Genomic DNA, 113,327 nt, shown 5'->3' with positions numbered 1-113,327 from the left:
TCCCTGGAACAATATTTAAGGTGTTTCATCTCTGACTGTCAATTCGATTGGGTCTCATTCCTTCCCCTTGCTGAATTTTCCCTGAATAACCGGGTCAGTAACTCGTCAGGGGTCTCCCCGTTTTTCTGTAATTTCGGGTTTAACCCAAGGTTCTCCTCCGTTTCCCCTGGTTGTTTCAATAATCCTGAGGTAGAGGATGTTCATCGGGAACTGTGCACAGTCTGGGCCCAGGTTCAGAAGAACCTAGAGGCGTCCCAGAGCGTACAAAAGATTCAGGCTGATAGTAGATGTTCTGCTAACCCCCGGTTTGTCGTCGGGGATTTGGTCTGGTTGTCGTCCAGGAACTTACGCCTTAAGGTCCCGTCCAGGAAGTTTGCTCCCCGATTTATTGGACCTTATAAGATCATTGAAGTCCTCAACCCTGTATCCTTCCGTCTGGAGCTGCCCCCATCCTTTCGCATACATGACGTCTTCCATGCCTCCCTCCTTAAACGCTGCTCCCCGTCCTGGTCCCCCTCGAGGAAACCTCCTGTTCCCGTTCTCACCCCTGAGGGGGTGGAATTCGAGGTGGCCAAGATTATGGACAGTAGGATGGTCCAGGGCTCCCTCCAGTACCTGGTCCATTGGAGAGGATACGGGCCGGAGGAGAGGACTTGGGTACCTGCTCGTGATGTTCACGCTGGGGTATTGATCAGGAGGTTCCACCTTCTCTTCCCTACTAAACCGGGTCCTCTTAGTAAGGGTCCGGTGGCCCCTCACAAAAGGGGGAGTACTGTTAGGGATCTGCCAGGTACTACGTCTAGGTATACTCCTGGGATTAATCAACCCACACCTGAGGCCAGACCTCTTAGACTGACACCGGCTCCCACCAACCAGGGTGGCAGGCTCAGGAGTGGGAGAGCCTATCGCGGCCTGGTCAGTCGGAGTTAGCTCCGCCCCCTGTCCATTATTACCTGCCGTGTTCTCTTCCTCAGTGCTTGTAATTCTTCTGGATTCCTGGCCCCACTGCTGCTTGCTCCAGCCTGCTTCTGCCGTGCTTCTGCCTTGCTGCAGTTCCGCTTACCTGCTTCGCTTTGCCCCTGGCTTGCTTCCTTCTCCGTGCTCACGTTGGTATACTCCACTTCATCCTGGTCCTGACTACTCGTTCGCCGCTCCGTTTCTTTGCGGCGTTCCGTGGGCTACTGCCCCTTCCCTTGCGTGTTCCCTGTTTGTTCTCCCGTGCACTTAGACAGCGTAGGGACCGCCGCCTAGTTGTACCCCGTCGCCTAGGGCGGGTCGTTGCAAGTAGGCAGGGACAGGGCGGTGGGTAGATTAGGGCTCACTTCCCTTCACCTCCTTCCTGCCATTACAAAAGCCGAACAAAAACTAAGCTGCACAGCGCTCACCTGAGCGCTTCTGCAGTTTCGCTTTAGCAAACGGTGGGGGTGAGCGAGCGGTGTACGGGCTCAATAGAAAGTCTATGAGTCCGTACATTGCTCGCTTGACTTTCTGAGAAAAGTCGAGCAGAGATTAAGCGGCACAGCACTCACCTGAGTGCTTCTGCAGCTTCGTTTTAGCAAACGGTGGGGGTCTCAGTGCTCGGACCCACACCGATCAAAACTTCTGATATGTCACTATAGAATGTCAAAAGCTTTTGGAAAGTATAGGTACACTTTAAAAAAAAAATTACATAAGGTACCCCAATTTTTCATATCCAACCATATACAATAAAGCAGCAGCAGCCTAGCATTACCAGGGTGGGAAAGCCCATGTTTTTTTGCCACTCCCAGACTAATAATACCAGCCTGTGACCACACCTGTGTCCCTCCATCACTAGATGGTTGGGTACTGGATTGTACACGGTTCTTCTTGATAACCCTTGTGGTAGTGGGTACCGGGGTAATAAAAGTGCCAGCGGCCATTAATAAGACAGTAGTATTTAAGCTTTAAAAAAAGACACAGACATTTTTATTTTTTTTATTGAAATAAACCCCCCCACTTAACCCTCGTTGACCATTTTATTTAAAAAGAAAAAAGCGGGTCATCGAAGTAGTCAGCCAAATTCGATGTAGTTCAAAGCGATCCTTGGAATCCTGTAAAAAAGCATTAAAAAAAACGCATTAATAAACAATACAATTATTATACTTACCTCTACAGATCCAGCGATGCTTCCCCAGCAGAGTAAACCAGCCAATGACTTCTCATTGGCTGGTTTACATCACTCGACGCAGGTTGCTAGAGTTCATTGGCCTACTTTTAAAAGTAAGCCAATGTAGTCTAGTAACCCCAGTGTTTGGTGCACGGAGCCCTGGAGATGCGCCTCAATTGTGTCGCACCTCAGGGCTCAATGTGCCAGAGTGCAGGACTCCTTCTGTAATGATGAGTCCCTGCAGTCAGGGGTTACTTGCAGTCATCTGCAAACCGCGAGTACCTCCGTGTACGTCAGCCAGGAATCCCTGCACTCTGGCAGGTTTAGGGTCACTCTCAGTCATTGCATGACCGAGTGTTAAATGGCGGCCGGCCGGCTTCCATTTTTAAGGATTCGCCAGAAAACAAACTTACTGCGCTCTTTCAGGGCTAACTTCTTCAACAGCAGCGCCGCCTGTCTCTTTCCTCCCTAAAGCGTGCAAAAAGGAAGAGGCAGAGCTGCCTTTTATAGTGGCCAAACTACAATGACTAGATCTCTATGCAGCGTCGAAGCTTGCTATTGTTGCGTATAAAGATGCAGGGATTGGACTAGCGCCTCACAGTATGAGAAGCGCTGGATTACAGGAGTGTCATGGCACCCCTGGAGTGTTCTCACGGTACCCCAGTTGGGAAACACTGATCATGAGCAAAGGTTAGGAAGGGTTAAATGCCGAAACCAGGGGCACTTTTTGTGATTCGGACTGCCCAAGTGGCACTTCAAACCTAATTAAAATATCAAAATAAAGTGGATTATCTCTGCAAAGATGATAGAAAGACATACATAGGTATGTGGGCACAGGGTATAAAGGGAGTCTGTCACCAGAATGTCCGTATTATATTAGTAACAGTGTATTGTAGAGGAGACAAACCTGTTTCTAACGTTTATTTTATTTTTCTGCTTACTGTCTTCTTTGTAGAAAAATCAGTTTTATGAGCATTTAGGTACAACGAGGGCATCACCGTTGCTCCTACATGCTCTTACGTAGCTCCCCAGTTCAAACCCCCTCCCTCCCTTCTTACATTGATTGACAGGGGCCAGGCAGGCTCCCTCCCTCGGCGCGTTCATTCCTGGCCCCGTACTGTCTGTAACGCGCTCGTCCTTGTGCTGATTAGAACAGTGAGCAGAAAGATTGTACTGTGCATGCGCCGAGTAAAGAGCAGGGACTTGCGTGCGTTACAGACAGTACGGGGCCAGGCATGAACGCGCCGAGGGAGGGGGGTTGAACAGGGGAGAGACGTAAGAGCTTTTATGAGCAACGGTGACGCCCTCATGGCACCTAAATGCTCATTAGCATAATGTTAATAAAACTGATTTCTCTACAAAGGAGGCAGTAAGCAGAAATTGAAAATAAACGTTAGAAACAGGTTAGTCTCCTCTACAATACCCTGCTACTAGTTTAACCCCTTAATGACCGGGCCATTTTGCACGTTAATGACCAAGGATTATTTTTTGTTTTTTCATTGTCGCATTCCAAGTGTCGTAACTTTTTTTTGATTCCGTCGACATAGCCATATAAGGGCTTGTTTTTTGCGGGACGAGTTGTATTTTGTAATTGCACCATTTTTAGATGCTTATAACATATTGATTAACTTTTATTAACTTTATTTTAGGAGAGAATTGAAAATAAGCAGCTATTCCAGCATTCATTTTCACGTTATAAATTTACGCCGTTTACTATGCAGCGTAAATAACATTTTAACTTTATTCTATGGGTCGGCATGATTACGGGGATACCAAATATGTCGAGGTTTTAAATGTCTTTTCTACGTTTGCACAATAAAAAGCCTTTTAGAAAAAAATTACTTGTTTTTGCATCGCCGCATTCCAAGAGCCGTAATTTTTTTATTTTTCCGTCGATGTGGCCGTACGTGGGCTTGATTTTTGCGGGCCAATGTGTCGTTTTCATTAGTACTATTTTGGAGTACATAGGACTTATAGATTAACTTTTATTTTATTTTTTATGGGGGGAATGGGAGAAAAGAGAGAATTTTGCCGTGGTTTTTTGCGTTTTCTTTGGACGCCGTTTATCTGGCGGTTTCATTAATGTGTTCATTTTATTGGTCAAGTCGTTACGATCGCGGGGATACCATATATGTGTATGTGTGATTTGTTTTGACACTTTTACTAAATAAAACCACTTTTTGGGCCAAAAAAGTAGTTTTATTTGACTTTGACTGTAATTTTTTTATTTTTTTTTCCACAAACTTTATTTAACTGATTGCCCTTTTTTTTTTTAACGTCCCACCAGGGGACTTCACTATGCGATCTGCTGATCGCATATATAATGCTTTGGTGTACTTAGTATACCGAAGCATTATTGCCTGTCAGTGTAAAAGTGACAGGCAATCTAATAGGTCATGCCTCCGGCATCGCCTAACAGGCAGATGCTGAAGACAGACCTGGGGGTCTTTGTTAGACCCCCGGCTGTCGTGGAAACCCAACGGCGACACGCGATTTGTTTGCGGGGGCGCCGATCGGGTGACAGAGGGAGCTCCCTCCCTCTGTCAAACACATTAGATGCCGCTGTCACTATTGACAGCGGCATTTAATGGGTTAAACTGCCGGAATCGGAGCGCGCTTCGATTCCGGCAGTTGCAGCAGGAGCCAGGCTGTGTATAACAGCCGTGCTCCTGCCGCTGATCGCGTGGGTACAGTGTCAGTACCCGCGCCATCACAGGACGGATATATCCGTCCTCCTGCGCGAACTAGCAGCTGCTGAGGACGGATATATCCGTCCTTCGGCGTTAAGGAGTTAATACAGACATTTTGGTGACAGACTACCTTTAAAGGGGTTTTTCTGGCAGTAAAAATTGACAGCCTATCCTCAGGATAAGCCATCAATAGCTGATGGATCAGGGTCTGACTCACAGGCCCCCCGCCAATCACCTGTTTTGAAGGGGGTGCAGCGCTCGTACGAGCGCTGCTTCCCCTTCATTTCTACTTGCTCACTGTGAATCTATGACATGCATTTAGCGGTGATTCACAGGTATTGCTGCCTTTTCTACCATTGAAGTGAATGGGAGAAAAGGCAGCAATACCTGTGAATCACCGCTAACTGCGTGTCGAAGATTCACAATGAGCAAGTAGAAATGAAGGGGAAGCTGCGCTCGTACGAGCACTGTGGCCCCATCAAAACAGGGGACCTCGACCCATCAGGTATTGATGGCTTATCCTGAGGATAGGCCATCAAATTTTACTGGCTGGAAAACCCCTTTAATAAGGCCTACCAAACGCTGGTACTCGTTTGATAGGCAAAAATGAGCTAACAGATTCTGTCCGCTTTCAGCAAATTAATGTTATTTTTTTTTATAATTAAAACATATACAATTTTCCAATATATTTTCTGTATTAATTTCTCATGATTTTCTCTTGTTATTCAGTAGGGACATTGATTGTTTACTTCCGGTGGAAAAAAATTCTGTCCATGTTCATGTGATGGACACACAGGCGCTCGGATCGTTAGAACACACAGCTCTGATATATATTGCCTGCAAAAAACTCTGTGTGAACCCAACCTTATACTTACCCAGAAGTCTGTGTTTTTCCCTCTAAGCCATCCTCCTGGGATGACGTTTTATCCCATGTGACCGCTGCAACTACAGGCCTCAGTGGTCACATGGGATAAAACGTCATCCCGGGGCTGCAGAGCGTCATGACGTCAGAGGGACGCGTCGTCATGGTAATTATATATATTTTTTTCCTATAGTTTTCCGTCCGGAATTTCCTGCGGCGCACAGGGCGGATACGCTTGTGTGCTTTTACGCAGCTTATCCGCCCTGTGTGAACATACCTATACTGTAATAGTAATAGTATTTTATCTTGAAAAACTATGAGGAATTATTACAGAATGTATATTGGAAAATTGTGTAACTTTTATTTATACATAAAAAAAAAATTTGAATTCCTAAAACCAGACAACCCCTTTAAACATAGAAGATTTCTTGCCCATTTTGCAAAACTTGCAACAAAGTAAAGTGCAGGTGAATGAGGTTTACAGAACTGTGGAGGGAAACATTGCGCAGATTTTACGGCATGCCTTACATGTCATCTATTTGACTCGGATTTTCACAGCAGATTTTACCCTTTGCAACGCAATACAAAAAGGGAACCCACTGCAAACCTGAAGCAAATTCAACATTTAGGCCTCATGCCCACTTCAATTATTTTCTTCAGGGTGTTATCCGTTTTTTTTAACTGATAGCACCCTGACGCAATAATTTCAATGGGGCCACGCACACTTCTGTTGTTTTAACGGAACCGTGTGGCCCGTTCCGTCAAAAATAGGACAAGTCCTACTCCTGTCTGTTTTTGGAAAGAACAGTCTCGGCCTTTTCATTGATTTGGACCGTGAAATGGACCGCACACAGAAGCCGTCCGTGTGCGGTCCGTGTTTCACGGATCCGTCATTAACGGCCATACGACGGGCAACGTAAGTGTGCACGAGACCTTAAATCGTGGATTGGCTGTCGAAGTCACCTCAGAACATATATGAACGCCTATCGGGGTATCTCCGGTTGTCTGATAGCTATTCTTGAGCAACAATATACGGATTTCATGGGTTATTCCAGGCTTTAAAAAAAATAAATCTAAGAAAATATCGGCACTGATAATTTTGTTTTGCAACAATGTCGCATTTCTCTTTTGTCACGTAATGCCATTTAACTCTTTAATTACCATTACTAACTATATAGGTTATAAAGCCTCAAAATACGAAACTTCAATGGATATCCTGCCAGCAGTCTCTACCTATACAGTGATCATTCTTTACCAGCAACCGGAAGCTCCTAGAAAACTAATCGCTGTTTTCTGGCAGTGTCCACATCACTGCGCTGAAGACCTGTAGCAGCTTGCGAGTCACGTGATACAGTCCTCAGGAAAAGCAAACGATCGCGGAGTTATGGATCATAACACTTGTAGGAAACCTCAGACAGCATCGATTCGTCAGCAGTGTGACTGTCATTGCGCTTGCGCTGGCCGAACAAGATGGCGGATGACAAGGTGAGTGCTGGAAGAGCGGTACGGGCGCGCAGTAATTCTATATAAATAGTTGTGTTTTCTGCGTTTCCCTGGTATTTGTTCTTTGTTAGGATTGTCATTGCACACGTAATTGGGAAATAGGGCTGATTCAGTAGTTCCTTGACTTTCTGACACTTTCTATACATGGCGATTCCTATGCAGAACACTGTACAGATCGTGTGGCACGTACGGAAACAGTGGCTAAGGTCACTTCAGCCATTTCTTATCGATTATTTTTTTCTATTGTATTGTATGTCATTAAAGCCCTTGCTTGAGGGTTTAAGTAATTGTTATAAAAACAAAAACAAAAAAACAATACTCCCCTGATAAATCCAGTGCCAATGTTCTGGTGCTCCCCACCGGTCTTTATTTTCAGCAATGAGGTGTTATATGTCCATGTTACCGATGCAGCCAATTAGTGGCCTCAGTGGTCACATGCTGTACATTCTAGCATCACCGCAGAGGCCAGTGATTGGCTGCAGCGGTCACATGGATTAATGGCACATCATCGCTCCAGGAAAAGTAAACCCAGACGAACAGACCATCTGCACTGGAGCGGCAGAGGATTTAAAGGGGCTGTTTTTTTATACTGCTGACCTATTCACAGGATAGGTCATCCGGATATGATTGGTGGGGTCTGACACTCGGACGCCGCACCTATCCGCTATTTCTCGGCTGCCTCCGGGTATGTGAAGCAGAAGGCTCTGACCACTGTACAGCGGCTGTGCTGCTATTTACTTCAACAGGAGCAGTACTGCAGCAAGGCCGCTACATAGTGGTTGGAGCCATCTTCTTCTGGCACTGACCCTGCATAGTTTCCGGGTGCTCTGAGGCAGCCGGTACAGCTGATCGGTGTGGGTCTTGGTGTCGGACCCCCACCAATCACATACTGATGACCTATCCTGTGGACTGTAAAAAATCTCCGGCATTGCGGACTGTAATATAATCCGCAACTTTTGTATGGGAGCACGGCCCGAAAATGCGGGCTGCGGCCGTCCCCGCCATCGCGGGCTGTGATCACGGGCACGGCCGTGTGCATGAGGCCTAAACCTGGACAACCAAACCCCTTTTAAGAGGTGAGTAATGTTTGGCTTGTTGTTTTATAACATCTCCTGCATCTACTTTCTTTTCCTATACATTTGGAAAACATCTTTAAAGAGGATCCGTTACTAGGTCATAGAAAGTGAACCAGCAGTCTCCCCTTACTACCGCTGTCTCCTGGACTCCAGCAGTTCTTTCCTTTTATTTGTACGGCTTCGTTCCCGAAATATGGCCCCCGTTTTTTTTCTCTCCAAATATGGTAATAAATCACTTACTATCCAAGAGGGCGTCAACACCAGCAGTTCTCCCGGGGTGGAGCTTCCTCACAGCCACTGACGCTGTCCTATCAGCATGAAGCTGCTTCACGCACAGTGATAGCTCAACGTGACGCTCGCTGTGAGAGACTGAGGCTGGGGGGGTCACTTTAAATAGCCATATATCAGGTTGTGCACCACCTAGGACAGTGGTCTGGTGGCATATGAAAGAGATTCTTATAATTCATATGCCACTAGGATCGCAGTTCTAGCTGAGACACAACTGGAGATATCACCAGGTAAAGACACAGTTGGGAATGGGAACTGTATATGCATTTAGTCCTCAGATTCCATTAAACTGGTGATCCCTGACCTGTGAGCCCAGATAAGAACGTATTGGTGAGGTGGAGAAAGGCAGACGTCGCCTGTAGGGAAGTGATGGGGTCAGCAGCAGACATGGAGGAGAAGCAAATGACCCTGGAGGATTACACAGCTTAACAAAACGTAGGGGCTATGGGAATGGTGATAATGAGGATGAGGCAATCTAGGAATGGGATTTATGGTGCAGACAAAGGAAATACAGCTGTCCCGGACTGGGCTCAATGTGCCGGCGCTTGACTTGTCATTAGATACCGCCCGGCAGTGCTGCACTGGCTGCATAGTACGAGAGTTTAAAAATGTACATAAAGAGAGAACTTCGCTATATGTACTTATGGGTCCTTCTCAAAGAATTAAAATATCATCAAAAAGTTAATTTATTTCAGAAATTCAAAAAGTGAAACTTGTATATTATATAGATTCGTTACACACAGAGTGATTTCCAGCATTTTTTTTTTTCTTAACGTCGATGATTATGGAAAACAGTTAATGAAAACCTAAAACTTAGTCTCTCAGAAAACTTTAATAACTATTGGGTAAAAGTTCAAGATTGTAGACTCCGTGTCACACTCTAACCAGCTAATCAACGCAAAACACCTGCAAAGGTTTCCTAAGGGTATGTTCACACGTCTTAACAAATTACGTCTGAAATTACGGAGCTGTTTTCAAGTGAAAACGGCTCCTGAATTTCAGACGTTTTTGCAAGTACTCGCGTTTTTCGCGGCATCGACTACGGGCATAATTTGAGCTGTTTTTCAATGGAGTCAATGAAAAAATGGCTCCAAAAACGTCCAAAGAAGTGACATGCACTTCTTTGACGCGGGCGACTTTTTACGCGCCGTCTTTTGACAGCGACGCGTAAAATTACACCTCGTCTGAACAGAACATCGTAAAACCCATTGAAAGCAATGGGCAGATGTTTGCAGGTGTAATGGAGCCGTCTTTTCAGGCGTAATTCGAGGCGTAAAACGCCCGAATTACGTCTGAAAATAGGCCGTGTGAACATACCCTTAGCCTTTAAATGGTCCAACAGTCTGGTTCAGTAGCTACACAATCATGAGGAAGACTGCTGACTTGACAGTTGTCCTGAAGACAAGCCATAAAAGGACATTGCTAAAGAAGCTGGATATTAATGGAGAGTTTAGAGGAAGGAAAAAGTGTGGTAGAAAAATGTGCACAAGCAACAGGGATAACCGAAACCTTGAAAGGATTGTCAAGAAAAGGCCATTCAAGAATCTGGGGGAGATTCACAAGGAGTGGACTGCGGCTGGAGTCAGTGCTTCAAGAGCCACCGCACACAGACAAATCCAGGACATGGGTTACAACTGTCACGTTCCTTGTGTCAAGCCATTCATGACCCAGAGACAACATCAGAAGCGTCTTACCTGGGCCAAGGAGAAAAAGGACTGGTCTGCTGCTCAGTGGTCCAAAGTCCTGTTTTCACATGAAAGTAAATTTTGCATTTCATTTGGAAATCCAGGTCCCAGAGTCTGGAGGAAGAGTGGAGAGGCATCAATCCAAGTTGCTTGCGGTCCAGTGTGAAGTTTCCACAGTCAGTGATGGTTTGGGGGCCATGTCATCTGCTGGTGTTGGTCCACTGTGTTATATCAAGTCCAAAGTCCACGCAGCGTCTAGCAGGACATTTTAGAGCACTTCATGCTTCCCTCTGCTGACAAGCTTTATGGAGATGCCGATTTCATTTTCCAGCAGGACTTGGCACCTGCCCACACTGCCAAAAATACCTGGTTTAATAATGATAGTATCTCTGCGCTTGATTGGCCAGCAAACTCGCCTGACCTAAACCCCATAGAGAATCCAACAAGACCCAACAATGCAGTCGAGCTGAAGGCCGCTATTAAAGCAACCTGGGCTTCCATAACACCTCAGCAGTGCCACAGGCTGATCGCCTCCATGCCAGGCCACATTGATGGCTAGGATTAGATTTTAACGGCGTTACAAGGATTGTTTCCTGAAAAATGTACGGTAAAAACTGATCCATTGACTTCTATGGGAGCCGTCTGGCTGTGAAAACGGGCAAAAATAGGACATGTCCTATTTTTTGAAGGCCAATATTCATAGGTCGTTAAAAAAACGGCCATATGAATACACCCATAGAACTTCATTGTTCTGAAACCAGCCGTTTGACGGCCGTTTTTTTTACTGTCGTTTGAATGTAGCCTGAAGAGGCTCTGTCACTAGATTAGTAATGCCCCATCTCCTAGCTAATCTAATAGCCGCTGTCACACTGATAATGCTAGTGAAAACTGTGTTCCAAAACGCTTATTATTTTATAAGTTAAATGTGTAAATGAGGCTATACTGGAAAAGTGGGTGTCCGCACCAGTGATTATCCTGAGATGGAGCTACCTCACAGCCTCGGACGCTGTCCTCGAAGCAAGAAGCTGCTTCACAGACCGTGTGAGAGACTGAGGCTGGAGGGAATGGGGATCACTCCAAATAGCCATATTTCGTATGAGATTCTAATATTCCATATGACACCAGGATCGCAGTTATAGCTGTGAAAGAACCTAAGGTATCGCCAGTTGAAAACACATTCGGGAATGAAAGCTGTATACTATATCATCACGCTGTGTTGCTGGGCAGGGAAGGGGGAGAAGCTGTATTACACAACCGCAGCCCCGCACTATAACGGTGGAGATCAGAGAAATCTCATCTCCGCCGCTATTCCCCTCAATGCTGCGATCAAAGCTGACTGCAATATTCAGGAGAAAATGAGAAGGGGGGATGCCCATGGATCGCGTCACAGGGAATTCCTGTGACGCGATTGAAGGAGATACCATATATGGTCAGACAGCACAGGGTCCGTTGAAGGACCCCAGGGCTGCCCTACCATATTTCCTGTTAGGGCATACTTAGGTATGTCCTAACAACTGCCTGTGTACTATACGTACACAGGCTAATGTACTGGCACATATCTGATATATGTCAGTACGTTAAAGTTTAAAAATAAAGTAAAAACATAAAGTAATATTAAATTTAAAAAAATACACATACACCTTTTTTTTATAATAAACATTAAAATAAGTCTCAGTACATAAAACATACTCCTATTCGGTATTGGTGCGGCCGTAAAAACCTTCACAACTATTTTTTTGCGTCATTTGAGGTGTGCGCTGTAAAAAAAACAAAAATATTCACTTATTAATGTGAGGTACGAGGTGATGAGTTTAACCTCCGTGCCTCACATTAATAGTAATTAACCCCATCATGTACCTCACACATTAACCCATTATGACTGAGAAAGATAATGGTGTTAATTACTATTAATGTGAGGCACATGGAGGTTAAATTCATCACATCAGAAAATGGAAGAACTGTTTTTTTTATTATTGTTGGCAAAGTATCGTTTTGGTATTGAAATCGCAATACCACACAAAGTATCGGTATCGAAGTCCAAATTCTGTTATCGTGACATCCTCAGTCTGAACAACCCCATTGAAATCAATGGGTCCATGTGCTGTGCGTTATTTCAATGCACAGCACACAGACGAGTATTACGCTTGTCTGAATGAGCCCTTATGGAGCGGTCTTGCAAATCGCATGCGGCGTTGTAGGATGTGCGGGAAAAACGTGTGGCGAAACCGCACTGTGTCAATACACCCTTACTCTACGGTTGACACCTGACAGGAACAGTTTATCGATTCATACTGCTTGCTTCTCACTCTCCGATCAGCATGGTGCAACAGAATCTGGATTTAATTTGACCAGGTAATGTTTTACCATTGCTCAGTGGTCCACCTCTAGAATTCTTTTGCCCTCTGGAGTCTTCCCTTTCTCTTTTCCTGAGGCCCCATGCACACGACCGTAAAAACGCCTGTAATTACGGGCCCATAGACTTCTATTGGCCATGGGTACCTTCCCGTTGGCGTACGGGTAGGTGCCCAGGCCGTTGAAAAATATAGCACATGTCCTATTTCAGGATGTAATTACGGCATGGGCAGGCCCATAGAAGTCTATGGGGCTCCTATAATTACAGGTGGCTACGTGTGTGCACCCGTAATTCAGGGGATTTCAATTTTTGAATAAAGAGAAGCAGAGAAAATGGCGTCTGAGTGATCATGTGACATCATTTCCAGCCCCCTTTTTTTACGGGTCTGTAAATACGGGTGAAATACGGATGACAACGGACCCGTATTTACGGGAGGGAAAAAATATGGTCGTGTGCATGGGGCCTTAGACAGTAATGGCACTTGAACTGTTTGTCTGCTGGTATAGCCTATCCATGCAAGGAACGACGAGTTGTGTGTTCGGACACGTTAGTAGCAGCACCAGCGTTGTATTCGGCTGCAATTTGCTTGACTGCATCGGCTGTTTATCAGAACGATTTTTGACATCCTCTTCTGACACCTTTCGTCGATGAGTTGTTAACGTCCACAGGATCCCCTTTCGCTGGATGTATTTTTTTGATCAAGTCATTCAAAGCTTACTCCCGACACCGTTGCACAAGAAATTCCACAAGGTTGTCTGTTTTTTTCCCAATACTGGCCTTGGCTAGACTAGAAGCGATAAACATACCTCGTTGGAAGTTGCTTGGATCAATTTCTCTATCCCCCCCCCCCCCCATTGCAAATCTAATGAGCATAAGAGTCATGCCTTCGTTCAAAAAGAGTCATATATCGTCATCCCTCAAGTTTACCCCGCCTCCTTGCTTTTGATTGACAGCTCTTTGCTTCCCCCAGTATACACGAAATCCCGCGATTGCGCATCGGTGTACTGGTGCGTGCGCACAATGGGACACCATCGAGACGCATGCGCAGTAACTAGATTTGAGGACCGGATGAAGCATTGAAGGGTGTCAGACCATACATGATGGGCGCATGCCCGCTATCTCCGACGAGATTTTGACATTCAGGGTGGGCCAGTTTTCGGCAGGGGGTGGGCACAGGAAGAGGAACGAACGAGACTGCCCGGTTATTACCATAAAAGGCGCAAAATGTTTGCAGACCATTATTTCGGTCGGAGGAGGAGTTAGAGGCTCTCTCACCACATAAGTGCCCTATCTTCTACATAATTTGATCGGCGCTATAATGTAGATTACAGGAGTGTTTTTTTTTTATTTAGAAAAACGATAATTTATGACCTATTGGCACTCCCACTTGGTCAAAAAGTAAAACACACCCAGTTGGGCATTAAGAAACTCATTAGCATAAATCTAAACTAGATCATAAATGATCGTTTTTCTAAATAAAAAACACTTCTGTAATCTACATTACAGCGCCGATCACATTATGTACAATATAGGCCACTTATAATGTGTGACAGAGCCTCTTTAAGGAGAGGGGTTAACGGAGATTAACTTTGGACAGCAGCGGCCAACGAGGGGTCAGTGGAATTCAATCCGTGAAATGCTGGTGACTGGTTCCCTTTAACCCCTTCCCGACATTTGACGTATCCATACGCCAAAGTCGGGTAGGGGAACTATGGAGCGGGTTCACGGAGTGAAACCGCTCCATACAATGCAGGTGTCGGCTGTTTGTTACAGCCGACACTTCAGAGTAACGAGTGGCATCGCGCTTGAGCCTAATGAAGGCCCCCAGGTCCGCCATCTTTGTGCACCTATGAAGCTCCTCTTCCGGCAGGGCTTAAAATATGCCTGTCAGAATCACGATATACTGCAATACATTAGTATTGCAGTATATCGTGCAAGCGATCTAACAGTCGCTGGTTGAAGTCCCCTAGGGGAACTAATAAAAAAAAGTAAAAATGAGTTAAATTAAAGTTGTTGTTTTTTGCAAGAAAAAAAAATATTTAAAAGTTCAAAAAAAAACAAACATTTTCCCCCTAGAGCATAGTAAAAAAATAAAATAAACATAATTGGTATCCGCGCGTCCGTAAAAGTCTGAACTATTACAATATATCATTGTTTAACCTGCACGGTAAAAAAAAAAAATTGTAAACGCCAGAATCTCTATTTTTTTGGTCACCTAATCTCCCACAAAAAAATGAAATAAAAAGTGAACAAACCGTCGCATGTACACCAAAATGGTATTATTAAAAAGGCCTCATACCACTTAATCGACGAAAAAAATAAAAAAGTTGTGGCTCTCGGAATTTGGCAACACAAAATAATTTTTTTTCTTTTTTACACTTTTGTTTTTACTTGTAAAATATAGAAAAAACTATATATATTTGGTATCGGCGTAATCGTATTGTCCCACAGAATAAAGTTAACATGTTGTTTTAATCGCACAGTGAATTCTGTAAAAATGCAGTGCAAAAAAACATGGAGGAATCGCTGTTTCCTTCATTTTCTACCCCACAAATAATTGTTTCTCGTTTGCTAGTACATTATATGGCAAAAATAAATGGTGCTACGAAAAACTACAACTCGTCCCGCAAAAATCAAGCCCTCATAGTACTATATCGGCGGAAAAATAAAGACGTTATGGCTTTTGGAAGGTGGGGAGGAAAAAACGAAAATGAAAATGGGCTGCAGCGGGAAGGGGTTAAAGACTCCTCAAGATATCGCAAATGTTGGTTGCAGTTGTTACTTCCAAAGTAGCACAACCAGTTGTTTAGTTTAGGGGGCAATTACCTTTTCACTTGTGTGATCGAGGTTTTAAATACATTTTTATCCTCCATAAATGGAATAATCATTAAGCTCGTGTTGTCTCTATCAAATATTAAAATTAGGTGGATGATCTGAAACCTTTATATGTAACAAATTAGCAAACCTAGAAAAAAACAAAACCATACTCCGTGCTTGTTTCGGCAGCACATATACTAAAATTGGAATGATACAGAGAAGATTAGCATGGCACCTGTGCTAGGATGAAGCGTTGCATGTTTTACAAAAATAAGGAAAAACATACATTTTCAAATCCTTGTGTATTTGTATACATATATACTATATGGACTAAAGTGTTGACACCTACACATCACCCTGCAGCAGCCTTTGACATCCCGTTCTAAATTTTCTTCCGCATAAAACTCACCCAACCTTACCTTTAGGGATCTTGCTTTGTGCTCTGGGGCACAGTCCTGCTGGAACAGAAAAGGGCCGAACCCCAAACTGTTCTCACAAAGTTGGAAGCTACAATTGCCCAAAATGTCTGGCTAGTGCTGGATTTTTTTTTACACCTGAGGCAATGGGTCTGCATGAAACACCTGAATTCAAAACCTTTGAACACTTTTTTTTAATAAAAAAAAACATGTATTATGGCGTTTTAAACAACTATATATATATATATAAATATATTCTTTTTTTTTTTTTTTTTATATGTACTGCTTCTATGTATCCTGGATCTTGTGCTCAAACCTGAATCTGTGAGATCCGTGGGACTGACTGCATAGGTGACAGCGGGACCTGCGTGTCTCTGACACACAGGATCCAGCGGTTTTCGATCATCACATCTATGTAAGTTCATAACTGCCGCTGATCTGACAGGTTCGAGTTTCAGTGCAAGATATAGCTTCTATGTATCCAGGATACATAGAAGCTGTCTGAAAAAGGTAAAAAAAAATAACCAACCAATTACAATGTTGCCTAAAACACTGTGATACATTTTTATTTATTTTTTTTAAAAAAAAGTCCAATTAAGTGTTTAATATGCAAAAAACCTAAATATTAAAAGTAAAAAAAAAAATTGCCTTTTGGCACCCCCCCCCCCTTTTAGTGTAATGTAAAACAATAAACATAATTGGTATCTACGCATTTGTGAAAGTCCAAACTATTCTACTATATAATTATTATACCCGCAGGGTAAACGTCGTAAAATAAAAATCTAAAAATAAAAAAACAATTATTGTTATTTTGGTCACCGTAGCACTCAAAAATGTTAAATATAATAAAAAGGGATTCGAAAGTACACCCCAAAAAAACTTCAGCTCGCCCTGCAACAAATAAACTCACATCACCATAGAAGGATTAAATAGTTATGGCTCTCAAAATATAGTGACCCAAAATTTTTTTTTTATTAAACAAATTTGTTTTTGCTTTGTCAAAGCAGTAAATGTAAAACCTATATACATTTGTCATCGCCGTAATCGTATTAACCTGCAGAATAAAGTTAACCTGTTATTTTTACCATGCTGTGAACACCGCAAAAATGAATTTCAAGAAACCATAGGAAGAATTGCTGTTTTTTTGTTCTTTTCCACCCCACAACAATTTTATTTTCAGTTTTGCAGTATATTACATGTTAAAATAAATGATGCCATTGAACTACAACTTGTCCCACTAAAACAAGCCCTCATACGGCTATGTTGACAGAAAACGAAAATACGTGTGGCTCTTGAAAAGGCGCAGAGGAAAATCAAAAAATGAAAATAACAATGGCCTGGTCCTTTAAAGGGTTAAGTGGTACAACATGTTAATTAGTCTGCCTCCAATAATTAAAATAAATCTCCTTTTTTGTGAAGTTGCGTTGGAGGAGCTACCGGGAAACGCAGCGCACTGCTGGCTGTCAGTGTATTGAGCCGCACTCTTAATTAAATCTCCTTCTCAAATGATGTCACGTGCCACAATTTGATTTTACCATCTGCTTTTCTCCTTTGTATCTTTACAGGGATAATACATAAGCTGGTTCATAGGGATTTAATGACTTGCTGTAAATGTGACCACTTTGCTACAGCCTGCAACCACCATCTAGGCTTAAATGATTATAGATGATACAGTAGCTCCAAAACGTAAATATCTAAGGGATATCCACATTCTATTGCATATTGCTTTAACCCCTTCCCGACATTTGTCGTATGGATACGTCATGGAAAGCTAGTGCTTCCCGCATTTTGCCGTATCCATACGACAAATAATGGACGCCGGCTCAGAAGCGGAGTCGGTGCCACCTTCCCCGGGTGTCGGCTGTATGTTACAGCTGACACCCTGGGGTAATGGTGGGGACCAAAGTTTGCGCAGATCCCCGCCATTAACCCCTTAAATGCTGCGGTCAAAAGCGATCGCTGCATTTAAGGGGTTTGCAGCTCATAAGCACCCCATCAATGAAATTGCCTGGGTGCCGGTGGCTGCAAAGGTAACCGGAGGCCTAACACTAGCCTCCTGGTATGCCTAGAAGAGAAGCCTTTCAGGTCACACCCGGAGGCGTGGAGTAAAAGGCTTCCGTAGCCGCTGCAAGATGGCGCCGGCTCAAGAGCTGAGCCAGCATCCTCAGCGGTGGTACATCCACCTGTAACGGCAGGAACCGGAGCTAGATCCTATTCCTGCCATTAACCCTTTAGATGAAGCGATCGGAAACTATCGCTGCATCTTAGAGGTTGGTAGCAGATCGGCAGCCCTGCCATGCAATTGCAGGGCTGCCCACTGCTGGTATGAATAGGAGGCCTAACTGACCTCCTGCTCTGCCATTATGGAAGCCAATTAGGCCCCACGCGGAGGCGAAGCCTAATCGGCTTGCTGTCAGTGAATGACTTACAGATCTAATACATTGCACTACATAGGTAGTGCAATGTATTTAAAAAAGGTACAACTGGCAGTTTTTTTTTTCTAAGAGGCTCTTTCACCACATTATAAGTGGCCTATATTGTACATAATGTGATGGGCGCTGTAATGTAGATTACAGCAGTGTTTTTTATTTAGAAAAACTGTCATTTTTGACGGAGTTATGACCTATTTTAGCTTTATGCTAATGTGTTTCTTAATGGACAACTGGGCGTGTTTTACTTTATATACATTACATGAATATACATTCCCTCCAGCCAGGATGTGATGTCTATTCAGAATCCTGACACTTCTGTAGCGTCTGTGTGAGATTTACAGCAAGGCAAGCGTAATCTTGGTTTAAATGACAGGTTACATCGTAATCTCACGAGATTATGCTTGCCTTGCTGTAAATCTCACAGAAACGCTACAGAAGTGTCAGGATTCTGAATAGAAATCACGTCCTGGCTGGAGGTAATGTATATTCACTGTCAGGACACTTAAGTAACGCTACTGTGTGTTTATGTGGCTGCACATAGTGATGTAATAAGATCACTATATGCTGTGTAAATGAATGGGGAGAAGTGTATGACGCTGATTGGTCGGCGTCATACACTTCTCTCCACAACGCCCTCTTGGTCAAAAAGTAAAACACGCCCAGTTGTCCATTAAGAAACTCATTAGCATAAAGCTAATATAGGTCATAACGCCGTCAAAAATGATCGTTTTTCTAAATAAAAATCACGGATGTAATCTACATAACAGCGCCAATCACATTATGTACAAGATAGGGCACTTATAATGTGGTGACAGAGCCTCTTTAAGTCCCCTAGTGGGACTAAAACAGTGTGGGGAAAAAAAGTTCTAAAATAATGTTTCAAGTAATAAAATAAAACACAGTGGCCTTTTTTCTCTTATCAAGTCATTATTATTGAAGAAAATAAACAAACCATACATATTTGGTATCACCGCGTCCGTAACGGCCTGAACTATAAAAATATAATGTTATTTATTCCATGCGGTGAACAGCGTAAAAAACAATGCCAGTTTCTTTTTTTGTCACTTTGCCCGACAAAAATTGGAATAAAAAGTGATCAAAAAGTCGCATGTATTCAAAAATGGTACCTATACAAACTATAGATCGTCTTGCAAAAAGAGCCCTCACACAGCTCCATCGACTAAAAAATTAAAAAGGTTGTGGTTTTCACAACATGGCGACAGAAAAAATTTATTTTTTTACAAAAGTAATTTTATTGTGCAAGAAGTTGTAAAACATATAAAAGTGCTATAAATTTGGTATAGACTAAATCGGACTGACCCGCAGAATAAAGTCAACATGTAATTTTATAATGCATGGTGACCGCTGTATATAAAAAAAACTGCCAGAATTGCTGTTTTTTTGGTCACCTTGCCTCCCAAAAAATAGGATAAAGGTCGCATGTACCTTAAAGGAACAGTGTCATGGCAAATAATTTTTTTATATGTTAAAGATGTTAGTGCTGTAATAAAAACGTTTATATTCATTTGTGTGTTTGTGTTTTACTGTTTCTTATTTTTACACTTTTTCTTCCCTATGGGGGCTGCCATTTTTTGTTCCATTTCTGTGTGTGTCGATTAACGACACACACAGACATGGAGTACGGCAGCCACAGTCCCATAGGGACTGTGAACGGCTCCCGTCCCATTCACGTCCGTGTACGGCGTCTGTGTGGGAACTGCGCATGCGCCGCTCCCACACAGTCCTATTCGAAATTGGCGCCGTCCGGCGCCATTTTCCTGTGGACCGGAAGTCGCGGCCGGACTGTAATATTACTACTTCCGGTCGCGGCTTCCGGACTTGTGCACATGGAACAGCGGCAGCAAAGGGAGCGGACGGGCCGGAGGGAGCCGCGGCGGCAGGAGCAGGTAAGCGATTTCAATGTATGTTAGTGTTTGTGTGTGTTTACTACTGTATGTAAACCTACTACACTGTGGGTTACCTCAAAAAATGGCGACACACAGTGTAGGAGGTTAAACCTTTCAAACCCCTCGTTTATCCCGGCACTAGCCAGGATAAAGGAGGGGGGGATGCTGAGAGCTCACTAGAGCGAGAGCTTTTAACCCAATGTTGCAATGCTGCAATTTTGGGAACTAGCTCCATCTAGTGACCAAAAATGGGTAGTATTATAAATTTGAAAAAATTTATAATATTTCCTGACTCGCGAAAAAAATAAAAAAAATTTGAACAATGTTTAATCACCCACACACTAAATGTTTAAATTTTAAAAAAAAAACATGTTTTTCGGGCGACACCATGCCTTTAAACTGGTACCAATGAAAACTACAGCTCGTCCCACAAAAAAACAGCCCTCATACCACTACGTCTATGAAAACATAAAATTAGTTAAAGGGGTTGTCCGAGATTTAATGACTTTGTGTTTAATGCTTGTAACTTATAAATGTAAATACATTTGTAATATACTTACATTTTCCAAAGCTCCTGCTGCGGGGAATTTGATGGGTGATGTCACTCTCTGCACTGGTCCTGCCGCTTTGTTCAGCCTTAATTATTTTCTGGGTATACGACAGGTCACTTGTGATGTGGTGTATATCCGCTTGTTCTGTTGTAACGCCCAGACGGGTGACACTCCGTGGCCAGAAAATCACGGCCGTGCACATGGCTACGGTTGTGTGCATGAGGCCTAAAGCTACGTCTTATTGAAGTAAAAGATTTATTTCTTTTTTTCACCGCCCAATTTTAATAAAATCTATGAAACACCTGTGGGGGTCAAAATGTTCAATACACCCCTAGATGAATTCTTTAAGGGGTGTAGTTTCGTGAATGGAGTCCTTTTTGGGTAGTTTCCACTGTACTGGTACCTTAGGGGCTTTGCAAAAGCCACATGGTGTCAAGAAAACAATCCAGCAAAATCTGTGCTCAAAGCCAAATGGTGCTCCTTCTGTTCTGAGCCCAGCCGTGTGCCCAAACAGCGGTTTATGACCACATATGGGGTATTTTCGTACTCCAGAGAAGTTGCTTTACAAATGGGGTTCTTTTTTCCTTTATTTGTTGAGAAAATGAAAACTTTTGAGCTAAAACTACGTCTTATTGAAGAAAAAGGATTGTTTTTATTTTCACTGCCAAATTCTAATAAAATCTATGATACACCTGTGGGGTCAAAATGCTCACTACACTGCTAGATGAATTCCTCCAGGGGTTTAGTTTCCAAAATGGGGTCATTTGTGGGGTGTTTCCACTGTTTTGTCCCCTCAGTGGCTTTGCAAATGTGACATGGCCTCCGCAAACCATTCCTCCTAAATTTGAGCTCCAAATGCCAAATGGCGCTCTTTCCCTACTAAGCCCTGCTGTATGTCCAAACATCTGTTTATGACCACACGTGGGGTATTGTTTCACTTGGGAGAAATTTATTTACTAATGTTGTCGTGCTTTTCCTCCTTTAGTCCTTGTGGAAAGGGAAAAAATTAGCTAAACCTACATTTTCTTTTAAAAAAAAAATTAGATTTTAATTTTCACTGCCTACTTACAATAATTTCTGCAATAAACCTGTGGGGTCAAAATGCTCACTATACCCCTAGATAATTTCCTTGAGGGGTGTAGTTTCCCAAATGGGGTCACTTTCGGAGGATTTTCACTGTTTTGGCACCGCAAGAGCCCTTCAAATCTGACATGGTGCCTAAAATATATTCTAATAAAAAGAAGGCCTCAAAACGTACTAGGTGGTCCTTTTTGCTTCTTCGGCCAGTGCTCAAGTACATTACCACACCAGGGCCACATGTAGGATATTTCCTAAAACTGCAGAGCTTGGGCAATAAATATTGTTGTGTTTCTCTGGTAAAACTTTGTGTTATAAAAAAAATGGATTAAAAATGAATTTCTGCCAAGAAAAATGAAATTTGTAAATTTCACCTTTACTTTGCTCTAATTCCTGTGAAACGTCTAAAGGCTTAAGAAACTTTCTAAATGCTGTTTTGAATACTTTGAGGGGTCAAGTTTTCAAAATGGGGTGACTTATTGGGGGTTTCTAATATACAAGGCCCTCAAAGCCACTTCACAACTGAACTGGCCCCTGTAAAAATAGCCTTTTCAAAATGTGAGAAATTGCAGCTAAAGTTCTAAGCCTTGTAACATCCCAGAAAAATAAAAGGATGTTCAAAATTTTTTTGCAAATCTAAAGTAGACCTATCTGGGATGTTAATTAGCAAGAATTTTGTGTGTTATAACTGCCTGTCTTACAAGCAGATTCATTTAAATGTAGAAAAATGCAAGCTTTTTCAATTTTTCGCTCAATTTTGGTGTTTTTGACAATTAAATACTAAATGTATCAAGCAAATTTTCCCAGTAACATAAAGTCCAAAGTGTCACTAGAAAACAATCTCAGAATCGCTTGGATAGGTAAAAGCATTCTGAAGTTATTACCACATAAAGTGAAACATGTCAGATTTGAATAATGAGGCTCCGTCAGGAAGGTCAAAAGTGGCCAAAGCGGGAAGGGGTTTCAAACTGTCCGTTTTCAAGCACTGTTTTAATGGCAAGCAGAATTGTAGTTGAGATTCTTTCCGATGCTTAAGTTCTAGTTAACACTTCTAAGGGTATGTTCACTCGCCCTATTTACGGACGTAATTCGGGCGTTTTAGCCCCGAATTATGTCCGAAAATACGGCTCCAAAGCATCGGCAAACATCTGCCCATTCATTTGAATGGGCTTTACGATGTTCTGTGCCGACGGTAAAAAAGACGCCCGCGTCAAAGAAGTGCCTGTCACTTCTTGAGACGTAATTGGAGCCGTTTTCCATTGACAACATGGAAAAACAGCTCCAATTACGTCTGCACTTGCCATTACGTCTGAAATGCCGGAGCGGTTTTCTCCTGAAAACAACTCCGTAATTTCAGCCGTAACGGAGGCTGCCGTGTGAACATACCCTAAGGGTTCATCTAACCAGGCAATGTTTTTTTCCACTTCTCAGTTTTCCAATTTTTGTAATCTTTTGCCCACTGGAGTCTTGTCTTTGTTTCCCTTAGACAGTAATGGCGCTCAAACTGTTTGTGTTTGGACACGTTAGTTGGAGCACCAGCGTTGTATTCGGCTTCAATCTGCTTAACCCCTTAATGACGCAGCCTAGTCTTGGCCTTAACCACTTCCCGACATCCGCCGTATATATACGGGGCACGCCGGGTGGGGGAGTATGGAGTGGGCTCACAGGCTGTGACCACTCCATAGAGCGAGTGTGTCGGCTGTGTGTTACAGCCGACACTTCCGGGTAACGAGCGGGATCCCGTTCAAGCGCGATCCTGCTTGTTTAACCCATTAAATGCGGTGTTCAATAGCGATCGCTGCATTTAAATGACTAAAAACTGGGGCAATCCCCTGTAATGTCCCAACGGCCCCCCTGGCAAGATCGGGGGGAGCCGTTGGTTGGCACGGCAGCCTTCATAGGAGACTGTCAGAATTAGCGATCTAACGATCGCTGGTTACATTTTCCCAGGGGGACAAGTAAAAGACAGTAAAATAAAGTTTTTTTTAAGAAATAAAAAAAAAAAATTAAAAGCTCAAAAAAACCCCTCTTTATCCATTTTCCTTCAAGCACAATGTAAAAAATAAAATAAAAAGCTAACATAACTGGTATCGACGCGTCCGTAAAAGTCTGAACTATTACAATATATCATTATTTAGTCCGCACGGTAAACGCCGTAAAAAATGAAAAACATCAGAATTGCTGTTTTTTGGTCCCTTCTCCCACAAAAAATGAAATAAAAAGTGATCAAAAAGTCTCACGTACCCCAAAATGGTACCAATATAAACTGCAGTTCGCTCCGCAAAAAATAAGCCCTCACACGGCTAAATCGACAGAAAAATAAAAACTTTATGGCTCCCAGAATGTGGCGACAAATATTTTTTTATTTTTAACAATCCGGTTTTTACTTGTAAAACATAAAGAAAACTATATCAATTTGGTATCGCTGTAATCGTATTGACCCGCAGAATAAAGTTAACATGCCGTTTTTAACGTATGGTTAACGCCGTAAAAACAAAACCACCCAATAGGTTGAGGAATTGCTGCTTTTGCTTTTTTTTTTTTTATTTTTTTTTTTTTTTTTTTTTTTTTTACTATTCCACCCCCCATATTTTTTTTTCTCGTTTCCCACTAAATTATATGGTGCAAAAAATGGAGCTGTGAAAATCTACAACTCCCGCAAAAAACAAGCCCTCATACGACAATATTGATGGAAAAATAAGAGTTACGACTTTTAAAAGGTGGGGAGGAAAAAACAAAAGTAAAAATCCGAAAAATGGCTGCGGAGGGAAGGGGTTTAAGAGGCTCTGTCACCAGAATATAAAGTGCCCTATTTCCTACATAATCTGATCGGCGCAGTAATGTAGATAACAGCGGTTTTTATTTTGAAAAACGATCATTTTTGAGCAAGTTATGAGCAATTTTAGATTTATGCTAATTCGTTTCTTAATGCCCAACTGGACGTGTTTTTACTTTTGACCAAGTGGGCATTGTAAAGAGAAGTGTATGACGCTGACCAATCCGCCTCATACACTTCTCATTGTTCCAGCCCAGCATGATCCACAGCACTTCTCTTTACAACGCCCAATTGGTCAAAAGTAAAAACACGCCCAGTTGGGCATAAGAAACTAATTGGCATAAATCCAAAATTGCTCATAACTTGCTCAAAAATGATAGTTTTTCCAAATAAAAACCACTGTTATCTACATTACAGCGCGGATCAGATTATGTAGGAGATAGGGCACTTATAACCTGGTGACAGAGCCTCTTTAAAGAGGCTCTGTCACCAGATTTTCAAACCCCTATCTCGTATTGCAGCAGATCGGCGCTGCAATGTAGATAACAGTAACGTGTTTTTTATGAGCATTTTTATATTTATGCAAATGAGCCTTTAAGTACAACTGGGCGTGTTTAAAGTTAAGTCCAAGTGGGCGTGTATTGTGTGTGTACATCTGGGCGTTATTACTTGTTTTACTAGCTGGGCGTTGTGAATAGAAGTGTATGATGCTGACGAATCAGCATCATCCACTTCTCCGTTGACACCCAGCTTCTGGCAGTGCACAGACACACAGCGTGTTCTCGAGAGATCACGCTGTGACGTCACTTCCTGCCCCAGGTCCTGCATCGTGTCGGACGAGCGAGGACACATCGGCACCAGGCGACAGAGGCTACAGTTGATTCTGCAGCAGCATCGGCGTTTGCAGGTAAGTCTATGTCGCCTGGTGCCGATGTGTCCTCGCTCGTCCGACACGATGCAGGACCTGGGGCAGGAAGTGACGTCACAGCGTGATCTCTCGAGAACACGCTGTGTGTCTGTGCACTGCCAGAAGCTGGGTGTTAACGAAGAGAAGTGGATGATGCTGATTCGTCAGCATCATACACTTCTATTCACAACGCCCAGCTAGTAAAACAATTAAAAACGCCCCGATGTACGCACATAATACACGCCCACTTGGACTTAACTTTAAACACGCCCAGTTGTACTTCAGAAAGGCTCATTTGCATAAATATAAAAATGCTCATAACTTGGCCAAAAATGCTCGTTTTTGAAAAAAAAAAAACACGTTACTGTTATCTACATTGCAGCGCCGATCTACTGCAATACGAGATAGGGGTTTGAAAATCTGGTGACAGAGCCTCTAAGTCTCAGAGTCCATTTTTCAAATCTGACCTGTCACTTTGTGGTAATAACTTCGGAATGCGTTTACCTGTCCAAGCAATTCTGAGATTGTTTTCTATTGACACATTGGGCTTCATGTTTGTGGTAAAGTTTGGTCGATACATTGTGTTTATTTGTGAAAAATAGCAAAATTTACAGAAATTCTTGAAAAATTTGAATTTTTCCTGAATTTAAATGTATCTGCTTGTAAAACTGACGGTTATACCACACAAAATAGTTACTAATTAACATCCCCATATGTCTACTTTAGATTGTCATCATTTTATTTGAACGTTCTTTTATTTTTCTAGGACGTTACAAGGCTTAGAACATAAACCGCAATTTCTCTGATTTTCAAAAGCCTTTTTTTAAGCTACCAGTTCAGTTCTGAAGTGGCTTTGAGGGGCCTATATATTAGAAACCCCCATAAAACACACAATTTTAAAAACTAGACCCCTCAAAGTATTCAAAACAGCATTTACAAAGTTTCTTAACCCTTTAGGCGTTTCACAGGAATTAAAGCAAAGTGGAGGTGAAATTTGCAAATTTCATTTTTCTTGAAGAAATTCAGTTTTATTCCATTTTTTTCTGTAACACAGAAGGTTTCACCAGAGAAATACTACTAAATATGTATTGTCCAGATTCTGCAGTTTTTAAAAATGTCCCACATGTGGCTCTAGTGTTCTCGTGGACTAAAACACAAGCCCCAGAAGCAAAGAAGCACCTAGTGCATCTTGAAGCCTCTTTTCTATTATAATATATTTTAGGCAGCATGCCAGGTTTGAAGAGGTGTTGAGGTGCCAAAACAGTAGAAATCCCCCAAAAGTGACCCCATTTTGGAAACACCCCTCAAGGAATTAATTTATGGTTGTTGTGACCATTTTGACCCCTCAGTTTTTTTCACAGCACGTATTTTAATTGGGATGTAAAATAAAAAAAAAATTTTTCCCAATAAGATATAATTTTTGCTCAAATTTCTTTTTTTCACAAGGATCAAAATACCTCATTTTGTTGCCCAATTTCTTCTGAGTGCGGCAATACCCCATTTGTGGTGATAAACTGCCGTTTGAGCCCATGGGAGGGCTCAGAAGGGAAGGACTAACATTTGGCCTACTGGTGCAAAGTCATGTATGCAGAACCCCTGAGGTACCAGTACAGTTGAAACCCCCGAGAAGTGACCCTATTTTAAAAACTACACCCCTTAAGGCATTCATCTAGAGGTGTAGTGGACATTTTGACCCCACAGTTATTGTGTAAAAGGTAATGCGCAGATGGTGCAGAGTGAGATTTGCCATTTTCTATACATATATGCCATTTCAGCGTCCGCTATATTGTGCCCAGCATGCGCCACCGGAGACATACGCCTCATAAATCGTAATGTGGGTTCTCCTGCTTACGGCAATACCCTATTTGTGGCTGTTATCAGCTGCCTGGGCACACAGCAGGGCTCAGAAGGGAAAGATGAGAGGGATAAGATGTGTGGAGTGCATCAGGGTAAATTAAAAATCAATGGATGTATGGTAAATTTTAAAACACTTTCATACTGAACCCTGGTTTTTCGGGACACGTGTCACATTGATATATTGTGTCCTTCCTTATCCCCCTCTTATAGCAGACTCTGCACCTCTTTTGACTCTTTCCCTTCCCACCGGTTTGGGGAACTTCTCCTGGACAGTGTTGCCCTGGTACTATGTGTGTGGCGTCGCTTCTAGAAGTACTGGGTGCCCCCTCTTCCTGGTCCCTAAAAATTGGGTTCTTGATAACCACCTCTTTGAAATTCGAGGAAAGTTCCCTTCTGGCCTGCACATCAATGTAGCACGTACGCATTGTACAATGCCATCTGTGTGATGTACATGGCCAGCTTCTTATACCACACGCTCAATTTCCGCATGGCCCTGTAGTGCTTCAGGACTTGATATGACAAGTCCACCCCTCCCATGTACCTATTGTAGTCCAGGATGCAGTCTGGTTTAGGGGTCACTGTACTAGTACCTCGTACTGGTGTGGCTATGTATTGTCAATACAAGGCCATCTCTCTTGTACTTGACACACACTATGTTGCTGCTGGATTGTGCCCTGCTCTCACCCCTTCTCAGTAGGGATGCACGATACATCGAAACTTCGATACTGTTTCGATACCGTGCACCCCCAAATGGCCGTACAGCTAAGTATAGGAACACATGAATGTATGAGAGGTGCTGCGGCTGTGTAATACAGTCATTGCCGCGCTCCTGAGTCCTGGCAAGTGCGCACCGTCAGGATGATGCGATGCGGCCAGCGCTGCACTAATGAGCGGCGGCACTGAAGACAGAACATGGTGGGCGCACTGCAAAACACCCCCATGTTCTGTCTTCAGTGCCTGACCGCTGACCGCGCACGCACTTAATGTCGAGGAGCGGGGCAATGGCTGTATTATATAGCCGCAGCCCTGTTCTAACTGCGGAGATCAGAGAAACCTCTTATCTCCATCGTTATTCCCCTGAATGCTGCGATCAAAGCTGACTGCAGCATTCAGGGGAAAATGAGAAGGGGGGGATGCCTGTGACGCGATTGAGGGACATACCATATATGGCTAGACAGCCCAGGGTCCATTGAAGGACACCAGGGCTGTCTTACCATATTTCCTCTTAGGGCATACTTAGGTATGTCCTAACAACTGCCTGTGTACTATCCGTACACAGGCTAATGTACTGGCATATAGATATATGCCAGTACATTAAAGTTTAAAAATAAAGTAAAAACATAAGTAATGTTAAATTAAAAAAAAAAAAATACACATACGCCTTTTTTTACAATAAACATTAAAATACATAAAATATACACACATTCGGTATTGGCGCGGCCGTAATAACTTGCACAACAATTTTTTTGCATCATTTATGATGTGTACGCTCTAAAAAAAAAAAAAATAACTGCTTTCTTTCACTTATTGTGAGGCACGAGTTGTGATGAATTTAACCTCCATGTGCCTCACATTAATAGTAATTAACCCCATCATGTACCCACACTAACCCATTATGACTGAGAAACATGATGGGGTTAATTACTATTAATGTGAGGCACATTCAAAATTCATCACACCTCGTGCCTCACATCAGAAAATGGAAGAACTTTTTTTTTTTTTGTATTATTACTGTTGGCAAAGTATCGTTTTGGTATTGAAATCGCAATGCTACGCAAAGTATCGGTATCGAAGTCCAAATTCTGGTATCGTGACATCCCTACTTCTGAATGTCTTAGGGAGGCCTCTCAGATTTCTTCTAGCAGTGCCGCATGCCGCAGGACTTCTGGAAGCGAGGCACTTGAAGAGTGGGACTCTGGTATAAAAATTATCCAGGTGGAGGCGGTAACCCTGGACCAGCAGTGGATGCACCAAATGCCCACACAATTTTGGCATGAACTCCCAGTAAAGGGGGGGGGAGACATTCTGGGGGCTGAATACTGGTGTCCTTCCCTTCATATATCCTAAATTTGTAGGTAAAGCCTGATGCACTCTCACACAGCTTATACATCTTTGCGCCATACCTTGCCCTCTTACTCTGCAGGTAATGGTGGAATTGAAGCCTCCCTTTATAATGTACCAGGGATTCATTGACAGAAATACACTTCTCGGGGGTGTAATGCTTGAGGAAACCGGGCTCTGAAAAATGGTCTAATGGGGGTCTCCGTTTTAATAAACGGTCAAAACTGGGGTCATCTCGGGGTCGACACTGCTCATTATCTGCGTAATGTAATAAGCGAAGTATTGCCTCATAACGCATCCTGGACATGGCCATGCGGTACATCGGGGTGTGGTATAACATGTCTGTACTCCAGCAGGCCCTAATGGAATGCTTCTTCAGAATCCCCATGTTCAAGAGCAGTCCCCAGAACTTGCCCAACTCTGCTGCGTCTACAGGAGTCCACCTGTGGGATTGGGCATAAAATGATGTGGGGTTCTTAGTGAAGTACTGTTGGACATATCAATTTGTCTGGGAGACCATAAGCTCTATAAACTCCTCAGTAGAAAAAAGAACTTGAAAAAGTCCATCCTACTGAGCCCTTCCGTGTTAAATTTGATTCCTTGGCTGCCTGTGTACTCAGGGATTTAGGGTTCATAATGGTCTGGTATGTGGGTCCAAATAGGGTCACTTTGCTCAGGGGTTTCAATTGTTGCGGGGTCACTTCTCTCGCGGGTTTCAACTGTGGTGGTGGTCCTGGAGCATCTCCTAGGGGGTCCCTCTTCGTCACTGGATTAGGAGGTCGACAAATAAAACAGTCGCCATCCGACGAGTCTGTGTCGGAGGCAAGAAACGAAAATGCCTCTTCGGCAGTAAATGTCCGTGGGCCATGTTTGTGCTTCGACACGTATAAAATGTATTTGGTATACATAATTTTTTTTTTTTTTAAATTCCCTTACTGGGAGCAATAGGCTGCTACCTAAACTAGCATGAAAGTGGTTTTTTTCTTGTTTGTTAGAGAACAAGTGGACTTCCCTGACACTAAACATAATTACGGTGACAGATTCCTCACGTTAAATTCTCTCATGCTATAACTAACTACACTTTTTGACCGTTCCCTGACTCTAACTAACCCTAATACTAAACTAACTAGTTGAATTGTCGAAACTATTTTATTTTTTTCTATATATACTGTATATTTTATAAAGAAAAAAAAAATCCCCAGGGACCAAGAAGTGGTCCTGAAGACTAAGGCCTCATGCACACGAACGTGCTATTGCGGCCACAATTCCCCCGAAAATGCACGGGAGAATTTGCGGCCCCATTCATTTCTATGGGCCCATGCACACAACCGTGGTTTCCTTGGTCCGTGCATGGTCCAGGCTCATAGGAAATAATCGACGGGGCCATGTGCACGGCCCGCTGATGACACTCCGCCCCCGGCCGACCCGAAAATCACGGCAATACACATGGCTACAGTCGTGTGCATGAGGCCTTAGAAGTGGTCAGTAATAGGAGATCACTGACCAAAAACGTGGGGGGGAACACAAGGAGGAAGGGAACAGGGGTGGGAAGTGGATGGGTGAGGTGAGAAGCAGAAAAAAGTGATTTATTATTATTATTTTTTTTGGATACTTTTTTTTGCTCTCGCTCTCTCCCGCTCTGAACGCCCCTCTAACTCCAACACAGACGTTCAGGGCGGGTGCGGCACGAATTGATGTCGGAGAGGTCGTGAAGACAACGATCGCTGCTATTGGACAGTTAGTCACTGACTAACCAGTAGCGGCGATCGTGAAGGCAGGACCATCTCTATTGGTCCCAGCACATTGAGCTATGATAGCCTGCTGTCGGAAACCGCAGCGATCACAGCTCACGAACGCGAACGGCGCTGTGTTTCATGCAGGACATACTATTAGGTCATGGAGCGCGAATGATGAGCTTATCATGACCTAATAGTATGTCCAGGAGTGGGAAGGGGTTAACTGTTCACCACCTGTTCCTAAAAATGAGTCTTGACCCCTTTCGTCTACAAATTGTTGACGTCCACAGGGTCCCCTTTCGCTGGATGTTTTTCCTCGATCACACCATTCTTGGTTTACTCTCGACACCGTTGCACGAGACAACCACAATGTTAACAGTCTTTGAAATACAGGCCCCGGCTAGTCTAGCACTAATGACCATGCCTCGTTTGAAGTCGCTCAGATCGCGCGATTTTCCCATTTTATTGTGGATTTGCACTGAAACTGATCCATGGAAGACTTGCTCACTTGATTTTATACTGCACTCCAGGGACACGTGTCTAATTTCCATACAGGGAGGCTCCAATCGTGAAAGGGTGGGTTCAGCTATAACCTATAAACCCCTGACAGAAGTGAGTAATGTTGATTATCGCTTTACAATGGCACCTGTCAAAGGGTGATTATATATTAGGCAGTAAGTGAACAGTCAGTTCTTGAAGTTGAGGTGTTGGAATCAGGAAAAATGGGCAAGAGTAAGGGTCTGAGCGACTCTGACAAGGGCCAAATTGGGATGGTTAGGTGATTGGATCAAAGCAACTCCAAAACGGCAGGTCTTGTGGGGTGTATCTGGTCTGTAGGGGTTAGTACCCACCAAAGGTGGTCCAAAGAAAGACAATTAGGGAACCAGTGACCGGGTCATGGGTGCCCAATGCTCATTTGATGCGAATGCTAACCCGTCTGGTTCTATCCTACAGATGATCTGCTATAGCAGAAATTGCTGCAGAAGTTATTGCATGGCTATGATAGAAAGGTGTCCGAACACACAGTGCATCCATTTGCTACGTTTGGGGCTGTGTAGCCGCGAACCGGTCAAAGTGCCTACAATGGGCATACGAGCATTAGGATTGGACCATGGGGCAATAAAAGAAGGTGGCCTGGTCTGATGAATCACAATTGTTTTTTTCAATACGTCATGCGGATGGCTGGGTGTGTTTGCCTCGCTTAGCTGAGGAAGAGATGGTACCAGGGTGCACTATGGGATACAGGCAGAGGCAGTGTGATGCTCTGGGCAATATTCTGCTGGTTTCTGGCAGCCACGTCCTTGCAAAACTATCCACAGAATACTGTCCACTATTTGCAGCATGCTGTATTTTGCCTATGCGGCAGCACATACATGTTATACTGCAACGTTCGTGTCTTTTTCCAGTTTCCATCTTGTGTTTGTCACACATCTAGGGAGTGATTCTTATAAATAGGAAATTGATGTACGTGCAGCGCCCTAACATACAAACATGGGCCCACTTTTGACTCACCAGAAGGAAGAATTCAAATTTTTATGTGAGTCATGTGATTTCTAATCTACCCGATGTCAAGGGTTGAACAAAGTATTTTAGACTTCAGTAACCAGTTCTGACAGTCTAGGAACCATTTTTTACAATTCATGCAGGGACATAACTATGATGCTAGGAGCCCGGCTCCCTGAACTGTGTTCGGTCCGGGAAACGCAGTCAACATGCGGTCCATATATTATGGATCGAACACGGCCGTGTGAATAAGACCTAAGGGTGAGACCAAATTTCATAGATTTGAAATACACAGCTGTGTATTTCACTCTCTGCAATGAACGTGTAACCTCGATTACAATTAGTGAACGATTATTTAGCCCACACCCCTTTTTTGCATTCTACGCCTCCTATTTGTATGCTACGCCTCCTATTTGTATGCTACACCATTAAATTAATATTTATCCCCTGAGGCTGCTGTATACTACTGTTTATAATATACCCCCTGACACTGCTCCCACACAGTATATTGCCCCCATAGTCATACCTCCCAACTGTCCCGGATTCAGCAGGAAAGTTCCGGATTTTGGGCGGTGTCCCACTCTCAACTGTATCTGCATCTTCAGGACGCAGATACAGTTGAACCCTCTGCTTCGGCATTCGTTCAGAGCGTAGGAGCAGATGGAGCTCCTCCGCTCGCTGAGGACTCCCTGGGCATATTGGTACTTTATGCGCTGTGCCCGGGGAAACCCTTGATGTCACTGTCAATATATAGTCAGTGGCTACTCCTGGAGCGGAATCCCCTGCCAGAGCGTTGCCTTGCTCTGGCAGGGAATTCCGCTCCAGGAGTAGCCTCAATGGCGCTATCTACATGGGCAATTCGCAAGATAACGTTAAATAATTGCGCAGAATTTTGGTTTTGTTTTTTTTTTCTTCTATTTAATTGACCAGCCCTAACCTGATCGATAGTAAACTAAAGACAGGAAGCTGCAGGGAATGGGATAGAGAAACTTGACAATGATCTTAATTTCTACTGCTACCCTCCCAACGCTGGTGCATGCGTCCATACGGGTTTCTGTCTTTCATTTACTATCGATAGAATTCTTGACAACTCCTTTTACTTTTTGTGATCCTATTCCAATAGACAAGAGAATTACATATACCGTGACTTCCTAAAATATAATACATTGCCAAATGTAGATGTCATGATCAGCTGATATTGCAGGGGTAAGCTGCTGGCGCCTGCACATTTCCGAAATATAGAGCCCACCTGAGCGAGTGCTGCTGTGACTGATAAGATATGGGGTACTTCCTCTCTGTCATGAGGACTGGAAGTTCTGGTGGCGCTTATCAGTAGGCAACACCAGTTCGTCTGCTGAAGAGCCAGTGGCAACTCCAATCTACACTATAGTGTGAAGACCCCCAAACAGGGCTACAGGCTAAAGAAATCATTTGGGCATCTTTGGCTTCGAAGTATTTAAAATTTTGAAGCTAAATCCTATATTTTGTAGTCGCATTTGCGACCATTTTAAATCAGTAAATTTTTATTGAGATTTTCCAAATTAACATCAATCAAAACTTGACAAAATAGTCGTACAATCTACAAAGGCTAAAAAACATAACAGCCTGAGATGTAAGTGAACATTTTTGTACAGTTAGCATTCCATTACAACAGTGCATGCATGACCTGTAAAAATGAAACACATATTACAAGTACCAGACCAAGGAAGTAATCGGGAAGTACAGTAATGCATAAATCGTTCCAAATCGAGCAAACCTCCAAAAGACAGACCTCAGCACCCGATAAGAGGACCACAGGCCGCCAGCAGACCTGGAGGATAAATGGAATAGATCAGCTCTTTAAATAAGTTTGAGACCAACAGTTACATTTGTTCTTAAATTTGGATTGTTGCAGCTCTTGATTAGTCAGCAAGTGTTCATACATGTAAGTAGTGTTGACCGAAGTCACCACTTCCTGGATGAGGGGAGGGGACAATTTCTTCCAATGTCTTTTAATCACGAATTTAGTGGCCATAAGTACATGGGCGACTACTGTGATATAGGGAGGTGGGAACCTTTCTAGGCCAATGAATAACAGAGCTAGTTCCGGATTCAATGAGAACTCCATATCCGTAATGTTCGAAATTATATTGTAGGCATCTTGCCATAAGGATTGGATTTTAGGGCAATTCCATAAGATATGTAGAAGGGTACCGATGGACCCACAAATTCTCCAGCATAAGGGTGAAGATGTAGGGAACATTAAATGCAGTCTAGAAGGGTAAAAGTACCATCTCAAGCTGGTTTTTGAAACCGCTTCCTGATATAAGGTGCTTCAGAAAATCTTATATACAAGGTGGGTGAAATGCAGTTTCCCATTGTTTCACAGGAAATGTGGCGGCAAGCTCTCCTTCCCATTTGAGCAGGGGGGGGGGGGGGGCCTTGCAAAGGTGTTTTTCCCTGCTCGCAAATTGTAGAATAAGGATATACCTTTACGTTTTGGAGATTTGTTCGAGAGATGGACAATCTCCTTTCTAATACACTTAGAGGTAGGTACTTTATGTTGTAAGAAATGTCGTATTTGGAAAAACTTACAGAAATCTTTATTAGAAATTTGAAACTTGTCGGAGTTGTGTTGGAATGATGGTGCCCCCCTGGTCATATAGGTCATTAATGGAGAGCATGCCATTAGCTCGCCACACTGACAAATCAATGGAAGGGATATGTTCCTCAATTAGTAAGAGCGTAAGCTTCTGCAGATACAATCATGAGGGATAGAGGAAAGAAACCGAGACCACACCACACGAGAGGTGGAAATGGAAGTTGAGTACACAGGACGACTATGGCGTTGCCATATCGAGTTTATAAGGTCTGTTTGTAGTGTCTTATTTCCACTCAGTTGAGTTTCAATATCAAGACAATGTTTACCCCTATTGTGTTGCCACCAGTGGGTTAATTGATCTAAAACGCACGCTCTATAATAGTCTCGAATGTTCGGGATCCCTATACCTCCCACCCCTCTGTGTCTAGTGAGAATTGAAGCGCACATACGGGGATGTTTATTGTTCCACACAAAGTTCATTAAGATCTTATGGGCAGCCGAAAAAAAATAATTGGGCAAGTGAATTGGTAGAGTCCGAAAAAGGTATAGAAGCTTGGGGAGATGCATTATTTTGTATGCAGCCACTCTACCCAGCCAGGAAACCATATACTATGAGAAATGTATAATGTCCTTCCGTAGAATATCAAGGATAGGAGGGAAATTGGGCTCATAGGTTTTAGTGGATGGGAATGTTCGTTTAATTCCTAGATAGGATATTTCTCCTGTTTGCCAATCCAGCAGATATCGTTGTTTCAAAAACTGCAAGTCCGTGGGAGGGATGTTCAGGGGGAGGATTTGGGACATATCTCTATTTAATTTATAAAAGGAGACCTGACTAAATCTCTCGGACGTCAAAGGTAGCCGCTAAAGAATGTACTGGGTCTGTACACATGACCATTACATCATCAGCGAAAAGTGCTGTTTTATTGGTAAATTTCCCTACCTGAATACCAGAGAGAACGGGATTAGAGCGCAGCATTTCCGCAAGAGGTTCAATGGAGAGGTTAAAGAAGATGGGGGGAGAGAGGGAATCCCTGTCGGGTACCGTTTAGTTAAGGTGAACTGACTTGAAAGGGCCCCAGCATTTGCGACTATTTTAGATGCCTCTGGCGACGTGCCATACTTATTGGACTGTGCAGTGTAGGTGAAATACAATATTCGTTAGACTGTCTGTAATATTGTCACTGTTTTCACAGTTCTGATCCTATTCTGGGGATACACATTGGTCTTAATATTAGAGATTTTTGGTTGCATTCATCTATCTCCTTGTGTTTTTACTAGGGCTCCCCAAAATTAAAGGACCTTGCCTTTCTCAAAGATCAGCTAGAAGGCCTGCAGCGTAAACTGGAGACTGAAGTACAGGCTGGAGTATCTCAGGTAATATTTTATCTAATGATCTTTCCTACTTTACAGACGACCGCACTTACAAAGTGTTCTCACATTGAATGCTTTAAATAGTGTTCTGGAAGTTCAATGAACTTATGAAAATTTAGACGTCATTGATGTGGCATAGATACGTTGTTTGGTCATAAAGTGGTTGGAGATAATGTCTTTACCACCACATGTTTGTTTTTTTTGACTATTCTCCATGGGACTGGCAGCCATCTTGCTGGATGAGCAAGTTTGCGCTATTGCTTCAAACTGGCAATTTCCCCTTTTTATATGGCGAAAATACAGACCTATAATAAAAATAAGACCCTAAGGCTAAATTATGAATACGCATTTTAGCCTCTATTGTCTTAAAGGGAAGAAATATTAGCCAATCCAGCGATCCGCTGTTATTGCTGGGGAAGCTGCATCGGTCAATACATTTTAAACTAATAATTGACCGCGTAATACATGGACGGACATTATTTCGCTAGGTTATTCTTCTGTCTGTCTGATTCATAGTGTTGTTAACTGACCGAGCGCATCATAAATCTAATACAGGCCTTATGAATATTTTAGAATAACTCCGTGATATCACTTATTACAAGTAAATTAATGGGGGTGTAATGTGTAGTTTAGGTTCCAGCTAGGCTTGTATTTGTGAGTTCTATACCGATTTGGATTTTATATTCAATACCCTGATATACAAGTCTAGGATCATCAAAGATGAATGTGTGCGTTTCCAAAAATAATCTTTATTTTAAAATTGTTGACATTGTCTGTTACAGGAAGGCACTCTTCTTAGCTCTCCATTTCTCAAGGGATTCCTGGCTGGCTATGTTGTTTCTAAACTCAGGGCTTCTGCTTTCCTTGGCTTTGTGGTAGGAACTTGCACAGGAATTTACGCTGCCCAAGCCTATGCTGTGCCCAATGTGGAGAAGACTATCAAGGACTACCTTGGTTCTTTAAGAAAAGGGCCGGATTAGACTGGAAAGAAAGTGCTGACATTCCATTAACCGCTCCCTCGATGCTTTAAGTGCTTTATTGGAACTATTCACGATACTGGATACTTGATAATTGCGCACTGTGTTGCCACGTGTGCAGTTGTCTCATCTGGATCTGTAGTTGGGGTTAGCTCAGCAGATATATTACGTGCTGCTACGTGCTTTACTTCATTTTACTTCTCTATATTTAATGCAAACTGTGTTTTGGATAAAATGTTACAGAGCCGTGGCGAAAGCCAATGGAAAGATCACCAGCCAAGCAACGAGTGAATTACCCGCGTTATAACTGCGCCGCAACACTCATACTTTTACTTTCTTGGGTCCGATTCCACATATATCATACACATGACTTTCATTTAGCTAATCTATTACCTGACATGTACTGTTTTCGTCCAAGGCTTTATTTCTGTATCTTCAAATTTGCACCGACACATTTTAATTTGTATATAAATAAATGAAATGTGATGCCAATTATGGAAAGATCTGCATAACCGCCTGTTATATAGTACCGCTGGCATAGCCGGGATGTTTGTTGTTAATAATATGGGACCAGAGAAATCATTACGTTCCCCCACTGGTGAGATGCTCCAGTGTGCACTATGGGGACTGATGCTAGTGGTGTCAGTAGTCGTTTATGGGTCTCATGCTCCTCTGATAACTTTGTGCAGAGTTGATGGACAAATCCCTTTCAGTTCATCTTCCGTTGTTCTTCTAATTGAATTATCCAAGTTGATCATGTCAGTAGTGATGCTTCTGATCTGGGATCGCAAATCCGTGCAGTTACCAGTCTCATGGCGGCTGGCCGTTCCCTATGCTTTGCCTGCCATCCTGTATGGTACCAATAATAATTTAGTGGTTCACATGCAGCACTATATGGACCCGAGCAGCTTCCAAGTCTTGAGTAACTTAAAGATTGTCAGTACTGCTGTAATGTACAGCGTCTTCTTACACAAGAATCTCTCCACCCGAAAGTGGCTTGCCTTGTCTTTACTGGCAGTGGCTGGTGTGTTTTACAGCTATGGTGGCATTCAGGATCTAGAGGAACAATCTACCGACGCTCATCTTTATATCAGTCTACAAGGCCTCCTCCTCATGGTAATCTATTGCCTAATTTCTGGACTGTCTGCTGTTTACACCGAGGTGACTCTGAAGACTCAGAAAATCCCACTCAACCTACAGAACGTTTTCTTATATTCTTTTGGTATAATTGTCAACTTTCTGGTTCACTTGACAGGAAGTCACAGCAGTGGTTTTTTGGATGGGTTCTCCATTTGGGTTTTGGTGATCATCGTAAGCCAGGCATTAAATGGCTTGATTATGTCTGCCGTGATGAAATACAGCAGTAACCTCACCAGACTCTTCATCATTTCCTTCTCCATGCTCGTAAATGGACTTTTGTCTTACTTGCTGTTCCAGCTCCAGTTGACTCTCCTGTTCTTTTTAGCTGTTCTTCTCATTGGCTTAGCTGTTTATTTCTTCTATGGCATCAAATGAAATTGTAAGAGCCAACATGACATTTATCTCCGAATGATCACGCCCAATCTTATTCTGCTTTCAAGTTGTTTAATATTATTGGGGCATCAACAAATATATTCCCTGTGACAGGCATTATTCAGACGAGCGTATTATACGTCCGTCTGCTGTCCGTTAAAAAAAAAGCGGACAGCACACGGAACTATTAAATTCAGTGGGCTATTCACACGTCCGTGGTTTTTCACACAGCATATGTCCGTTGCGTGAAACTCACTGCGTGTCCTATTCTGGTCCGTTTTGGCGGACCATGTCGCCCATTGATGTCAATGTGTTCGTGGAAAACACAGACAGCACATGGATTATATCTGTGTGCTGTCTGTGTTTTTCACGCACCAGTTGCTAAAGAAATGAGAGGGAAAAAAACAAAACGGGAACACTGATGCCACACGGAACTGAAATGCATGAAATACGCTCTGTATTTTGGCGGACACAAAACGGGCACTCTCGTCTGAATAAGGCCTTATGGGCTGGATTCACAAGTTTTTGATACATTTTTGTTTTTCGAAAAGAAATAAAGTACAAAGGTATGACTTTTTTATAATTCTCTCTGTTGTATCCACACACAAAAAACTGCATCATAAGCTGCATGTGTGAATCCAACCTAAAAGGTCTTTCCTCATTCAGTCTCTGCATACCATTATTGTTCGGAGTAAGGCTGGGTTCACACACACTATTTACGGACGTAATTCGGGCGTTTTAGCCCCGAATTACGTCCGAAAATGTGGCTCCAAATCGTCGGCAAACATCTGCCCATTCATTTGAATGGGTCTTGCGATGTTCTGTGCCGACGGTCATTTTTTTACGCTCCGCTGTCAAAAGGCGGAGCGTAAAAAGTGCCTGTCACTTCTTCAGACGTAAATGGAGCTGTTTTCCATGGACTCCATAGAAAAACAGCTCCAATTACGTCCGTAATGGACGCAGCGAAAGACGTCTGCACATGAAATTACGGCTGAAATTACGGTGCTGTTTTCTCCTGAAAACAGCACCGTAATTTCAGACGTAACGGACGCTGCCGTGTGAACATACCCTCATTGTGACGAGTTTATTTTGAAACCTTGATCATGTTTGGTCACTTTTTTCTTTATCATACTTGCTTGTGTAAGGCAAAGATTACACACACCGGTTTTAAAGCGGTTCAAAATTGTGTAAGGCCAGGATCACACAAAGTTTTGGTGTAGATTTGGGGTCAGGTTTTTTTTTTTTTTTTTAACCAAACACAGCGGATACAAAACAAAGGAGATGCATCAGGTTTTTGTAGATTTTTCTTTCCTTTTGGATCCACTTCTGATTTTGGCTCAAAAAGGGGAGCCAAGAATTGCTACAAAAAGCTGCATCAAAACTTTGTGTGTGATTCTGGCCTTAGTGTCATCCTGATATCAGTCTTTCCTTTTTGATTTCTTATTCTCTTTTAGATCCACTCCTGGCTTAAAGAGGCTCTGTCACCAGTTGAATACTTCTCTATCTCCTACCTAATTTAATAAACGTTTTGTTGTAGGTAACTACTTTTTTTTTTGTTGTGTTTAAAAAAAAAAAAAAAAAAAAATGTTTATTGACAAAGTTCTGATGGTTTTTACATTTATGCAAATTTTTTGTTTCACAAAGTGGGCATTGTAAAGAAAAGTATGACACTGGCCAATCTGCGTCATACACTGCTCTTCATTCATGCCCAGCTTTATTTACAGCACAGCGAGATCACGCTGTGATGTCACTTACTCCCGCAGGTCCTTTACCAGAGTGACGGCAGAATGTCCAGACATCGCTTCCAGCCGTGCTGTGAATAAAGTTGGGCATGAATGAAGAGAAGTGTATGACGCTGACTTCTTTACATTACAGCGCCGATCATATTATATACAAGATAGGGCACTTATAATGTGGTGACAGAGCCTCTTTAATTTTGCGTGACCACAAGTTGTAGCCCTAGCCGTAAGGCGAAATTCACACACGTGTGTGCGTTTTGCGTCAGTGAATGGTGCGTGGCTGTGTGATTTTCACGCATATGCCATCCTTATGACACGCGGTTTTGTTGTTTAGAAAAATAAATGAAAGAAGTGCTTTTATTTTTTCCTTCATTTCTTTACTGTTGCGCTAATCACGTGCGACACACGGAAGTGCTTCCGCGTGCTGCGCGTGATTTTCACGCACCCATTGACTTCAATGGGTGCGTGATGCGCGAAAAAGGGCCAAGTATAGGACATGTCGTGACTTTTACGCAGCGGACACACGCTGCGTGAAAATCACGGATTGTCTGAACGGCCCGATTCACTAACATAGTTCCGTGCGACGCGTGTGATTTTCACATGCGTATCATGGACGTTAAACACGTTCGTGTGAATAAGGCCTAAGGGTTATACCCATCTTTATGGCATCTATCACATACGTGTGATAGATGCGGGTCCCAACACTGGACCCACACCTATCTCGAGCATGGAGGTCATCCGACCCCTGTCCCACCTTGTGAGGCTACTGCCACAGGAAGGAGCGCTGAGGTAACGGTGCATGTGTGTGGCTTTCTATTGATTTCCATGGGAGTTATGGATACCGCTGAGCCCGCTTGCTCTGCTGTTTTCCTAACTCCCATATGGAGCGGCTACCTCTCCATTCATCTTCCACCAAGATGTGGCGGCCGCCTTACCAGGCTGGATGACTCCCATTCTTAAAATTGGTGTGGAACCTGCATCTATTTATGGAATATTCTGTGGATATGGCACAAGTGTGTAAGGTAGGGATCCCAGAGGTTGGTAACCCTGAGAATGAAGGGGCAGCAGCTCTAATTTCATATGGAGGCCTACAGAGTTGCTGTTTTTAGTCTTTCAGCTTCCATATGAATCCAAAATAAAAAAAATTCTGGCATACTTCATATTATAGAAAATATTTCTCCCTATACAAACTGCTTCTAAGGGAGAATATCCCCATAATACGGTGTTGTACAGAGGCGTTGCAGGGTGGCACATGGAGTGCCTATAGCTTCATAATACAACATGTTAACACGGTTGACTGATGATTTAAGCCAGTCTGATTGCCAATAAAGGGTCAGAAAGGAATTTTTAAATTCTAAGAATTCCTCTGGGGTTTGTAAATAGAAAATATTGAACTTGATGGACATACTGTATGTTACTTTTCAACCCACTATGCAAGGGCTCATGCACACAGTCGTATTATGGCTCTGTATAGAACCGTAATAGGTGCTGTTCCTCCGTATGCCTCTGATCTTATATGGAGGTTTTTTTCTTGACTCCCTTCGATCTGACATAAATAAATAAAAAATCATGCCATGTTCTGTCAAACATAAACCAGTGTCCATTTAAAGAGGCTCTGTCACCACATTATAAGTGCCCTATCTCCTACATAAGGAGATCAGCGCTATAATGTAGGTGACAGTAATGTTTTTTATTTAGAAAAACTATCTATTTTAAACCACTTTATTAGCGATTTTACATTTATGCTAAGGAGTTTCTTAATGCCTAAGTGGGCGTGTTTTACTTTCGACCAAGTGGGCGTTGTACAGAGGAGTGTATGACGCTGACCGATCAGTGACCAGTCAGCGTCATGCACTCTTCTCCATTCATTTACACAGCAGCATCGCGTTCTTACTAGAACGCGATGTGCAGCCACATACACACACACACACAACAGACATTAACGTTAATCAAGTGTCCTGATAATGAATATACATGACCTCCAGCCTGGACGTCATGTGTATTCAGAATCCTGACACTTCTGAATCTTTTCTGTGAGATTTCCAGCAAGGGAAAAGAAATCTCGTTTACCTTGTAATCTCGTACAGGGAGGAAGAGAGTTGTGCTCATCACCTATAGGTAACCTATAGGTAACCTAGAGGTGTTACCTTTCACTGTAATTGTGCCTGTAAAGATGATGAGATGAATGCTGACAAGTGATCGCTACAGAACAGGAAGTCTATTGTGAGGTTCTGTGACCAGAGTAAAAATTGCAAAATCCTAGGATATTTTTTAATATAGATAACAACATAGAAAATAAAAATCACTAAAAGTGTTTAAAAAATGTTTAACATAAAAACTTGATTTAAACAATGTCATTTTCTGCTAACAAATTCCCTTTAAAGAGTCTTCTTCCCCTCCTTCAAAGAAAAAAACCAAATCTGCGCCACTCTTGTCCATGGGCTGTGTTTGGTATTGCAGCTTAGGCCTGGAAATGGTCAACAAGTGGGCTAGCTTCTGAAAATACATCATATTATAAGGCCATTTCAACAAGGAATGCTTTTGGAAATTATTTTGCTTCTGTATTTGTAAACCAAAAACTAGTACTGGGTCCAGAACACAGAAGAGGTACAAATCTTTCCATTATACTTTTACCAATATGCTCGAGTGAAAGAGGCCAGAGGAAAAGTCCACAATATGAACGTATTACGGTTTATTATAATTTTATGAACTCCTAATGCATTATAGTGGCGGGCTAGGCAGTGTCCCAAAGAAACAACCTCCCTCTCTTAGTACATAGGCAACTCCATGTATAGAACCCCTTCTTATTTATTATATACCTTTTTAAATGTTTGTCTTATTTCTGTGATTAATACAATTTGTTATATTTTTATATATATATGGCTTTGTATTACGGTTTATATTGCATCAGTTTGTCACCAGTATTGCATCACAATACCGATGGGCTGTGGAGTTATTTATGTTTTTAATATTCACATGTCAAAAAAGTCATCGAAACCACCCACCTCAATATGAGGAGAGATGAGAAAGAACCAGAAAACGAAGTTCATCACTTGATATCGATAACCAAGATTTCCGGCAATCCAAGAACCATTTTGGATTTTTGTTCCATTGAGAGAGACCTTTTATTATCTATCCTGTAATTCAGCCTGTTTTTTTCAGGCTAAAAGTGTGCAGGTTTTTGTTGCTTTTTTTTAGACCGCTATAATCATAGTATTAAGTTTGGCCACGAATAACGCTCTTATTATAGTCACATTAATGGATGGAGATTTTTAAAGAGTTCATCCCCCAACAAACAACACTGGGTAGAGGGAAACCCTCTGTCTAAACTTCTGTCTAATACACTTCCCCCGACTTATTAGTCGCCTCTCTCTCCAGTACAGATAAAGCTTTGGACATCTCCAAAAGAGAGATATGAGATCTGCAGTGGTCAAGTGGCTGACTCCCCCTTCCAAATCCTAAACAAAAATTGTGTATAATACAATGGTGAACTAGTGCAAAATATTCCATGATGCACTAAAAGCGATGTTTGAGGTAGAACGAAAAATTCTGCCTCAACTTTCTTGAGAAATTTCACCCAAGTCTTTGTGCCACTTCGCACAGATGGACTGTGTAGGCAGGAAATGTAACTACATGAGAAAGTCACCTTAAAAATGGATCATATACGGATGTATCTATAGATTAATCACTCTCCATAGACTTCAATGGGTGATTCCAAACGCAAAACGGAGGTAAATAATGAATGCTATGTTTTTAAAATACGCGTGTATTTTATATGTCCATATAGATAGACTCCGATTAACATTAGCTCCATAATACGGACAGAAAGAAAACTACTGGAATACGGATGTAAAATACGTTTGTGTGAAAGCAGCCTGGAGCAGAACCTACAAATACCAAAATATACTGCCTTGTGAATGAGGCCTAAATGGGTTACAGCTCATTTAGGCCCCATGCACATGACCCTAGTGTATTTTACTGACCGTAAATACGGATCCGTAGTCCTGCTCATATCTGGCACGCTGTCTGCAAATACGGTCCATGGTGCATCTGTATTTACAGATCCGCAAAAAAAAGGGAGGCTAAAAATTATGTCCCAAACATTACTGAAGCCCTTGAAAATTTCACGTGATCGATCAGGCGTCATTTTATTGGGGAATCTCCTGCCATCGCACAGCAACGCTTCCGCAATTACGGACGACTACAGATGCAATTTTGCACGTGGACATAGACTTCTATGGGTGAGTCTGCCGCAACTGCGGGCATTAGGACATGTATATTTTGGGGATCATTTCTACAGCCCAGACACATCGATAAACTATGTGGAAAGGTGTCCATGGCCTATAGAAATTAATGAGTCCGCAGATTATCCGTAATTACAGATAAAAGCTACGGTCGTGTGCATGGGGCCTTACACCTTAAAGTGAAGGTCAATGAAGATCGAGAAGATGCTAGCAGCACTGAACAAGCTAAAAATAAGCTATCCAAAATATATGGTGGATGCCGGGAGGGTACCAGGTTCAAAGTAACTTAGTAATCAATAAAGTCCAAGGTCAGGCAGCAGAATAAACAAAAAGGGGTTTGTTTATTCCAAAAGTAGCGACGTTTGAGCTCGCAACAAGCTTTTTTCAAGGAGTACCACAAGTGAAATGTGAATGTCCACCTTTTAACACTAATTTTCAGGTCTAAAAGTAGTAAGAGCTTCCTCCATTCCCCTGCATAGACAAAGTAAAATTATGAATCTCTGGCTGCCTACCACTAGGGGCAGCTTACTGCATGATGTTTTATTTCATGTATAAGCAGTATGCCGTAAGCTCCCCCTAGTGGTGGCAGCCGATCAAGAAATATATCACCACAGAAGTTTGACTATTAGGTATTTATAAGTTAAAGTGGATTTTCACTAATAAAGAAACGGAGTGTGCATGTTTCCTACTCAGGATTTCTCAACTTAAGCCCAGGTCATGATTTGGGGATAATTTCTCATAAAAGGAAAGCTACGAAGTAGATGAAAGCGCAGTCATTACTCAGAAAGCTTTCTTTAGGCTAATTTCACATACAGCATTTTACAGAAAACCACCACATTTTCATGGCATTTTGTTTGGTTTTTTTATTCTTTTTTTGTGCGGCCAGATGCTACATTAAAGTCTAAATTACAATATGAAATGCACTACATACAGTGCGTTTTGTTTTGTGTCGCAGTAAACGCGGAATGCTCTGCGCGTGTCACTGTTCTCCATAGGTCTGTCTATAGGACTGTAAAAACGCATGTTACAAATTTAACGACCTTATTAACCCATTGCCACCGCTGTTATTTTTATTTATTTTTTTGTTTCTTCCTCCCCGCCTTCCAAAAGCCATTACTTCAGAATTTTTGCGGGACAAATTGTAGCTTTTAATTGCACCATTTAATGCACTGGGAAACTGAAAAAATAGTGGGGCGGAATGAGAAAATAACCGCAATTCTCCCATTGTTTTTAGGGTTTAGGTTTTACGGTGTTCACCATGCAGTAAAAATGACATGTGAACTTTATTCTGCAGGTCGATATGATTACGACAACCCCAAATTTATATATATATATATATTTTTTTAATGATATACTACTTTTACAAATGAAAACCCTTTTAACCCCTTAAAGAGGTTATCCAGTCGTTAAAAATGGATAGCCTATTCTCAGGATAGGGGCCTATTCCCGGTACCCCCACTGATCAGCTGTTTTGAAGGGGGAGCAGCACTCGTACGAACGCTGCTTTCCCTTTTATTTCTTCTTGCTCACTGTGACTCGTCAAACACAGATGTAGCGGCGATTCACAGGTATTGCAGCCTTCTCTCTCATTCACTTCAATCAGAAAAGAAGAAGGCTGCAATACCTGTGAATCACTGCTACTTCCATGTCGATGATTCACAGTAAGAAGAAAAAATTAAGGGAAACCGCGCTTGTACGAGCGCTGCAGCCCCTTCAAAGCAGCTGAAAGGCGGGGGCCCCGGGCATCGGACCCGACCCATCAGCGATTGATGGCCTATTGATGGCCTATTGATGGCCTATTCTGATAGGCCATACATTTTTAAGTTGGAAAACCCCTTTAAGGACCAGGCCTATTTAAGCCTTATATGAGCAAGCATTCTTTTTCGATGTTTTGTTGTTTTTTATTTGTTTTTTATCTTCACCGCATTCCAAGAGTCATAACTTTTTTATTTTTGTGTTGACATAGCTATATGAGGGCTTGTTTTTTGCCGGACGAGTTGTGTTTTTCAACTGCACCATTTTTGGGTGCACATATTATATTGATTAACTTTTATACCTTTTATTTTTGGGAGAGAGTTGAAAAAAATAATCTCCAGCATTGGGTACATATGACTTTTCGGCAGCTTAAGGTACAATTCAGGTGTTTTTTTTTACTTTTTTTCTTTTACAGTGTTCATCCTGCAGGTTAAATAATGTTATATTGTAATTGTTCGGACCAATTATGTTCCATATTTTTTTCGAGAGGATTGCTTGTACATTACTAAAAACTTTATTTTACTGTTTTTTTACTTTGCTTATTTTAGTCCCCCTAGGGGACTTGAACAAGGAGTCGTTTGATCGGTGGTACAGTATGCTTCAATACCTATGTATTGCAGTGTATCTACATTTTTACCAGCTCCTATTAAGCCCTGCCTCTGGGAGGACTTAATAGGAGCAGAAAGATGGCACACCTGTGACCTTGCCATGACAATTATCGACAGCCGTGAACGTGTCTATGACGTACCGTTACGTCAAAAGTCTGTAAGGGGCTAAAAACGCCACCAAATATGTGTGTAAAAACGCTATGAAAAACTCTTGACATTTGACGTTTTTTACTGAACAAAAAAGACGTGTCAAGGAGCTCTTATGGCAATGCAAATTAGGTGTGCAGGGAATATTCCTAGGTCTTCTTTACTTTTTGTCACTTTCGATTTAAATGAATTGGAGTTATTGAAACTTCTGAGCGAGCTCCCTAGACCTGAAGGGGATCTGTTCTATAAAAAAAAAAAATGCTTCACAGTTTTGGTTTTATTTTCATTAGTTTTTGGTTTATGGAAAAATATAGATGGTAACAAAAGCCACAACATTGTTTATGTAAGGTTCTGTTTATATCATGTTTGTAGAATTCTGTCTGAATCATATGTCGGGACGATTCCTGACATATACCTCTGCCGGAAAGCTGTAATGTAAGCCACTGTATAGGTATATAGTAGGATACGTCTCCTCTACAGCCCCTTTTCACTTCTCTGTCCTCCGATCCTTTCCCCATGATGAACCGCTGCCACTAGAGCATCTAGTTCTGCCACTACCTCAGTGGAGTCCCCAGACAGCATTGGGATTCAGAGAGCTTCCTTTCTTTAAATCCTGATGCTCTGCCGGGGACTCCAGCCCTAGGAAAGCTCCTGACGTAACTATCCATATATATCGTGAGAGCCGACTGAGCATTAATTCAGAGAGGTACAACCTCCTCCTCCTCCTGAAACATTCCACCGCTGCGGTGTTGCTATCAGTGTGTGAAGATTGGGAGAAGAGGGTTGCATTGACAATCCAACACAATGGGCAGCACTTTGAACACATTTTATAAGTGGTCAGAAACTTGTAAATAGCTCATGAAAGAATAAAGTAACATTAAAACCAAGCACACCATTGTTTTTCTTGTGAAATTCTCGATAAGTTTGATGTGTCACATGACCCTCTTCCCATTGAAAAAACTAAAGTTGGATACAAAATGGCCGACTTCAAAATGGCCACCATGGTCAACACCCAGCTTGAAAAGTTTCCCCCCTCCCATATACTAATGTGCCACAAACAGGAAGTTAATATCACCAACCATTCCCATTTAATTTAGGTGTATCCATATAAATGGCCCACCCTGTATAATGTTTTTCTTTTACTGATATCTGTGGGATGTTACAGTGTAGTCTACTACGCTATTCCATACCAATTTTTTTGGAGGTATACTGTTGTATATCGGCTGGACGAAGGCCAAAAGGACACTCTTTTGGCCTCTGACAGGTTAATGGAGCCCTGCTAAATGGACATTACAAACGTGATATGAACCGTGCCTACGTGAAACCTACCTTTACCATCTCTTACTTTTGGGTCAAACATTTAAATTCAAAAGCTAAAGTAACCTGCACCTATTTATGTACAAATTAATCAACATTACATCATTTGCTGCTATTGCAGATCATGAAGCTATAAAACCCACTCCTCTGTATGTATCCGGATCTATCACCTATAGTAGTCACCTAGGATTTCTTCAGGTCTTTCCTTCTTAGCTCTGCTAAGCCTGAAATAAGACATTAAAGATACATTTAAACACAATAATGAGCAGGCTTTTATTAGACCACAGAATAATATCATCCCAGTAATATAGTGCCATCTCGCTTTCTTACTCTTTGTCATTATTGTGGCCAAGGTGCTGAATTAGCACATTTTCTGAACTATTGGAAGTTCAGATCTAAATACTGTGGTAGTGGAACATATATTAAAAAAAACCAAAAAGTAAGTATAAACTACGTATTTGACCAGATGTCATTTAAGGTAAATAACCAATGCTTCTGCATATCGGTTGATACAAGTTCATGCATATTTGCCATAATTCCCCTTTTGCACCATAACCCTTTTTTCCAGATGTAATAATTCTGGCTGCATGTAGCCACCACTAAATGGAGCTAACTGCATATGGATTTAGACAGCTAGTATTGCGCTCCGTATTAAAGTGACTACGTCACCTCCAATTAACCCCTAAACTACAGTAATCCAAAATAGCTTAAAAAAAAAGCAGATTCCGAATCTGCAATTTTTATCTTACTACTCACTTGCATTCCCCTGCTGTAAGCCTACAAACTGGTAGTGAACTGCATGCTGATTCATAGAGGGGACGACTAAGCTCGGCGATGTAATAAAGAGGACTATTAAGTCTCGACTTCATCATGCAGCGCACGGCCCATTTTCAGGTATAAAGTCCTTTTACACCGGCCAATATGGGCTGTGAAAACTATCGCCGATCGAGGCGGCTCGTTGATCAGCGCTCATTTGCTTCTTTTACAAGGATCAATGATTGGTTATGTATGGTTACAAGCTATCGTTACTACGATTGCTCATCCCCATGCATTTACATCATATCACAGCACATCTCTCCGTTTACACAGGGAGATGTGCTGCCGACAACGATAAAATTTATTGCAGCCGTTATTGCTGTTCATCAGCTGATCGTTCCCCTGTTTACACAGGGCAATGATCGGGAACGAGCATTCATAAAGGACATTTACAGCGGGGGAATGCATGTAAGTAGAAAGATAAAAATTGCAGATTTGCAATCCGCATCAAGTTATTATTTAGTGTTGTTTAGGGGGATGTTTGGTGACCGGTTTCCTTTAAACCTGTATGCAATGAGCTCCCCCTAGAGACGGTTACGGATAGTCGCTATGGCAGTGTCACGGGAAGCATGACACAGTCACAGCTGGAATATTAGGTATGCCATCGATGCGTTTTCATTTTTAATGTTGTTCACTTGGTTTGCATAGCTTACTGTTCTGTAGTTGCTTGTTCTCAGTTTCCAGCTCTTGGTTTCGAGCAGAAAGTTGAACTGCATCCTGAATAGTTTCTTCTAGAAGTTTTCTGTAGCGATGTTCCTGGGCATCCATCTGTTCCTCCAGCAAACCCCGATAAGCATGGAATATCTGATTACACAGGAGATAGGGCTACATTAAAAACTGCAGATGGAGAATATTTAACACATATACACGCTGGGAAAGGCTACTGTTCTCTCACTGTAACCTAGCCCATTTTTGCTTCAAAATATATGAGTAAACTGTTAATAGAGCCCTCTATATGAAGCCCAATTTTGGCCATACACATGGGATAGCTGGGGCCTAATGCGCGTTTGAGTAACATCTAGTTTTCCCGACTCCACCATATACATGTATGTTCGCCGGCCAAGCATGTTTTTTCAATGAGAAGGAAATAAGCCGCTGCAAGAGCCCTATTAAATCCAACGTGCCCAATCCTTCTTGCCCCCCAAAGTACACTATAAGGACAAAAGTAATGGGACACCTTCAAATTACACCTACAGGAGCTTTTATGACATCCCATTGTAAATCCATAGGCATTAATATGGAGTTGGTCCGCCTTTGCAGCTAAAACAGCTTCCACTCTACTGGGAAGGCCTTCTACAAGATTTTGGAGTGTCTGTGGGAATTTTTGCCCATTAATTCAGAAGAGCGTTTGTGAGATCAGACTCGGATGTTGGACGAGTGGGCCTGGCTCGCAATCTGTGGGACCTGTAAAGTTCTTCTACACCAAACTCTCCCAACCATGCCTTAATGGACCTTCCTATGTGCACTGGGGCAGAAGGCCTTCCCCAAACTGTTCACACAAAGTTGGAAGCATACAATTGTCCAAAATGTCTTGGTTTGCTGAAGCATTAAAGGAACAGTGTCACCACAAAAAAAAATTTCATGTCAGTTTAATGTTAGTGTTTTATTAAAAACGTTTTTATTTATTTGTGTGTTTGTGTGTTACTTTTTTCTATTTTTTCACTTTTTCTTCCCTATGGGGGCTGCCATTTTTTTTTCCATTTCTGTATGTGTCGATTAACGACACATACAGACATGGAATACGGCAGCCACAGTCCCATAGGGACTGCGAACGGGTCCCGTCCCATCCACTTCTGTGTACGCCGTCTGTGTGGGAACTGCGCATGCGCCGCTCCCACACAGTCCAATTTGAAATGCGCGCCGTCCGGCGCCATTTTCCTGTGGACCGGAAGTCGCAGCCGGACAGTAAGATTACTACTTACGGTCGCGGCTTCCGGACTTGTGCACTTGGACCAGCGGCAGCAGACGGAGCGGATGGGCCGGAGGGAGCCGCGGCGGCAGGAGCAGGTAAGAGAGTTCTATGTATGTTCGTGTTTGTGTGTGTTTACTACTGTATGTAAACCTACTACACTGTGTGTTAGCTCAAAAAATGGCGACACACAGTGTAGGAGGTTAGACCGTTCAATCCCCTCGTTTATCCCGGCACTAGCCAGGATAAAGGAGGGGGGGATTCTCAGAGCTCACTAGAGCGAGTGCTTTTTTCCCAATTTTGCAGCAAAAAGCAATGTGGTTGCTTTACCACATGCAATGCTGCAATTTTGGGAATAGCTCCATCTAGTGATCAGCAATGGGAAATATTATAAATTAGAATCTAATTTATAATATTTCCTGACTCGTGAAAAAAATAAAAAAAATTTGAACAATGTTTAATCACCTACACACTAAATGTTTAATTTAAAAAACAAAAACATATTTTGCTGGCAACACATTCCCTTTAAGATTTCCCTTCACTGAAACTGAGAGGCCTAGGCCAACCCCCTGAAAGTAACTCCAAGGCCTTATCCTTCCCCTCTAACCAAACAGTAGGCACAATGCAGTCAGGCAGAAAACGTCCCCCCTAGCACTCTCCAAATTCAGACTCATCCATCAGGCTGCCAGATAGAGAGGGGTAAATCGTCACTCCGCAGAACACGCTCCAGAGTCCAGTGGCGGCGTGCTTTACACCGTTCTATTCGACACTTGGCATTGTGCTTGGTGATGTAAGGCTTGCATACAGATGTTCGACCATGGAAACCCATGGCGCACTGTTTTTTGTGCTGATAATGCCAGAGGAGGTGTATACTTTACAGTTATTGAGTCAGCAGAGCGTTGGCGACTTTTATGCACAATGCGCCTCAGCACTCGGTGATCCCGCTCTATAACTGAACATGTTCTGCCACTTCATGGCTGAGTTGCTGTGGGTCCTAAACACTTCCACTTTACAACAATACCACCCACAGTTGATCATAGAATATCTAGGGGAGAATGAATTTCACGAACTGACTTGTTGCAACGGTGGCATCATATTACAGTACCACGTTCTAATACAGTGAGCTCTTTAGAGTGACCCATGTGAAAACAAATGTTTGTAAAGGCGACTGCATGGCTAGGTGCTGGCAATGGGACTGAATGAAACACCTGAATTAAATTATTAAGAGGTGTGTCCCAATACTTTTGTACACATAGTGTATGTATACTTATTGTATTACCTACTTTTTTTTATATTTTTTTTCTGTTTCTTTTTTTTTTGCAAATGCGATTGGAGGCTAGCTGGATTATATAGGAAAACATGTTCTGAGTCCCATGGTATAAGCCAATTGAAGATTCCTAAAATGGTATCTGAAAAGAGGTAATCCTAGACTCCTACTCTCCCCTATTGTCGAGGTGCTCCTGTCAGAGCAGACAAGTTTCCTACAAGAACTACTGCCAGCCTACACTTGTGGGAGCTTACTACAGATTTATCCCACCTAATGTTCAGCGGTATGTGGATACAACAGTCTTCCACTGCGGATTTTCCGCCCACTAAGGCTATGTTCACATCTCGTTTTAGCCCTACCTTTAGCATGCATGTCGGGCAAACTCCCTACGTGCACACTAAACGTGTCCATAGGGCTCCATTAGTGTGGAGGTGTGAACATCGATGCAATCGGCAACAGCTCGATCCTGCAGAGACACACAAGTTGCATCAAACACAAGTTCTGTATATATATATATATATATATATATATATATATATATATATATATATATATATATATAAATAGTTTTCAGCGTTGTACATAGCCTTTAATAGGAGCAGAATATGGCAGACCCAGAGATCTTCATTAGATCCCCAGGCTGTTATGACAACCATTGGCAACCCCCTACCGATGTCCGCAATGTGTTAACAGAAAACATGTCAACTTGTAAAGGTGGTAGACGACCTATCAGATTCTCCCATGCACATCTTACACACTAATATCTTGGGAAAAACTTTCCCAGGAGAATAAACTCCATGTTGGGCCCATGGTTTTGAATGTCCAACAGCTTAGGTAGGTGTGATGGTCAGATGTCCACATACGTTTGGCCAGATAGTGTATGTTGTTTATGGGCTTTTACCTGTAAGATATGTTGTTTATGGGCTTGTGCTTCTTCCTTGTAAAAGTGACAGAGTAAATCCAGGTCCTTTTCTGCCTCATTCCTTTCCCTCCTCAGAGCTTCTAGCTGCAAAACCATTACAGATTTCTCTTTTTGCAATTGCTGAACTTCCTGCTCCACTGTGTTGATCTGTCAGAAATAAAAATACTATAAATTCGGAATAATGACCTTCAGTAAATGTTATACACAAGGTATGAGGCTTTCTAGGTCAGGATCCTGAATCTTTGGTCTGGTTGCCTCTTCTAATTAATGATATATGCTGTTTTGTTTTATCTTTTATTAGGATATAAAATGCCGTCATATCTAAGCGTTTCCAAGAACTACAACATTTTTCTTCATTCTTTCGCAATAATCCATATATTGCTGAATCGTAAAGCTCATGGTAAAATAGGTGACAACTCTAAAGATAACAAACATATAAAGAATAAGACATATACAATGCATTCGGAAAGTCTTCAGACCCTTTATATTTATTCACATTTTTGTTGTGTTGAGGCCTTGTGCTAAAAAAAATAAGTTCTGCACTCAATACAAAGTAAATAATAACAAGTGATAACAGAATGTTAGTAATCTTTGATCATTTATCGAAAAGGAAAAACTAAAATCTTGCATTGACATAAATATTCAGACCCTTTACTCAGTACTAAGATGAAGTCCCATTGGCAGTGATAACAGCCTCCAGTCTTCTTGGGTATGAGGTCATAAGGTTTGCACACTTGGATTTGGGGATTTTCTGCAATTCTTCTCTGCAGATCCTCTCAAGCTCTGTCAGGTTGGATGGGGACCGTCGGTGGACAGCCATTTTCAGGTCTCTCCAGCGATGTTCGATTAGGTTCAAGTCAGGGTTCTGACTGGGCCACTTAAGGACATTTACAGAGTTGTCCCTAAGCCACTCATGTGTTGTCTTGGCTGTGTGCTTAGGGTGATTGTCTTGTTGGAAGGTGAACCTTGGGCCCAGTCTGAGGTCCAGAGCACTCTGGATCAGGTTTTCATTAAGAATATCTCTGTATTTTTTCCATTTATTTTTCCCTCATCCTGACCAGTCTCCCTGTCCCAGCCGCTGAAAAACACCTCCACAGCATGCTGCTGCCACCACCATGCTTCACTGTAGGGATGGTATTGGGCAGGTGATGAGGAGTGCTTTGTTTCCCCCAAAATTGACGCTTAGTAAAATTGAGGCCATTGGTTTCATCAGACCGCAGAATCTTGTTTCTCACAGTCTGAGAATCCTTTAGATGTTTTTTTTTTTTTTTTGTTTTTTTTGACTTCCAGACTGGTTTTCATGGGTCGTTTACTCAGGAGAGACTTCTTTCTGGCCACTCTGCTATAAAGGCCAGATTAGTGGAGTGCTACAGTGACCTTCTGGAAGTTTCTCCCATCCCAGGATCTTTGGAGTTAAGCCAGAGTGACCATTGTGTTCTTAGTTACCTCTTTTACCAAGTCCCTTCTCCCCTGATTACTTAGTTTGGTGGGACGGCCTGTTTAATTTACCACAGGTGGACTCCAATCAATGTGTAAAAACATTTCAATGATAATCTAGAGAAATTGGAAGCCCCCAGAGCTAAATTTCAAGTGTCATAGCAAGGAGTCTGAATGCTTATGTCCATGCAAAATGTGAGTTTACACATTTTTGCAAATTTAGTAAAAATCTAGTAAAAAATGAAAAAGTTCGATTTTCACTTTGTCATTATGGGCTATTGAGGAATGATGTGGAAAAACGTGAATTTTTTTTTATTGTAGCACAAAGTCCCAACATACTAAAATGTGAAAAAAGTGAAAAGGTCTGAAGACTTTCCGAATGCACAGCACAACATCAAGAGTGGCTGAAAAGGCTGCGTTCCTTAATTAAGGCTTACAGAAGTTAAATAAATTAAAAAAACATTAATACTTCAAATCATTCCAGGTTTAGTAAACAACATAAGAATGGATCAAATCATCCACCCAGTGTTAAATTTTGGGTGCCGAAAACAGGAGTTGATTGAAGAGAGCAGACTCATCGCTTTCCTTTTAACTTCTTTTTCGATCAAACAAGTCTTTCGTTGTCCTACTGTATCTGTGTATGCTTTGGATTTCCTAAGGAGCATTTATCTGTCAGATTCCATTGTGCCATTCTCCATGGAATGCCGTATTACAGAAGCACCACTAACGAGGCTTTAATATAGCTTTTTATCATTTATTTTAGGCCCGTTTTTGTCATGTGTTTAATGCTCTTGGCAAGGGCATAACTAGGAAAGACTGGGCCCCATAGCAAACTCTTGACTGGGCCCCCCACCAGGTGCCACACGCAGCCCCCATTATAGATAATTCCCCCTGTAGATTGTGACCAATCTGTGTCTACAGCCCCCCTGTAGACACAGCTTTACAGCCCCGCCTGTAGACAGTGTCCCACCCCAAGTGTAGATAGCGCCCCCAACCTCCCCTTTGTAGATAGTGCCATACAGCCCCCTGTAGATATTGGCATAAAGCCCCACTGTATATAGCGCCATACAGCTCCCCCTGTATATAGTGCCACACAGCACCCCTCCCTTGTATATAGTGCCACACAGCTCCCCTTAGTAGATAGTGCCACACAGCCCCCCCCCCTTAGTAGATAGTGGCACACACAGACCCCTGTAGATTTCGCCACACACAGCCCCCAGTAGATAGAGCCACAGCCCCCCTTGTAAATAGTGCCATACAGCCCCCCTAGTAGATAGTGCCACACAGCCCCCGCCTTAGCAGTGCCACACAGCCCCTTGTATATAGTTCCACACAGCTCCCCCATGTGCATAGTGCCACACAGCTCCCCCTTGTGTATAGTGCCACACAGCCCCCTCTTGTATATAGTGCCACTCAGCCCCCAAGTAGTACAAGGCAATGGCGCATCCGAGAAAGTTGTATCAGCGAGGGGGATGTCAATCAAATATGGAAAGGTGGGTTTGGAGGCAGGACTATGTGACTCTTCAAGGATAGCGGCACCGACCTATGACCCTTTAGTGAGTAATTAGCATATAGTGTGCACCGTTTTAAAAGTTAATTTTATAGATTTTGCTGCATCTGAAAAAAACATACATTTGGAAATATTGTCAGGTCATCTATAGCGTGTTCCAAATTATTATTCACATTGGATTTAAGTGTCATAAACATTTAATTATTAGTTTTTCAATTAAACTCATGGATGGTCTTGTGTCTTAGGGCTCTTTGGATCATTGTAATCAATCTCAGACACCTGTGATAATTAGTTTGTCAGGTGTGCCCAATCAAAGGAAAACTACTTAAGAAGGACGTTCCACATTATTAAGCAGGCCACAGGTTTCAAGCAATATGGGAAAGAAAAAGGATCTCTCTGCTGCCGAAAAGCATGAAATAGTGCAATACCTTGGACAAGGTATGAAAACATTGGATATTTCAAGAAAACTTAGGCGTGATCATCGTACTGTGAAAAGATTTGTGGCTGATTCAGAGCACAGACGGGTTCGTTCAGATAAAGGCATAATGAGGAAGGTTTCTGCCAGACAAATTAATAGGATTAGGAGAGCAGCTGCTAAAATGCCATTGCAAAGCAGCAAACAGGTATTTGAAGCCGCTGGTGCCTCTGGAGTCCCGCAAACCTCAAGGTGTAGGATCCTCCAGAGGTTTGCAAGTGTGCATAAAGCTATTATTCGGACACCCCTAAACAATGCTCACAAGCAGAAACGGTTGCAGTGGGCTCAGAAATACATGAAGACTAATTTTCAAACTGTGTTGTTTACTAAGAGTGCCGTGCAACCCTGGATGGTCCAGATGGATGGAGTAGTGGATGGTTGGTGAATGGCCACCATGTCCCAACAAGGCTGCGACATCAGAAAAGAGGTGGCGGAGTCATGTTTTGGGCTGGAATCATGGGGAGAGAGCTGGTAGGCCCCTTTTGGGTACCTGATGGTGTGAAAATGAGCTCTGCAAAGTACGTAGAGTTTATGACTGACCACTTTCTTCCGTGGTACAAAAAGAAGAACTGTGCCTTCCGTAGCAAAATTATCTTCATGAATGACAATGAACCATCTCACGCTGCAAAGAATACCTCTGTGTCATTGGCTGCTATGGGCATAAAAGGAGAGAAACTCTTCATGGTGTGGCCCCCATGTTCCCCAGACCTCAACCCTATTGAGAACCTTTGGAGCATCCTCAAGCAAAATATCTATGAGGGTGGGAGGCAGTTCACATCAAAACAGAAGCTCTGGGAGGGTATTCTGACATCCTGCAAAGATATTCAAGCAGAAACTGTCCAAATACTCACAAATTCAATGGATGCAAGAATTGTGAAGGTGATATCAAAGAAGGGGTCTTATGTTAACATGTAACGTGGCCTGTTAAGTTTTTTTTTTATTGAAAGAGCTTTTGATTTCTGTAAATATGATCTCCTGATGCTGCAAATTCAACAAATTGCCATTTTAGTTCTCTTTACAACCTTTAAAATGTTTTGATCTCTGTTGTGCATAATAATTTGAAACAGTGCATTTTGAGGTTTTTACTTCTAAAAAAAAATCTGTTATCATTAGGAGATTTGTTCAATAAAATTTGCATTATTATTCTAACGGTTGATGGCTCGAAGATTATACTGACTGTCATTTGCATAGACTATTTAGGAAAATCAGCGAAAAATAACATTTGCATAATAATGTGGAACGCGGCGTATTACCGCATGGTTGCGGTTCAAGGGGTTAAAACTACCAGACAGTTTCCCATTAAATTATACAATTAATTGAAAACAATTCTATCTGCCCTGCAATTTTATTATAACTATTTTCTATATAATTACAGCTCCGGAATCAAGCTCTGAAATATATACAGTACAAGAACCAAGATCAGTACATAAATACAGCACTAGAACCAAGCTCTGACATATATACAACACCAGAACCAAGCTCATACATATATACGGCACAAGAACCAAGCTCACACATATATACGGCACGAGAGCCAAGCTCGATACATATATACAGCACCAGAATCAACCTCAGTACATAAATACAGCACTAGAACCAAGATCAGTACATATATATACAGCACCAGAATGAACCTCAGTACATATATACAATACCAGAACCAAGCTCAGTACATATATACAGCACCAGAACAAAGCTCCGTACATATATACAGCACCAAAACAAGGCTCATACATATATATATATAGCTCCAGAACAAAACTCAGTACTTAAATACAGCATCAGAACCAAGATCAGTACATATATACAGCACCAGAACAAAGCACAGTACATATCTACAGCCCCAGAACCAAGCTCGGTACATATATACAACCCCAGAACCAAGCTCAGTACATATATACAGCCCCAGAACCAAGCTCAGTACATATATACAAATATAGCTCAATTTAGTGCAACCCCTGCCATATAGGTTTGTACGGCGTAAAACTACAGCTCCCAGCATGGGCCGAACAATGGTGGGAGATATGCTGGGAGATGCTGTTTTACAAAAAAAAAATCATACCACCCATCATCTTGCTGCAGATCATACAGTGACTACATTACTGATTAGAGGCAGAATAAACATTTACATTAAGTGACTCATCGGTAACTTCTCAGATTCTAGTTCTTTTTCTCTTTTCTTCTCCCTTCAAACCTCTATGATGGCTTTGTCCTGGCCACGGCCCATTTCTGCAGTTTTCCTTTCCGATGTCTTCAGCTTCTTACTTTTAAAACATTTCTGCACCTATAAACGAAGATAAAATTCTTAACACCTCTAAATATAAAAGCGCCATACACTGCACCTCTAACTATAATAGCGACATACACTGTGTCCCTGATTATAATAGTACCATACACTGTGTCACACAGACTGTAGCTAGTGACCGTCATAGAGCCTCTGTAGATAGTTCCCACATATGGACTCCGGAGCTGCAAGGCAATAGTCCTAACCACTGAGCCACCATGCAGCCCTACATATAGCTTCCATCAAAAGATAGTGCTCCACGTATAGCCCACCTCTGTAGATAGTGCCTCACATATAGCCCACCCCTGTATACAGTACCCTACATATAGCCCCCCTGTAGTTAGTGCCCCACAGGTAACCCACCCCTTTATATAGTGTCCCAAATATAGTCCACCCCTATAGATAGTGCCCTACAAATATCTCCCCCTATAGATAGTGCTCCACATATAGCCCACCCCTGTATATAGTGTCCCACATATAGCCCACCCCTGTAGATAGTGCCCTACAAATAACTCCCACTATAGATAGTGCTCCACATATAGCTCACCCCTGTATATAGTGTCCCACATATAGCCCACCCCTGTAGATAGTGCCCTACAGATAGCTCCCCCTGTATATAGTGCTCCACATCCCCACATATAGACCGCCCATGTAGATAGAGCCCCCACTATAGATAATGTTTTAGTAGGAAAAAAAAAACTTTACATACGCACATGATCCTGTTCCTGCGCCGTCTGGTGGCAATGCAGATCTGCTCTCTTCTGAGCAGGTCTGCTGGAGCTGAACAAGTGTTACGTCATTGAAAGGCGCTGATTGGCGGGGCACAATGACTTGCCTCGCCAATCAGCGCCTTTCAACGACTTGCCGCTTGTTCAGCTCCAGCAGACCTGCTCCGAAGTGTAATTGTAAGGTGCTGAATGGTCAGGCACGAAATGTGCCCCCCAAGAAGGGGTGGCTGTCGCTAGCACCGAGTCCCCCTCCGGTGCTAGCGACGCCACCGGGCATGAGAGGGCCTGTGCCGTCCTGACCATAAATGTTAGGCCTTGTAGTAGCGTCGCTACCGCTGTAGCAGCCATGACGGCTGCTAGCGGCGCCACCAGGCACATGGGGGGGGCGTGGCGGCGGGAGGGCACTGGCCCCCTTATGCCGCGGGCCCTGTTGTAGCCGCTACAGCTGCTACAGCAGTAGTTACGCCAATGGCTCCTGGCATATACGTTAAACAGAGCTGTGGCAGATGCTTAACAGTGGCATGATTTGTACGTCATGCACTGGGTTCATGAGCATTTGTGACGTATCCGTTAATGGTATACCATTATAGTCTATGGATGATGGATGGATCCGTTTAACATGTCTTTTACCATAGACCAAAATGGTATGCATTTAACGTGTTCGCCATAATTGGCTATTGAAAAGTCCATGACCTGTACGCTAAACGTTTACCTGTGACATTTGCCATACAGTGGCAAACGTCACCCATAGCTCTCCATGTTGAAAAAAACATATACACATGTACCCATTTTTGTAGGATCTGGTGGGATGTAATAGCATAGTCTAGGTATAATGACATATACCAGCCTGAAGGCGATGAAACCGTCACTCTTTTGGCCTCTATCCAGCTAATGGAGCCCTATGGATAAGTTTACCGATGTAGATGCTAAACGGACATCACAAACATTGTGCTGCATCTCATAGTAAAACTTACGTTACATGAAACAAGTTTTCAAACCACCGATGAACGATTGGTGGTTGGAAAAGTTCTGCAATGGGGATCTGATTGTCATTTAAATCAGCATGAATCTTGCTGCCGGTAGGGCATGATGTGGCAGCCTGAGCGGATTTGGAATGAGCGCCCAGCGTGCCCCCTATCCCTCTGGGCCTAGTCGCGGTTGTTATGTCACTGAGCACAGCGGCTGCAACATGTGACCTTACCCTTTGTTTGGATATCATCATGAAAACCTTTTAAAGCTGAGAATTGCTGCGACTGGTCCGGCTCCTGAAGAGTCAGCTGGGTATGCATTTCTACTGCAGGGGAACAGAAGGGGCTGGACGGAGCCTGCAGGGCTGAAGGGAAGCCTCCATGACCTCCCTGGTAGGGAAAGGGTTAACTTGTGAGGGAGAGTTGGAGGGAGTTGGAGGGGGTCAGGGAGGAGTCAGGGGCCGTTGCTGCTCTTCCCGCTGTTTTCGGCATTCAGCCGGAAGCAGCGGAGGGAGTAACACAGTAAGGACAAGCTCCCCGTTGCCCGCGCTCGTACAGCATGTCAGAGGCATTTTTGTTAGAGCAGCTGCGTGCTGCTGCTGTGCACCACGGTCCCGGATGGGAGACCGTGGCTGCATTAGCGAGGATCCCGGACGCCGTGTTGCCATGTCAGGCCCGGCGTTCGGGGTCTGTTGCAGGGGACAGGCTCCCCTCCCCCGGCCCCCTTCCTAGCATGGCGGCGGGGGGGGGAGTCGGCAACAACTGCTCCTGTCCGGAGCAGGCAGAGAGCGTTGCCGGGGGTGACGGCGACGCAGGCCGGGTCGACCCGTCCCTCCCGGCGGTCTCGACCTCCAGAGCGCCTTAGTCCTGAGACAGTCCCGCGGACACGGCGTCGCAGAGGGAGCCCGATCTCGGACGCTGCAGGCCAGGCAGCTGGGGGGACCGCCCCTTCCCAGGCCCTGCGTCCTGGCAGGAATCCCAAGCCGCGACGGGGTCCGGCGGTGAGCAGGGAGTCACAGGCCGGGCTCCCTGTCACCCCTCCACCATCGGATGGAAGATCTGGAAGACGAGGTACGGCCGCCCCGCCTGGTGATGTTCCGGCCAGGGGGCAGGCCTCTTCAGGATCAGCGAGACGGACGCCTAGATCTGCAGCGACGTTGAGGCAACAGGTCCAGTCGGAAGTCTGGGTTCCATCGGTCGGGCGGCAGGTTGCCGGCCCATCAGTCAGCGAGAGAGGAGCTGGAGGAAGGTGAACTGGATGTGTATCGTCGAGGTCAGGATGGTCCGGCTGACGGGAACACAGCGCCTGTGCGGCCCGGTGAGTGTGTAACTCCATCATTGTCGTATCCAGCGATTTTTATGTCGGGTGTCAGCGGGGGGGCTGCTAGCGTCGCATCGGTGGCCGGTAGTGGCGCGGGCGGGCGCGATGGCGCGGGTCTGGCAGATTTAGTGGGTTGCTTGAGGGAGCTGGTCGGGCGCCTGGATAGGGCGGCGGCGCCGGTAGTTTCGGAAGTGTCCCCGGCGGTAGTGTGGGAGGGCCCCAGGGACGTGGGATTGGTACAGGCGCGGCCCGTGCTGGCGGTTAGGGAGGCGGTCGCGGTGTCGGTACAGACCGAGGCACAAAAGGATGGAGATCGGGTGCATATTGATGACCGTGCTCGGGGGGAGGTGTACGTTTGTTTCGAGGGTCCGTTGGGGGCGCATTTAAAGCAGGAGGTGCGCGAGCGGATCTGGAAGGACGAATATGTGGAGATTTTTGCTCTCTTGCCGCTCGCTAAATTTAATTTGGATAAGAGCAAGCGGGACGAGAGTAAAAAGGACGAGGAAGAACGGCGGCGGTATAGGCTTATCCCGCAAACGTTCGTTAATTGGTCGCAGGCGTTCGCCATATTGGCTAGTGTGATAGGGGAAAAGGCGCCGGAAAATTGTTCGGCGTTGTTTTGTTATTTTGATGCCATTGGGGAGGCTCATAGGGCGTATGGGGGTCAGGCGTGGCTGCGGTACGATGAGCAATTCCGTCAGCGAAAAGCGGTTCGGCCGGCGATTCGGTGGGACCAGAAGGATATTGCTCTCTGGTTACGGGTTACGGCTCCGGTTAGGCAGTCCTTTCCCGGGAGCGCCGGCCAGGGAGGCCAGTCTAGTCAGGTTGGACAAAGCGGCGGGGGGGAAAGGCGGGTTTTTGCTGGCAATTTAATGAAGGCCAGTGTAAGTTCGGGGCCACGTGCAAGTTCAAGCACGTGTGTTCCGAGTGTAATGGGGCTTCACACGGGGCGGCAAAATGTATGCGGAAAAAGAGGTCAGGAAACCAGCCCTCCGCGGCTGGTCAAGGGGGTGTCGCCGGTGAGGGTGGAAAAGATGGCCCCTTATCTAAATGAGTATCCGGATAGGGCGGCGGCTAAGTTGCTTTACGAAGGGTTTCGTGTTGGTTTTGTTATTCCTCCGCCTCCTTATGAGGTTCCGGTTACGCGGAGGAATTTAAAATCGGCTTACTTGCATGCAAAAGTCGTGTCGGGAAAGTTGTTAAAAGAAGTTTCGTTGGGCCGCATGTCGGGGCCGTTTGTTGAGTCGCCGGTAAAAGATTTAGTTGTGTCCCCGTTGGGTATTGTCCCTAAACGCGAGCCCGGAAAATTTCGTTTGATTCAACATTTATCGTATCCCAAGGGTTCGTCGGTAAATGACGGGATTGATCACGAGTTGTGCTCCGTAGTTTATACCTCATTCGATAAGGCGGTGGGGTTAGTGCGGGCTGCGGGTCCAGGTACGCTGCTAGCAAAAACCGACATCGAGGCGGCGTTCAGGTTGTTGCCGGTTCATCCAGAAAGCCAACGGCTGTTGGGGTGTTTTTGGAATGGGGCTTTTTACGTGGATCGGTGCCTTCCGATGGGGTGTTCCCTTTCTTGTGCATACTTCGAGGCGTTTAGTAGCTTCGTGGAGTGGGTAACGAGGGGAGTATCCGGGGTCGACTCGTTGATCCATTACTTAGATGATTTTTTGTGCGTTGGCCCGGGGGGTTCGCCGGTTTGCGGTAATTTGCTTTATGCACTACAGAAGGTGGCGAGGGATTTTGGGATTCCTTTGGCGCCAGAAAAAACGGAGGGCCCGGTAGCGACGATTTGTTTTTTGGGAATCGAAATAGACTCGGTGGCAATGGAGTGTCGTCTCCCTGCGGATAAGTTGGGTGCTTTGAGGCTGGAGGTTCGGCGGGCTTGTAGAATGAAGAAAATGACGCTGCGGGAGCTTCAGTCGCTGCTGGGGAAGTTGAATTTCGCCTGCCGGATTATGCCGATGGGGAGGGTGTTTGGTAGGAGGTTGGCGGCGGCAACGGCGGGAGTGCGTGCGCCGCATCATTTTGTGCGGCTCAAGGAGGAGCACCGAGCTGATCTTCAGGTTTGGGATGACTTCTTGGGCCAGTACAATGGTCGTTCGCTATGGATGGCCCCAGCGCAGGATACGAGTGATTTGAATATTTTTACGGATGCGGCTGGGGCGGGCGGTTTTGGAGCTTACGGGGGAGGTCCGTGGTGCGCAGGTCAATGGCCGGCTAGCTGGGTGTCCAGTGGACTCACGCGGAATCTGGCCCTGCTCGAGCTGTTTCCCATCGTGGTGGCGGCTACCATTTGGGGGGACAGGCTCAGGGATAAGAAGGTCCGTTTTTACTGCGACAACATGGGGGTGGTGCTTGCCATTAATAACATCACGGCGTCCTCTCCTCCGGTAGTTCAATTGTTGCGACATTTAGTGTTGGTGTGTTTGTCGTTGAACGCGTGGGTGGTGGCGGTGCATGTCCCGGGTGTACGGAATTGTATCGCTGATGCTCTTTCTCGCTCGCAGTGGGACCGGTTTCGGCAATTGGCACCGGGAGCGGAACGTCTCGGTTTGGCTTGTCCGGAGCATCTTTGGGATCTGGTATCGGTCCCGTAGAACAACTGTTACAAAGGTCTTTGGCGCGCACGACGTGGAGTGCTTATGCTGCTTGTTGGAGGCAGTGGGAGGAGTGGGTAAGAGAGTTGGGTGACGTCAATACGGATAGAGACAGGTTGGTGGCACTTTTGTACTGGTTAGGGGACGCCTGGGAGGCGGGGTTTTCAGTGGCGAAGGTGAACCGGTTCATATCTGCGGTGGCGTTTGGGTTTAAGTTGCGGGGCTTTCAGGATGTATCGAAGGAATTTCTGGTATCGCAGGCTTTGAAGGGGTTGCGCCGAGGTAGGGTGGAGGCGGATAGTAGAAGGCCTGTTTCGTTTGCTTTGCTTAGCTCGTTGGGCGGTTCATTAGCATCGGTCTGTCGTTCTTCAGACGAAATGGATTTGTTTCGGTTGGCTTTTTCATTAGCGTTCTTTGGGGCATTTAGAATAGGTGAGTTGGTGTCGCCAAGTACCAAACAGGCAGGGGGGCTGAGATCTGGGGAGGTGAGCCTATTCGCAGATCGGCTGGAGGTATGGTTGCGTCGGTCAAAAACTGACCAAGTAGGGAAGGGAAAACTGATAGTTTTGTTCGCCCTCCCGGGGTCGGTTATGTGCCCAGTAGAGTGCATGCGGGGTTTTACGCCAAACAGGGGGTCTCCAGATTTGCCTTTGTTACGTCATGTGGACGGGTCGTTTTTGTCCAGGTTTCAGTTTGGAGCTGTATTTAAAAAATGTTTGACGGCGGTTGGTGTCGCGGCAGGCTCATATTCATCTCATTCCTTCAGGATTGGCGCAGCAACAGAAGCGGGGCGCTGGGGGTTGGATGATGAGGGGGTGAGGCGTATTGGTCGTTGGGAGTCCAACAGGTTTAAGTCCTATGTCCGCCCCCATATGTTATGAATTTTGTTGTTAACGCTTTTTAAAATGTTATATGGTGGTGCCTAATTGTTTTTTCCGTTTCAGATTCGCCTCCGTGTTTGGTGTGGTTGATGGGTCATTCTTACGTGCACTGGGGGGCTTTGAGGGCGGACGTCCGCCCGGATGGTCGCCAGTTGCGCATTCCGCGACAGGATGCGGTTGTGCATTGGCTGGGTTTTAGAGGTATGTCGTGGAGCAGGGTGTTGGCGGAATTCCAGACATATGCTCGGCTTGATAGGGTTCCGGAGGTCTTAGTGTTGCACGTGGGTGGGAATGACTTAGGAGTCCGCCCCTTTCGTGAGTTGGTGCGGGATATCAAACATGATATGTTGTGTTTGTGGGTATCTTATCCCAAGTTGGTGATAGTGTGGTCGGACATAGTCCCAAGAAAGCATTGGCGGTTAGCTAGATCTGTGGAGAGAGTCAATAAGGCTCGCATTAAAGTTAATCGGGCGGTGTCCCGTTTTGTGGCAAAAAACGGGGGCATTTGCGTGAGGCATAGGGATTTGGAGTCAGGAGTGGGGAATTTCTGGAGGAGTGACGGGGTTCATCTGACCGAGGTTGGCATTGATCTTTGGAGCTTGGCGATAGCAGAAGGCATAGAAAGGGCGGTGGTGGTGTGGAGGAACTCACAGGCTTAAGGTGGTCAAGGCCTGTTTCGCTGTGGCGGGGGGAGTCCTTGAGGCCAGTCAGTACAAAATGGTGGGGGGGGTCGCATCGGGGGTATGCGTCCCCCAAAAAAGGTACATGGTTGAAGACTTCATCGAGTGTTATCCCTTTGAAGTGGTCTTCTGGTAGAAGGTATATCACTTGAAGGCTTCATCGGGTGTTATCCCTTTGAAGTGGACTTCTAGTGGTCGGTATATCACTTGAGGGCTTCATCGGGTGTTATCCCCTTGAAGTGGACTTCTAGTGGTTGGAGCCATCTGCAGAGGTGAACGGTGCTTCCGAGCTGGTTTACGGCTGGAGGTAATTACTGGTTTGCAGATGGCTAACTCGGTGTGTTCTTAAAAAAGGAATATCTGAAAGGGCTTCAAGGACTTCCTCTGCTCGGGTTAATGTTAACGTTAAATTGTTATTTACGTTTCTGACCCATGTTGGGTCATGTGAATTATTAGAAGGAATTCTCTGGTGGATTCCTAACTAGTTATCCGAAGGTTTCGGATTTAAATTGTTTTTATAAAACTGTAAAATTAATAAACGGCTGCTGTGGCCATTTCACATCCAACCTCGGTGTCACGTGTCTTTCCTAAAGGTGGGGGTGGGGGGATAGGATGGGGTAAAGGAAGGTTCGTTAACACACGACTCTACTTAGGCAGGTCAAGAAGGGGCTGGACGGAGCCTGCAGGGCTGAAGGGAAGCCTCCATGACCTCCCTGGTAGGGAAAGGGTTAACTTGTGAGGGAGAGTTGGAGGGAGTTGGAGGGGGTCAGGGAGGAGTCAGGGGGCCGTTGCTGCTCTTCCCGCTGTTTTCGGCATTGAGCCGGAAGCAGCGGAGGGAGTAACACAGTAAGGACAAGCTCCCACCCTCCCGCCCTTGGTTTGTTACGTGCTGGGTCTTTGCGTACGTCCATATAGGAGTGTTGTGTTTTATTTGTGTGCTTATCTAACATGTTTTTCCTTTTTTCCTGAGTAGGTTCTGGTGTCATGGCAGCTGGCGGGGGGAGTCCTTGAGGCCAGTCAGTACAAAATGGTGGGGGGGTCGCATCGGGGGTATGCGTCCCCCAAAAAAGGTACATGGTTGAAGACTTCATCGGGTGTTATCCCTTTGAAGTGGTCTTCTGGTAGAAGGTATATCACTTGAAGGCTTCATCGGGTGTTATCCCTTTGAAGTGGACTTCTAGTGGTCGGTATATCACTTGAGGGCTTCATCGGGTGTTATCCCCTTGAAGTGGACTTCTAGTGGTTGGAGCCATCTGCAGAGGTGAACGGTGCTTCCGAGCTGGTTTACGGCTGGAGGTAATTACTGGTTTGCAGATGGCTAACTCGGTGTGTTCTTAAAAAAGGAATATCTGAAAGAGCTTCAAGGACTTCCTCTGCTCGGGTTAATGTTAACGTTAAATTGTTATTTACGTTTCTGACCCATGTTGGGTCATGTGAATTATTAGAAGGAATTCTCTGGTGGATTCCTAACTAGTTATCCGAAGGTTTCGGATTTAAATTGTTTTTATAAAACTGTAAAATTAATAAACGGCTGCTGTGGCCATTTCACATCCAACCTCGGTGTCACGTGTCTTTCCTAAAGGTGGGGGTGGGGGGATAGGATGGGGTAAAGGAAGGTTCGTTAACACACGACTCTACTTAGGCAGGTCATGTGATATTACATGCAGTGGCATAACTATAGGGGTCGCGGGTCGCAATTGGAACCGGGCCCCGAAGCCAGGGTGGCCATGGCCTCCGCACCACATCAATGAAAAGTTACTATAGTAACTGGGGCCTATGTAATAAATTACATGGGCTCCCGGTACTATAGTAACTGACAGTACTTACCCCCCACTTTCCGGAGCGCAGCAGAGGTCCTGACATCACAGCGCTGTGCGCAGCGCATGACGTCACAGTGCTGTGCGCAGCGCATGACGTCACAGCGCTGTGTGCAGCGCATGACGTCACAGCGATGTGCGCAGCGCATGACGTCACAATACTATGTGCTGCGCACAACATCCCGACCCTGGATGGAGTCTGGACCTCCACTGCGGCCGAAGAGGAGGGTAAGTTTAATACCACTGTCTGATGGAGCTGATAGGTCGGGGTCTGCAGTCGACTGCGCTATTGATTCCGTCAGGACAACGGAACCCTGTCACAACGGTGACAAACAGAAATCTTTAGCAATGTTTCCTTCACCATGGAGATCGATGGTGAGGGAAAAGGAAGCTGAGGTTTCAGTTTGCCTTTCCGTTGAGGGGTTACCCGACGGAAACCTCCGATGGAAGGGCAGCGGTAATGTGAACAGGCCCTTAGGCCCTGTTTACACTGAGTTTTTTTAATGAGTTTTTTGGCGTGGAAACGGCTCTGCAAAACTCATCAAAAACCGCCCGAAAATGCCTCCCATTGACTTCAATGGGAGGCGGACAAGTTTTTTTACCACGAGCGGAAAAACCGCGTCGTGGTAAAAAGAAGCGACATGACCCATCTTGAGGCGGTTTCCGCCTCCAAAACCCCATTTTAATCAGTCAGAAACGGGGAAAAAAACGCCTCGACGAGTGTGTTGTCAAACCACTGTGCAAAAAACGTCTGGAGCAGATTTTGCAGGAGGAATTTTCCTCCTGCAAAAAACTCTGTGTGAACACAGCCTTACTAAGGATTTTTTTGTGTGTTTCTTTTAAGGTTCAGTCATTGGACTACTGATCCTTGGAGGTCCAGGGTTGGAACCCCATTAGTCGTTCTTTGGTGGTCTTTTCCTAAGGGTCATCAATGTAAAATCTCAGAAAAACCTATTTAAATATTTGCCGTGAAATACAATTTTCAACTATATCCAGAGCACAGAGGTTTCAAACTATCATATAAAAGCTTATGATGCAGATGTCTACTAACCTCTTGTTTGTCCTTGTCTTTGTCCAGTCCAATAATTTCCATATGGATCATGGTTCTGTGTTGTTCTTTCAACCACTCTCTTCTTGCTTGTGCCATTAAGAACTCCAGTTCCAATCCCAGACAATCTGACAATAAGCACTGCCAAAACAAGGCGCAAAATATTTTTAGTCATTAAAACCAAGCATGAAGCATCACATATGGCTTCTACTATGTACTGAAGCCACCAGAGATTTCAGAGGTTTTATTTGTGATTACCTGTAGTTTAAATGGGTCTTATTTGCAGTTATCACTTTTTATCCGGATATTTCTGCAATTCACAATACAATCATCTTCACGTTTATTGAACAATTTGTTGGTATATGGCAATAATTTTTTTTTCATGAATACATCTCATTGTACTCATTTCTGTGGGACAAGGTGTAAGTGGAATGGGTAGCCATTGGATGGTGCAATTTATGGATTAATAATCTAATAATACTGTAGGTACCAGGGTTTGACAAGTGCTTCACTTTGGAGCATTAATGAGCAAGGCCTCAAGTGTTGCTCTGTCCGGATTGCAGTGGGCAGCAACTTAGCCTTCAGCCCTGCGGAGTCCAACCAATCGTGGCAAAAAAAAGGCACACGTGTGCAGGAGCTGCAGAAGGACCTGTACGGATGTGGTTACATGATCATATCTGTTCAAGTCAGGAAGCCAGGTGTCATGCAGCAAGGTTTCACAGAGGAGGAGCCTGCGCCCGCCGCTCCATTGAATTTCTATACTCGACTGTTTCCGTCATTCCCATAGACTTTGAACGGAGAAGCAGCGTGCATTCTCGACCGCCACTTTATTCAATGTCCTTTTTAGTAAGTAGAAACATGGGATTCGGGACACACGTTCTCACGATTGGTGGGGTCCCCAGCGATCAGACAATTATCACCTATCCTGTGGACAGTGGTAATTGGTGATCCTGGGAACACCCCTTTAAGGACCTGCTTATTTCGGCTATTTAAAAAAAAAAAAATCATAGTTGCATAACTTTTTTAATTTTTAATGTAGCGGTATGAGGACAAGCTGCATTTTTCAAAGCCACCATTCTGATGTACATATAACTTATTTATTAGCTTTTATAATGTTATTTTTGGCAGGAAATGCAAAAATTATAAACCTACAAGAAACCTCAAACAAGAACTAGGGAGTCCCCACTAAACTGCAGAACAACCTAAAAGCACAAAAAGCGCAGAAAACATAACACCCAGAATGGAATGAAAGAATATATATCTACCACGTATCAAAAAATAGAAATCTTTATTAATAATAAATAACAATACATGGTATCACATAAATATATATAAATGAACAAAGTAGAACAGCATCAGTGGTATAGATGTAAATATACCCAGGGGTAAACAGAACAACCCATCTCAAACAAAAACGTCCCATGCTCAACCTCACCATAAAATACAAAGCATTGATTATTAAGCAGCAATGGCCAGATGGTCAAATATGAGACTTATAGGTACGCAAAAGTAAGTGATGAATACACATAGGGTAAGACCCAAATACAGCAATGAAGGATGGAGCCTCCTGACGAAGTCGGTCTTAGGTGAAACGCACGTCGAGGCGTTTTTTCTGTGCCACATCTCCTTACGTGCCCTTCTTTCTCTACCACGTCTTTAGGTACGGTTTATTAACATTTTTTGATGATCCACTTAGCTTAATTCCAGCTTACATTTTCATTGCTGTATTTTGGTCTTACCCTATGTGTATTCATCACTTACTTTTGCGTACCTATAAGTCTCAAATTTGACCATCTGGCTGTAATGTCCGTGGCTGCGGGCTGTCAGCTCCAATCCTCTCCCGACAGCCGCAGCCACGAGTCAGCAAGCACTGGCCCCAGCACCCGCTTCCACTCACCTCAGCCGGATCCCGTAGGGTGCACGCGCACGCTCATGCCCGCTCTTAAAGGGGCAGCGTGTTCACCGGACTTTTGATTAATTTGACCCGTAAGTACCCTGGACTATTAGAGGGGTCCAGCCCCGTGCTTCTATGCCTGAGCGTTGTTGATGTTTCCTAGTTTGTCTATGTGATGGCCTCCTTGCATTCCATACCATCCTGGTCGAGCACTGTGCTGTGCCAAAGTCGTGTCGTACTGTATTCCACGTCTGACCTGCTTCACCTCGCCTGACGTATATCTGCTGCCTAGTCCAAGCCGAGCCTGCCCTGCTGTTGTCTGAGCTGCCAAAGGTACCTATACGAACTATAGACATTCACCCGCGCCCTGTTGGCTAGCTGCCTTACTGCGAAGGCGGTACGGCCCAGTGGGTCCACAGACCTTTGTGACACTGGTCATTGCTGCTTAATAATCAATGCTTTGTATTTTATGGTGAGGTGGAGCATGGGACGTTTTTGTTTGAGATGGGTTGTTCTGTTTACCCCTGGGTATATTAACATCTATACCACTGATGCTGCTCTGTGTATATGACCTGTTCTACTTTGTTCATTTATATATATTTATGTGATATCACGTATTGTTATTTATTATTAATAAAGATTTCTATTTTTTGATACGTCGTAGATATATATATTCTTTCATTCTATTCTAGGAAATGCAAAAATAACAGAAATTCCGCCATTGTTTTTTGCATTTTTTTCCTGCTGTTTACCATACGGTAAAAATAACATGTTAACTTTATTCTATGGGTCTGCATGAATGTTGCGATTATAAATATGTATATTTGTTTTTACGTTTAAGTACTTCTTAAGATTAAGAACTTGTTTTACGGAAAAACATCTGTCATGCCCATGGCCGAGGGCCGTCTTGTTCACTCCCCTCCTGATGCCTGCAGCCATGGAACTGTGAGCGATGGTCCCCATCTTCTCCTCAGGAGACGCCAGTGCTCACTTCCGCTTCTCTCGGCCGGGTCCCGGCTCGTGCCCACTCTTAACGGGCTAGCGCGCACACCTGAAATTAGTACTAACTTAGCCCATGAGCACCCTGGACTATAAGAAGGGCCCAGCCCCTTCCTGCAATGCTTGAGCGTTGTTGTCATACCCAAAGTTTGTCTAAGCAAATGGTCTCCTAGTGTTCCCTGTTCCTGTACCTGTGTCCCGTGCTATCCTGGTCAAGTGCCATGCTGAGCTGAAGTTGTGCTGTGCTGTATACCACGCCTGACCTGCTACACCACGCATGACGCCTGCCTGCTGCCTAGTCCCAGCTAAGCCTGTCTTGCTACTGTCCGAGCTGCCACAGGTACACTATACGAACTATAGACTGTGACCTGCATCCTGTTGGCCAGCTACCATACCGTCAAGGCGGTACGGCCCAGTGGGTCCAAGTACCCAACGTGACAACATAATTTTTGTGGTGTTGCATTCCAAGATCATTTGCGGGATGCGTGTATATTGTTATATTTTATATTATTACTACTTTTGGGTGCATATAATTTATTCATTATTATATTTTAGGGGACAGGGAATGCAAAGAAAACTGCACTTCTGACATTTTTTTATGTCGTTTTTTTCATCCCATGCGCGGTGTGGTATAACTAACAAGTTATATTTGTTCTACGGGTCATTCGAATTGCAACATGTCCAAATATGTATTTCTTATGGATTACCGTTTGTAAAAAAAATAATAATAGTTTTCAGGGTTTTTATTTGTTTATTCTTTGCTGGGAGACTTCTTTTTTTTTATCCCACTTGGAGACTTGAATAAACGATCATTTGATCACTTTTATAATACTTTGGAATATATAGTATTTCAAAAGCATTAATGCCTGTCAGTGATAAACTAACAGGCAACTGCTTAGGAATGGCATTATATACAGGTATCGATGGCAGACCTGGCAGAATTTGTTAGGCCCCCAGCTACCATGGTAACCCATCTGCGCCTTGTGATTACTTTGCAGAGTGCCAATGGGATGACAGAGGGAGGAGCTCCCTCCCTCTGTCAAACATCTTAGATGACACAGTCCCTATTGACCATGGCATCTAAGGGGTTAAACTGCAAGGATCGAAGTTATCTCTGATCCCAGGATTTGCGGCAGGAACATAGAAGTGTACTGGAGCTGAGGTCCTTTGAATATAGTGTCAGTGCCCGCGTGATCAGAGCATCGTAATAGTATGGTGCTTGTCCTCTGTTGTGAGGGCTTGTCGGCATCTCGCTCACAGGAGTCGCCAACACACCCGGCTGCACTCTCCTGGCTCTAGGGTGCGCTTGCTCGTTCCTGGCTTTAAAGGGCCAGCACGTGCACCAACAAAATGTTCCCTAATCTATCCCCTTTCATCCTGGACTTTCCACTCCTTGCCTGAGCGTGGTTGTTGTATTCCCATGTTCAGGGCCGCCATCAGGGGGGTATTAGGGGTACTACTGTAGGGGGCCCGGCCAAACTTAATTGAAAGGGGGGCCTGGCAACTGCCGCGACTTGCCTTTGGTAGAAAAAAACAGGCCCCTGCAATGGGGCCTGTTCTTTTCACCAAAGCAATGTCGTGAGCTGCGGGCCCCCCTCTCGTCAAACACCGCCGTGAGCTGCGGGCCCCCCTCTCTAACACCGCCGCGAAACACCGCGCTCGTTACCGCAAACGCACGCGAACGACCGGACACGCCGGAAAGCAACCCGCTCGTGCCCGCCGCCGAGAGGGATGCGGTGCGCACGCACTAAAAGTACAGCGACCACTCAACTGGGAAGAACAGCCAGGACAGCGGCGCACAGTCTAATTACCTGCTGGCACGCCTCCGACTCCGCCTCCGCCTCCTCATCCTCCTCCTCGGCCTCCTCGTCCAGCGCCTTCTCGTCCGACTCCGCCTCCTCGTCCGACTCCGCCTCCTCCTCCTTCTTCTCCAGAGCGTAGCTGCGTAAGGAGAGGGGGAGTAGTCCAGTTCTTGCGCGGCGGCAGGAGTTCTTCGATCCCCGCCATTGCCTGGAGGTGAAGGACGACATCTGGACCGAAGACATCGCCTGACGAGGACTGGAGTGGGAGCATCTCTTCTGACACAGTGAGTAAAATGTCTCAAAGTGCTGTTTATGTATGGCCCTGTTCACACAGAGTATTTTGCAGGCCGAAAAAATCTGCCTCAAAATTCCTTAAAGAATTTTGAGGCAGATTTTGACCTGCCCACACTATCTTGCCGCGTTTTTTGCTGCGTTTTTTGCCTGCGGCGATTGAGGACAGCAGACAAAAAACGCAGGGAAAAATGCATTTTCTGCCTCCCATTGATTTCGATGGGAGGTCAGAGGCGGAACAGCGGCAAGAAAGGACGTGCTGCTTTTTCTTTTTTCCGCGACTGGCTCCCATTGATTTCAGATTAAATCAATGGGAGGCGGTTTTGGAAGTTTTTTGGTGCTGATTCTGACGCAGTGTCCGAGTCAATATCAAGGCCCAAAAACTCTGTGAACTGGGCCTTATTGTTAGGGCTTATTCAGACGAACGTGTAATACGTCCGTGCAACGTGCGTGATTTTCACGCGCCTCGCACGGACCTATGTTACTCTATGGGGCCGTTCAGACTGTCAGTGATTTTCACGCAGCGTATGTCCGTGTGTCCGCTGCGTAAAACTCACGACATGTCCGATATTTGTGCATTGTTCGCGCATCACGCACCCATTGAAGTCAATGGGTGCATGAAAATCACGCCCAGCACTGCCGCAGCAGTATAAACTATGAATGAAAACAGAAAAGCACCACGTGCTACAAACATACAAACATACAGAGTGTCATAATGATGGCGGCTGCGCGAAAATCACGCAGCCACGCATCATACGCTGCAGACACACGGAGCTGTTATGGACATTTTGCATGCGCAAAACGCCACGTTTTTGCGCACGCAAAAAGCACACGCTCGTGTAAATCCGGCCTTAGGGTAGGAACACACTAGGCATGAACACTGCGGATTTTATGCAACACATTTTATTGTGGAAAATCTGCAGCGTATTACAGTCGCAGCAGAGTGGATGAGATTTGAACAAATCTCATCCGCACGCTGCAAAAATAATTGACCTGCAGTGAGGCTTTTTAAGCCGCAGCATGTCAATTTATGCTGTGGAATCGCTGCTCCTTTGTTGCGGAAATGCTGCGGTTCTGCCGCAAAAATCACAAAAGAGAAAAAAAAAAGGTACTTTTTTACATTTATAAAAAAGTTTAGACTTACCCCGGTCGTAGTCCTGTTGACGCGATCCTCTATTCTTAGCGCAGCCCGGCCTCCTGTCATGACGTTTCATCCCATGTGACTGCTGCAGCGGTCACATGGTCTACAGCGTCATCCCAGGAGGCGGGGCTACGTTCAGAAGAGAGAGACGCGTCACCTACACTACGGCCGGGGTAAGTCTAAACTTTTTTTTTCCCTGCAGGATTCCCGCAGCGGACACGCCTCCCGAAACCTGCGCCACTATTTGGTGCGGTTTTGCTGGCAGAATTCCCTGCGGCTACCGGGGCGGATAAGCTGTGTAGTTTTACTCAGCATATCCGCCTAGTGTGTCCCTTATGATGTCGCTCCTGGAGCTGCTGCCGGTCTCTAAATAGGCAGTTGGTTCAGTAGAATTTGGAATTATTTTTTTTTGTGAACCAGCTTAAAAAAATACAAAACTTTTGTGTTAGGGCCTGTTCACATCACCGTTCACTTCCGCTCCGGGGTTCCGTCTGAGGTTTCTGTCGGGTGAACCCCGCAACGGAAAGTGAAAGTGACAGCACAGCTTCCGTTTCAGTCACCATTGATCTCAATGGTGACGGAAACATCGCTAATGGTTTCCGTTCGTCACCATTCCGGCAGGTTTTCGGACGGAATCAATAGCGGAGTCGACTGCGCTAATGCTGACGGAAACGGAAGCTGTGCTGTCACTTTCACTTTCCGTTGCGGGGTTCACCCGACGGAAACCTCAGACGGAACCCCGGAGCGGAAGCGAACGGTCATGTGAACAGGCCCTAACACAAAAGTTTTGTATTTTTTTAAGCTGGTTCACAAAAAGAAATAATTCCAAATTCTACTGGACCAATTTCCTATTTAGAGACCGGCAGCAGCTCCAGGAGCGACATCATAAGGGTAGGAACACACTAGGCGGATATGCTGAGTAAAACTACACAGCTTATCCTCCCCGGTAGCCGCAGGGAATTCCGACAGCAAAACCGCACCAAATAGTGGCGCAGGTTTCATGACGCATGTCCGCTGCAGGAATCCTGCAGGGAAAAAAAAGTTTAGACTTACCCCGGCCGTAGTCCTGGTGACGCATCTCTCTCTTCTGAACGTAGCCCCGCCTCCTGGGCTGACGCTGTAGACCATGTGACCGCTGCAGCAGTCACATGGTATGAAACGTCATGACAGGAGGCCGGGCTGCGCTAAGAATAGAGGATCGCGTCACCAGGACTACGGCCGGGGTAAGTCTAAACTTTTTTATAAATTTAAAAAAGTACCTTTTTTTTTTTTTTTCTCATGTGTGATTTTTGCGGCAGAACCGCAGCATTTCCGCAACAGAGGAGCAGCGATTCCACAGAATAAATTGACACGCTGCGGCTTAAAAAGCCACACTGCAGGTCCATTTTTTTTGCAGCGTGTGGATGAGATTTGTTCAAATCTCATCCACTCTGCTGCGACTGTAATACGCTGCGGATTATCCACAATAAAATGTGTTGCATAAAATCCGCAGCGTTCATGCCTAGTGTGTTCCTACCCTAAGGCCGGATTTACATGAGCGTGTGATTTTTGCGTGCGCAAAAACGTGGCGTTTTGTGCATGCAAAAGGTCCATAACAGCTCCGTGTGTCTGCAGCGTATGATGCGTGGCTGCGTGATTTTCGCGCAGCCGCCATCATTATGACACTCTGTATGTTTGTAGCACGTGGTGCTTTTCTGTTTTCATTCATAGTTTATACGGCTGCGGAAGTGCTGGCCCTGATTTTAATGCACCCATTGACTTCAATGGGTGCGTGATGCGCGAACAATGCACAAATATCGGACATGTCGTGAGTTTTATGCAGCGGACACACGGACACATGCTACGTGAAAATCACTGACAGTCTGAACGGCCCCATAGAGTAACATAGGTCCGTGCGAGGCGCGTGAAAATCACGCACGTTGCACGGACGTATTACACGTTCGTCTGAATAAGCCCTAACAATAAGGCCCAGTTCACAAAGTTTTTGGGCCTTGATATTGACTCGGACACTGCGTCAGAATCAGCACCAAAGAACTTCCAAAACCGCCTCCCATTGATTTAATCTGAAATCAATGGGAATCAGTCGCGGAAAAAAGAAAAAGCATCACGTCCTTTCTTGCCGCGGTTCTGCCTCTGACCTCCCATCGAAATCAATGGGAGGCAGAAAATGCATTTTTCCCTGCGTTTTTTGTCTGCTGTCCTCAATCGCCGCGGGCAAAAAACGCGGCAAGATAGTGTGGGCAGGTCAAAATCTGCCTCAAAATTCGGTGCGCGGTTCCAGGCGGTCGCGGGTGCGCATGCGCGGGAGTTTGCGGGTGCGCGCGATCGGTCGCACTGGCGGCAGTGTTTGACGGCCCCCATGACGACCCCCATGCCACCCAGGGCCGCCATCAGGGGGGGTATTATGGGTACTGATGTGAGAGGCCCGGCCAAACCTAATTGAAAGGGGGGCCCGCAGCTCACGACATTCTTTTGGTGAAAAAAACAAGCCCCATTGCAGGGGCCTGTTTTTTTTTCTACCAAAGGCAAGTCGCGGCAGTTGCCGGGCCCCCCTTTCAATTAGGTTTGGCCGGGCCTCTCACATCAGTACCCATAATACCCCCCCTGATGGCGGCCCTGGGTACCATGATATAGTGCTGGACGGAGTACCGTTAACAGGCGGTGCCACGGTAGGGGGGCCCAGAAAATTTAGCTGTAGGGGGCCCTGAAATTCCTGATTGCGGCCCTGCCCATGTTAGTCTAGCAAATGGTCCCCTAGTTGCATCCTACTTCCTGTATCTTGTATCCCATAACTGTGCTTGTTCCTGAGCTGTATCTAATTTTGGAGTTGCATTGCCATCTGCCACATGACCTGCCTAAGTAGAGTCATGTGTTAATGAACCTTCCCTTACCAATCCTATCCCTCCACCCCCACCTTTAAGAAAGACACGTGACACCGAGGTTGGATGTGAAATGGCCACAGCAGCCGTTTATTAATTTCACAGTTTTATAAAAACAATTTAAATCCGAAACCTTCGGATAACTAGTTAGGAATCCACCAGAGAATTCCTTCTAATAATTCACATGACCCAACATGGGTCAGAATCGTAAATAACAATTTTAACGTTAACATTAACCCGAGCAGAGGAAGTCCTTGAAGCCCTTTCAGATATTCCTTTTTTAAGAACACACCGAGTTAGCCATCTGCAAACCACCAATTACCTCCAGCCGTAAACCAGCTCGGAAGCACCGTTCACCTCTGCAGATGGCTCCAACCACTAGAAGTCCACTTCAAGGGGATAACACCCGATGAAGCCCTCAAGTGATATACCGACCACTAGAAGTCCACTTCAAAGGGATAACACCCGATGGAGCCTTCAAGTGATATGCCTTCCACCAGAAGACCACTTCAAAGGGATAACACCCGATGAAGTCTTCAACCATGTACCTTTTTTGGGGGACGCATACCCCCGATGCGACCCCCCACCATTTTGTACTGACTGGCCTCAAGGACTCCCCCCGCCACAGCGAAACAGGCCTTGACCACCTTAAGCCTGTGAGTTCCGCCACACCACCACCGCCCTTTCTATTCCCTCTGCTATCGCCAAGCTCCAAAGATCAATGCCAACCTCGGTCAGATGAACCCCATCACTCCTCCAGAAGTTCCCCACTCCTGACTCCAAATCCCTGTGCCGCACGCAAATGCCCCCGTTTTTTGCTACAAAACGGGACACCGCCCGATTAACCTTAATGCGAGCCTTATTGACTCTCTCCACTGACCTAGCCAACCGCCAATGTTTCCTTGGTACTATGTCCGACCACACTATTACCAACTTGGGATAAGAAACCCACAAACACAACATATCGTGTTTGATATCCCGCACCAACTCACGAAAGGGGAGGACTCCTAAGTCATTCCCACCCACGTGCAACACTAAGACCTCCGGAACCCTATCAAGCCGGGCATATGTCTGGAATTCCGCCAACACCCTTCTCCAAGACATACCTCTAAATCCCAGCCAATGCACAACCGCATCCTGTCGCGGAATGCGCAACTGGCGACCGTCCGGGCGGACATCCGCCCTCAAAGCCCCCCAGTGCACGTAAGAATGACCCAGCAACCACACCAAACACGGAGGCGAATCTGAAACGGAAAAAACAATTAGACACCACCATATAAACATTTCTTAAGCGTTAACAACAAACCTCATAACAAATGGGGGCGGACATAGGACTTAAATCTGTTGGACTCCCAACGACCAATGCGCCGCACCCCTTCATCATCCAACCCCCAGCGCCCCGCTTCAGTTGCTGCGCCAATCCTGAAGGAATGAGATGAATATGAGCCCGCCGCGACACCAACCGCCGTCAGACATTTTTTAAATACAGCTCCAAACTGAAACCTGGACAAAAACGACCCGTCCACATGACGTAACAAAGGCAAATCTGGAGACCCCGCTTGCGGCTTAAAATCCTGCATGCACTCTACTGGGCACATAACCGACCCCGGGATGGTGAACAAAACTATCAGCTTACCCTTCCCTAATTGGTCAGTTTTTGACCGACGCAACCATACCTCCAGCCGATCTGCGAATAGGCTCACCTCCCCAGATCTCAGCCCCCCTGCCTGTTTGGTACTTGGCGACACCAACTCACCTATTCTAAATGCCCCAAAGAACGCTAACGAAAAAGCTAACCGAAACAAACCCATTTCGTCTGAAGAACGACAGACCGATGCTAATGAACCGCCCAACGAGCTAAGCAACGCAAACGACACAGGCCTTCTACTATCCGCCTCCACTCTACCTCGGCGCAACCCCTTCAAAGCCTGTAACACCAGAAATTCCTTCGATACATCCTGAAAGCCTCGCAACTTAAAACCAAACGCCACCGCAGATATGAACCGGTTCACCTTTGCCAATGAAAACCCCGCCTCCCAGGCGTCCCCTAACCAGTACAAAAGTGCCACCAACCTGTCTCTATTCGTATTGACGTCACCCAACTCTCTTACCCACTCCTCCCACTGCCTCCAACAAGCAGAATAAGCACTCCACGTCGTGCGCGCCAAAGACCTTTGTACCAGTTGTTCTACGGGACCGAGACCAGATCCCAAAGATGTTCCGGACAAGCCAAACCGAGACGTTCCGCTCCCGGTGCCAATTGCCGAAACCGGTCCCACTGCGAGCGAGAAAGAGCATCAGCGATACAATTCCGTACTCCCGGCACATGCACCGCCACCACCCACGCGTTCAACGACAAACACACCAACACTAAATGTCGCAACAATTGAACTACCGGAGGAGAGGACGCCGTGATGTTATTAATGGCCAGCACCACCCCCATGTTGTCGCAGTAAAAACGAACCTTCTTATCCCTGAGCCTGTCCCCCCAAATGGTCGCCGCCACCATGATGGGGAACAGCTCGAGCAGGGCCAGATTCCGCGTGAGTCCACTGGACACCCAACTAGCCGGCCATTGACCTGCGCACCACGGACCTCCCCCGTAAGCTCCAAAACCGCCCGCCCCAGCCGCATCCGTAAAAATATTCAAATCACTCGTATCCTGCGCTGGGGCCATCCATAGCGAGCGACCATTGTACTGGCCCAAGAAGTCATCCCAAACCTGAAGATCAGCTCGATGCTCCTCCTTGAGCCGCACAAAATGATGCGGCGCACGCACTCCCGCCGTTGCCGCCGCCAACCGCCTACTAAACACCCTCCCCATTGGCATAATCCGGCAGGCGAAATTCAACTTTCCCAGCAGCGACTGAAGCTCCCGCAGCGTCATTTTCTTCAGTCTACAAGCCCGCCGTACCTCCAGCCTCAAAGCACCCAACTTATCCTCAGGGAGACGACACTCCATTGCCACCGAATCTATTTCAATTCCCAAAAAACAAATAGTCGCTACCGGGCCCTCCGTTTTTTCTGGCGCCAAAGGGATCCCAAAATCCCTCGCCACCTTCTGTAGCGCATAAAGCAAATTACCGCAAACCGGCGAACCCCCCGGGCCAACGCACAAAAAATCATCTAAGTAATGGATCAACGAGTCGACCCCGGATACTCCCCTCGTTACCCACTCCACGAAGCTACTAAACGCCTCGAAGTATGCACAAGAAAGGGAACACCCCATCGGAAGGCACCGATCCACGTAAAAAGCCCCATTCCAAAAACAACCCAACAGCCGTTGGCTTTCTGGATGAACTGGCAACAACCTGAACGCCGCCTCGATGTCGGTTTTCGCTAGCAGCGCGCCTGGACCCGCAGCCCGCACTAAACCCACCGCCTTATCGAATGAGGTATAGACTACGGAGCACAACTCGTGATCAATCCCGTCATTTACTGACGAACCCTTGGGATACGATAAGTGTTGAATCAAACGAAATTTTCCGGGCTCGCGCTTAGGAACAATACCCAACGTGGACACAACTAAATCTTTTACTGGCGAATCAACAAAAGGCCCCGACATGCGACCCAACGCAACTTCTTTTAACAATTTTTCCGACACGACCTTGGCATGCAAGTAAGCCGATTTTAAATTCCTCCGCGTAACCGGAACCTCATAAGGAGGCGGAGGAATAACAAAACCAACACAAAACCCCTCGTAAAGCAACTTAGCCGCCGCCCTATCCGGATACTCATTTAGATAAGGGGCCATCTTTTCCACCTTCACCGGTGACACCCCCTTGACCAGCCGCGGAGGACTGGTTCCCTGACCTCTTTTTTCGCAGACATTTTGCCGCCCCGTGTGATGCACCATTACACTCGGAACACACGTGCTTGAACTTGCACGTGGCCCCGAACTTACACTGGCCTTCATTAAATTGCCAGTAAAAACCCGCCTTTCCCCCGCCGCCTTGTCCAACCTGACTAGACTGGCCTCCTTGGCCGCCGCTCCCGGGAAAGGACTGCCTAACCGGAGCCGTAACCCGTAACCAGAGAGCAATATCCTTCTGGTCCCACCGAATCGCCGGCCGAACCGCTTTCCGCTGACGGAATTGCTCATCGTATCGCAGCCACGCCTGACCCCCATACGCCCTATGAGCCTCCCCAATGGCATCAAAATAACAAAACAACGCCGAACAATTTTCCGGCGCCTTTTCCCCTATCACACTAGCCAATATGGCGAACGCCTGCGACCAATTAACGAACGTCTGCGGGATAAGCCTATACCGCCGCCGTTCCTCCTCGTCCTTTTTACTCTCGTCCCGCTTGCTCTTATCCAAATTAAATTTAGCGAGCGGCAAGAGAGAAAAAATCTCAACATATTCGTCCTTCCAGATCCGCTCACGCACCTCCTGCTTTAAATGCGCCCCCAACGGACCTTCGAAACAAACATACACCTCCCCACGAGCACGATCATCAATACGCACCCGATCGCCATCTTTTTGTGCCTCGGTCTGTACCGACACCGCGACCGCCTCTCTAACCGCCGTCACGGGCCGCGCCTGTAACAATCCCGCGTCCCTGGGGCCCTCCCACACTACCGCCGGGGACACCTCCGCGACTACCGACACCGCCGCCCTATCTAGGCGCCCGACCAGCTCCCTCAAGCAACCCACTAAGTCTGCCAGACCCGCGCCATCGCGCCCGCCCGCGCCACTACCGGCCACCGATGCGACGCTAGCAGCCCCCCCGCCGACACCCGACATAAAAATCGCTGGATATGACAATGATGGAGTTATACACTCACCGGGCCGCACAGGCGCTGTGTTCCCGTCAGCCGGACCATCCTGACCTCGACGATACGCGTCCAGTTCACCTTCCTCCAGCTCTTCTCTCGCAGACGACTGGCCATCCCACCGACATCTTCGGATCGGAGATGATGAAGCGCTGACCGATGGGCCGGCAACCTGCCGCCCGACCGCTGGAACCCAGACTTCCGACCGGACCTGTTGCCTCAACGTCGCTGCAGATCTAGGCGCCCGTCTTGATGATCCTGAAGAAGCCTGCCCCCTGGCCGGAACATCACCAGGCGGGGCGGCCGTACCTTGTCCTCCAAATCTTCCATCCGATGGGGGAGGGGTGACAGGGAGCCCGGCCTGCGACTCCCTGCTTACCGCCGGACCCCGTCGCGGCTTGGGATTCCTGCCAGGACGCAGGGCCTGGGAAGGGGCGGTCCTCCCAGCTGCCTGGCCTGCAGCGTCCGTGATCGGGCTCCCTCTGCGACGCCGTGTCCGCGGGACTGCCTCAGGACTGAGGCGCTCTGGAGGTCGGGACCGCCGGGAGGGACGAGTCGACCCGGCCTGAGTCGCCGTCACCCCCGGCAACGCTCTCTGCCTGCTCCGAGCAGGAGCGGTTGTTGCCGACTCCCCCCCCGCCGCCATAGTCATGCTAGGAAGGGGGCCGGGGGAGGGGAGCCTGTCCCCTGCAACAGACCCCGAACGCCGGGCCTGACGTGGCGAAACGGCGTCCGGGATCCTCGTTAGTGCAGCCACGGTCTCTTCCAGCCATCCGGGACCGTGGTGCACAGCAGCGGCACGCAGCCGCTCTAATAATACTGCCTCCGACATGGTTAGTAGCGCGGGCAACAGGGAGCTTGTCTTTCCCTGTGCTACTCCTCCCGCTGCTTCCGGCTCAATGCCGAAAACAGCGGGAAGCGCAGCAACGGCCCCCTGACTCCTCCTTGTCCCTCCTCCAACTCCCTCCAACTCTCCCCTACCTATTAACCCTTTTCCTACCAGGGAGGTCATGGAGGCTTCCCCTTAAGCCCTGCAGGCTGCGTCCAGCCCCTTCTTTCAGTGTCGTCTGCCACGTCAAGCATTATCTGTGCCAAGTGTCTACTACACCACGTGCCTGCTTCTCAGAGTATCTGCCGGATCATCTTGCCAGGTAATCTACCCCAGAGACTGTTACTGACTGTTGTTTTGGCCAGCTGCTACTCCGCTATGGCGGAGCGGCCTAGTGGGTCCACATACCCCACAGGCGTGACATCCTCTGAGAACTCCTGCCAGTGCCGTACTATTACGTCAAGGGAATAATGAGTCTTGGACGCCCATGTTCAACGGTTGTCCTTCCTTGAAACACTTTTGATAGAGACTAACCTCTGCATACATGATACACCCCAAATGACCAGTCATTTCAGAGATCTTCTGACCCAGTCGTCTAGCCATAACAATTTGGTCTTAGTAAAAGTTGTTCAGCTACTTTTTCTAAACACATCAACTTCAGGAACTGACTGTTCACTCTCTGCTTAATATATCTTCCCCCATCACAGGTGCCCTTGTTTCAAGAACTGACTGTTCAGTTGCTGATATATATATATATATATATATATATATATATATATATATATATATATACCCCTTGACAGGAGCCTTTGTAACGAGATAATGTTATTCATTTCACCTGTTAGTGGTTTTAATGTTATGGCTGAATGGTCTATGCTGTATGTATGTGTGCTTGTTGCGAGTGTAAACCTGTGCCTGACTGTCCAAATGAGTGTTAGTGACTGTATGCTTGTCCTTGACTGTATGTATGACTGCAAATGACCCTCTGCCTAACCGTTGCTGTTCGTATAGCAGGATCCATGCACTCTCAGCTCCTGTCAGGTTATTTGTGGACAAGTAGTTGGGAAAACAGATAATGATGGAGCTTGAGGGGGTAAGTAATCCACTGGACACTAGGTTCTTGGCTCAGAAATGTGCCCATTAGCCAGTTCACTTCCATAGACCACCAGGGATGTTCCCATCAATCCCTACACTACAAAGGAACACCAAAGATAGTATCACATGCAACAGAAGTTTTCTGCTGTAGACAAGACCTCAAAAATCCACTGCAAAATCCAAATGTGTTAAACTCTGTTCATGCTGCCATTAGAGGCTCTGCTCGGGTCCCTCCATCTGCAGTATCATCAGATTTTTACGGGAAGAATAGCACTGCATGCATCACAATGTTTCCCATTAAAAAAATGGTTTAGAGGCTGTGTTCGGGGGCCTCAATTAGCAAAATCATCATATTTCACGAGAAGAATAGCACTGCATACATCGCAATGCTTCCTGTCAAAACTATTGAACCTGACGAACCCCATTGTAAGGCCCCATGCACACGAACGTAATTACGGGCCCATAGACTTCTATTGGCCACGGGTACCTTTCCGTATGCTTACGGGAAGGTGCCCGTGCCGTTGAAAAATATAGAACATGTCCTATTTTAGGCCGTAATTACGGCACGGGCAGGCCCATAGAAGTCTATGGGGCTCCCGTAATTACGTGTGACTTTGTGTGTGCACCCATAATTACGGTAGCGTTGCTAGGCGACATCAGTGGATAGTCACTGTCCAGGGTGCTGAAAGAGTTAAACGATCGGCAGTAACTCTTTCAGCACCCTGGACAGTGGCTACCAATCACAATATAGATCAACCTGTAAAAAAAAAAGCCGTTCATACTTACCCAGAACTCCCTGCTTCTTCCTCCAGTCCGGCCTCCTGGGATGACGTTACAGCCCATGTGACCGCTGCAGCCAATTACTGGCTGCAACGGTCACATGGACTGCCGCGTCATCCAGGGAGGTCGGACTGGATGTCAAGAGAGGGACGCGTCACCAAGACAACGGCCGGGTAAGTATGAATTTATTTTACTTTTATTACGGAAAGGGCTGCCCCTTCTCTTTATCCTGCACTGATAGAGAGAAGGGGCTGCCGATTAGTGCAGTGCAATTTTGCAGCGAAAACGTGCCCGTAAATACAGGTGGAATACTAGTGACACCGTACCCGTATTTACGGGCACGGGTCCGTTAATACTGGTGCAATACGGGTCGAATACGTGTGACCAAGGACCCGTATTTACGCCAGTATTTACGGGAGGACAAAAATATGTTAGTGTGCATGAAGCCCAAGTCAATGGTTTCTGTCGGCAACCATTGATATAATTGAACGACGGATCCAACAATGCGCCGTGGTTTCCATTATAAACTAAAACCATGAGGAAAGTGTTAACATAGCGTTACCAGCGGATTTTGCTATGGATTTTTCTCTGACTTGTGTTTCACCCTTTGCATTGTCAGGCCAGATCTGCAGTAAAATTCTTCAACATATGTACAATAGGCTGTGTTTTTTGTTTTCATAGAATGTAAATAGGAATTATGGCTTGTACACCAAGAGAACTTGTTCCGCCCCTGTTGGGGACGGAAGTCTACCAGTGGTATGACTGTGTTTAATACCAGCTATATTTTAACCATACTTATGCCAAAGTTGCACACTTGCGGCTTAAACTGAAGCTCTAGTTTTGAATCAGTTTTACCGCTTAAAGACCAAGGAATTGTTGGCCTTGAGACCAAAATTATTTTTTGTTTTTCCTTCTCAGCATTCCATCGGTCATACATTTTCTATTTTTATTGTAATGTAGCTGTATGAGGTCTTGTTTTTTGCAGGACAAGTTGACTTTCTTTTGACACAAGAATGTTGACACCCCTCCTAATTATTGAGTTCACGTGTTTTTACCACAGATGCCCAGTTGAATAAAATCAGGCACACAGACATGCAATCATGTTTCACTATCTGGCAGTCTGATCAGTGGCGTAACTACCGCTGTAGCAGCCATGGCATGAGGCGGCATATGCCGCTGCTGGCACGACCTCGCTATGCCCAGTGGCCCCGCTAGCAGCCGCTACAGCTGCTACAGTGGTAGCGACGCCAGATTCAATAGTATCTGCGTCCTTGGGACGCAGTTACTATTGAACACTATGCCTCCCTGCTCTGTAATTTACTAGGCTACAGGCCAAATCACTGGATCACGCCGGCCTATCCTCGGCGTTGAGGATGCTTTGGAGCAGCTCCATTCGTCGTGGGAAAGGGGCCTAGATGAATAATTTTTGTTTTATTTGTTTGGGCGGCGCTATCTACAAGGGGGAGGTGGGGGTGCTATCTACAGGGGGGCTGTATGGCACTATCTACAGGGGGCTCTATAGCACTATCTACAAGGGGGAGATGGGGGCACTATCTACAGGGGGGCTGTATGTCTATTTACAAGGCGGAGGAGGGGGCACTATTTACAAGGGGGGCTGTATGGCACTGTCTACAAGGGGGGATGAGGGGCATTATCTACAGTTGGGAAGGGCAGCACTGTCTACAGGAGGGTACAATCCACAGGGCGGTACTATGTACAAGGAGTCTGATGGACTCCATATTAGCGCCTAGGCTTTTGGAATGGGTTGTCCAACAAGCTCATAGCTGTGATGGTCAGGTGTCCACAAGCTTTTGGCCATATAGTGTAGTTTAAGGATTAATTTATATTTTAAGGCAAATGCAGAAAAAAAAATAGATTTTTCCAAAACTTTTTATTTTATATTCTCCAATCATCTTAAAGGGGTTTTCCAGCTTCTGACAACTGATGACCTATCCACCGGATAGGTCATCAGTACATGATCTGTGGGTGTCCGACACCCGTGCCCCGTACAAGTCAGCTGGTCCGATGCCTCCGTGCACCGGACATACAAGCTGGAATCGGAAGCAGTTAGCTCTGTCCACGGAATAGCGGCCGAGCTGCAGTATTGCAGCTCTGCTCCTATTCAAGTGAATAGGAGCAGACCTGCAGTTCTGCATCACAGCCGCTATTGTATGTACGGAGCCAACTACTTCCTGCTCCGTACAAAGCATTATGTGCCACAAAATCCGGTGCCCGCAGGCCACCGAAATGGCTTATCGGTGCGGGGTCCGGGTGTCGGAAGCACACCAATGGAATACTGATGACCTATCCCGTGGATAGGTCATAAGTTGTCGGAAGGTGAACAACCCCTTTAAGTAACGATATAGATTTACATTGCAGATTGTTACATTTAGGGTATGTGCACACACACTAATTACGTCCGTATTTGACGGACGTATTTCGGCCGCAAGTACCGGACCGAACACAGTGCAGGGAGCCGGGCTCCTAGCATCATACTTATGTACGATGATAGGAGTCCCTGCCTCGCTGCAGGACAACTGTCCCGTACTGAAAACATGATTACAGTATGGGACAGTTGTCCTGCAGCGAGGCAGGGACTCTTAGCATCGTACATAAGTATGATGCTAGGAGCCCGGCTCCCTGCACTGAGTCCGGTCCGGTACTTGCGGCCGAAATACGTCCGTCAATTACGGACGTAATTAGTGTGTGTGCACATACCCTTATGGTGATACCAAATATTTGTATATGATTTGGTGTTATATAACTGCTATGTCGCAAAATGTATAAAATGTACAAATATACAGTGTTTGCATAATTTCTCATAAGGGGATTTGTATAAATAATTTTACATAATTATGTTACATAGTTACTTAACCTCTGAGGACTCCTGCCTGCACCACACTATTATTATAGCAGTTGGCAAGAGATTAAGGATTATATTAGAAGATTGCAAAGTATGTAATTTGCTTATATAATACTATAATCAGTATCTCTCCCTTTACAATCGGCGATCCGAAATTCCCCTGGATCCATAGACGGCAGCCTATATTCCCTTACTACACCGCAGCCATATGCTTTTGTCATTTGATAACAGGTTTTACATCAGCCTATGTCTATAGTTAGATGTATGTGCTCAGTTGTAAAAGGAATGAAAGCAGCACTGTCAAAAATAGAAAAGGGTGAACAACTGAATGTTCCCTTGTAATGGAAAAGGAAAATTGGGGCAGCACTCCAATGTACAGCAAAGAAATGGATCCTTTACTCACCCATATGCATCTAACATTTCAGTCCTACTCATTGGGGCCTGTTTCAGGCCTTGAAAAATATCCCATTGAGAAGGGCTATAATGTTGTATGCAGATGGGTGAATAAAGGATCCTTTTTTCACCTTACGTTGGAGTGCTGCATCAATTTTCCTTTTCTATTTCTGAATTTGGATTTAGATAGTGGCATCAACAATAGGATAGTTGTTGCAATTCACGCCTTTACCCCTACAGCTCGACTCCTGGGGGAAGAAACAGATTTGTCTTGCATGTGTTCTATAAACTGGCCATATACTATAGATTTTGGACAGCCAATAAGGAAGACTATTTTCTGCCGTATATCGTGACAGGCGGTAAATGAAGGCAAATATCTGTGGAAAAGTTGATTTGCCGTGTTGTCACAACTTTTATCTGTAAGTATGGAGGTTGGATGTTGCCCATAAATCATCATATTATAAAAAGCATCTATATCCATCCAATAGGGCTGAATTAGCATACTGCTCCCGCCTGTGCATATTGCCCTGAGGTCTCTTTCCGAGCGTCGTTCAGAAGGTGAAGTGGCACCTACTGAATCACATTTTAAACAGCTTCTTATAGATGCTCTTTATTAAAGGGGTCTATCTGGTGACACATTCCCCTTAAGATAAAGTAATCTTTCCTGCGTAAGATAGATTGTGAATTTTATATATTATTTTATATGATGTAAGGTGAGGCTTTTTTCCATTCCAACCATACAGAGACCTACCTTATTAGATGCTGTGTCCTGGATACAAGTATCCCTTGAACTGCACTTTACATTTTCATTCAGGGTTAGGTCACTGTTCATAGTTGACTGTTTTAGGTCTGTTTCGCCTTTATTAAAAATTATTATATATATTATAAAGTACTATATAATCTGATTATAAAATGTTCGTCAATATTTAAGCATAGAAGACACATTTATAGACACAAAGAAACTTATATAGCACATGTAAGGCCATATGCCCAATTTGGTTTCGTTCCTTCTTTCTGGAAAGGATGTGCTTCATGAGCAGAGGTCGGTCAGTCAGACGCTCTATATGTGGGTGCTATTGCGATAGGGTGGCTCTTGTGTGTGTTTTGATTACTGTTGCGATAAGGTGGCTCTTCCACACCTCCCAAGTGTCCCTATTATAAATTAAAAATGACCTTGAAAGCCTGTGAAGGGACACACCCCTAACTGGTAACACCCAATTGTCAATTTATTCACATATTTCTAGGAGGAATAACAGAGGAACAACAACGTAGAGTCCTAATAAAAGATGCTCCAGAATTGGTATTTCATGGGGAATTTAAGTATTTACTAAAAGAGAGGACATGTCAGGAGGGGTGACAGTTCCTCTTTGAAAACTATTAAAGAGTATTAACCATGTCCCTTTTTTGACCATTCAAAAATACGAGAGATTTGTGTTTTGGTTGTATAAAGAGATAATCTGTTATGGTGCACAGACCTGCCCAAATCATGTTTCAATGGAGGTGCCCTTCTGGCAACAGAGAATAGACATTACACAGTCAGGTTAAGCCTGTAACTTAAAGTAAAGTAAAATTTCATATTGCCTTTACCTTTGTCATTGGTGTAACAGTCCTCATTAAGTTGCTGTTGTCTACTCTGGTTAATAAGATTGATAAGTCGCTGGTGGGGGGATGAGACAGGTTCCGACATATCTGATAGTTGATAACATTGACAGTTCTGACACTCCTAAACCATATGAGGATTTGCAGAGAATGAAGTAATTAAAACGTTGCTATAGGAGTATAAACAATCTAGTACTTTATCTTAGAACTCTTAGGGCTCATACACATGAAGTTCGTACGGCTGCTTATTATAGACGTACATAGTCCGTCAAGATCCATACGTATGGAGATATTCGCCACTAGAAGCAATGCCATGATTTTCTGTTGGGTTTGTACAAAATGACAGATAAAATTCTCTGTATGAAATTGGAGGCATACAGAGGTACAGTACATGTCCTATGTACACCTATGGCAGCCCTATTCAGGCTCTGTACAAAACGGAGCTGTAATACAGCGTGTGCATGAGCCCTAACACAAAAGTTATGTGAAAATGAAGGTTCATTGTTATACCTCTTCTGATCCAAGGGCATACATACTACAGTGGCAGACCATGTGGCTACTAAGGGCCTATATAGAAGTGGGAGCCCCAGCTCAGACCCAGGGGCCATTTTGTCTGTGCTAAGTTCTCCTGTCCAGGGATGACACATGAAACACAAGGGAGGCCCTATTCTTATTTTGCTCTCCTCTATATACATCCCTGCTGGACCTCCACTAATAGCTAGATTATAGGGGCCTGCAGCACTCTTAAGTGAACTTTCTGCGTTTAGCTGTATCAACAAGATATCCCATCGGAATCAATGGAACTCTAAGACTACATTCACATGAGCGTGACATATTTACGTGCGTAAAAAATGCGCGTAAATCTGTCAGTGTGCATTGCTTTTTAACATCAGTGTGCTTTGCGTGTGGCATGTGTTTTTCAACGCACTTGCAAGCAATTCTTTTTTTTTTTTTCAATGTAATGGATGCGTGAAACACTGACACTGTCTGTGTGCTGTCCGTGGTTTTCACGCACCCATTGACTTCAATGTGAATTAGGGGTTTTATTGCTCTCAGTAAGAGACACAAAATAGCAGTCTTGTGATAAAGACTGTATTACTCTATACCGGTCTAGCCAGTGGCATAGCTATAAGATTTGCATCGGTTGCAAATTGCGATTTGGTACTGAAGCCCATCCCCTCCGCACCACATCTATCCACAGTTACTGTATTAACTGGGGCCTATGTAGTAAACTTCATGGGCCCCTGTTACTACAGTAACATCTCCTTATACTTACCCTTTTGAGTCGGTCCGGGCACAGTACTGAGTCCTGATGCCGTTCAGCGTTCTGGCATTAGGTGCACCGGCCACAACATTTTGACCTTGAACGTCGCTAGGACCCATGCTGTGCCCGACACCGAAGAGGAATTGGCTCAGGAGCGAGAAGGTTGAGTATATGAATAGGGCTAGGGCCCTGTATCTAAGCCTATCATATGTGATACTATCTGTTGTGTCCTGTATTTAAGCCTAACATTTGTGATACTGTCTGCTGGGCCAGTGTATCTAATACGATCATGTGTGATACTGTCCGCTGAGCCAGTGTATCTAATACAATCATGTGTGATACTGTCCGCTGAGCTTCTATATATAATCCTATCATGTGTGATACTGTCTGCTGAGCCACTGTATTGAACTCTATCCAGTGGCGGAGTCTTATAGATATTTTTTTGGGGGGGCAAAACATATGTCTTGGGGCTTGTGCCCCTGATCTTTTTAGATCCAGGCAACGCCCCTGGCACAAATGAAGTGAATGAGGGGACAATGCTTTCGGTAATATATAGTAAGTTCACTAGAAGCGTTAATATTAACACAAATATGTGAAGCAGAATAGACCGTCAGGGAAGAATCACTGCAGATCATTACAGATGAATCACACTATTAGGTTGGTGATTTGTTGAATTAGCACCTGATGGTAAAGCTGTCACTTTGTTATTGAAGATGCTGACAAAATAATGTTTGTTGTTTTCTATAAAGTTAATTGAAAGTGACAACCAATATGTCTGCACTTCCTGTTATCACTTTATTTTAAAAAAAAATTGGTAATATCACTAAAAATCTAATTAACAAACTTTGGGTGACAGTTTTGGGTGGAAATCTTCAACCCCTTTCCACAGCAGCCAGTTTTAATTTTTTTATTTTTGTTTTTTCCCACCATGCATTCCAAGAGCCATAACTTTTTTATTTTTTCATCAATATAGCCAAGTGAGAATTTGTTTTTTGCTGGACGACTTCTATTTTTTTAAGACAACATTTATTGTACCATATCATGTGCTTAAAAACTTTTGAAAATTACTTTGTGGGGTGGAATGGAAAAGAACAGCAATACCTCTATTGATTTTTGGGTTTTAATTTTATGCAATTTAGCAACCCAAAAAAATAACTTGATTCTGCTGGTCAAAATGATTACGGCAATACCAACTCTATATAGTTTTTTTGTTTTACTACTTTTACAAAATAAAAACTATTTGTTAAAAATAGAAAAAAAGTATTGTGTTGCCATATTCTAAGGACCCATAACTTTTTTTATTTTTCCATCGATGGAACTGTGTGAGGGCTTATTTGTTTGCCAGGCGAGCTGTAGTTTTACCATTTTGAGGTACATACGACTTTTTAGACACTTTCTATTCAATTTTTTGGCAGGAGGCGAGTTGACCAAAAAACAGAAATTCTGGCTTTTTATTTATGGTATTCACCGTGCGGAATAAATACGGTTATATTTTTATAGTTCAAATCATTACGGACATGGTGATACTAATTATTATGTTTATTTTTTACTTTTTACAGAAAAGAATGGGAAAAGGATGTTTTTTTAAACTTTTGTTTTTAATTTTTTTTAAATTATTTAAAAAAAAACTTTATTAAATATGTTTTTGCTATTTTTTTGTAGGCCCCCGGCTGCCAAGACAAGCCATTCGCACCACTGGATTGCGTGGCAGGGGAACGATGGGATGGCAGTGGGACCCCTTTTTTGTCTAACAGCTTAGAGCTATTGAGCGCAGCAGCTAAGTGGTTAAACTGCCGGGATCAAAAATATCTGCAATATACAGCTGGTACCAAAAGTATATATAGCAGTCTCAGCTCCTTAGCTTGCTCCAAACAACCCTCTCCAGACTATGACGTACATGTGCATCAAATGGTCAACAAGGGGTTAAACTGCTCTGTCTAATTACCTAATGCTCTGTAAAAGGTAAAACTACATGTCCAATTCCAATGTATTAGAAGGGTCCAAATATGATCATCTGATCAGACGATGTCCTGGGGTTAGGACACCCGTGATTAGCTGTAATCTGTAGTGAAGGCCAATAGCCTTAAATCCCTTGCAGTGCCGCCACAGGGAAAATGAAGCATTACACTGCATTATCATTAAGATCAATGAGCCGTCTGTCTAATGCAATTACATTGTGGGTCCTCCAGAGCGAAAGCTGATTTTTGTAGCCTCTCTCTACTCTGTCTAATAGATGACAGTCCCAAATAGGGGAACTCCATCTATTAACTGATAATCACCTAATAGAGCATTTAAAAACTGATTCTCTTAACCAGACAACCCCTTGTTGTGGTTCCTGATAAATCTAGGACACTTGTGGAAAAAAAATAAGACAAACCGTTTCACCTCACCTCATGATCGCATCTTTTCTTTTCACCAAGTTGTTTTGATACTTCTTGCTTTTCTTTCCAACTTTGTTTCTTCACCATCTGAGGGAGGGGATAAAAAAAAATTATTTATAGATATGCTGCTTAGCTGAGACCAAGGTAAAATTTAGTTATTTCAGCAATAATCTACTGCAGCTTTAGTATATGGGGAATTGAAGACTGTAGAGTGGAGGAATAACTGTATTATCAACCCGACTAGTGAGCAAGTGTTAATGTTGTGTAGAGTAAATGATTCTTATTATAAAGAACCCAAAGCAGGACGCAGATACAGAACCGTCAACTCCCTTAGCAGGTATAATACAAAGGCAAGTATAAAGCGGTGGTTAGGCGCGGGCAGCTTGTCAAAGAAAGGCGCAATGGAGTGACGTCATGGTGCTGGTCTGTACCGAGTCAATTATGGCACAGAACGGAGGAGCAGAGAGATCTCGTTGTGGAAATGGTGCTAGATAAGTTGTTTTTTTTTATTGGGCACTATGGGGCATTATACTGTATGGTGGCACCTGCTAAGGGGGCATTAGACTGTATGGGACACCTACTATGGGGGCATTATACTGCATGGTGGCACCTGCTAAGGGGACATTATACTGTCTGGGGGCATTATACTGTATGAAGGCAGCTAAGGGGGCATTATACTGTATGGGGCACCAGCTTAGGCAGCATTATACTGTATGGTGGCAGCTAAAGGGGCATTATACTGTATGGGGGCAGCTAAGGGGGAATTATACTGTATAAGGCAGCTATGGGAGCATTATATTGTATGGGGCAGCTATGGGACCATTGTCCTTTATGGGGGCAGCTAAGGGGACATTATACTGTATGGGGCATTATACTCTATGGAGGCAGTTATGGGGCATTATACTGTATGGGGCACCTTCTAAGGAGGGAGAGATTAGCATAATGAAAATATAACATAAACTAATCCTACCGCATCTAGAGAATCGCTCATGACAGAGCGGGAACGAATGAGTGTAGTGGCGATTACACTGCACACCACTTAGCCGTTCTCACGGCTGAGACTCTGAATATTGCAGACATAATCCAGCTAGCAATTTTCCAGTCTCACTACCTAAGAGTGTTGACTGCTAACGGGCATTCTTGTCGGTCTATCCGAATGCAGCGAAAGCTGTTATCCCAGCACCTCTGCTTAACACAGATTGGAGCAGTAACGCAGGGAGAAAACATACTCGGTGAGCAGTCAGCTGCTCACTGAGACTTTACGTCTGTATAAACACAGTGATAGCCGTCATCCCTGCGCTGCTGCTCAACAATAAATCAGAGTGGCAACGCTGGGAGAAAATTACAATAACAACGCATTGGTGATCAGTCAGCTGCTCACTAGGCTGTCTGCCTGTTTAAACGCAGCGATAGTTGTCATCCCAGCACCTCTGCTCAACACAGATTGGAGCAGTAACACTGGGAGAAAACGTACTCGGGGAGCAGTTAGCTGCTCACTGAGACTTTACGTCTGTTTAAACACAGTGATAGCCGTCATCCCAGCGCTGCTGTTCAACAATAGATTGGAGTGGCAACGCTGGGAGAAAATCACACAATTAAAACGCATTGGTGATCAATCAGCTGCTCACTCAGACTGTCTGCCTGTCTAAACGCAACGATAGCTGTTAACCCTGCGCTGCTACTAAATTACAGATGCAGCTGGTAATCCTGGGCTGCTAATCATTTAAAGACCCGAGTGGCCACGCTGGGAGAGAATATATATATATAACAATATACTCAGTGACCAGTCAGCTGTTCACTGAGACAGAGCACGATTCCTTGCGGTGTGCATACGCAGGGTTTATAATAAATCCAATACAGACCCTTGCAGCACCACCCCTTCTATTTCCACTGAAGGAGAAAAGCTTCCAATAGCTTCCTTATCAGTGGAATTTGAAAACCAAGAAATACATAATATAATAAAATAAGGTTGAAAGACTTTATTAATAATAAAAATATTATAAATTGTGGCAATAAAAGGGGACATTGCACAGGACAAATCTTTTCCCTACTACATTAGTCGGTATCAATAAAACCATTAAAGGCAACATTAAACCCACCGTGCTCTACTTTTCCCTCTTTACCCATACCTACACTTTTCACCTTCTAAGGCAGCATTATACTGTATGGGGCAGCTATTTGGCATTATACTGTGTGGGAGGCACCATGGGGTATTATACTGTGTGGGGGGTTCTATGGGGGCATTACACTGTGGGGAGGAACTATGGGAGCATGATACTGTGTGGGCTGAACTGAGTGCGTATGATCAGATATTAGGAACGGTTAGAGGCGTGGCTACATGCGCCAAATCAGTGGTCCCTCTTAGCAATACTTGAAAGTTGGGAGATATTATTCAGATCACATTTTTTGTTAAACACCTAAACAGATAGCTCACATCCAGAGTAAAGCTGTATTGACACGTGCAGTTTTGTCTAAAAGCAAAAATATGTCAAACCATAAAACCGTCCTGCAATGTGTCAGATTCAGGCTGGGGGGGGGGGGGGGTTTATGGTGTAGGGCGTGTTTTATGGGCTCAAATTAGGCCCCTTGAAACCAACTTAGCATGATTTAAATGTCACGGACCTATTTGGGGATTGTTGCTTACCACATACCATGTTTTAATGGCTACTTCCATCAGACTAAAACACCATATCACAAACCACACATCATCTTAAAATGAATGGAACTCAGCTGCAGTACCAGACACAACCACAATTGTATGTACGGCGCTGTGCCTGTGTACATAAGGAAGTGGGGGCTTAAGGTTCCAGGAGTTGGACCCCAACCGATTAACTATTAATGGCCTATCCCAAGGACTCCATATTGAATAATTAAAGTGGAAAACAACTTTTTTGTAGTAATCTATACTGCACCTTAATGTATGTAGATATGAAGGTCATAGGAGTAGATAAGTAACTATATTATCAGCCAGACCAGTGCCTACAAGGGTTTAGTGCAACGTAGTGTGGTGCATTATGACCCACTGATCTGCACTTTAAATGCACCCACTAGCTTATATCTATTAGGTTGCATTCAGACAACTAATATGCAGCCACATTTTAGCATCTGTTTTATGGCTGCAACACCTGGACTCCCTGTAGTTCCAAAGACCCAAACGGATCACCACAGAACCCTATGGTGATCTAAGTTACAGACACAAAAAAGCGGCTGCTTTATGGCCATCTTAATGCAGCCACAGGCTTATTTATAGGGGTCTCAATCAGATTACCTAAAAGCTCTATTTAATGTCTTACGGAGGTCGTTCTTTGAAATTCACTTTAACAAACGTAGTGGGAAGCACGGACCTCGATACAATTAGCATGTAAGTCTGACTAGTACAGGTGCTTTGTTGCACACAGAGCTTGTTTAACTTCAGCAAGTGGGTCGCACTTTGTACTAAAGCGATACTTGTATGTCATTTCGTTTCTCCTGAAACAAGTTGCCATGGAGATATAAGTATGTGGCCTTTGTGTAGAAACAATGTCCCCTGAGGGATCTCATCAGAACAGGCAGAAAGCCAGAGATTTATGATCTTAGCCGCAATGTTCTAAAGGAAAACATCTGAAAACTATTCATTAGTGAAACCACCGAGTGCCAACATCCCATGCAGGCGACCATTTTATGCTTTGTCTACAGAGGTGTTATTTTCCTAGTGAACTCTATCTTCATTCATATAGATAATGGTCCAGGTCACAGATTAGCACCTCCATTTTCTTTTTTCTTTTTTAAAAAAAAAGTTAACCTCTGGAGGCAATTTAGGGATTAAACATGTGAATCTGTGTATCCCTTTCTCGCCTGCATTCTGCCATGGTGATGTAGCATTACAAGTCTCAGGATGCCTACCCAGCATCTTAGACACGTGTAGCGCACTGGGCATGGAGAAAGAAGACCCATCCCCTCCTTCTAAGTTGGTTACATTTGTGGAAACTCTATTCTTGCTCCTAACAAATTAGCCAGCTCTATATGGGTGTGTTTATGATATCATGAAGACATCTTTGCTTCTGGTCATGTAATCGTATGTTCATGGTCATGTATCATCCATACTGACGCCACGTAACTGTATTATCCAATAGTTCTAGTGCTGCACGTGAAGCGTCACCATGCAACAAATAGCGTTCCTTAAGCCTGATGAAGGGCTTATTGTAGCCCAAACAGTGCATGCCGCATACCCAAAAATTTTTACCTCATGTTTTACTGGTGATGGAAAGTGAAGAACTATAGGGGGGTGTTAATAGTATATGAGTAAGTACCTTTTAATAATAGAGCTAATTTAAATATGTGCAAGGAATAATGCTCCATTTACATCTGCATTATGGCCGTCCGTTATTCTGCTCAATCATAGGAGCAGAACAAAGAAAAAACAAGAGCTGCCGGATCCGTCACATGACAGACACTGTTATTTCGCCTGCCAGAACCCATTGTGGTTGGCAAAAACGACGGAAGCTGCGACGGAGCCTCTGATGCAAATTTGAGCCAGTCCTAAGTCACAGGGAACCCCAGAAATATACTTAGTGGAATATTTATTTTGATCACTTTCTTAATGTTTTATTGAGCTACCTTTTGTGTATACCTATATGTTATGTATGGCTTCCTGTATGTTGAGAAGCGGAGATCTGACTTTGCCCCTGATTCAGATTATCTATTAGGCCTTGTTCACATCTGCATCGGTATCTCAGTTGTTCTACTCTTTTTAGAGGAGCAGAACAATGAAAATACCTGTAGTGCCAGATCTGTTGTACGACGGATACCATGAGTGGTTCCATCGGGTTTTCATCAAGGTGTCCGTAGTTTTACGCATTGTTTTCAATATTTTCGACCAAATCTGCGACAGAGGCCCCTAAAGGAGCCTCCAATGCAGATGTAACCATGACTTGATGCTCTGTTGCAGTCTGTTGGCCTGTACAAGTCTAACAACCCTCTAATCCCCACCATTTAATAGTCGTATACCAGCACAGGCATTAATGCAGATGTATCGAAGAGATGCAAACGTGCAAAATCATCAAATGTGCAAAATAAAACATGGAATAGTTGCCTGTGGCCACCAATCAGGCTGCTGCTTTCATTTTCTAAAGGGAATCTAAAAAATGAGAGGTTGGTTCTGATTGGGCAACTACTCCACTCTCTCTTTGCACCAGTTTTGATACATCTCTCCCATTGCGTTCAGTTCCAGGTTTTTGTCCTATGGACCACTCCATGAAAACAACTGTTGCTTTCTAACAATTCACAAGTGCAGCTGTTTTACTTATGCTAACACCAAAGCTTTGCTCAACCACAAACATCCCATTTTGAAAATTTTTGAGGCCACGTCTTTCATCCATTAGGTCTTGCACTATACACACTGGTATATACCTCCCAGTGATCTGACATCAGCAATCTCTATAGAAAACGTCTGGTTATAATAAACTGAAGGCTAAGTTAATGAAATTACATGTATGAAAGAAAGTGCTTCATATGAAAGTGAGAAATGATGACCCTGAAGTGCCCTAACAGACTGCAACAATGAAAGCAGCCTTATCAAGTACTGTATCTAGTGATTATAGCATCAAGTCACTGACCTGCAGCTCTTTCACTGCTTCTGCCAGTTGCCTGACTGCACTTTCCTCCAGTGTGTTATCCGAGAGAAGCTGGGATCGCAGGCCTTTAATTTGTCCTCTCAGTTTACAAGCAGTTTCCTCAGGGTCCCAACACGTTGCTGAAACTTTTTTTGATATTCCTCTGACACGATCAGCTACTGACAAAGCAGAGAGGATCTCCTTCCCGGAGAGTTCTGTAATAACAAGAGGTGAGAAGGATAGCTTTCAAAGCTTGCAGTCCCCACAGTGATGAGGATCTTTGGCAGTCCTGGGGTAAGACATTCAGCAGATGGGAGGTGGAAATCTGAATATAAGGGGGACCTAGGGGTCTTGGGTGGCAGGAAATATTGTCCTGTCCAAGTAGCACTCTAGATGGGGTAGGCCAGAGGGTCTTAATCTTTTTCTACTAAGAAGTTGACTTGTGATGACTGGACCTTACTATTGGTCTCAGTCCATGTCAAAATTTGTAAAAAAAAATGACCTCAATTTATCTTTGTTGTTGCTATCATTGCCAAAATATATATTAGACTGAAGTTTTAGATAGGTATGTCAACCGATACCCTCGAAGGAAAATTATCCAGATCCAAATCATAGGTTATATTGATATATCAGAGAGAAGTAAGGGACACAGAGACCATGTTTGTATACTCAAATATCCTTCTCTGGCTTTATTGATCAAAACAATTACAATAAAATCTTTCAAAAGGGGAATAGGCGTGAGGTTAACCAATCAGAGGCAAGAAAGGCATTTTATGGAAAACGACTGCAAGATAAGAGCTTCTCACGAAAAGAAATTAGCAAGACAAGATTTAGTCTTAATAACTTTGCTTCAAGGTCTACACGTACATTCTCCTAGCAGACCCAGATAAGAAAGGGAACAACATGTAATTTGTTCAGACAATCCACCAGCATGGATATATTAGCTTATAGCAATATGACTTCTTAATCACAAAATGGATTCTTTAGGCTACAAGATGGATACCAGATATACAATATGGAGTCTACATAAAATGAAATAATTGAAACACATTTTAATCACTTTCACAATCTTAACCCGATCAGGACTGAGCCATTTTTTTATTTTTAGTTTTTCACTCCCCGCCTTCCAAGAGTCATAACTTTTTTATTTTTCTGTCAATAGAATGGTGTGGGGGATTATTTTTTGCGGAAGGAGTTGTAGTATTTATTGGTACCATTTAAAGTACCATATAATGTACTGGGAAACTGGGACAAAATTATTTGCAGACTGAAATTGGAGAAAACTGCGATTCCTCCATAGTTTTTTGGGTTTCGTTTTTACAGCTTTAACCGTGCGGTAAAAACGACAATTTAACTTTATTCTGTGGCTCAATACAATTACAGTGATATTATATAGATTTTGTTTTTTTTCCTATTTTACTACTTTAAAATAAAACAAACTTTTTGTTAAAAATAAAAAATTGCTTTGTTTCACCACATTCCGAGAGCCATAAAGTTTTTTATTTTTTTGTCGATTGAGCGGTGTGAGGTCTTATTTTCGCGGGACGAGCTGTAGTTTTTATCGGAACCATTTTCTGGTACATACAACTTTTTGATCACATTTTATTTCATTTTTTTTAGAGATAAGTTGACCAAAAAAACAGCGATTTTTACGGTTTAAATTTTTTTACGGCGTTCCCCATGCGCGTTAAATAATGCATATTGTAATAGTGCTGACTTTTACAGACGCAGAGATACCAATTTTGTTAACTTTTTTATTTTTTACATTACATTACTTTTTTTTAACATTTAATATTTTATTATTTTTTTTACACTACTAAAAACGTTATTTCATTATTTTTTTTTACACATTTCATTAGTCCACTTAGGGGGCTTGAACCTAAATGTATTAAGCCTAATGTATTGCAGTGTATAGTCACTTTTACAGGCTTCTGTTAAGCCCTGCCACAGTAGGGGTTAACAGAGACAGAGTGAAGGCAGTCCTGGGGGCCTACCTCAGGACCCTGGGATGCTATGACAACCATCGGAACCCCCTGATCGTGTTGTGGGGGCGCCGATGAGCTATCACATGGGGCCACCTCCCCCTTTTTAATGTCTCAGATGCTGAGGTCGCGATTGACTGCAGCATTTGAGGGGTTAAATGGTCAGGAACAGCGCGATTGCTGTTCCTAGCCGCTAGTCCCGGGTGTCAGCTGTAAAACACATCTGACACCCGCTGCATATGAGCGCGCTCCAAACATCAACCCCCGCATCAGGACGTAATGGCACGTGGTGGTGCAAGAAGGGGATTAAAGTTTGTATCCTAAACACAGTATAACATAAAAATAAGCACAAAAAGGGTCAATATGTCATTAACCAGAGATTGGTGCAACCATGGAAAGACCTGTGCTGCATATATTCTATTTCTGTCAAAACTACATCCCCAGCTGTGTAAGGGTATGTTCACACGGCCAAATTTCAGACGTATACGAGGCGTATTATGCCTCGTTTTACGTCTGAAAATACGGCTCCAATACGTCGGCAAACATCTGCCCATTCATTTGAATGGGTTTGCCGACGTACTGTGCAGACGACCTGTTATTTACGCGTCATCGTTTGACAGCTGTCAAACGACGACGCGTAAAAATACAGCCTCGTCAAAAGAAGTGCAGGACACTTCTTTGGACGTTTTTGGAGCTGTTTTCTCATAGACTCCAATGAAAACAGCTCCAATAACGGACGTAAAAAACGCCGCGAAAACGGCACGAAAAACGTCTGAAAAGCAGGGTCTGTTTTCCCTTGAAAACAGCTCTGGATTTTCAGACGTTTTTGTTGACTACGTGTGAACATACCCTTATACTAACACTTTGGAGGCACCTCTCCAGTGAGGCCCATCTAATACTTCGAGAAGCGCTGGTGTAGGCCACTCAACAGTCCATTCTTGTATGTTAATTTGCATAATAAGAAATTGGACACAGCACAATACTAGTCACCATAGATAACATTCCTCTGATAAACATGTAACAATCTGTATTTCTTTTTTTAATGATAAAAAAACACATTTGGTAAAACTTACCTTCAACATTCAAACAGGTCAGCAAAATAGTCAAACAATTTCCCTCCAAAGCTTCTTTCAAAAGTAGTGAAAGTAATATCTCATTCCTTTCGGTTTTCTCTAAGAAATGTAACAGGGGCCACGTGCTGCTAAAGAGATCAAAGATTAGTCCCCATATGGATTACAAGATGTTGCATATAGAACAAATGGAGCCACATTTTAAAAATACACCCCTGTTGGTGCTGGTTCATGCTATTGAACACCTCCACTGTGGGCAGGAGGGCCTAGCTTGTTGCTCCAGTCTTATTCCTTTTTAGAAAAGGAGGGTTATATGAACCTCTTGCCTGTTTCCCCTCGCCTTCCTCACATTGCTGTGATTATGAAGAAGGGGAACCCCATGCAGATTCACATAGCAAAAGGAAATGAGGTCAGCCTGAGCTGGCGCATGTTTTCTCACAGGTAGGTATTTGGAAGCCAAAACCAGGACTAGAACCTACACAGAAAAAACATAATGGAAAGATTTGTAACTTTTCCGTGTTATGGATCCGCTCCTTGTTTTGGCCTACAAAAACGAATGCAAAATACTGACCAAAATATGCAAGTGTGAAAGTGGCCTACTATAACGGTTCTCACCGAATTGTTTGTGGATCCTCTGTGTCGTCTGGGAGATGGTGCTTGTAACCCAGGGCAACGCTTGACACAGCGGGTTTAGAGGCAGTCAGATGTATAGAACAGAAATCAGGACAGGCAGTAGACTTTATGGGTATGGATAGCAATAGGTCAAGGCAGGCGATAGTACAAGGATAGTACAAAGTTCAGGCTGAAGTCACAACAGGAAATCCAGACAAAGGCAGAAGGCAAGGTAACAGGGAGATTGGGTACAGGGAAGCTCACAGGGATAACCTGGTTGAACAGGCAAGGATCTGAGGGAGAGGGATCCATAAATAGGAAGTCTTTGGATTTTGGCATGCGCTGGTCCTTTAAGAAGGGAAGACTCAGTGCACGCGCCCTCCAGTGGCTGTAGCCGCACATCGTGGATGACAGCCGCGGAGGGAGGTGAGAGATGCAGTTACCTGGCACCGCCCACAGCCTGCAGAGCGTCCGGATCGGGTAAGTTCAGGACGAGCATGAGGGAATGGAGGGTACAGGAACCAGAGCGGAGGCCGTAGAAGAATTGGAATGACTCAGGCAGTAGGTACAGTGGGGAATATATATACATATATATATATATATATATATATATATATATATATATATATATATATATATATATATATACATACATATATATATGTATGTATAGGTTTGCGTCAGTTTTCCAGCGTAAAAGAAAAATCCATAATTTTGGTGTCCACCACAGTTGCGCTAAAACTTGCAACCTTTTACTTTTTTTTACAATTACCAAAGTGGTGAAACAATAACAGGGCTCTGCTGGAACGACAGATTTATCATAATTTATTCCAGAAACTGGTGTAAGTATTGGGGCAAATCTACACCTACTCATAGTATGCGTAGATTTGCATTTCTGTTGCACGGACAACCAAATATATTAGGAGGCGCATTTTCTGCAGACCTAAATCAGTTGAAGACTGGCATTTGAAACGCCAGTCTTAATATATTCCTTCCAGTATGTTGTTCTTAAATAAGTAATAATAAAAAGATAATACATGTCAATCTGATGTTGAACTGATGTTGAAATGTCCATACCTAGATAGTAAGTACTACCACTCCTGTGCAAACCATATAATATCATTCATGATTAATTTGTAAAGAGTATTCCCACCTTCATATAAAAATTGGTAGTAAAAATAAGTCCTTGATGTGTCTGTGTGTGTTGTTAAACATTCTGTACAGCCATTTCTCAGTTAAATCTGCCCCTAAAGCTGGCGATACGCATTAGATAGCTGAGCAAGTTCCACCGACCTCACTATAAACATTCATGCCTGGCTCGGCCAAGCGTGCATGTTTATTTCAACTTATCAAATCTACCTGTTTATGCCGTGATACGTTCTCCTCTCCCATACCATGAGGGGACTGGGGACAACTGCTATACATGGTGTAATGGTATTTATTGGTGGTATGTGGTTAAAAGAAGATACAACTAAGAAACCATTGAATGAAATTTATAAGAATGTGACAAAAAGGACATATCATGGACATATTTAGAGGACATTTAATGTTTATTGGAAAAGCTGGATTTCCAGACACCAGTCATATACTCTCATACGCACATATTTTCACTGGCTTGTAGAGACTTCTCGCTAAGTTCAAAAATCTTGACCATGGAGCGTACAAACGGTGACCCTGTGTTGTTTCCTTTTTCACTTCTCTCCACTGTAAGTTTAAATAGTGTGCTGCAAATGAAGAAATCACAACCCGCTCATATAAATAATATATTAGATATTTTATATATTAAAAATGAAGATAAGTGAACTTACCAATGAGTCAAAATGGCAGGACATTTCTAGCATCCTCCTGCGTTGTTTTTTTTAAATATTTTCCCTCTTTTTTTAGGGCATGAGAATTGGAAATTTGTAATGAGAGAAGAAGCAGCATAATCTCCGGCATCATAACAGTATAGTATTCATTAACCAGTGCCTGAGAGCAGTGGGCTGCAGCAGTTTTGGGTGTTGGTGGCAGCAGTTTTGGGTGTTGGTGGTAAAAGTGGCATTGGTCGTGGCTAGGGGTGGTTAAAGTAGTAGTTAGTTGCCTAATACAATTTACATGGGAGTGGTGGCTGAAATTTATCACATATCCTGGATGCATTTCACATAGTTGATAAGGCTGAAAATAGACACGGGTCCCTCAAGTCCAACCTTTATTCCCGTTTTGATACAGAGGAAAGCAAAAACTCTTATGAGGCAAATGCCAAATGCCTCATTAAGGGGGAAAAATTCCTCCCAGACTCCAAATTTGGCAATTAGAAGAAATCCCTTGGTTAATGTCCCATCTTGATGAAAATAATTCCTCCTGCACTAGAACTGGATAACTGCGTGCACTTTGTGGTTACTACTTTTTCTGCCATGTTAAAGATAACTAATGCAAAATTAGAAAAAGAGAAAAATATACAGGGACTATTGGAGGCACTGCTACAAATGAGAGACAAGTAAAGTGTAGATAAAGGTAATTTAATGAAATAAGGTCGGGCTACGCGTTTCAACTCTGGACCAGCGTCTTCCTCAGGCCATACCTTGATAACTAGACGCACAACTGGGTGGGTTGGGGCTAGGTTGCAGTCCAGGTAGGCTTTGACCATTGCTTCCAGTGTTGCGATGGTCAAGTCTACTTGGCTTAGTGTCATGGCAGCTAGAGGTATGCCTCCACTGTATCAACAATACTGAATTGGCTGCTTATTCTGTTGGTGCTATTCGTGCTATTGGTACAATTGTCTTGTTTCTAGCAGTGACCAAGAGAGAAAAATAATGATGCCGGACAGCGACCTCACTTCCTGAGAAATGATGTCCACCAACCTTATGGTTGTGGAATGCTTTTACTGACGTGCTGCAGAAGTGGCTCCATAGTGTGTGAGTTTGGCTTCTCTGTGGTAATCCAGAAATAATTCCACCATCTCACTTTTACAGCTAGACTTCAAAAGAGTGGCTATTAAGTATTTATCCATGTCATCTAGTATTCCTCCATAGCCTTGTTCTTGCCCTCACAGCTTTTGGTTACCTGGGTACTCCGAGGGCCAGAAACAATGCTGGTAACAACACTACTGACTAGTCGACTACGGTCAAAACGATGGAACCCTTGCACAACGGAGACAAACTGAAACCATTGGCACCGGATCCGTCACCATTGAAATCAATGGTGATGGAAACGGAAACCTATGGTTTCAGTTTTTGTTAGTCAGGGCTCCGTTCTGACGGAAAGCTCAGACGGAACGTTGGAACGGAGCCCTGACGCAGATGTGAACGAAGCCTGACTTGGCTATTATGATCCAACAAATAGAGTTGATGATATATCAGAAAATTATTTAAAAGCATGAAGTAAATACATTTAAAAAGAAACTTGAGAGATCAAATGCATTTGTGACATACGTATAATTTTGGTCCTCTAGCTGCTCTCTTCCACAGCGGTATAAACAATAAGCGTCCTCTGGACTCGTAATAATCATTTCACTGGCCCCATCAATAGCCCTGTAAAGAGGATTATTTTCCTTGATTAGACAAAACTAATGAGAAGACTCACTGAATCCAGTTGTGCCAATTGTGCCTGACAGTAATAAAGCCTATGGCAGTGAAAATGTAGGGAGTAAACACAGGTCAGGATAGTGCAAATTGTATAGGTTAACAAATCATTGAATGAAAGGCTGACTATACATATAATACTTTTTTTTAACAGGGAAAATTCAAGAACAAAAATAAAATTACAAATTTAATTACAATAAATAAATCTTACGCTGTCCTGTTGAGCTGCAGGAGACAACATTAAGGTAAAAATAAAGGGAAGGGGAGACATCACACACTGTGGGCAAAACAGTTTCCACTTGCAAATGTGATTTCTTTAGATAAAGGATAAATATAAGCAAGACATTTGTAATATTTTTACGTTTTTTAACTATCACATACGTTCCAAGTGCCGATATGTAGACTGCCGCCAGATCTTGATTGCAGGGATTAAATAAATCCATGGCTTTCCCATCTGGGTTAAACTTAACAGCAATAAAAAGACATTTATAAGTAGGTTCAATGAGTGGAAAAAAAACATATTTGGATGCCTTGAAACTTATATTTTTGTTGAATTGGGGACTACTTTCTATATAAGTTTTGTCGGCACAAATACAACTTAGAGGGCAAATCCAGTCAATATGATCTTCTGATATATCATATATAAAAGGTGAGAAGATCACATAGCCATCCTTTGATCTTAGACCATCACTGATTTCCAGAATACAAGGGATCTAGTGATTAAGACTGTATTAAGGCATAATAAAGTGCTGTTCTTGGCTGTACTTTGCCCTAGAAGAAGTTGACTGACGTCAGCGAAATGCGCGTCGGGATGAATCATTCTCTAGTTCAGGGTTAGCACAATTGAGGGAACGGTTAGGGCATGACCACACATGGCGGAATTCCTCCGCAACTGTCCGCATCAATGCCGCACCTAATCCGGGTTGCGGATTACGGCTGCGGATCTGCACAAAATGTGCAGAAAATTGATGCGGACTAGCTGCTGCGGACTGCGGGAAAAGTGCTTCCCTTCTCCCTATCAGTGCAGGATAGAGAGAAGGGACAGCACTTTCCCTAGTGAAAGTAAAAGAAATTCATACTTACCGCCCGTTGTCTTTATGACGCGTCCCTCCTTCGGCATCCAGCCCGACCTCCCTGGATGACGCGCCAGTCCATGTGACCGCTGCAGCCTGTGCTTGGCCTGTGATTGGCTGCAGCCGTCACTTACACTGAAACGTCATCCTGGGAGGCCGGACTGGAGACAGAAACAGGGAGTTCTCGGTAAGTACGAACTTCATTTTTTTTTACAGATACATGTATATTGGGATCGGTAGTCACTGTCCCGGGTGCAGAAACAGTTACTGCCGATCGCTTAACTCTTTCAGCACCCTGGACAGTGACTATTTACTGACGTCTCCTAGCAACGCTCCCGTCATTACGGGAGCCCCATTGACTTCCTCAGTCTGGCTGTAGACCTAGAAATACATAGGTCCAGCCAGAATGAAGAAATGTCAAGTAAAAAAAGCAAGACGCATCCGCAGCAAACATGACATGTGCATGACAGCTGCGGACTTCATTGCGGAACTTTGAATCTCCATTGAAGTCAATGGAGAAATTCCGCCATGAGTCCGCCACTGCTCCGCAACAGACAGAGCATGCTGCGGACACCAAATTCCGCTCCGCAGCCTATGCTCCGCAGCGGAATTGTACGCATCGTGTAAACGAACACTGCTAAATTAAAGTGAAAGTCAATGTAGAAACGGCTCCGCTGCGGATTAACGCTGCGGAGTGTCCGCAGCGGAATTTAAGTGCAATTCCGCCATGTGTGAACCCGCCCTTAGGGTGTCATTGCGGATCCATGCTCAGTTTAATGCTATTACCTGTGAGTGAGAGAAATTTCAGCTGGGCACCAGAATGCTCGTAGCCGATGTGACCTCTAAGTGAGAAAGCGGTAGCGGTGATTCATTACTGCTTTCACTCACCATCTGATTCGCGGTGTATGTATCAGATGTTAGAGATCACAGCCGGGCATCGGATCGAGGACGGAGCTCTGTACTCTCGGCACGCAGTGCACATTGAGCCGAGAGCTCGGAGCGCTCGCGCTACTGAGTGTGTAGATGTCAACACCACACACAGCATAGAGATATTTTGATGCTCTCAGTGACTACATTAGAGCAGCGAGTGACGCTAGCATGGGAGACACTTTGTTTCAAAATAAAGGAACACAAGAATAAAGCATTAATCCTGTAGTTTCAATTGAAGTCTTTTCAGACATTATTAATGACTACGATTTATTAAACCCAATTTGATATTGGGTGGTGCACTCTTCGTAAAAATTGGAGTAAGAGTGGTGTTCCCCAGGCTGTTTTCACCTTATAGTGATCTATGTTGCCAGATCTTTATAATAAATAGTTCTATTGTTACAAATACAATATAAAATAAATACATAAAGTACAGAGGTATTCAAATGTATTTATTACTGGCAACTTAAAACAATAGACTCATTGCTCACTCATAAGAGCAACAGTACTGGGCTATGCAGTCAATCGCCCAAGGACATATCTGATAAATTCACACCATACATTATAAAGTGCAGGTCTGAGGCACATAATCGAATAATAGCTTAATTCTGGAGCAATCCATTAACTAATGTGGTGTTGTGCTCCAGGGAGATAAACGTTACAATCTGGTTCTGCCACTGTAAGAACCTTACTGCAGCAACTTGATCCATGCACCTTCCCTCTCTATTCCCACTTCACTATCAATTTGGTGACACGCCAAATGGGATTTGAAAATATAATAGGGTGTTCTTAATGAAGGACCGTTCACCCTATCCCTGTTAGGTACAACATACCGTTCTAAGCTGGTCCAATATCTTTTTTATCTAGAGATCCTTTGATCCTAATGCTTCTTGCCCTTCTTTTCCCCACAATTCCCTTTTCCTCCTTTTTTTCTTTGTACTTGGTTGTCTCCATCATTCTCATAGACTTTCAATGGAGCGGCACCGCTCATGTTCGATCACCGCTCCATTCCATGTTCTCATTACTACGGTTGTGCAGTGAGGAGTAATGGGGGCCCGGGACTCCCATACGTGATCGGTGGGGCCCAGGCTATCAGACATTTATCATCTACCCTGTGGATCATGGTACAACCCATTCAAGCAGTGACTTCCCCGTAGTGGATTCTGGGAGCAGCCAGAATTAATTTTTTTACTCTGTGTGGCCACTTCCCCAGATGATGACCGCTCTGATGGTATTGATTTGAAGTGCCCATTACACATCAAATGAGGGCGTCTGATGCTAGGCATCTATCAGAAATTATTCAGGCGTTGCCAGCATACACATCACTTGATAATTTTGCCTTAATATTAACAATGGAAAGCCTGATTCACCAGGGTTTCCATCAAAAGCTAGCTGCCAGATCTTGATTACGAACCTAGACCCTCCTCCTGATTACCTATGACATTCTCCAAGTACAGTATGTGGTATACATATAGTATTATTATAATACTGATATATATGCCACACACTATATGATCTGTTTACACTATAAAAGTAAAAGCGCAACTTCATTTCTAATTAATATTTAATATTTGTGCTGTATTTAAATGTATTTTCTAATATGCTTAGTAAGGCCAAGTTTTCGGTGGTCTGGATGCAGCTAACTTTGATCAATAGAACAGTAATGCACAACCTTTTTAGCATTGAGAAATGCCAATTTTGATCTTAGGGGAATCCAATAAATTTTTTCAAAAGAGAAAAAGTGATTTTTATTTTCATTACTTAATGTGCACAAGTGCAACTTCTGCAGACCGCAATAGTCCAGACCTGAAGGATGTAACTGTAAAGCGTAGGGATTACTTTTTCATTGTATTAGTCTTTCCTTCTGCGGCCCGATTGCTGCCGAACAAGAGTTGCCAATCTTTTCTTCAGTTCTTTATGGACACTTGAGCCAATAATCATGGATAGCCCCATTATATAGGCCAGCCCCCAGCACTTCAACGTAATGCTCTTGAATCACAAGTAGTGCACATGAACCCTTCATCACACCCCCAAATTAATTCTGACTCCAGACGTCAGGCACCAAAATTAATTCAGACCCCAGAGGTCAGACCTCAAAATTTATTCCAACGCCAGACATCAGACCACAGTAGAATCCTGACCCTAGACTTCAATGTGCTTCATCGGTGAGACAGCTCCACTCCTCACACAGCCGCCCTGCAGATGATCTTTAGTTAACTCACTGACCTGGGCTAGTTCACAGTCACTTCTCCAGGTGGTCTAAACTTGGATCAGTGTCGGTGAGCGCAGGAAGACTCAGGTCACATGAGAAGAGCTGGAGCCTGACTGCAGCACACCGAGGAAACAGCGCAATAGGAAAAAACTTGCGCAGCTATCTCCTATTGGACTGCGAGGATGGGGGCCAGCTTAATTCTTTGCACTGCACAAGTCACCAAATGGCATTGGTTAATGCGCAGTGCAAGCAATCACAAAACTGGTCCAGTATCGCAGACAGTGGTTTGTTTTTTTGGAAACCCTGCGCGGAACCCCTTCATGGTCCCAAGAAATATCATGGTTCTGCAGAACTCGGTCCGCAAAGACTGCAATAGAAGTTACATATCAGCTGTCCAGTAGTGGTGCAAGTCTTTGGTGTAGTTTATGCAGTACAATCCCTCTGCTCTGTGCACACTAGCATCATTACTTTTTTTTATAATGGAGCAATGACAGCTATGTCGGATCTCTTTTTTTCAAAGAATCCCACTTACTCATAATGGGGTCAATCAGGTTTATGTCAGGCCTTTGGTATTTATAAAGGCATTATAGTGCCTTACACTGTTAAGTCTGGCATCAAGTCTTCCATTTCTGATGGATCCATTTTTAATGGATCAAAAGAAACGCCATGACTTGGAATCCATTGGTTTTCCAGGTTTGTTACAAGGTCGAATAGCCTAGTGGGCTACACTATTCTGCCACTGAAAGCCAATGGAAACCTGATGAAACTAAACCAAACTGTTGCCAACTGTTACTAAAAATGTAATTACAATCAATGCTATAAAGAAAAGTGCAATATTAATAAATAGTTTTTCTTTTATATTGAAATGACTGCTGCAAACTTGTGATAAGCCATACCGTAGCTCCCCAATAAGTCATCGGTTGATTGCTCATGTGACCTTCGTTATATAACTAATCCCGCTGTATCTAAATCTGTGGTTATGACAGATCCTACTTTCCAGACAACATTTATTACATACCTGCATGAATGCTGCTGTGATGAGGCAATCCTCTTTGCTGAATGAATGAACTCCCTGAAATACTTGCTCCAAAACCTGATAAAATACATAGGTAATACAATCAGTACGTCCTAATATGTATAAAACGAAAGTCCTACCTTTAATTAATGTTGGCTATATGGTCCGCAAAATCTAGCATCTTTGTGATAGATCTACATTACCTTTTTGATGTTTTTAGTATTTTTTTTTGACACTTGGCTACATGGAAATTGTAAGCAAACTGCTGTTGACTGATATTTTAATCTTACTATGCATTCCTGTTATAGTGTTTATAATGGTGATATTGTTGTTCAGCTGTGAGTTGGTTGAGTGGGCTCTGGACTTGGTTCACTTCCCTCTACTGCACCGCTGCTTATTACACAGGGACACTAAATAAATATTAGATATTTCTATTTTAATTCGGATACTTGGCATTCGTGTTTTCATTAGGCTGTAGGGTGTTTTAAAGAAAACAAGCCAAAAATAAAATACATATAGAATAGAATATGATTGGTGAGTAGTTGCTAGTAAAAAAAAAAATTCTCTACAGTTAGAAAAGTTCACTGAAAATACAGGAAACAAAAATACTCGATTTTAGATTTTTCCTGGCGTTACAGACAAAAGGTGAAACTTTACTTTAAGAGAATCTGTCATCAGAAAGAAGTTGTCCGACGATTAAATGTAAAATATTTTTAGTTAGATCACGCACAACACAATTTATTTTTTATTTGAAAT

General features: G+C 44.1%; 3 protein-coding genes and 1 pseudogene across 3 annotated transcripts; 3 read left to right on the top strand and 1 right to left on the bottom strand.

The window, feature by feature from the left end:
- Window positions 1-7,083: 7,083 nt before the first annotated feature.
- Window positions 7,084-38,058, top strand: LOC142748904 (SLC35A4 upstream open reading frame protein). Its single transcript, XM_075856283.1, has 3 exons — window positions 7,084-7,165; window positions 36,488-36,583; window positions 37,363-38,058. Exons 1-3 carry the CDS (start codon window positions 7,151-7,153, stop codon window positions 37,558-37,560), a joined length of 309 nt encoding a protein of 102 aa, XP_075712398.1. The 5' UTR covers window positions 7,084-7,150; the 3' UTR covers window positions 37,561-38,058.
- On the top strand, window positions 15,576-15,692 carry LOC142751339 (U6 spliceosomal RNA; annotated as a pseudogene).
- LOC142750361 (uncharacterized) lies at window positions 34,213-104,186 on the bottom strand. The gene is made up of 11 exons (XM_075859358.1): window positions 104,049-104,186; window positions 100,927-100,993; window positions 100,124-100,335; window positions 94,539-94,616; window positions 90,873-91,008; window positions 90,037-90,143; window positions 69,546-69,683; window positions 53,773-53,940; window positions 50,349-50,499; window positions 49,063-49,103; window positions 34,213-34,435 (listed from the first exon to the last, which is right to left on the bottom strand). The coding sequence occupies exons 1-10, from the start codon at window positions 104,184-104,186 to the stop codon at window positions 49,063-49,065; spliced, it is 1,236 nt and encodes a 411-aa protein (XP_075715473.1). The 3' UTR covers window positions 34,213-34,435.
- SLC35A4 (solute carrier family 35 member A4) lies at window positions 38,099-39,652 on the top strand. The gene has a single exon (XM_075856282.1). It carries the CDS (start codon window positions 38,104-38,106, stop codon window positions 39,070-39,072), a length of 969 nt encoding a protein of 322 aa, XP_075712397.1. The 5' UTR covers window positions 38,099-38,103; the 3' UTR covers window positions 39,073-39,652.
- Window positions 104,187-113,327: the final 9,141 nt, after the last annotated feature.

Source organism: Rhinoderma darwinii, chromosome 3 (assembly GCF_050947455.1).
Source record: "Rhinoderma darwinii isolate aRhiDar2 chromosome 3, aRhiDar2.hap1, whole genome shotgun sequence".
In the NCBI taxonomy this organism is placed as follows: domain Eukaryota; kingdom Metazoa; phylum Chordata; class Amphibia; order Anura; family Rhinodermatidae; genus Rhinoderma; species Rhinoderma darwinii.
Note: the sequence above shows the minus strand (reverse complement) of the source record. Positions and strands in the feature narration are given on the sequence as shown.

Coding starts and splice junctions, on each gene's coding strand:
- LOC142748904 (XM_075856283.1), top strand. Junction 36,584..37,362: donor TACAGGCTGGAGTATCTCAG/GTAATATTTTAT, acceptor TGTCTGTTACAG/GAAGGCACTCTTCTTAGCTC.
- SLC35A4 (XM_075856282.1), top strand. CDS start 38,104: ATGTTTGTTGTTAATAATATGGGACCAGAGAAATCATTACGTTCCCCC.
- LOC142750361 (XM_075859358.1), bottom strand. CDS start 104,186: ATGTGCGGCTACAGCCACTGGAGGGCGCGTGCACTGAGTCTTCCCTTC. Junction 91,009..94,538: donor AGAAAAGATGCGATCATGAG/GTGAGGTGAAAC, acceptor CATATGGTTTAG/GAGTGTCAGAACTGTCAATG. Junction 69,684..90,036: donor AGGACACAGCATCTAATAAG/GTAGGTCTCTGT, acceptor TTGTTTTGGCAG/TGCTTATTGTCAGATTGTCT.